Source organism: Solea solea, chromosome 11, assembly GCF_958295425.1.
Source record: "Solea solea chromosome 11, fSolSol10.1, whole genome shotgun sequence".
Taxonomy (NCBI): Eukaryota; Metazoa; Chordata; class Actinopteri; order Pleuronectiformes; family Soleidae; genus Solea; species Solea solea.
In genome coordinates this window covers 4,833,493-4,950,029 of record NC_081144.1, presented here as the reverse complement: position 1 = coordinate 4,950,029, position 116,537 = coordinate 4,833,493, and the positions used below count along the sequence as shown (strand labels likewise).

At 40.4% G+C, this 116,537-nt stretch overlaps 5 protein-coding genes and 1 long non-coding RNA gene across 11 annotated transcripts; 2 read left to right on the top strand and 4 right to left on the bottom strand.

Moving 5' to 3' along the window:
* Positions 1 to 6,079: 6,079 nt before the first annotated feature.
* LOC131468427 (glycerol-3-phosphate dehydrogenase [NAD(+)], cytoplasmic) lies at positions 6,080 to 15,273 on the top strand. The gene is made up of 8 exons (XM_058642653.1): positions 6,080 to 6,230; positions 8,174 to 8,351; positions 8,449 to 8,589; positions 9,152 to 9,290; positions 10,058 to 10,170; positions 12,060 to 12,296; positions 13,702 to 13,808; positions 13,877 to 15,273. Exons 1-8 carry the CDS (start codon positions 6,187 to 6,189, stop codon positions 13,971 to 13,973), a joined length of 1,056 nt encoding a protein of 351 aa, XP_058498636.1. The 5' UTR covers positions 6,080 to 6,186; the 3' UTR covers positions 13,974 to 15,273.
* Positions 6,372 to 12,063, bottom strand: LOC131468428 (uncharacterized). Its single transcript, XR_009241706.1, has 3 exons — positions 11,939 to 12,063; positions 7,078 to 7,130; positions 6,372 to 6,989 (listed from the first exon to the last, which is right to left on the bottom strand). It is a non-coding gene; the product is annotated as an uncharacterized LOC131468428 (long non-coding RNA).
* Positions 15,274 to 15,931: 658 nt separating the features above from the next.
* On the bottom strand, positions 15,932 to 28,646 carry LOC131468426 (glucose-6-phosphate 1-dehydrogenase). Of its 3 annotated transcripts, none has more exons than XM_058642650.1 (13): positions 28,534 to 28,646; positions 26,347 to 26,468; positions 24,890 to 24,927; positions 24,649 to 24,757; positions 23,898 to 24,115; positions 23,604 to 23,762; positions 23,040 to 23,165; positions 20,853 to 20,946; positions 19,560 to 19,746; positions 19,239 to 19,474; positions 18,615 to 18,691; positions 17,483 to 17,575; positions 15,932 to 16,980 (listed from the first exon to the last, which is right to left on the bottom strand). In XM_058642650.1, exons 1-13 carry the CDS (start codon positions 28,553 to 28,555, stop codon positions 16,890 to 16,892), a joined length of 1,572 nt encoding a protein of 523 aa, XP_058498633.1. In that variant the 5' UTR covers positions 28,556 to 28,646; the 3' UTR covers positions 15,932 to 16,889. The 3 variants fall into 3 exon arrangements, with proteins under 3 accessions (XP_058498633.1, XP_058498634.1, XP_058498635.1); XM_058642651.1 differs by lacking the exon at positions 28,534 to 28,646 and adding an exon at positions 28,332 to 28,496; XM_058642652.1 differs by lacking the exon at positions 28,534 to 28,646 and adding an exon at positions 27,934 to 28,153.
* Positions 28,647 to 30,840: 2,194 nt separating this feature from the next.
* On the bottom strand, positions 30,841 to 43,375 carry LOC131468298 (polypeptide N-acetylgalactosaminyltransferase 6-like). 3 transcript variants are annotated; one of them, XM_058642365.1, is made up of 9 exons: positions 42,776 to 43,375; positions 37,881 to 37,959; positions 35,335 to 35,751; positions 33,703 to 33,875; positions 32,688 to 32,837; positions 32,305 to 32,539; positions 31,635 to 31,749; positions 31,359 to 31,553; positions 30,841 to 31,264 (listed from the first exon to the last, which is right to left on the bottom strand). In XM_058642365.1, the coding sequence occupies exons 1-9, from the start codon at positions 42,804 to 42,806 to the stop codon at positions 31,121 to 31,123; spliced, it is 1,539 nt and encodes a 512-aa protein (XP_058498348.1). In that variant the 5' UTR covers positions 42,807 to 43,375; the 3' UTR covers positions 30,841 to 31,120. The 3 variants fall into 3 exon arrangements, with proteins under 3 accessions (XP_058498348.1, XP_058498347.1, XP_058498349.1); XM_058642364.1 differs by lacking the exon at positions 42,776 to 43,375 and having other exon boundaries at positions 37,881 to 39,291; XM_058642366.1 differs by lacking the exon at positions 42,776 to 43,375 and having other exon boundaries at positions 36,509 to 39,288.
* A 685-nt stretch (positions 43,376 to 44,060) lies between these two features.
* On the bottom strand, positions 44,061 to 90,915 carry LOC131468297 (adenylate cyclase type 6-like). Its single transcript, XM_058642362.1, has 24 exons — positions 90,774 to 90,915; positions 87,065 to 87,348; positions 86,036 to 86,975; positions 63,545 to 63,694; positions 61,138 to 61,259; positions 57,309 to 57,420; positions 56,887 to 57,014; positions 56,606 to 56,764; positions 55,419 to 55,560; positions 54,959 to 55,087; positions 54,842 to 54,870; positions 54,595 to 54,742; positions 54,405 to 54,502; positions 52,475 to 52,562; positions 52,255 to 52,371; positions 50,854 to 51,012; positions 50,504 to 50,679; positions 50,288 to 50,314; positions 50,170 to 50,199; positions 49,625 to 49,757; positions 49,234 to 49,497; positions 48,036 to 48,240; positions 47,801 to 47,925; positions 44,061 to 46,377 (listed from the first exon to the last, which is right to left on the bottom strand). The coding sequence occupies exons 2-24, from the start codon at positions 87,082 to 87,084 to the stop codon at positions 46,249 to 46,251; spliced, it is 3,630 nt and encodes a 1,209-aa protein (XP_058498345.1). The 5' UTR covers positions 87,085 to 87,348; positions 90,774 to 90,915; the 3' UTR covers positions 44,061 to 46,248.
* Positions 90,916 to 94,037: 3,122 nt separating this feature from the next.
* cacnb3a (calcium channel, voltage-dependent, beta 3a) lies at positions 94,038 to 115,160 on the top strand. 2 transcript variants are annotated; one of them, XM_058643666.1, is made up of 15 exons: positions 94,042 to 94,482; positions 95,807 to 95,899; positions 106,054 to 106,173; positions 106,878 to 107,000; positions 107,103 to 107,218; positions 107,313 to 107,392; positions 107,481 to 107,500; positions 108,382 to 108,459; positions 108,614 to 108,672; positions 108,798 to 108,898; positions 109,702 to 109,853; positions 109,949 to 110,044; positions 111,672 to 111,842; positions 112,919 to 112,964; positions 114,631 to 114,718. In XM_058643666.1, exons 1-14 carry the CDS (start codon positions 94,399 to 94,401, stop codon positions 112,946 to 112,948), a joined length of 1,323 nt encoding a protein of 440 aa, XP_058499649.1. In that variant the 5' UTR covers positions 94,042 to 94,398; the 3' UTR covers positions 112,949 to 112,964; positions 114,631 to 114,718. The 2 variants fall into 2 exon arrangements, with proteins under 2 accessions (XP_058499648.1, XP_058499649.1); XM_058643665.1 differs by lacking the exon at positions 112,919 to 112,964 and having other exon boundaries at positions 94,038 to 94,482; positions 114,631 to 115,160.
* The last annotated feature ends 1,377 nt before the right edge of the window (positions 115,161 to 116,537 follow it).

Here is a 116,537-nt window from a genome sequence, read left to right as displayed (position 1 = left end):
AAAATTTTGGACGACATACTAAAGTATGACTTTTTGTCAAATTTTGGACAACACACAAAGTATGACATTTCTGTCACATTTTGGACGACATACTAAACTATGACATTTTTGTCAGATTTTGGACGACATACTATATATACTATGAGATTTTTGTCAAATTTGGACGACATAGGACATTATGACTTTTTGTCACATTTTGGGCGACATACTAAAGTATGACTTTTCTGGAAGACAATTATAACATTTTTTAATGAGATACTATTACATGTCATTTAGCGGACACTTTTTATCCAAAGCACCTTACAATGGTATTGAGTACAATCAGCCAGGGATGGAATCAAACTTGTGACCATGATGTCCTTACCGCAGAGGGTGCCGGTCTTAACCACTGAGCCACTCTACCCCATGCTATACTATACCTTTTTTGTCCTATTTCTGACGACATACTAATGTATGACTTTTTTGTCGAATTTTTTAGGACATACCATACTATGACATTTTTGTCAAATTTTGGATGACACACTAAAGCATGACTTTTTTGTAAAATTTTGGACAACATATTATACTATGACTTTTTGTCATATTTTGGACGACATAGTATACTATGACTTTTTTGTGAAATTTTGGACAACATACTAAAGAATGACTTTTTTGTCATATTTTGGACGACGATATTTTACTGTAAGACCTGAGTGGCATGGTGGTGTAGTGGTTAGTCGGTTTTAACTCTGCTACTTTTTGGTCAAATTTTGACGACATACTAAAGTATGACTTTTTTGTCAAATTTTCCACCAAAATACTTTTACCAGCACTAGTCTTGCACCCGACGACATCGGCAGCAAGAACAGCAGAGACGCTCGAAATTTCGCTGCTGAAATTTCTAGTTTTATTTGTTCTGACCAAACACCTGCAATATTAATCGCATTCTTGTATAATTCAAAGCAACAATACAGTACAAAGAATGGCTGTTTTAGTATGTTTCTTTTCAGGGTACTATATACATATAAATACACATTTAAATTATACAGTATTATACAGTATTCCCTGAGTAATGCTAATATGTTTATACATGGCTATAATGCTTTTCTGTTTTCACACAGCTGCAAAAACTTGGCAGATGTACTGTAGCATAAAGCACAAATAATGTATAAAATCAACTACTGTTGAGTGAATGTTAGTGAGATAGTACAAAGAGGAAGCACTTGTAGGTCATAATGTTTGCGGTGGATACTTTCTGTCAGAATAAGCTGGATTCTATAATAATTGATACAAGATGGCGCTCCACAGTGTGCGACGTCGCGGAGCTCTCCGAGTCCAGTTGTTTATTTTCTTATTTATACTTGCCACTTTTTTATGCCGAGTTAAGGCACACACTGCAAACAGTGTCTACAATCGGGCGATCTTACTACAGCTGAGAGAGCGCAGCAATTTCGGACTTTTCGACCCGAACGTGCTGGAGTCCTACCCGGAGCTAACACGCTACGCGGAGCTAACATGCTACGCGGACCCGACGCTAAGCCGAAGGCCGAAGCGGAGGCGCGGCAGACGGGGAGGAACGGACCGGAAGCTGCGGCGCTTGGTTAGCAACGGCAGGCTAACCCTCCCGATCATACTATTTGCTAACGCACAGTCGCTGGCAAATAAAATGGACGAACTTCATGCCAGGATCTCCACCGAGAGGGACATACAGGATTGCTCCATACTGTGTTTCTGCGAAACATGGCTGGGGGAGAAAACACCAGATGAGGCAGTAACACCAGACGGCTACACCGTCTTCAGAGAGGACCGCAGCGCCGCAGAGAGCGGCAAGATTCGCGGAGGAGGTACGGCTGCCCTCGTCAAACAATCCTGGTGTACTGACAGTAAGATCATCTCGAGATCCTGCTCTGAAAATGTGGAATATCTCACTTTGAGACTAAGACCATTTTATTTGCCCAGAGAACTGCAATGCATTATTGTGAGTGTCGTGTATATCCCCCCCTCTGCCAAAGAGGAGGCTGCACTTAAGGAGCTACATGACATGATCAGTGGGCATGAAGACACATATCCTGATGCTGCTGTCATTATCCTGGGAGATTTCAACCACTGTAATCTCCGGAAAACTATGCCCAAACTGCATCAGTTTGTGAACTTTCCCACCAGGGAAAACAAAATACTGGATCACTGCTACAGCAACATCAAACATGCCTTTTCAGCTGAACCACAACCCCACTTTGGAAAGTCTGATCACCTGGCTATCCGGCTCAAACCGGTTTATAACAAAAGGCTCAAGTCAAGCCCAGTCACAGTCAGAACCATTAACACCTGGACTGATAGTGCACAAGCTAGCCTGCAGGGCTGCTTAGAGGCCACAGACTGGAGCATGTTCAAAGAGGCCACTGACGACATCCATGAATACACAACAACCGTTAGTGACTACATCAGCTGGTGCACGACCATCTGCGCACCCCCCAGGACTGTGCGTATGTTCCCCAACCAAAAACCCTGGTTTAATGGGGACGTACGGCGGAACATAAGGAAGAGGCGGGAGGCCTTCAAGTCAGGAGACCACGGGGAGTATAAGAGAGCCCGGTACGAGCTGCAGAAGTCCATCAGAGCAGCAAAGAGGGCTCACTCCCAAAAGCTTGAAGGCTACTACCTCAACCACAACACACGCAGCATGTGGCAGGGAATCCAGTCTGTCACTAACTACAGGAGGACCACAACAACCAAAGACCCCCGGGACGTCACACTCCCAGACAGCCTGAACAACTTCTATGCGAGGTTCGACAGGCTGAACACAGACTCACCCTCAAAAACCCCCTGTGACCCCACGGACACTGCCTTCCAGGTGACACACACACAGGTCCTGAAGGCTCTGAAGAAGGTGAACCCCCACAAAGCGGTGGGACCCGACGGAGTGCCTCCCAGAGTACTGAAGGCCTGTGGAGAACAACTGGCCGGTGTGTATACTGATATCTTCAACACATCACTATCTCAGGCTGTAGTCCCCCGTATCTTCAAAACCTCCACCATCATACCAGTCCCTAAAAGACCAGACACACCCACCCTAAATGACTTCAGGCCAGTGGCACTCACACCAGTCGCCATGAAGTGCCTGGAAAAATTAGTCCTCACCCACATCAACAACATGGTTCCAGACACTGTGGACCCCCTCCAGTTCGCCTACCGCCCCAACCGATCAGTGGACGACGCGGTAGCATTAGCTCTTCACCACACCCTGCAACACCTGGAGAGCAGCAGAGCGTATGCCAGGATGCTCTTCCTGGACTACAGCTCTGCATTTAACACCATCCACCCAGGCAGACTGATCGTAAAGCTGGCAGACCTTGGAGTCCCTACTCCCACCTGCAACTGGATCCTGGACTTCCTGACCGAAAGGCCCCAGGCGGTGAAGATGGGAGGACGAGTGTCTGCTGAAATCAGAGTCAGCACTGGATCACCACAGGGCTGCTGCCTCAGCCCCAAACTCTTCACCCTGTACACACATGACTGTGTCTCCACCCAGGACAGCTCCATCATCATTAAATACGCTGATGACACCACCATCCTGGGGCTCATCAAGGGGGGAGACGAGTCAGGATACAGGGCCCTGGTCAACAACATCACTGTCTACGGAGAGGAGAACGACCTCCTCCTCAACACAGACAAGACCAGGGAATTAATCCTGGACTTCAGGAAGAAACCCCCCCCTCTACAGCCTCTATTCATTAGCGGGACTGAGGTGGAGAGGACAGACAGCTACAGGTTCCTGGGACTGCAGGTAACATCTGACCTGAGCTGGGCTTGTAACACCACAGCCACAGTGAAAAAAGCCCAGCAAAGAATGTACTTCATCAGGCTGCTCAGGAAAGCTGGACTGAACCACCGCCCTCTCACCCTGGCCTACAGAGGACTGATAGAGAGCATCCTCACCGCAGGCATCACTGTCTGGTACGGGAACACCACACAGGCAGAGAGGAAGGCCCTGCAGAGAGTCATAAAGACTGGGGAAAGGATTATTGGGACAAAACTTCCTACCATGGACTCCATGTATACGCAGCGTTGTAGGAAAAGAGCAGAGGGAATCATCAGAGACTCACTCCACCCCGCTCACACTCTGCTCAAACACAAACGCTGCAAGTACAACCTGAGGCACAGCAGAGCGGACAGCATCAAAACACACAGAACTCGCTTTTTTAACAGTTTTTTCCCGGCCACAGTCAGACTGATGGCAAATCAAAACCACTGAACTCTCTGTAAATTACCAGACACTACCTCACCTAACCATGTGTATTATTATGTGCAATATTCCCTCCCTGATAAATGTGCAATGTCAGAAATGTGCAATACACCCCATAATCTGCTGTATAACTGTATATTTCTTTATTTTTTATTTCCCCACATCTTCGACATTTTTTTATTATTACTTTTATACTTTTATATTTATATTTATCCTTAAGTGTGTTTATGTTTCGTACTACTGACTCGTAGAACCCGCACAAGATTTCCAATGTGCCTGGACTGTCTGTTTAAGCACAAATGGCAAATAAAAACCTTGAACCTTGAACCTTGAACCTTGATTCTCTCCATTTGTGTTGACTCACAGAAACCAGACTGCTGAATCTCAAACTGAGTTCCTTCCTAAGTCGCCTCTTTTGTTTTCTGTCCAACTGTTGCGCAATAAAGTCACCTTTTTGTTTCAGCTCGTTAGACCGCATCATTTTATTTATTTTTCTCCTGGAGAGATCTGACTGGGGCTGCTCTTGTGAATTTGAATGTGTCTGCTTTATTTTGAAAACACAACAGTCACTCTGTGGAGCAAACATATATCCACCTTCCCTTATGATGATTCCTTTGCCAATTCAAGTGAACGTCCTGTTTAGAAACAGATCATTTAATGTACAGTTTGATTAGATTTGATTGATTAAATACTTACCCTGACCTGATATAAGTGGGAGTGGAAAAACTCTAATACAGTACAGTCAACAGCAACAATGCAAAGTAGATTCAACACCTATCAGTTTCTGTGAAAAGCCCCCAGAAAGTTTTATTTTTTTACAAAAGTAGGGCTGTTGAATAATACAGATTTGCCAAATGGCTCAGACAGATTGAAAAGTTAATAAATAATCTGATCAGGTTGCTTCTCATTTAGTTAGACTCGGTTTGACAACATGGAGGCAATGTATCTCAAGCTAGCGATACCCGTCAATAATAACAATAATAATAATAATAAGGCTCTACGTGGTATTTGACAAAAAAGCAAAGCACAATCGATACAGAGAAATATTGTGATGTTTTGTGCCAATATTATATCGCTTTTGAGAAGTATCAAAGTAAATTGTGGCATAAAGATAATCTATTGACGTTTCAGTCCACTAGATGGAGCCAAGTGCTCCCTCTCACTGGAGCTGTTGTATAAGTATATCACAACATATGATTTTGCAATTGTAATATTATTATAATAATAATAATGAGAATAACAATAACTTACATTTTATAGGGCCTTTCACGAAACCCAAGGTCACTTAATGATAATATTGTAGCGTTGAAATTGAACAGTACTGTGTGTGACTTTTAGTAAAACAGATCAATCGATGATGTAAATAATTGTTAGTAGCAGCTCTAGACACAAGTGCAATGAACAGTGAAAGTAGCTGGGTTTGTATGTGTTTGTAAGCCTAAAAAAAGATGATGCATGCTCTGGCTAGTTTGTCCATTCAGGCTTCTGTAGATACGTGGTGGCGCAAGATGGCAGCTTCTGTAAGACATGGCCCTTTCCAAAAGTACACATAAAACACTTATGATAAGGCTGTGGCAACTAAATATTTTTTATTGTAAAGTAATTGTACACCTTTTAAAAAACAATATTCCATTTCTGCAAAAAAACATCTTCTTTAAATGTCACACACTGGACCTTTAAGAGTTTTATGGCGGTCCATGTGTTATTTATTAGTTCTGCATCAGGGCAGCAGACCTTTGTCCCCGTCGCTTGGAGGACACTGACCTATAGACCAGCTTCATGAATGACCAAACTTGGCAACGCACAGGGGGCGGAGCCAGTGTCTCCTCTCAGACAGACCAATAAAATCAGCTTGCTGCTCCGCGCGCGTGTGTGTGTGTGTTGGTGTCGCTTGCATAATCACACTGCGGTTCAGTCAAACCGTGAATGTCTAACTTCACTCACCGGCTTACCTCGTCACAATCATGGCAACTCCAAGTAAAGTCTGCATCATCGGCTCGGGAAACTGGTGAGCTGCTGCTGCTGCTGTCGAACCGTGTTTTTAACAGTGTTGTTATCGTGTCTGTGTGTGTGTGTGTGTGTTGGTGATGGTGAACCCGGTGATCGTTGCTAGCACAGTCAGTATGGAAAAACAGTCAGCTAACGCTGGTTATGGTCGTGTATTTTCTTTATTCGCTTATTTTATGTGTAGGGAAAATAGCTGGACGCGTTCAGAAAAACTGTCCACATGTCACATGTCACGGTGTGTGGACTTTGTGGTCTCCTGGTGTCGTTATCTCGCCGTGGTTTACACCTGGGGCCCGTTTCAGAAAGCAGGTTTAGTGAAAACTCTGAGTTAGTTAACCCTGAGATGAGGGAAACTCTGGTTTTTCGGTTTCATAAAGCCAGTTCAGCTTAACGCTGAGTCAGTTACCCCGGCAACGTACTCCGTGAACCTAACCTGCTCGCTGGCAGGTTTTCTTCAACAAACCCTGAGTTTCTCTCTGTCTCCTCCTCCTGATGAGCCTGAAGGAGCTGTCTGACACTCCGGCTCATTTCCTCATTCACACAGTCGATATCAAAACACGTATGAAATTTACAAATCAATCAAAAAACAATATTTTACCAATATTTTAGAGACCACATCAAAATCTCACAAATCATGTTTCCAGGGAAGCTCATGTCTCCTTAAGGGGGGCTGAGAGGGCTGGCTCCACCGTGTAGGCTAATCATCACTGTAGACACTCTCTGGTCCTGTAGACATCATGTGTCAGGTTGTGAAATGTTCCTGTCATAGATCACATCATGGTGGAGATTATGTGGAGATTAGGAAAATGAAGTTCTGGCATTTGTCTGGGAGTGGAGATGTGTGTTACCTTTTCTTAGTTTGTTTTCTTAAACCTCATGTACCACATTTGCATAACAGCATCTGAAGGAAAACACACAGACAGACACAGAGAGAGAGAGACAGTTACAGATCAAATATACAGTTTTGTTTGTTTTCACTGTGACTCTGCACTTCAAAGAAAGATTGAAAATACAGAATTCAACTAATAAAACTAGGGATGTGCTATATTATTGGCACAATATCGTTATAGATATTGGCTGATGGATGTATTATGGATATCGGTAAACACACCAAGATCCATGTTATGACTAATGACTACAACAGTAGGCTAAATAGGCTGCTAGAGGACCCTCTAGAACTACTATTTTATTTATGTTTATTTATTTTGCTCAGTGAAGAAAGTCTGCTGCGACATGAGTATAAAATAGTATGTCAGTTTTACTACAGAAGAGACTAAATGACATCTACAGTTAGGCACAGGGAAAAACTTTTGCTTTAAAAAAAAAGAATAAAAACAATTTTTCCGATTTTCTGCTTCTTAAATGTGAATGTTTTCTGGTTTCTTTGCTCCATATAACAAAGAAATCATTAAAACTGTTGAGAACATCATCATTTCCGGGTTTGAAAAACACGGATCAACATTTTTGTACATCTTCTGACATTTTATGGACTGAAGGATTCGTCAATTGATCGAGACAATAATCAGACAGATTAATCGATGACGAAAATAATCCTTAGTTGCAGTCCTAGTATGATTGTACACATACATATCCATCTGTATGCAGCTGACCGGGTCGTCCTGCTCAAATGAAGAAATAGTAATAGATCAAAGCAATAGTAATAAACAGGTAATTACAAGTCTGTCATTCAGTCACTGGTTAGACTAATGATACAGTACTGGCCACTTGTAATCAGCCACTCAAGACTTGGCTGCAACTAACAATCATTCATAATTGAATTATTGAATTAATTGAATTATTAACATAATTGGCAATTAATTTAGTAGCTGTACCTGAGATGCATGTTAACAGTTTTCTCACCTTGTTTCTTCCCATTTTCACAAATTCTCATGCATTGTAAGTTGAAAATATTTTTTATTATTATTATTATTATTCACAACACAGGGGTTCTGCTATTGCCAAGATAGTGGGTACCAATGCTGCTCAGAATTCAAACTTTGACAACACTGTAAAAATGTGGGTATTTGAGGAGACGGTCAACGGACGAAAACTGACTGAAATAATCAACAACGAGCATGAAAACGTGAAGTACCTTTCTGGACACAAGCTGCCCACAAATGTGGTAAGAAGTTATGGTTCAATTAAATGCGCTCTATTCCCAAGATTTTGTTTTAGTTTTCTAACAGCTGATGTATTTTAAATGTCTTCACCTCCATCAGCTGGCCGTCCCAGACCTGGTGGAGGCGTCCAGAGATGCAGACATCTTGGTATTTGTGATCCCTCATCAGTTTGTTGGGAAAGCGTGTGATTCCATGAAGGGGAAGATTAAGAGTGACGCACTGGGGATTTCCCTCATCAAGGTTTGATTCAGATTTTTCTTTTTTTTTTAATACATTTATTTTATTCCCGAACATGAACTATCACTGTTTGTCACCAGAATTCAAAAGCAAAGAGTGCTACCTCGTGTGTTATGGTAAGGCTGCACTGTATCTCTAAAATGTACCATCATTGCAATGTCAACATGATGCACAAGGACTGTTCAAACCACGTTTGATTGTTCCTTGTGCTGGATTTGTTTGGTCAGTAAAACCATGTTGGTAGAATAGAAAGAATGCATGTCAGTGTCTGCATATGCTACTCACTGCTTTGCTCTATGTTGGCAGCAAACCCAAAGCATATTCTTAAGTATTTCCTTTATTTATTTATCATATGTCATATCTTCATCGCAGTATTCAACAACGTTATTACATTTCACAGGTTTTCCTACAATCACGCAGCCCGATTTTCTGCCCTTATCAAGACACAGACCATGTCCTTGTTGAAGCAGCTGCAAAGCAGTTGTGCAGTCAGTGTGACCTTTGACCCAAATTCCAGCTTGGTCTTGCTTATTGTAAATATGCCTCTTTTTTTATGTTCAACAAGGGTGTAGACGAGGGACCCGATGGACTTAAACTCATCTCTGACGTCATCCAGGAGAAGCTGGGTATCACCATGAGTGTGCTGATGGGGGCCAACATTGCCAATGAGGTTGCGGATGGGAAGTTTTGCGAGACCACCATTGGTGAGACTGTTTTTAATAATTAAAATAGGGATGGGAATCAGTATCAGTCAGTATCAGTATCGGTCCAATACTGGTCAAAGTCATTGGATTGGATATCTGATTGGATATAAAATGTAAAATCCGATACAATCAAAAAAAAATCTGACATGTTACATGCAGACTAAAAAAATGTAAATGAAAATCAGCAAAAGCATTTAGCTGAGTCATGTTTTAGCTGTTTATCTCTTCTCTTCCACTCAGTACAACTGTGTTGTTCATGGCTTCATAGTTCATAAATGGTCTAAAATGACTAATATTGGTATCATATACTCGCCCTTACATATCTTCTAGGGTCTGGCACAGTGCTGGTGTTTTTTTAAATGAAAGTATTGTTGTTTACTTATGCCAAGGTTGCAGCTGGATTCAGATTTTAATCTATGGCATTTGGCCTTGAAACGAGAAGCATGTTTGTGTTCTTGAGCTCCGTGCATTGTCACGTTGAGAGTAAACCTTTAATCTCTTTTTACTGATGATGTGTAAATGACAGAGTGTGCCGGTTGAGGTCGGCATATGCTTTGAAATCCCTATACATCGGCAGCCATCACAGGATTAACTGTGTGTGTGAAACAAACACTAACCTGATATGACTGGATTAGTATTTGTTTGGGCCACAGCTGATAAATTTCACTTGCTGTCCATTAGCTAATATCTAAAAGACTTAAAGTAACTCATCATAAAATAATATATGTATTTGAATGAAGGTGACCTGTGTATTATTTCTGCCCCAGGATGTAAGAATAAAAACCATGGTGCTCTCCTAAAGGAACTCATGCAGACCGACAACTTTAGAGTAACTGTAGTAGAGGAATACGATGTGGTGGAAATCTGTGGAGCCCTGAAGGTGAGTTTTTGTGTATGTGTGTGTGTGCAAAACACAGCTGTGTGAAGAAGTTTCATATTTCACAGCCACACCTATACGAGTCAATTTTCTATGTCAAGTTTTTAAGACCAGGTTTTAGGGTTAGATTTGGTTTAGGTTAGGGGTTGTCTATCACTACAATTGGTGTGTGTGTGTCTGTGTGCATGAGAGGCGTCTATTTTATTATTAGTATTTTTTTCTGTAAAAGTCTAATGAAAGTCACATTTGCACTATATCAATCCTACTGGGGGAATGGGGGAAATCTGATTTATTTTTTTATAAAAATAGCATTCAGAGTGGTGTGTGAAGTGTTTTCAAGTGTTTTATCAAAAAGTGACACTTGTTATTCTGAGGAGAAGGCAGTTGTATTGATTTTTGAAGTGAGTTTGAAAGTGCACTGTGCCACGACAGAAATCAACATTCATCAAACCCGGGACATTGTTTTGAATCTAGTGTAAATTTAAAAAGTAACAATTTGACTGTTTTTAACAATAGCAGGAGCTGCCATTTTGCATACTCTAGGTTGTGGTTGATTGCACCTAATTGGAAATTGGAGACTTACAATAATTTGTTATTATACATATGTGCGTGTATATGTATATGTTCATTTGTTGTGTTTGTATCATTTGATATATGTGACATTGACATTTTGAACAATACAAGTAATTTTTTTTTTTTTCTGTTTGATAATTTAACAAAAAAGCAGTGGATTTAGTGGTCATTAGTTGCAGCCTTAATCCAAATACAGTCCACTGTGGGAAAATAGTAAAAATAACTAATTCTGCATTTGCTGTATTGATTAGTTAATTATTGATCACTTGCTAAATGAATAGTCAGCTATTTTGATAATCAATTCATGTTTTTGTTTTAATTAATACAGGTTCTCTACTTTTTCAGCTTTTTAAATGTGAATATTATTCTGGTTTCTTTGCTCCACATAACAAAGAAAATCATTCAAACTGAATCATTTTGGTTCGGGGGGGCAAAACATTTGAGCACATCATCATTTTGAGGTTGCAGTAATACCTCTGTATTAACTCTGAACTGTCAAATGTTTGCACAGATAAAGACAAAAGCTCCGTCCTTCTCACCAGAGGAACAGCTTATCATTATTTGAATTATCAGTTAATCTGAAAACTGTGTTTTAGATTACTATTCTCATTGAGGGTGGGAATTGCCAGAGACACCATGATACGATATATTATCATAATATTGCAAAAATACTGAGTATTTGGAAAATGATATATCGTGAGTACTTGGCACCATCTAGTGGACTGAAACGTCAATTGATTTCTTTCATTTTTATGCTAATGTTTTCTTGTAATATCAGTTAAAAAATCACATCCTAAGTGTGAATATCGATATAGAGAAATATCACCACACAAACCAGTAGGAATGCGGTATCGGCGGATATTGGCTTTAAAATGTATGTACTGTATATTGGATATCAGCAAACGCGCCAAGATCCACCGATATGACTAAAGTAGTAGACTGAAAAAGCTGCCACCTCCTTGACTTCTATGCTAGGGCCCCCTATAGCTATTGTTTTTTTTATGCTTATATATTTAAAATGAATATGGAAAATATTGTGTTAATTTCACTGTAGAAGAGAATAAATGACATATACTGTATATCAGTATTGGTGTCGGTTATCGGCCCAAGCACTCCTGATAAATTGTCCTTTGTGTGAACATAAAAATGTCAAAATATTCTTGATTCATTTAAGATAAAAATAATTGTGCAACTCTACCTCTATGCATGGCTCCTCCCTCTTGAAAGACACTTGTTGTAATTGTCCTCCAGGTGTCTCTGCAGGCTTGTGTCCACAGTCTGCTCATGTTTTTTCCCCTCCTCGTCCGTCCGTCCTTCAGAACATCGTTGCGGTCGGGGCCGGCTTCTGTGACGGTCTGGGCTTCGGGGACAACACGAAGGCGGCAGTGATCAGACTGGGGCTGATGGAGATGATCGCGTTCGCGCGCATCTTCTGCACGGCTGGGCCAGTGTCTTCTGCCACCTTCCTGGAGAGCTGCGGCGTTGCCGACCTCATCACCACCTGCTACGGCGGCCGTAACCGCAAAGTAGCGGAGGCCTTTGTCAAGACAGGGAAGGTGTGAACTGAGTTTATTTAATAGCAATCAAAAGTTTACAGCTGGTCTCATAGGCTTTTTTTCATAATATCTGCAATGTTTCTTGAGAAATACATGAATTTATTTAAATGCCCTCTCATAATATTTAAGGAAGGTGGGAAAATGTATTGGATCCACTTTAAAATCAGTATCAGAGTAGTTTTTGCATAATGTTTAAATAGTTATCTGCAAAACGTTTATTGGTAAAGTGAAGCTCCAGATAAATCAAATTATAATTCTTTCTCTTAAGTCATTATTATGAAATATTCTTTTAATTTATCTGCAGTGTAACAGAAGGGAGACATAGAAATAACAGCACATTGTAAATAGACTGATTTGTTGTATTTTGTTGTAAAGTATAACCAGATACAGAGCGTCAGGGAAGTCACAGGAGTGTCAGTGAACGTCAGTGAGATGAAATACTGACGAGCTTTCATCAGCAATGAGCTGAATAAACAAAGTATGTTTTCAAGTGTCACATCAGGACACTGACTAAGAAAGAAATGTTTATTCTTCAGGTTGACTGGTTCACATTTTACAGTCCTGGACCACAACCTAATAACCCAGGAAAATATGTTAAAAATATTTTGTTTAATTGTCAAATGATATTTCCAGCAACACTTTTTTCGCCTACGAGCTTTTGTCTTTCAAAATAAAAGCATGAACCTTTTCGTATCAAAATAAGCTAAAAGGGCACTGAATAAGGGCTGCAACAATTATTTGATGAAACGATTATTAATCAATTCCTAAATGAATCATCAGCTATTTTAATAATCGAGTATTTGGTTTTAGACAGATTTTTTTGATAATTAAAACATGCTTTTTGATTTTTTAGCTTCTTAAATGTGAATATTTTGTGGATTTTTTGCTCCATTTGACAAATAAATCATTAAAACTGAAAATACGAACAAAACAAGACGTTTGAGAGTTTCCAGTTTGGTAAACACTGATCAACATTTTTCAATATTTTCTGGACCAAACAAGTACTCGACTAATTGAGGGGGAAAAAAATCAACAGGTTCATCGTGAAACAATCATTCTTTTCAGCTCCAGACTTAATATTTAAGTACTTTATTTTTCACAAGTCATATCATCTCCACCACCATATTCATCAATATTATGAAATATCTGGTGTTTTCCTCATACTACCGTCACATAACTCCATCCTCTTGATTGTTCTGGATAGGGAACAACACAGTAACTTCATGCACTGTATTGAATTGTCCCATTTTAATATTATAATCACGTTTAAGAGTTGTGTATTTCAGCTTAAAATGTAATCAAATATCAAAGGTCATGTTCTCAGCAAACTTGCTGCATGTGGACAATTTCTCACGAGTTCACTTTGACATGCTATGTTTCCTCTTTTATTTCCTGTGTTTTTCAGTCCATTGAGGAGCTGGAGCAAGAGATGCTGAATGGTCAGAAGCTTCAGGGACCAGCGACGGCAGCTGAGGTCTATCTCATCCTCAAGCACAAGAACCTCATTGACAAGTGAGTCAAGCAGCAACGCGACGTGCCAACAGAAAAGACATGAATCCAACTGTTGCTCTTTCTTCCAGGTTCCCTCTGTTCAACGCAGTGTACGAGATCTGCTTCCAGGGTCATCCGGTCTCAGAGTTTATAAGCTGTTTGCAGAACCACCCGGAGCACATGTGAGAGAATTACCAAGCTGACCAAGTGCCTTCTACATTAGAGAAATCACACCTTTCACCTCTTGCCCATCAGAAATGATCGGGCAGGATGATCAGTCACTCCATGGCTGCACATTAACTTAACACCTCCAGCCAGTGAGTAGATTTTTTTACACTCACTTTTCAGTGTTCAGCTGAAGTTTTATTTCATAGATAATTCTGAAACTTGAAGGATAATTGTTGGTTCCAGTTTTGCCTAATTTTATTACTTTAAATCTGTAAAACTGTAATAATTATATTACTTTACTTGGAAAACTGAAGAATCTCTCTTTTTTTTTTTAAATCTTCAGAGAATAAAGTCGTAATATTGTGAGAATAAAGTCGTAACTATTATGCAAGCAACCTGCAACCTGTGTCAAGATGAGAAACGTGGAGCATTTCGTGAAGTTACATTTTGATTGGGGCTTCACAAATACAGAAATACTTAATATTTTTGGCACACCAGCACCGCATTATCTTTAGCATCAGGACTTTGAATAGATTGTGAAAGAAACAGAGTCTGTTCGGAAGAAAGAATCACACAGACTTGGAGGAAATCATCTCTTTTGTGGACTGGAGGAGGAGGAAATGGCTGGTAGCAGTCGCTGGTTACGTCTGTGTCCTGTTGCTATTTAATAATAATACATTATATAATGATTAAAAAAAAAGAATCTTAATATTACGACTTTATTCTTGTAAAATTGCGACTTTATTTGGGCCTACTACTCCTGCCGTATGGATGAAATCAGAACACGTTGTCTATTTTTAAACGACAGCCAAATCACAACACTAAAACCGCCGCGTTGCCTCATCAATCATCAATATGCAAGAATACTGCACATGAACTCTTTGTCCATTTAGTCATGAAAATACTTCCAGTTACTACCACACTCGCATGCATTCAGACTTTCAGATTTCCACTCAGGCCATGGCACCTCCTTTTAAAATGTGTGTTGCCATCCAGAGAATGCCATGGCCACTTCATGTCCATTTTTTTTCCCAATCATAGCTGCAATACCATACTACCTTATTTCTTCCACAATTTATCTTTAACTTCCTCTTGTGTACTGTATTATGAACATACTGTAAATGAAAAGTGCCTCCGGACGCACGGTTGCTAAATCTTAACCATCGTCCATTTTTCTTTTAGTCCATAACGTTCCGTCCATTACATCGTTTGTTACTGTGACCCTGTCTGACACTCAGCGTCCGTGTCGTGGCTCATGCATGTTGGACATAATGTGAACGTGTGCCTGTGAGTAAATGAATTTTCTCATCAAACAACACTTGTGGAATCATTTCTTTTCTCTTTTATCTCAGTCTGTCTACACAGCACCAGTAGACAAGCTGCCAGAATATTCCATCCATTACCATCACCAAGAGATTGTTTTTAGCCATGTTTGTTAGCGGTTTAAGGGTGGAGGTTGATGAAATGTTCAGTGGATATAAGCTCATATATAATATATACCCCAAGGAAGAAATGATTAGATTTTAGTGGTAGTCCGGATAGGAATTCAGAATCTGAGACACTGTGTATTGACACTGTACAGAGAAGTGGATGGTCCCCGGTAAATCAAAAATGTTGTTTTTTTTACTCTTAACTGTTCTTTTCTTTGGCGAGTGTAAGTTTGTTTACCTTGACAGTTTTGACTGCAGTCTTCCTCAGAAGAATCACGTGATATTGCTGTGACCTCCAGTGTAATTTCAAGGTTGGAGTGACAGTGCAACCTCCTTTCACTAGCCAAAGAAAAGAGCGTAGTTTAGGGTAAAGCATTTTGTGAGCTAGAATGAACCCTTTTGTGGTTTACAAATGTTTAATTTATTATTTTTCAACTTATAATACAACTTTATATTTAGTGAACAGACCTTATTAAAATGGCTTCTGGGCATCAACCCATTGATAAGTCAATTACTGGTGGCAGTGACACTTACTGAACACAAGAACAAGGTAAATTGTTTATTACAAGTTGTGGAAATAGAGCTAATTTAACATTAGTGTACAGTTAACAGTAATAGTATGCAGTTGGACCTTACAAAAGACATTCACTGATGACCTGTAACAGAGATGACTGCTGTCTATGAAATAAAGGAAAACAAGAGAAAATTAAACTTTGCTAAATATCAATAAGGGACTAGTTGAGAGGGAGGCTACTAAACAAAACAAAAAAGCCAACTTTCCTGGTCCAGAATGACACGATAAGATAAGACTATTTCAGTGTAAATGTTTTAAAGTGAAACTGCACCTTCTCCTTGGTCCCAGGTGGAGGAATGAAACATCCAGTAATACAAGCTGTATAAATAACTTCAACTCCCTGTCAGCAAAGCTTAAAGATCAGTAAATGCAGCCAAAGCACAAAAGGTACTATAATCAAATGGTTAATAAGCGCGACAACAGGTGGACAATCATCGTCTCTGCTCTGTCCACTTCCACTCCCATCTTTGGCAGAGTGCAGACTCAGACTGTTTTGTTGTCACTGCACTCTGTTCTCGTTAGCCGTCCATTAAACCATCCTGACAAATAAAGGTCTATTAAGCAGAGACGGTAGCACAGAGCCACTTAAAGCTTTTCCTAAACATCCTGAATTTTTTTGTTCTCTTTGCTACTCACTTGATCCAACCTTTAAATTAAAATTAGGTAAGCTGCTGTGAATTAATGGAGAACAGAGAGTACCAAAACATTGTAGTATAATGTAAAACAGTTTGATGATCTGGCACCATGGAATATCTGCTACACCTGAGTTTGTTTTGTTTGTTTTCTTCAAATAGCTTCTTGTTATGCTGCCAATGTGATGGATTCACCTCGTGGAACACTCTTCTTCCTCAAAAGGCACTCCAATACTAAAACATGACATGACTCGCTGACACTACCCCACCCTTCCTACTATCCCGACGCTCCACCCTTCTACAATCGGTGAGGATTGACCCATTTGTACGTGCCGGCATAGCGATATCCAACTCTCTTTGAAAGCTCGTCTGCTTCTGCTGGGCCTCGGCTAAAACAGAAGAGAAATATTCTACAGTTAATTCATCTCTCGGTTAAATGCACTGTGAAGGCTGTTAAGGTTCATTTAGGTGGAAAGTTGGGTTTTGGCTCCACATCAAAACAAAACATGAATAATTTATTACAAATAATTAAAAAAATCTAAAAGAGACATAGTAAAAAGTAGAGAGCTTTTCTCTAGTTCACACCACATGACTGTGTTTTTCAGTCTTGTGTCTCGTGATCATGTGCTGTGATGCGATTCATTTTATGTCAGGACAGACTGAGGCAACAGCAACTGTAAGGTGAGACGGCTGCAAACAGGTTTGTGCTTGACAGAAAATACAAAGAGCAGCCCGCAAAAAGTTGCAGAAGTAAAATCTATCTTGGTTCAAAAGATTTAAGACATGTTTAGGGATTGTGGTCGTGTAAAACCCCTTCCTAAAGGGGGCAGTTCAGGGAACAAGAAATATCTCTGCGAATATCAACTGCAAATCATGATGAACATTTCCTACCTCCCATATTTGTACGGAACCGGTTTTGGCTTGTCGTTGTCTATCTGGTGGAGGAGAGGCGAGAAGATCCTCCATGCTTCCCGTAGTTCATCACTGCAGAGATGAAACCATTGAGCAGTTAATGGAGGCCATAAAAACACACCTGTCGAGTCATAAAGTGACTCGACAGCTTTGGAGCCATCTAGTGTTCAAAACCATTAGCACACTTTAAAGTAGTTGCAACAAGCCATTTCATAACAGGTTTTTAATAAGCCAGCCCAAGAGTATTTAGCAATGAATAGAATTCAGCAGTGGCTGTGCACAGTCCCAGCATTGCTCCACTGTCGTCCCCTCATGACGATAAAATCAAAGCTTGGGACTGGTTTTAGCATATTTTTTATGATGAATGAAAGACTGGGGATAACACATTTAACTACTGCGTTTGACGAGGGATCAAAGACTGCATATCAAAACAACTGAACACATCACACGCAAACTCTCGCAGGGGAGTCGACAAGAGCGACACTGCGAAGGGTAAACAAACTTGGACGACAAACTGATTGGCAGCTATCTTAGAAATTAAGAAAAGACGGGTATGTGTGAAGTGATGGAGGAGTCAATGTTACTTCCTGTCCTTCTGACACCATGTCCTGAGTCCCACCTACTTTTTTCATTGGCTGTTAGCAGCATGCGTTTGCAGTTGGGTCAGTAATCAGTACACTACGGTGGCCCTGAAGTGCAAATCACCGACACAAATAGGAAAACACGACGACATTAACTGACACATAACGTATGTTAATGTTGTTGCGTTTTCTGCTTTGGGGTGTGTGTTTAATGTTAATGCCATAGTGTTTCAGTTAATGTTGTTGTGTTTTCTTAAGTTAATGTTGTGTTTTCCTATTTGTGATTTGTTCTTCAGAGCCACTTTAAAACACACTACCCGATTGCGTCCAGCTTTAGATGCCTTTTTCATTTGAGGCCAAATTGAATCCCGAAAACCACTAAAACAACTACTGAAAGAAAATGTAAGTTTTAATCACCAATATTACCCCACTAAGTCAAAGTTTCCCCTTAGCAACAACGGACTGAAGGTTATATTTCAGCAGAAGTTGTAAGTCGCGCTGCATGCATATAGTCCATTGGGAAGACATACCTGCGTACAAAGTGCATCTGACTCCCGCAGAAGACGTCGAGGATGAGGCGCTCGTAAGCATCAGGAAGCTTCACGTCCTAAAAATAGGGCACACATTATAGTTTTGTTTTTTTTATTTCTACAATAAAAGTAATAGAATAAGTGAATCACAAATATAAAAGTTCATCATCTCTCCTTGTCCTGCCATTTTAAATCACTTGCTCTACTCACTCACTCATATTCTACCCCTTTATCCTCTGCATGAGGTCGCGCTGGTGTCAATCTCAGCTGACACGGCGAATGGCGGGGTGCACCGTGGACAGATCACCCGTCCATCACAGGGCCACATGGAGACAAACATCCACTCTCACATTCACACCTATGGTCAATTTAGAGTGTCCAAATGGCCTCATTTCCAAATTTGCATGTTTTTGGACAGTGGGAGGAAACCGGAGAACCTGGAGAAAACCTCACTAGCTCCAATTTCCTCAGATTATTTGATAACCATGTATAGAAATCTGAATGCAACAGTTCTCTGGCAGATGACGCTTTTTGCAACAAAACTGAGAAAATAACAATCTATCGTCTTCTTTTAATTTCAAGGCTGAAGTGTGTACTGCATTTATTAAATCATCCTAAACCTGCCTTGTATCGACTCCTGTAGGTGAGGTCCAGCTCAGTTTCCTCTGGGCTAAAGTACACGCCGGGTTTTTTGCTCATCATCTTGACGTAGATGGCTTCATTGGGCTGCACACGCACAACCAGCTCATTCCTGTGACACTGTTTCGCAAAAATGTCTCCCGGAACGTCTTTGAACTGCAGCCGCACCTCAGCTTTCCTCTCGTTCAGAGCTTTACCACAGCGAAGGATGAAAGGAACCCCTGTGGAGGAGGAATCTCATGTCTTATAGGCGAATGTAGGAAAGTGTGACATTAGTAGTAGCAATAAAAAAAACAATATACGAACCATCCCAGCGATGGTTGCGCACATAGATCACAGTGGTGGCAAAGGTGGCCTGTGTTGATCCTTTGGGAACTGTGGGATCATCGAGGTAACCTTGTTTAGCCTCTCCCTCACCGTCAGGATCCCCAACATACTGGCCCAGCACCACATCTGACATGGTCACTGGAGAGATGCACTTCAGCACCTTCACCTTCAAGAAAAAAAGACAAAAACCGTAATAATTTTTTTCAATAATTAAATAATGGTAGAGTTTATTTATTGCTGGTGACTAGTAACAATAAATAGTGGCTATTATCAAGGGGGCAGCCAACATGTTCCCACCATTATGTCGAGAAAGCTAGGTTGTCCCTACCAATATTGGAGACAGTCAAATATTTTTGTCTTCTCCTTTTTTTCCCATGCCTACTCCGAACTGGGGGGGTTTGGAGTAGGTTCCCAAAAAAAACTATGTAATAGGCCAACATGATCACGAACCTGGGATGTCAGGGCCTGAGGGCTCGGGCTTGGGCAAAGATTCTAAATTCTAGCCCCCGACCCAAGTGGAAAAGGAACTTGAATTGTGACTGGAAGGCTACGGGTTTAAGTCACTATGAGATCAAGGGCTGGGGTACCACTGAATAAAGTGCCTAATCCCCCATTGCTTATTGTTAATAGGAGTCTAAACTGATCATTGATCATGTGTGCATATCAAACACTGTGGCAATCCAGAGACAGGGAGAAGCCGAAAGCAACTGAAGGAGGTGGGGTTACATGTGTCTTATTACAGCAGCTCACATCACACCAACAATCACGTTCTACATTTAAAAAAATATCTCTGTAAATTCACAATATTTTCGCCCTAATTAGCACCAGTCAAAAAAAACATACTCCTGATTAACGTTAACCCCATCACATGAGAACATTATTTTTTCACATTAAAAGTCTATTGATGAATTCATTGTAGTGTTGGGCAAATATTTTATGTAAGGTAACCCAGTGAAGTGAAACGTGACTCTAGTAAAACTGAATTTACCAAGACAAAGATGGAGGACACACAACTTATCAAATAAAAGCCTCCTGACTTTAAATAAAAAGTCATTGGCTACTACTGAGATTTTACAGTTAATATACTGCAGGTCTCCTCAGCTATCATGCTGGATCAGGTACTGAGACATACATTTATTTTTTTATGGTTAGATATGGATGTGCCCATATGCCCATACATGTTGAACCAGTGGCAACATATCGTAAGACGTCTTTGAATAATAACAATTTAAATGACAATAAAAAAAGTATATCTTTAAGATGATGGTGTACCTTTTCATCCCTGACATCGTCAGAGCTGGTGGACGTTGGCTTCTCCATGGCAACCAGACAGAGCATCTGGAGCAAGTGGTTCTGCATGACATCACTGATCACGACAAGGAAAGCGGGTGGACACACATACAGGAGAGAAAACGCATGCAGTTGATTACACTGATTACAATTACAACTGATCATGTGATCAATTGGGACTTTAACTGTCAAACCTAGGCATGGTCACTAAGCTACTACAGTAAGCGGAATAATTAATCACCTTTTACAAGTTACACGTCACTATTATTGGACTACAGTAATGTGAGACGTTTGTCAAATATCAAGTCCATCAAGGTTTTCTTTTTCTGTTTTCAATATTACTAGATACTGGTTTATATATTTAACCCTTATAACACAGAACATTTAGGCAGCTTTATTCCATTACTATATTAAAATCTAGACACAGAGGCTGTAAAAATGTGCAACATAGAGTGTCTTATGTCCTTTTTTCCGGCCCCCTTGAACTTTTCAAACTTTTGCCACATTTGAGGCTTCAAACAAAGATATAAAATTGAAATTTTTTGTCAAGAATCAACAAGTGGGACACAATCGTGAAGTGGAACCAATTTTATTGGATAATTTAAACTTTTTTAACAAATAAAAAACTGAAAAGTGGGGCGTGCAATATTATTCGGCCCCCTTGCGTTAATACTTTGTAGCGCCACCTTTTGCTGCAATTACAGCTGCAAGTCGCTTGGGATATGTCTCAGTATCAGTTCTGCACATCGAGAGACTGGAATTCTTGCCCATTCTTCCTTGCAAAACAGCTCGAGCTCAGTGAGGTTGGATGGAGAGCGTTTGTGAACAGCAGTCTTCAGCTCTTTCCACAGATTCTCGATTGGATTCAGGTCTGGACTTTGACTGGGCCATTCTAACACCTGGATACGTTTATTTGTGAACCATTCCATTGTAGATTTGGCTTTATGTTTAGGATCATTGTCCTGTTGGAAGATAAATCTCCGTCCCAGTCTCAGGTCTTTTGCAGACTCCAACAGGTTTTCTTCCAGAATGGTCCTGTATTTGGCTCCATCCATCTTCCCATCAATTTTAACCATCTTCCCTGTCCCTGCTGAAGAAAAGCAGGCCCAAACCATGATGCTGCCGCCACCATGTTTGACAGTGGGGATGGTGTGTTCAGGGTGATGAGCTGTGTTGCTTTTACGCCAAACATATCGTTTTGCATTGTGGCCAAAAAGTTCAATTTTGGTTTCATCTGACCAGAGCACCTTCTTCCACATGTTTGGTGTGTCTCCCAGGTGGCTTGTGGCAAACATTAAACGAGACTTTTTATGGATTTCTTTAAGAAATGGCTTTCTTCTTGCCACTCTTCCATAAAGGCCAGATTTGTGCAGTGTACGACTGATTGTTGTCCTATGGACAGACTCTCCCACCTCAGCTGTAGATCTCTGCAGTTCATCCAGAGTGATCATCGGCCTCTTGGCTGCATCTCTGATCAGTCTTCTCCTTGTTCGAGATGAAAGTTTGGAGGGACGGCCGGGTCTTGGTAGATTTGCAGTGGTCTGATACTCCTTCCATTTCAATATGATTGCTTGCACAGTGCTCCTTGCAATGTTTAAAGCTTGGGAAATCTTTTTGTATCCAAATCCAACTTCTCCACAACAGTATCTCAGACCTGCCTGGTGTGTTCCTTGGTCTTCATGATGCTCTCTGCGCTTTAAACAGAATCCTGAGACTATCACAGAGCAGGTGCATTTATACAGAGACCTGATTACACACAGGTGGATTCTATTTATCATCATCAGTCATTTAGGACAACATTGGATCATTCAGAGATCCTCACTGAACTTCTGGAGTGAGTTTGCTGCACTGAAAGTAAAGGGGCCGAATAATATTGCACGCCCCACTTTTCAGTTTTTTATTTGTTAAAAAAGTATAAATTATCCAATGAATTTCGTTCCACTTCACGATTGTGTCCCACTTGTTGTTGATTCTTGACAAAAAATTTCAATTTTATATCTTTATGTTTGAAGCCTCAAATGTGGCAAAAGGTTGAAAAGTTCAAGGGGGCCGGATACTTTCACAAGGCACTGTATTTGTTCATTCCAAATATTTGTTCACTTGTGTGGGTACACAAAACATCAACATTTAAATTCACACCACAAAGACAATATGTCACAGCCCCCTCACCGGATGATGCCAAAATCATCAAAGTAGCCCCCTCGTCCCTGAGTGCCAAACGGTTCTTTAAAGGTGAGGACGACACAGGCCACACTGTCTCTGTTCCAGATTGGCCCAAAAATCTGGTTCCCAAACCTGCAGCAAACATAAACATAAATGCTCATAAAGTGACATCTGTACGTCACAGCATCAATAAACATTTATATATATATATTAACATTAATATTATATAAACCAGCAGAAACTGAAGTACTGACTCAACAGACGCCAATAAAGAGTCAAATATAATCTCTTTTGTCCACAACAAGAATCAACATAAAAAATAATTTAATTATAATTCTTACTTACGGCTTCCCATAAAATCAACAGAATTGCTGTAAGCCTCTTTCCATAACCACAAACAAATTTGATGTAATCTCAATCAGAATCTCAAAAAATGAATGCATCATCCTTATATTTACATTACATTATTCCCTGTTTATACCACTTAAAACTAACCATTTTCATAGTGCTCATATTCAATAAAAGGCAAGAAAACCAGACACAAACTTATTCCAAATATATTTTTCTTACCTGAGCACCATAAGATTCTGCACCATTTCTTTGCCCAGATAGTGATCTATGCGGTAGATCTGGTCTTCAGAGAAGAGGGAGGAGAGGTGAGCCGACAGCTCCTCAGAGCTCTGAAGGTCTCGTCCAAATGGCTTCTCTACTATTACCCGGTTCCACCCACTAAATAACACAAATGCAAAACCGTGAGAAGAAAAAAATGTTTCTGAAAACAATAAGCAGAGTGGAATAAGTAAACAGTGTAACCCAGGAATAGATACATGAGAGGAAAACAAAGAAGAAAGGGTGTGCACTGACTTTGTGCTCATACAGTGGTGCTTAATGTTTTCTGTAACATTGTGGTAGACGGTGGGTGGCAGGGCCAGGTAAAAAAGACGGTTTGCCTTGGGTCCTCCAGGCAGAGACAAGACGTGCGTGTTGAGGTTAGAGAAGGAACTTGCGTCATCGTATTTCCCGCTGATGTACGTGTTTCTGCTGAAGAAGGCCGACACTCGCTCTGCCTCTGTATCCGTCACCTGGGCCAAAGAATGAGAACATTTAAGCATGTGCGGATTTAACTGGCTCTTTTAACATGCAACAGTTAAACATCGAGCGGAATATAAGTGAATATGTGAATATAGTGTGAATAAAATCATTTTGTGATGACTTAACTATTTTCTAAAAAAAAAAAAAACAGTTGGCCACCTGGGGGCAGCAGGAAAGGGCTTTATGAGCTTTTATTAACTCATTCAATGTTTGTTTATAATCAGCAAACATTGACTAAGTCAATATAATAAGAAACTGTCAACACAACTTTACTTTTACTCTCACTGCTACTCCACCAAATCATAAATGAATCCTGCACACAAACAAGAAGAAAATAGCTTCAATACTTATGTAGTTTATTTGTGTACAAACACATTAGCTTTATTATTGACACCAGGATTAAGTTAAATTTAACACACGGTCTGTGTGTTTTATTTTGTTTCTTACATTCATTTTTTGCTTTTGAACATTTTAAATGTACATAGTTATAATATGTTGTAAATAGTCTAATCTTTAGTCTCACCTTCATGTATGGCAAGCAAGCAGCTCGGATTGCATCTACTGTCATGTTAGAGCGAGCAAATCCTACAAAATACGTCTGCTCAGGGAGGAGGCCGTCTCTGAACAACCACCTGGGAGAGAAAAGAGGAAGACATTACTGTCCATTACACCTTCAGCAGTGGCTCTACTTCAGATTATAATCACCATCCACTGCTGTGCTATTCGTGTAAAAGCCTTTCTAGTGAGGTCAAAGGTTTACTCACCACAGAGTTGGGTAGATTTTCTTCTTAGCCAGATCCCCCTAAAAGTACAAACACACGACCAGAATTATTCACCTTAAATAAAAGCTTACACACACATTTATGAATACATAATACTTCTGCACTATGCAAAAGTGGTAATAATACACCACAATGCAAAAGACGCTGCATTACTGCAGGTCACGCTGTGCGACAGCAGGTGAGCAGGCTGCTTTGGCTTTTTTAAGAATCACACAACTCCACTAATCTCACTGGAAGCAAGTGCTTACCATCAGCCAACAGTGTCCTGCTGCTGAATGAAATATGCTGAGGAACACAATACACAATAGCCTGCTTTTCTGGCTACACCAACGTACATGGCAACATGCCATTTGATGTGTATGTCAGTGTCAGAAGGCACCCTCAACTGAGTGTACCCAGAAATAAGAAGTCAACATAAATTACATTTATAATAGTACACTGCTGGCTTGTACATGGTCATCTCTGTTTAAACAGACTTGTTCTGCTGCACCTTTTTTAAGATTATGTGGAAACTGAACATTTCTCTCGGTTCAGTCATTAGAGCTCATATGCAAAGCAACAATATCTAACTTGCTGCACTCAGTCAAACCTCTACTTTCATCATACATTTTGAATTACAATTACTATTTACTTAGAAGCAGTAAGTAAATGTGCATGTGTGGAAAATGGGGTGGAGTTACAGTAATCAATCTCTAATGAAATTGAAAGGGCTATAAAAATTGAAAAGACAACACATTCGACCACTGCAGCAACACACACACATTCACACACACACACACACACACACACACACACACACAAAACAAGCACAAACAAAAAGCTGCACACAGACTGGTGTATCACATGAAAGAAAAATGCTGACAGTCAGTGACACTGCAAAAACCAGCAGCAGCAGAACAAGCACAGCTACTAAAAGCTACTGCTGAATAAAATAAGCAGAGTGGAGAGATGTTCAAAACTTTGTTCAAAATTAAACTTCAAAACTAAATGAAGTTCAAAACTAAACTTTTGAGGATTTTTTTTTTTTAATTTCTTGGCTTATTAAATTCCTTTAAGAGAGAAATTATGTACAAATATTCATTGAGTACAATTGGTGGGTTTTTTCCAATCCAATTTCCATATACATATTTGTATAGTCAAGCAAACCTGCTTTTCAACAAGAAAGTATTCTGTATGATGCGCATACTTCCAGTCAGAAGTACCATAAACTATTGACAAAATAGGCAAAGTTTAATAGAGTCTTATCTTCAGGCGTTTAAAGGCTCAGATCATTAGTTGTGCTTGTTTGCAGAATCTCTATGAAGTCAGTTTCAACATTTCCTTCACTAGCCATGTAAAACCATTGCAGATGTTTTAAATATCTCACATGCAATCTTTGGAATTACAGCTAAAAAACCTAATTATTAGCCATTTTGTGGATTGTAGACTGTGACTCTCACCGATGCTCCCATGATGAAGAAGACGTGAACGTCAGTCTGATGAAACTCCTCATCATCGTACAGCTCCTGCCTCAGCTCTCCAAACACCTCGGAGCGAGAGAGGGGGATGTTGCTCATTTTTTCTAAAAGAGCAGATAAACGGAAAATCCACTTATAAAATAGGGACGGCAAACGTTTGTAGCGCTCACCAACATCCCTGTCACAAGACAGTGGTGGCAGAAATCGCTTCACAGCATGTGTTTCATAAAGCATTTTATAAAACATTTATAAAAGCATCCTTCAGAGATTACCAATCATACAAAGATCAGTAAAATCCTGTTTTCTCCTTTTAACCGTAAAATAATCTTCAACTTAAAGATTCACTGCTATTGTAAGAAATATGGTAAGCTGGCAAATAATAAGTAAATAAGTTAAAGCATCACAATTTCCTTCTTCACTTCCTTGTTCAACATCCAACAATGAAAGTAAAGGAAGAGCATGCTTCTGAGAAGTTAAAGGTTTGAGTGTTACTTCATTTTAGCCAAAGCAAAAGACATATGGTTTCATTTAATTACTGTCTTCTAGTTGTTCATGGTTAGGTGACTATGCAGGCTTCTCATGATGACATCTTTGAAAAATTTGATGCCAGAGGAATGTAAACAATTACACAATCAATGTGAAGGTTGATCACATGTCACATTCTAATTTAATGACCAGGGAGAAATAAGATTATATTTAAGCAGTAGCGCATATTCTGTATAAACTGACCAATCATTTAAGTAAAATTTAAGAAAATGGAATTTTTGTTATTGCAACATCATAAAGCACCAACACCCAACATCTAAGAACACCAAGTTATGATTAATGATTTATTATGATATACTTTGTTTTGTTGCTCATACACAGTAATCTGGGTGTAACCTTGTTGAATCAAGGACAAAGTTTTCTATCTATCGGTCTATCATTGTTTGAAAAAGTTGCTGGTTGACTGATATTATCAGGTAAATCTTTTTACCGATTTTTTACCGTTTTAGTTCAGTGACTGTGTCCGCTCTGATTAATGCACAAAGCACTGAATTTATCCATTTTAATAAATTGATTCTAAAGATTCAGTACACCAAAATCAACTGCTAGGCTGGTCGATAGTTTGTCACATAAAATGACATCACAGCAGTTATGTGCAGCCGTAGTATGACGTTGAGGAGGTACTATAATACAGTGATGGAAAGCGACCAAAGACGTGTGGAGTTGAATGGCACTTTTCCACTATACAGTTGTTTCCTATGGGTGCCCTTCCAACTAAAAAGGGTGCAGTTAAAAAGTTCCCTATTGCCCCTACATGACAGTGTCCCAAAGGATGTCCCTAAAGAACATGGTGATATTCAGTGCTGTATAGACAATGTCCTTCTCAGTGATAGAAAAAAATGTGTGGAGGCCCTTTTACTTTTAGCCCCTGCCCTTCCAAATGTCTGTGCACGCCACTGGACCACAACCTTAACCACAATTTACAATATTTTACCTCCAAAACGCTTTCAATCAGAGCATCAGGGCTACTGCTCCTGACAGGACATTGTTTATACCAGGAAAAACAAAACGAGGTATACGCACCAAACTGTAATGATATTAGCCAAATCCTCCACCACCAAATCCCGTATTTAGAGGGCTCAACTTCGCTGCACAACACCGCGGTGAAGCCGTGCACCGTGGGCTAACATATCAACACAACACAAGCTAACATTTAAAAACTCGTCGCTATTTTTCTATTCGTCCATGTTGGCTCGAGACATACAGTTAGACACAGTGTTGTTAATGAACGAACACAGTTTCACTGGTTGTGTGTGCGGATAAAACCGCTCTGTCATGCGCTCTTAGCTTCACATGCAGATATTATGATAACAGTAGTTGATAGGCAGTCTGTTAGTTTGGGAGTGACAAGCTACACCCTGCTCGAAGAAAAACAAAAACAACCGACACGGTGAAAGGCGGCGGCGACTGCTGCTACTCACAAGTCCGGTAATGAGATGATAAGTAGGAAGAGAGACCCTCACTGAAGCACCGGCGACAGATAAATACACACACACACACACTGTACGGAACTGACTCATGCAGGAGGAGGCAGTCTGCTACCGAGGGTGCGAGTCTTGCCTACTTCCCTGTTAGAGTGACACGGCAGAATTGAGGGATTTTATTGGTTTGGGAGAAACTCACCAGCGCTCGCTTGTGTGCCCATCACTGTCGAACTCAGTGACGTCACGGTCCATTTGCCGGAGGGCGTGGCTTACGTGAATCCCATAAGTATGGGCCGCGGCCTCCTAGTGGGCTGTAAAGGTGTTACAGGTAGCTGTGGCTGTGAGAGGGCTGTGGTAGTGATGGGCATTCCGGCTCTTTGTAGTGAGCCAGATCATTTGAGAGAAAAGAAGAGGCCCTCAAACGGCTCTCATACCTTTTATAATTCAGCCAAATTTAGTGCTGTTTTCACTTGTTTTCACTTAAGTGATATTTGTGTATGTTTACACTAGGGCTGAAACGATTAATCTTAAACTATTTTGATAATCGATTATTCAGTTTGAGTGTTTTCTTAGTTTTTGGTTTGTGGACAAAACAAGACATTTCACAAAAATTATTCAATGAAACACTTTAACACATCCAAAAACGAATGAACAAAAGCAGCATTTGGTACAATCCCTTCCTGTAAGGACTGTGGCTTTTGTTAATAAGGGTTCGAGCACAAGGTGCGTAGAACCCTCTTGAAACTGAAAGAATTATTTCTTATGGGATTTGTTAGTGTTTCATGTTTTGTAATAATAATAATGGTTTACACTTCCAGGCCACCGTATGGAATGCCTCAAACATTGATAAACACTGTCGTCGTTCTTTAGTAGTTTTATATGAAAACAATGATATAAAACACCACATACTTTCTTCCCCCTAATTGAATTTCAAGTAAATGTAGAGGTATCGTAGTAGTGACAAGAATGAGGAAACTGAAATTGCATTATTTCCTCGTGCAACCAGGAAGCGTGTGTTGCAATATGAGTTGCTGCATAACTGCAACAACACAGTTGAAGGGATATCTTTTCAAGGGTTTGCACAAAAATGTGTTTGATAGATAATACCAGTAAATATGTGAAGTGGAGAACACAGATCCTCTAAATTTGTTTGGGTTTAAGCTCTCTCAATAATCTAATGGCATGTTTCCACCGGCTCGCCTCGCCTCGCCTCACCACGGTGCCTGGTACTAGTACCTGCCCTGGCGAGGTTCCAAGCGAGCCGAGGCGATACTATGCGTGACATCACCAGACTGCTGGCCACTGATTGGGCAGAGTGCCGTCACAGGAAGAGATGTCTGACACAAGAATCAAGCCGAACAATGCCGAACTGTAGATAAGTTAAAGGCGACATAGACCAGAAGCTCCAATTAACGCTGCGTTTGTGTGTGTATCTGCGTCATTACCTTGTTTATGAAACCCTAAAGTTTCAGAACAAACAGTTCAGCCACTGCTGAGAAAATAGTGTTGTATTGTTTTCCTGGGCTCTGTGAAGTGGATCGGTATTTCCCTATGCTGATGATGTCATCAGAAATCCTCCCCACCATAGCGCCTCCTGGTGCGGGCACTAGTCCGGGCACATCCGGTTGCGTACATTCAACCGCAGAAGAAGATGAACTACTCTTGTTGTAGCTGCTGAGATGCAGAGCATCCACCGTGCCAGAGGGGGAGCTGTGTATCTGAGAGCTGGCCTACCAATAACGTCACTTCCAGGTACCTGGCCAATCACAGGACAGTGGGAAAGCTCTCGTTGGCTGGCCAATCACAATACAGTCCACGTTCTGGGGGTGTGATTTTGGTCTGAAACAGCACGGCTGACAAGAGCGTCAGTGAGGAGATATTTTGATCGGCTCGTTTGCAGCGACTGGGAGGTTTTTAACCATGAAAACAAGTTAATATATGTAAGTAGACCTCCATAACTAACATACAGTATATGTGCTATACCAGCATTCGATGTCACCTTTAAAAACTACTTATAAATCCTAAAAATGTGGGTTAATCTCCAACAATTACATGGGAAATGTCTAAAATCTCAACATTTAACAGAGGAGTCTGGTGTATTTAGAGACATCACAAACCCTGCCACTGTATTTCAGTTCAGAGACCGTGTCAGACGGAGTCTGTGCTCTGGTCATGGAGGACGTACTGAACAAATAGTTTTAATTAACTGATTCTAGTGATTCAATTAGACTGAAAACAGCTGCATCACAAGTCACCAGTCACTCGTTTGTGTGTTTGTGTGTGTCGAGTGTAAAACGAAGTCACCGCAGTTTCATGCAGCCGTGCAGTGATGACTCCGCCCACTTTGAGTAGGTACTATTTTTGTAGTGGAAAACGTGGAAAAAGTGCTAAACCGTGCCGCGCCATGGTGAGGCGAGTCAAGTCAAGGCGAGCTGGGACCATGGTGGAAAAGGGCCAAAACACTAACCTGAAACAAACAATGAAACAATTTGTGCTCTCACAACAGGTTTATTTGCCAAAAGTAGATATAATATAAAAATTAGAGTTTAACCGTCTTCAAACAACGTACCTTGCATGTCCTCTTATTTTCTTATTTTGAGACTAATTTAAGACAATATTTCTTATATATATACATATATGCATTTTTTACATGTAGAACTATACAGCCTTGGAGAGGGGTCAAAAATGGCTCTTCTGATACTCTTTGGATGAAAGTGCAGTTGCACGTTTTACAACTGCAAACATTCGAGAGACTATCCAATGCTGGTAAAGTTGTTGGCCAGTTGTCAGTCTGATTCTGATTGATGGATGGGAGGCGGGATGTGAGCGACATTGGCCTCTGGGTAAATGTTCTGCAGGTACCAAGCAAAGTTCCTGCACTTTAATCTCTCCCTGAGTTTATGACGTTCACCAACATCTCCAAAGGACTTCTGGAGAAACACACACACACAAAAGAAACATGTGACATTGTACCGTGTATTTCAACATCAAACAGTGTGGGAAGACGCATTTGTGAAGGCGAACCTTTAGAAAAACTGCAGCTGCATTTCTGTTTTCACGATAGAAGACCCATTTGTAGTGATCCAGCCAGACCTCAGCCAGACGCACTAGGTTGCGGGCGATAGTTTCATTACAGCTGGTGTGGGGGCTGTTTTCTCGGAAAATGTGGCCGACAACAGAACAGGGAATGATCTCTAGCTGACCTCCACACTGCCAGACCTGCAGTAGAGAAGATTATTACCATTTTGTATAGTACTAACATGTAGTGTACTGTATCATGAAACACACTTAATCTCTTACCCTGAAGGACAATTCCAAATTCTCACCGCCGCAGAACATCTGGTCGTCATAAGTCCCAATATCCTCAAAGTATGATTTAGATATAGAGAACACAATTCCAGAAAAGGTGGGTGTTCTATGAAGTCAGAAAAAATCAATAATGATGTAGGTAAAGCAAAAGAAACAAAGAAAGCCTTCACATCATTAAGGAACTGTGAAGAAGTTAGTGTGAATTAAGTTATTTTTTATTATTGCTTTGTTTCTTGTTGTTCTTTTCTGCAATTTTCTAATAGCATGTTTTTACAGCACTCTGGCTCATAATGCCTGAACTGTGAGGAACCAAAACCTTCAGTTTGGTAATGTTGAAATATCTTTAGAAGCTGATGATATCCAAATATGTGAATAAAATGATTGGCATGACCCTTCTTTTTCTTCTTTGGTGTTTTATGGCAGTTGACGTCATCTAGAATGCTGCATCAATTACCGACTACTTAAATGTGTACTTTTCGTTGGCATGACTGTGAAGAACCACTGTGTGTATTTAAGATGGATCTGAATTTACAATCATGTTCAACTTCATTCATAAAAGTAGCAAATTTAGCAGATGGTATTCCTTATGTTGTGGGGACCCCATAACGTAAATGACTACATTTTCAGGTAAAGATATTTACATGGAATTGTGTGTGACTACCTAATGGGATATGTCTCGTTCTTCCTCCTCTTCTTCTCTTCCTCAGGAATGCTCTCCCATCCAAACGTGAGGTTCCAGTTGAAATTCCCTCTAATGTGATATTGCAGCTGAAGGAACGGCTTATGGAACTTAAGATTGTATTGGTCAATGACGGAGATGACTGGGCTGACCACAGTGCTGCGCTGCTCCGATATCCGTGCTAGAAGAGGCTCCAGCCATCCATTGAAGCATTCACCTATGAACACATGAATATGTGTGCAAATGCATGGTTAATTGCTTGCTGTACGACTTACATCAGAGGACTTTTTATTGATAGTGGGTGATTATACAGTGGTGTTTTCCCTTCTCACATACCAAGCATGAAAATATTATGGGATACCTACAGTGGGGATCCATGAAGGTGAGGACCTCTCCTTGTGCAGCCTTTGCTGCCAGCAGTCTGGCAGCAACCAAGCCTCTTCTCTGTGTCTGTCGTAACAAGCGCACTATCTTCAGCTGCTGTGCGTGTTCATCCAGGAGAGTCTTCAGGTCATCTGAAGAAAACTCATTACTGTTGTTATTATGACTTTAGTGGAAACACAATTAGCTCTGATATTACTGGCAACTCCTTTATTTGTCTTTAACGTATTTGTTCTGTTACTATGTGACTCACACAGTGACTCGTGTGAAATGTGATGTTAACCCTTTCACACCTAAGCCTCAAAATGTCTGCCTAGACATTTTTTTTTGCTTATTTTAACCATAACTTCTCAGCTTTCAGAAACAAGAAACAAGAAACAAGAAACTTCTCAGAATAACACAAACAAACGCGTAATTACGGTAATTACAAACGTTTCTTCTGCTATACACTAGCTGTTAAAGGGTTAAGAGTATAGATAGCTTTCACTTTTTGCGTTTATTAATAATAATGATAATAATAATAATAATAATAATAATGATATATATAATATACAAATTACTGGTATGATTAGGACTGGAAAGACATTTTAAATTTCTACAAATTCACAGCAGTAAATGTACTCTCTTTAGTCTCTAGTTACACTCTAAAATTGTACAAATTCGACTTTTCCATGTGAAAACAATTCCAGTGACACATCCATGTATGCATTGGTATAATACTAGTATATATAAAAGTACTATTAAGACTGTAAGTACTTCTCCTGCTTTGAAGTCTACTCTATACATCAAGATTTAGCACCATCTGTTGGCAATGTTGTTGTTGCAGCTGATTCACCATCAAAACTCAAGTCTGTTCATTAAAAACATGGTGGTGCGACATACAGAGGGCAATTCATTATTAATTATAAATTAAGGAACTTCAAACAATTCTTACATTCAGATGACTGTAAATACACACATACAAAATAATAATAATAACAATAATTTCACTGCACTCACTATCTGTGCTGGCATCGTCCACCAGTAGGATCTCTGTGAGCAGAGCAGCAGGCGCTGTGTGTAAGACACTGTAGACTGTCCTCATCAGAGTGGACATGGCCTCATTATGGAACACGATGATCACAGACGTTTTGGGGAGACCAGGACATCTCCAAAACTTTTGTTCCAGGCAACTGTCAAGAGTCAAACAGGCGTCACATTTATAACATATAGGCCATGGGCCAGACCAGGTTTTGGTACCATGTTCCTATGTAATATTTTGGTATGTTGAACAACCCTACAATGAATTCCAAGTTAGTGGTTAATGGTTAATATTCTGGTTTATCTCATGACCAGGACATTTTTCAGTATTTTGGCATCATTTTAAGGGGGAGCTTATTTACTTTCATTTACGCCTCATTATGGATATTTTCACACAACAATGCAGTCCACTTCAGGGTTAGGCTCTTCAAACAGTCAATTTAAGCCTTAACCCTTAGAACACAGAGCATTTTGGCTGCTTTTTTCCATTACAATGTTCAAACATACAGTATATACAGAGGCTATAATGTGTAATATAGAATGTCTTATATTCTTTTTTTTCAGCACAACCTATTGTCAACCTGATGTACATACTTTGAACATTTCTTTGATTTTCACCAACTATATAAACACCCCTGAGCAAAAAGATGAGCAACAAAATGTTTCAAATCGGATTGAATTTGTGAAATTTGGAAATAACATCACAGTTCAAAGTTCACTTTGAAGGTTTAAAAAAAAGGTCTAAGTTTGTGACTTCTGCACAATTATTGCTACTTTATATCACTACTAAAATGCAATATAAAATTAATCATAACTTTGACTCAACAACACATAAGAAGACGGAATCCCTCCTGCATTTTTTAAAGCCTGAATATGTGACCTATAAACTCCCACATATGTCCATATAAGAAGTTGTGTATTATTCCCACGGCAATTTACCATGGGTGCACTTGTGGCACAGATCCGTGGATGTGAGCACCAAGGGTTAAATATATTTAGCATTTAATCTCTGTGACCTTTAACATCAGAGAGACAAAAGTCAGAAACTGTAGCGCTCACAGGACTCTTAAAGATTCAGGAAATGCACCATACGATTCCATTGTGACATGTTGATATGGGGCATGAATTACAGTAGAAGGGGGAAGTTGTTACAACATGAACCTCACAAAATTTAGAAACTATTCTTTAAATAGTTGTGTGGTAACACAACAAAAAAAATACATGTCAATAAGGATTATTTAAGGTTAATAACTGCCCATGATAAGAGTCAAGAAGCTTCTCTTTGAAATGACATCAAACACAATATTATAAGTCATTTTAAAATGCCCTGGCCATGAACCTAAACCAGGATATGCACCAGCGTCTGACATTGCTATTTACTTTAGGGTTGTTTCACTTCATGACGTAGTTACTGTGACTCAGGTGCCACCCAGGAATGTCGATCATGCTAAAATGTCATCTCTACTGTAGACATGGACCTTTTCAAAGATTATGACCAAGTCTTGCCCTCTTTTAGCTGTACCGACAAATGAAATGTTGGTTCCTGGCCCATGGACTAATATTTTCTCCAGAATCTACATACAGAAATACAAAAACAATGCTTGTCCTCACTCTGTGTTCCGGGTGTCATGGCCAAGATCGCGATGCAGAGAGATACGATCACTGGCAAACTGGTAGAACTGGTTGTTATTGAGCCCAAATAACTTCTCATATTCTTCATCCAGAGTCAGTTTATGTGTCATAACAAAGGCTTCGCCATTTGCTCCTGGTGCACTGGCATTTTGGGGAGGCCTGCGAAAGTGAGGCTCCAGCTCCTCCGTGGTGTAAAAACCAGGTAAACATTTTGAACCTGATGAACGCAGGAACGGCTCAACAGGTAAGACTGGTCCACTCACTCTCACTACACCTGCTAACTGCGTCAATAAATAAAGGAAAATTAAAAAGCAGGAGACTGCAACCACTGGTCGTCTGAGTTTGCGACACATGATATGCAGTTGGGAAGATGGACTTGAGAGACTGGAGCAGCACCTTTGATTCAAAAGAGAAAGGTCCAATTATACATCACACAAATGAAATTGTTACTTTTTCTTCACTTTTAAGCAAAGTCTTAAGGCGTTGCATGTTGATAGCACATGTTATAATCATTTCGAATAATATATAATATATTGTATTTTTGATATATGCAAATTATGAAAATGAAAGGTACAGTGTGGATACACACAAATTATTTTGCTAAAACCGTACATGTATTCATTTAGTTATGTGTATTATGCAGTATAACCAGGGGTGGAAAGAGTACAGAAACATTCTACTATGTAAAAGCACCACTATTTTGATCAAGTAAAATGTACTTAAGTGAAAGTAAAATAGTAGCTTATTTAAAATGTACTTAGAGTAAAAGTTACTTAGTTACTTTTTTTAACAAGGTTGGGGTTCTTTGTAGTGCAAAAAATAAAAATGCTTCACCTGTCCTCATCTTTCACTGTGAATTTTTTATTAAAATGTTTTTTTGTGATTTATGTGATTTAAAATGTAGTGAAGTACAGTACTTGAAAAAAACATACTTAAGTAAAAAAATTACTTACTCAATTACAGTAACGCAAGTAAATGTAATTCATTGCTTTCCACCACCGAGTATAACCATATAACAGATCTATGCATTGTTGTACAATACCACATGTGTAAAACTTGTACACATGTGGTATTACATCCAACTGTAATAATTTTTTTCATAATAGTTGAGTTCCCCTGCAATGTTTAGACAGAATAATTATGTTTTACTTACTCTTCTTCTTGGCTAAAGCTCAGAAACTAACTCCTCCACCCGTGCTCTTCCTTAGACGTTGTGACATAACAACTGCTCAAACCAGTCTGAGAGACGATATAAAAAGCTTGTGTTTTTACAGCTACTGTATCATTACCAGGAACAGTCTTGAATATTATAACAATGCCATGACTGAGTTTTCTCAGTTTCATCTTTTTACAATAGTGATAATGATACGCTGTAAATCGCTGTTAACCACTTAGATCTCTTAGATCTTTTTTCAGTGGCTGCTCCAAATCTGATGACTGTCTCTATATACGCACCTTCTGTTCAAGTCTCAGTTATGTTTTATATTTTTATTATTCGATTATCTGATTTCCTAGTATGAAGGACTTTGGATCAGCGTTTTTAAAATGTGCTTAACATGTTGTATTTAACCCTTTTGCAGCCGCACCAATCCTGGTGAAAAACTACGTGTGAAAGTTGTTTGGTGAAAAAGCATTGAAAATTGGAAGTGGGAGGGGCTAACCAAAATGGGAAAAAAACAACTGCTTTCATTAGGTGATTTTCTTAAATGTTTCACGTACAGTACATAAACGAAAGTTGGTACAAATGTTAATCATGTCAGAACGGTCCAAAAAGTCATCAAGGATGTTGTCGTAAGTCCGACAGGAACGCCGCCATCTTGGGTTGAACAGCCATTTTTTGGCGATTTTGGCGAATTTGCAACAAAGGTATTTGAACAAACTTGTCCTAGAGCTTTGGTCTGATCATCTTCAAACTTGGTGAGGTCACTTTGGACCAGTTGAGGATATAAAGTTATTCAAAGTTCTTTAAAATGTCGCATGGTGTAGGAGATAGGGGGCGCCAAATTTGGCGAAAATTAAATTTTTTTGCAACAGACAACTAAACTCTTATAACTTGCGATGGAAGGTCCGATCCCAACCAAACTATGACTGAGGATGGGTAGCTGCTGAAGACTATGAAAAAACGGTACATTTTGAAAACAGCACCTCCTGGTGGTGGCAGAGATTATCATATCAATCTCAAAATTGGTGAAAACACTTAAAACACATGGTAGATGATGCCTGCTGAACATGTTGACAAATCTTTTAACGGTGTTGCCATGCCAACGATGCAAAGTCAGATTTTTGCACAAAAAGTATCTCTGATTCTATTTTAAATAGACTGGACTTTATATGCTCGTAAATTTACGACTCTAATCTCGTAAAGTAAGACTTTATTCTTACTTTAAGCCTGTGAATTTTTTTTTTCTCAAGGTGGCCCAAATACGAAACAAAACATAAAAGTTAAACAAGGTAAAAAGGTTATAAAGATGTAGAAAGATTAAAGTCTTAAAAGTAAAAATGACATGTGTCTACTGTCTACTCACACAGGTAAATCACATCCAGTCCAGTCAGTGAAATCCAGTCCGTGTTTTGCTGCCGGTTTGTGGACATGGACACCGGCTTCTGTGAACACATGAAAACAGAAAATTGTTGAAAATGTTGTGAAAGGAAACGCCCGTATGTTAGCATTGAAAAGCATTGCTTGGAACTCAGAACTGGTTTGGGTCTCAAAACTATCACCATTATACAGAGGAATAAAAATGAAACAACAAAATGAATCACAGCTCACCATAACAAATGTACAGAAAAATACAATATCTGCTAATTTAGCACAGAACACATGTGAAATAAAACAGAACTTTAAATGTGTTTCAGTCTGTTTTTAGAAGTCTGTCGAGCACTACTTGGAAGTCAAAATTATATCAATTGTAGAAAGTCACCTTTTTAAATGTTGTGCTGCAGCACATTTGAGAGAAAGAAACCACAACCATACCAAATGAAACAACTGCCCCTGAAACCCAAAGCCATTTTGTGGCTTCTCCTCTAACAGCCCAGTTAAGATCCACTGTTGATGACCTTCAAACAGTTTGAGATACAGTATTTCTTCAACCTTTTTTTAAAAAAAAACAGATCATTTTTTAGAACTCAAGCTTTTATTTTTGCATAATCTCTGATTACTTAGAGAAAAGCAGTGAACCTGCTGGTTTAAAAATGGTTAATCCGGTAATTTACACAAAAGGTTTAAGGCTCAGTGGTAGATTATTTGTTAGTAAAACCAAAATGTTCAACTCTCTCACTGCTTAATCCAACCGCAGACTGTTAAATATCAATGGTTTCAAAGTAACATACTATAAATATATAACACATCATGTTTCATTTATAATTCATGATTATAAAATAAATATCATTAGAATTTTTTTCTTCTTTAAAAATATAGATATTCGAAAATATTGCAGTTAACACTCACGGTAGAATAAAAAATACAGCGACTCGTTTCGAGCTCGAACCCGTTCAGAACCGCTCATGGTACTTGTCTTTTATTGTTTTTCTTTGAATGTGAATGAATTACATTATATTGACAGTGACACCTGATTTTTAGAACTGTGATCGCTTGGAGCCACACTGTTGGTGTAGTGCAGGGGTGTCCAAACGTTTTTTAACAAGGGCCAGAGATTTGATAATGTGAAGATTTCCGAGGGCCAATGCTCCATTCATAGCTTTTTTTTTTTGTTAACTAAAAGTTACATACAATTGCACAGCTTGACTTGTGACAATGAAAATAATTTTATTTTCATTGTCACAATTATCATTTCATTCCTCACCAGATTTTATTATTATTATTATTTTATACCACTGTATATGACTCTGCCCCCCCAGCCATAAATAATACATTATAAAACAGAAGCAGCAGGCCGTACAAAATCTGACTGAGGGCATGATTGGCCCCATGATTTAGAATCATCATCATCATCATCATCATCATCATCCTCCGCTTATCCGGGGCCGGGTCGCGGGGGCAGCAGTTTCAGCAAGGGACCCCAAACTTCCTTTTCCTGAGCCGCATTGACCAGCTCCGACTGAGGGATCCCGAGGCGTTCCCAGGCCAGAGTGGAGATGTAATCTCTCCACCTTGTCCTAGGTCTACCCCGAGGCCTCCTCCCAGCTGGACGTGCCTGATATACCTCCCTTGGGAGGCGCCCAGGAGGCATCCTCACCAGATGCCCGAACCACCTCAACTGGCTCCTTTCAACGTGAAGGAGCAGCGGTTCTACTCCGAGCTCCCCCCGGATGACCGAGCTTCTCACCCTATCTCTAAGGGAAAAGCCAGCCACTCTCCTGAGGAATCCCATTTCGGCCGCTTGTACCCGCGATCTCGTTCTTTCGGTCATGACCCAACCTTCATGACCATAGGTGAGGATGGGAACGAAGACTGACCGGTAGATCGAGAGCTTTGCCTTCCGGCTCAGCTCCCTTTTCGTCACAACTGTGCGGTAAAGCGAATGCAGTACCGCACCAGCCGCTCCGATTCTCCGGCCCATCTCCGGCTCCCTCGTCCCCTCACTCGTGAACAAGACCCCTAGATACTTGAACTCCTTCACCTGGGGCAAGGAGTCATTCCCTACCCGGAGAAGGCAATCCACCGGTTTCCTGCTAAGAGCCATGGCCTCAGACTTAGAGGTGCTGATCCTCATCCCGACCGCTTCACACTCGGCCACGAACCGATCCAGTGAGCGCTGAAGGTCGCAGGCCGACGAAGCCATGAGGACCACATCATCTGCAAAAAGCAGCGACGTGATCTCAAGCCCGCCAAACCACAACCCCTCTCCCCCACGACTACGCCTCGATATCCTGTCCATGAAAATCACAAACAGGATTGGTGATAAAGCGCAGCCCTGGCGAAGGCCAACACCCACAGGAAACAGGCCTGATTTTGTGCCGAGAACCCTGACACAGCTCATACTTTGGGCGTATAGGGATTGGATGGCCCTAAGTAGTGCCCCCCTCACCCCGTACTCCCGCAGCACCTCCCACAGTATCTCCCTGGGAACCCGATCATACGCCTTCTCCAGGTCCACAAAACACATGTAGACTGGATGGGCGTACTCCCAGGCCCCCTCCAGGATCCCTGCAAGAGTAAAGAGCTGGTCCGTTGTTCCACGACCAGGACGGAATCCGCATTGTTCCTCTTGAATCTGAGGTTCGACAACCGGTCGAACCCTCCTTTCCAGTACCTTGGAGTAAACCTTACCAGGGAGGCTGAGAAGTGTGATGCCCCGGTAATTGGCACACACTCTCAGGTCCCCCTTTTTGAAAAGGGGGGCCACCACCCCAGTTTGCCACTCCTTTGGCACTGACCCCGACCTCCACGCAATGTTGAAGAGACGTGTCATCCAAGACAGCCCCTCCACACCCAGAGCCTTCAGCATTTCTGGGCGGATCTCATCAACCCCTGGGGCCTTGCCACTGCGGAGTTGTTTAACCACCTCAGTGACCTCCCTCAGGGAGATTGACGATGATCCCCCATCAGCCTCCCTCTCTGCCTCCACCACAGAGGGTGCAGATGTCGGATTCAGGAGTTCCTCAAAGTGTTCCTTCCACCGTCCGGTTACCTCCTCAGTCGAGGTCAACAGTGTCCCATCCTTACTGTACACAGCTTGGATGGTCCCCCGCTTTCCCCTCCTGAGGCCCCGAATGGTTTTCCAGAAACGCCTTGGTGCCGACCGATAGTCCTTCTCCATGTCCTCTCCGAACTTCTCCCATACCCGCTGCTTTGCGTCTGCCACAGCAGAGGCTGCCGCCCTTCGGGCCCGTCGATACCTTGCAACTGCCTCAGGAGTCCTCCGGGATAACATATCCCGGAAACACTCCTTCTTCAGTCGGACAGCTTCCCTGACCACCGGTGTCCACCACGATGTTCGAGGGTTACCGCCCCTTGAGGCACCTAAAGCCCTGGAGCCACAGCTCTCCACTACAGCTTTCACAATAGAGTCTTTGAACACTGCCCATTCAGGTTCAATGTCCCCAGCCTCCACAGGGATACAGGAAAAGCTCCGCCGGAGGTGAGAGTTGAAGGCCTCTCGGACAGGGGCATCCTCCAGACGTTCCCAGTTCATCCGCACTACACGTTTGGGTTTACCAGGTCTATCCAGAGTCCTCCCCCATCCTCTGACCCAACTCACCACCAGATGGTGATCAGTTGACAGCTCTGCCCCTCTCTTCACCCGAGTGTCCAGAACATGCGGCCTTAGATCAGATGAAACGATCACAAAATCGATCATCGACCTTCGGCCAAGGACACTCTGGTACCAAGTACACTTATGAGCGTCCTTATGCTCGAACATGGTGTTTGTTATGGATAGTCCATGACTTGCACAGAAATCCAATAACAAACGACCACTCTGATTTAGATCAGGTAGGCCGTTCTTCCCAATCACGCCTCTCCAGGTTTCCCCATCGCTGCCCACGTGCGCGTTGAAATCTCCCAGCAGAACTATGGAGTCCCCCGACGGAGCCCCTTGCAGGACTCCATCTAGGGCCTCCAAGAAGGCCGGGTACTCCGAGCTGCTGTTCGGTGCATAAGCACAAACAGCAGTCAGGGCTTTCCCCCCCGCAACCCTAAGGCGCAGGGAGGCGACCCTCTCGTCCACCGGGGTAAACTCCAACACAGCGGCGCTCAGCCGGGGGCTTGTGAGTATCCCCACGCCCGCCCGGCGCCTTACACCCTGGGCAACTCCAGAGAAGAATAACTTCCAACCCCTATCCAGGAGTGTGGTTCCAGAGCCAAGGCTGTGCGTGGAGGTAAGCCCCACCAGATCTAATTGGTAGCGCTCCATCTCCCGCACAAGCTCCGGCTCTTTCCCCCACAGCGAGGTGACGTTCCATGTCCCCAGAACCAGCTTCTGCCGCCCAGGTCCAGTACGTCGAGATCCCCGACCTTCACCGCCACCCATGTGGCAGCGCACCCGACCCCAGTCGATCTCCCTGCAGGTGGTGGGTCCACAGGAGGACGATGAAGAGGCCACGTGACTTGTTCGGGCTGTGCCCGGCCGGGCCCCGTGGTAGACCCGGCCACCAGGCGTTCGCTCACGGGCCCTCCGTCTGGGCCTGGCTCCAGGCGGGGGCCCCGGGCTTCCTCCGGGCAGGGTCACTCTCTTCCTCTGTTGTTTTTTCATGAGGTCTTTGAATCATCTAAAATAATTTATAAAAAACAAAGAAAATTAAAATAAACAAGCTACACATTTTACAGTCCCCGACTACCGCGTGTAATCTACATTCAAGTGCAGTTTAAGAACGTTCCCCCGCTCGTTTACAGCAAGTGCCGGTCAAGTGACGCATTTCTGGTTCCTTTAGGGTGCACACGTCTTTACCGTAGACTTTCTCGCTATAGTACTGAGAATGCACACACTTTTCATTAAAATACAAAAAACATATTTATCACCACCTGCCACTGGTGTGCATGTTCTCCCCATGTGGATTTTCAGGTTCTTCAGTTTCCTCCCACTCCTCCTCCAAAAACTGGACACTCCGCCCCGTGATGACCTGTCCACGGTGTGACCCCACCTTTCGCCCTATGTCAGCCAGGACTGACACCAGCGCCCCCTGTGACCGTGGAGGACAAAGCGGTCGAGAAGATGGATGGATGATTGCTGGGAGCTTCAGAAAACACTGGTTAACTGTCTCTTGGATGTAACTTTTAATCTTTCACTGTTTACACACGAGGGATGGTAGTAAGATTTTATCGATATCGATACTTGAAGATACTCTTGTTGACCCTTTTCTTCCATTTGTTGCTGAGGATGCCTAAACACAGGTGTAGTGGAGAGCTGTGTGTTAATTCACCACCAGAGGGTAGGCACTTCTGTCCACACCAATGAACACATATGTAAATCTATTAAAATCTATAGCCCTGTGACATTTTTACACCTGATACAAGTCACTTAATCTGCCCAAGCATTTGAGCACTGATCCACTACAGTGAAAAACCCCAGCGCAGTTTCACACGAGATCGTCTGATGTCAAGAACTATGCAAGGTTTTGTTCTGATTCCCAACTGTTGAGTAACATGATGAGTAAAACAATATATGACCACAAGAAAAAACTGCCATTGATTTTATTTTTTAATTTTTTTTTTCTTCAAGGGGAAATGTTATTTTTCTCTTTGTCATAGTCCTCAAACTCCTCTTGTCCTTCATCGCTGCAGAACACTCCCCCTCCTCTCGACTCCTCCAACCGAAGGAAAACACAAATGAAACAAAAACAAATACGGAAAGGATGCATCAGGCCTGAGCAAAAACACTGTTTCAGTAGTATGGGGGACAACTTTCCTCCCCTCGCTTCACCCCGCCCCCAAAAAAAACATCCCAAGAGTTAACAATCAACACAAGTCTATGGACAGCCAATAGAAATAGAATACATACAATGCACATTTTTTATAAACTCAAGTCCATTCTATAAACTCTTTGCTTAAATGAATCTCATCGTTCATTGGTCACAGTTGGCGTGATAGTTGGTGATCTCCCTTACCTTACTGTACTCTGGTGCACCCACCATTCCCGAGGCCGAATATCATACCACTGCACAGGAGTGACCAAATAGCACAAGGCTGCGAGTGCTGGCTTTGGTACAAACATGATCAAGTGTTTTGTTGTCGTTGTTGAGCTTTAAGTCAGGGCTGATCCAGAATCATTGCAATAATAATATAATTCCACAAGCCCTTATCTCTCTTTCTTTTTTGTCCTCCCAGTCCAAACATCAGCAGTCCAGACAGAGCGAGCAGGCACACTTTCCTGTTTTAGTATTATTCTAGGATGTTGTTGTTTTATTAACTTAAGGCAAATCAAAACTGAGTGAGTAATGAATAAATGCATGTCAATCCCACTCACTCTGCCTGTCCTGCTCACTCCGTGTCAAACCAGGGGAAACTTCACGTGTGGAAGGAGAGGTCACCTTTACGTCTGACTGAGATTTACAATACTGCAGTTGTGGCATAAATAAATGTTTTTTAAAAAAAAGCACAGTGAATCATCTGTATATTATATGTGTGTGTCTGCGTACATACACTCCGGTTTCGGCTGCAAAGGCAGCTACTGGTTATTACTTACTATACATGATCACGCCTGCCGCCAGCTGAAATACTGTATTGTACGTTTCATAGGAGTGAACGGCAGAGTTTGTTGGCTGCAGTTGATCAGTTGCTACCAGTAAGCATGAGCTTCTTAACTGGCATTTTTTACAGAGAAAGCGTGCTGGTCTTTGATCCTTATCGTTGGAATGAAATCATCAGAATAAGCATAATAATTATAATCAGAATCATCATAATAATAATAATATTAAGAATATACAAATGATGGGATACAGAAGTGATACAAAAATACCTCACATTAAAACAAAAGTTGAAAAAAAAAACGAGATACCACAATCAGACATGCTTCAAAGCGGTTATGATTTGGCAAGAAAGCAAGTTTTGTTGTATCATAAAAACCTCACAGTGAAAATAGTTATGCCCCATCCAGGATTACAAAGCACAGTAATTCAGTCAAAATCAATATTTGTTTAGATATTTTTTTGTTTTTCCCTTCATCTCTTTCTTCTTCTTCATAGAAGAATCGGGCTGTGTGGGACTACTGCGCTGAAATCCAACCCCCTGATCCAACCTCCCACACCCATTCATCCATTCATCCCAAACCCCCCGATGGCTCTGGAACAACTCTATGACCCGAGTTCCTTCATTTCCATTCGGACCAAAAAAATACATCTCTGAAAGGGAAGGAGCTGTTGTTGTTGACGACATACTGTTATGGCTGAAACTCGCCGTGCACGGGCTGCTCGAGCTCGAAGAGGAACTAATCTGACAGGAAGTGATCATGAATTCTCGCCGGAGCCACTTCTACTCTCAAAATGGCGATAAAAAATATACATTTCATATATATCGCTTTCCAAAAACATCCTTGCTCATCTTTTCCTAGAGATTGTGGGCAATATATATATCTATATATATAGATATATATAGTTTCCGTTTGAATCGTTTTGCTTTTTGATGCCTAATCGACAGACAAAACAAAGTAATTGTACATATTTTATGAAACTAATGAAGCAGCCGTCGCAGACTGGCAAAAAAAAAAGAATAAAAAAAAAAAATCAAAAGGTTCGGGCCTGCTGTCTAAAAGAACAGAGGCGGTGGTCATTGCTGACGTTAGCGAGAACATTTAAAACATGTCTTGCCTTGCTTTTAGTAAATACTTTAGTCTTTGGTCGATATATTCCTCCTTCAGTTTATACATATATATTCATACACACACAAATATGCATGTACATACACACCTCTTAAACGTGTAATAAACTGGATATTTGTGCAGTACGTGTTCACACTTCTTCATAAAAGGACCTTTTTTCTTTGCACAAAAACACTGAGATCGAAAATAAATTATTAATAATTCAGAAACGATACATGAGTACCTGTTCATAATTCATGTGGAAGAAACAAAATAATGACAGAAATAAACAAAACACAAAGTAAATAATAAAAAGTAGCCTTATGTACAGCGGTAATCTTCTTTTGACACAGGCTAAAAGGCGTTGTTTTTAAATAAACAGACTTTGCATCTTTCAAAAAGCCTGAGAGAGAGGCTAGACGTGAGGAAAAACACTTGTCCTTCAACATGTGTACTACGTGAGCCCAAAATGGCCGCCGCAACCCGAGAACATTTTCCTCTCATCAAGAAACACTTTCTGTTTTGGAGTCTCGAAAGTTTTTCCTTTCCTCTTTGCTTGGGATTCAAGTGATGGCATCTCTGCTTTGTAGCCATTGCCTCACACGGTGAGTCCTCACTCAGTGGTGCAGTGTCCATGCAGTGGGGATCCTCCCAGCATCTGCTGCTGCTGCTGCTGCTGCCGCTGCTGCTGCCATGGCTGCTAACTGTTGGGCGGTCCATCATTCAGGAAGTAGGTCGTCATTTCCCCTTTACCTTTGACTTTAACAACGCCGCGACACTCCAGCACATATCCTTTGTTTGAAAGCACCTGGTGGAGGTCTGTGGTCACCTGTGAGCAGACCAGAAGGCACATTTACAGGACACTGCATACATTTAAAATGTCCACTTAAAAGATTTGTAGCACTTTTTCTTTTGCATTGAGGATTTATTGTCAAATTGGTGACAAAATATTACATATTTTACACGTCGTAACAATACCATTCTCTTTCAAGGTCATTGTGGACAGGCTGAGGAGCTAGAGTTATTGGACGTTTATCTTAATGTCGCATGGTGTACGAGATAGGGAGCGGCAAAGTTGGAAATTTCAAGTTAAATGTTCCATATTCACACTCTTTAAATAAAAAAATTCTCAATGATTTACATTTTACATAAGTTCTGACCAGACCTGACTGGGTTGTGTTCAGGACATCTATGACTACTAGAATACTGTAAATCAGACATTTAACTGTACAGTTTTAGAGAAATTTCAAGTTAAATTTCCCATATTCACACATTTTAATAGAAAAATGATCAACTTTGAGATGTAATCAAACAAAAATGTATATTTATAGATTTACATTTTAAACTTGCACAGGTGGTGGTGTACAGTATGTATGGTTGACGCATATTCCACACATACCAAGGATCAAACTTGGAAGCACTTTACCACCATCTAGCGGCCGGAGTGTAAACTAAACCCGGTTGTGTTGGATTGCAGAACACATAGATCTTGGCTGCTAATTTCGGGAAATTCTCCAAATTTGAGGAAAATTGTGCTAAGAAAAAAAATGCGTACCAGTATATTGGTTGCTCCTACTGCTAATATATCAGAATAGACTACATTTGACCAATCTGTGGAAGTTATTTGCAGATTTCAGTTTCGCAACATCCAGTAATAATGGCAATAACAATATTAATAGGGGCACGTGTGTCCGGGCAGGAGACTCCCTGGCCCGGTAGCAGAGTAGAAAAAGAATCCTGGAGCTCCAGGGAGGGGGGGTGCATGAGGCACTTGTGTCCGGCAGAGGAGTCCCTTGCTTGGGCATGGGAGAGGACAGCGCCCTGGAGCTCTAGGCGAAGGGATGATTCCATATATGCCTAATGTCACAAATTTGCCTAAATTATACCTAAATTTCTATTTATTGTATGTGCTATATAAATGAACAATCGCCACTTACTTTAGCATCTGCTAGACAGCAAGAACACATGTAATTTTTTTTTTATATCATTGGAAGTATAGTCAGACATTAAAGGTCCAGTGTGGAACATAAGGCGAGGGTTTACTGGCAGATATTAAATATACTATGATTGCACAAGTGTATAATTGCCATAAAATAAAGATAATTTAGCTTTTGTGGCGTTAGAATAAGCCTGTCAGGGGCTGCCATCTTGCACCACCATGTATCAGACCTTTTGTTAATGAAGCAGCATCAACATTAGTATTAATAACTTGTATTGTTATTTACTGAACATAAAAAACATAACAACTTTACCTGTATGCAGTCAGGTACACCTGTGCTGTCCATACGACTCGCCACATTGACTGTGTTTCCCCAGATGTCATACTGAGGCTTCCGTGCCCCAATAACCCCTGCTACCACAGGTCCAATGTTGAGCCCTGGGAAGCAAAAATAAAATAAAGGCTACGTCTCATTGCATCAACAAAAGCATTGTTGTTAGTACTTACAGTATACTCAATACATATTAAGTTAAGTCATTTTCTGTTACCTATCTTCATCTGGAAGTTGTTGAAAGAATGCTCGTTGATGTATTTCATCTGTTCTCTTAGTCTCATGGCGTAGTCGGCCAGTGCTGTAATATGGCTACGGCCTTCCTTATCGTAGGTGGAGTCGTTGAGACCCGAGGCCGCCATGTAGGTGGAGCCAATTGTCTTGATCTTCTCCAGCTGCCTGTACTTCTCTTCACTGATGATCTGAGACATGAAAAAAATGACATCAAATTAAAACTTGGCACCAACCAAAGTGGAGGAAATGTGGTCACAAAACTGCTATTCTAATCCTGGATTCAAGTGTTACAGCTGTACTGGTCCTTTTTATGTCACGATAACATCAGTAAATCAAGTTGTCTGGAAAAACAAAAGAAAAGAATATGGCTCCTGTAGCCTATGCAATAATTACAATAATACTGTATTATGATAATCTTTAGTGTTTTCTTACATGATGTGATTTCCCAGATATTCCAAATTTAAATATGCTTAAAAATGACAGCAATTTTAAACTGCAAGAGTTTTATATGTAACAGATGTAAAAACATATGTAAGGACTGCTTCATGGTCCCATACAACTGAATTGTTTATAAAACAAAACAAAACACATAATTAACATTAATAAAATGAAAAAAAAAAAACCTACATAGCTTTAAATTTAAGAATACTGACATTAGGCCTCATTAAACCATGGAAATGCATTTGACATATTAATCTAAAAAAAAAACTGTCACGTTTCGTGCGCTTATCATAACCACCTTTTGACCCACCAAGACGTTAAATAGCAACCACCTAACCTGTGTGTGGTGTTGGTGTCGCTCGGTTGCCAGGTTTGTACACCAGAGTGCAAAAGCAGATACTCAATGTTTTCCGTGTTTCAAAGACAAATTGTCACGTTAACCCCTCAGTATTTGAGAAAATGTAAAGTCAAGTCATTTCGAGTCGTTTTACTTAAGTCTGAGTCGAGTGTTTTACCAACATTACCCAAGCAAGTCTCATGTCCTCAAAATTGCGACTTAAGTCAGACTCGAGTCACATCTGGTCCGAACCAATAAGAATGAGAACTTTTTATTTTTTCACACACACACACACAAATTGATCATAGTGAATTGTACGTCTGCATTTAACCAATCTTATTACACACCACTAATGACCACACAAACAGATGCTGCTTCACAAATGCACGTCAACAAAATTTACCTCATCAAAGTCGGCAATGATCTCATTGAGCAGCCGCAGACACTCCACTCCCTCGTTGTTGGCCTCCAGCTCCACGTAGAACTCTGAGAAATTGCTGATGGAGGCAAACATGACCGCCACGCACTCACAGGACTGGTAGTACAGCTCGTCATTGCGCCGCTCACGTGCCAGGAAGTGGGCGGCTACGTCTTTAGGCAGAATGTTGTGGAGAAGGCGACGATTGTACGCTTGCAGCTCCTCCATATCTTCTTTCTCCTCTGTGGCCTGAGAGCAAAGCGTCTTTATTAGATGTATATTCAGCTGTGACAGTACAAAACCACATCTGTGTGAGGCAGCCTTCATTAGTCTGGTGGTGCGACGGTGCCCTCTTGTGGCGCGGCGCAGCATATACCTGTAATTTCCACAGGAAGTCGAGGCGTGCAGTGGATTCGACCTGCTGCGCGTGCAAGTACAGTGCCAGGACAAAGACTGTGAGGATAACTGGAGTCATGACCCTCAGGGACACTTTGGTCACAACAAATGGGCTGTAAATAGACGACAACATGGTCATTAAAGGCACATTTACGGAATTAGTAACAGTGGCAGAAGTCTTTTTCGTACAAAATTGTCACATTGAGAATTTCAAATGTACATTAAGTTACCACAAGTGAAAGTACTCATTGTGTAGAATGTCACATTCAAAATAAACTGTTGCCAGTGAAAAACTTAAAGCTTTATCTAAAATAAGACCTGAACTAATGCAGTGAAAGAAAGAAAGAAGTGGAAGCAATAAAACTTAAGGGAAAATATTAATAAAGTACAAGAATCATGACTACAAACAGCACTCAAGTACAGTACTTAAGTATATAAGTACAGTACTTAAGTATATGTACTTTATTACTTTGCATCACTGGATATATGAGAGCAATGGAGTAGAATCAATGAACGTATTCTTACCACTGGTTTGTAGTTTCATTGAAACTGGACCTAAAAGTGCAAAAATAAAAAAAACACACTTTGGTAAATAGAGCATTATAATTGTTGTGTTATAAATTAGAATGTAATAAGATCTTACCATTGAGCACTAGTTTCATTTAAATCACTGTGAAGAGATTCAAAATAAACAGGAATAAGAATGAATACACTATGATTTGGAAGTTGTGTTTTATTATTCACATACACACTTACACTCAAAAAAACCTAAATAACTTTCATGAAATTAACTGGGATGAAGCTTTATGTACAATCTAACTTAAACAACATATATACAGTACACTGTATATACACTTACATGGCATTGGAGGTGACAAAGAGGTCCGCGTTGTCGAAAAGTGCTACTTGTGGCCACTCCACCAGCAGCAGGAAGATGAGCTGGATGAGCAGCATGAGGGCCAGCTTCCCTATGCTGCTGATCTGCAGGAACACTGAGCAGGCCAGCAGCGTCAGCAGCACACTGTAGCTGAAATACTGACAGCAGACGGCAAACACCACAAAAGAGGTTTAATCAGCGCGTCTCAGAAAAAAAACAACAACACACAGATGCAAATGTGACTTTTTAGTCTTTTCAAAGTGGCTCCACCGGTTGCACACGAGACAAACTTAATACAGCAAAGCGCTGACGTACAGTAGAAATGAACGTACCTCAGGAAAGGGGCAGGACGGACCCTGGCTGGGACAACTCTCGAGACCCCCGTCCACTGACACATTCAAGCTGCGGATGAGACACGGCGTCACCAGCGCCGCAGACGTGTTCAGCTTCTCTGCAACGCACGTCGCCAAGCTTGTAGTGTCACAAGCAAACTGCGGCAAAATCACACACATACACGTGTTCAGGACAGAATGGTATGTAGATCGTATGCTGTGTGAACATCCAACTTAAACTCACGGAGCTCTGTGTGCATGAACCTCTGTGTTTCAGTGTGCATGGGCGTAAATAGAGCTTCACCTAAACAATGATCTACTAGCATAGTGACGGTTGATGAACATGCAGCAGTGAAGTTAAGACATGAAGTCACCTCTAATGTTCACTCAGAGCGTTTACATGCATGTTAAAAGTCTTTTAGTCGGACTGAGATATATAGTAAGACTAAGATCGAGCTAGTCTTAGTCGGACTAAGATATCTGGATAATTCAATACATATCTGTGACGTAAAGGTCAACAGGAAACTGATTAAATATGCACTAGCTTATAGTGACACACAGCTCCACCTATGGAGGCGGAGTCAGACTAACCAATAAATCGATTTTCTCCTCCGCATGTAAACAAGTTGTTGTCCGATTAGCTGTCTTAGTCAGACTATGACCTTAGCTCGATTATACTGTGAGTGTAAATGTGTTGTATGACTGTGGCAGTTTGAGCAGCTGCATTTCTTTAACGGGCCAGTGTGTCAAAATAAGTGACAACTTATAAACAGTGAGACGGCAGATTTGAAATAAACCCAAAAATTCCTCTTTCATTTCCCAAGTGCATCAGAAAACTATATGGTGGCTTTTGCTTTCCAGGAATGGAACATTCTTCCACGTTCATGTTCACTCTGCTCTGGATGGAGGCTCAAGATCGTGGCCTCCGTAAGGCAAGGCCTTGTTTTAAGTGCATAAAAAAGGCTTAATCTAAGGCCAATAAAACTGAAGATTGTTTTATTTTAAACTGATTATACACTTATATAAAACATAGTTATGGTTAGTATCTTTAATTTCTGCCAGAAAACCCAAACAAATGTTACATACTACACACTTCTCATTGTATCCCTTGAGGTTAAAGAACAGTTGTATAGTGTTGCTTTAAGCATCAGTATAGCTGCAGTACACAGATTTGCTGTCATTACCTAGTGTCTGTTAATTTTGGTCTGTAGGTCTGTCTGTCCTACTTTTTACCAGCAGCTGGTTGTGATGCAGTTTGGTTAGAAGAAGAAATTGATCATGTAGTTTAAACTTGGAAATCGGGAAACGCTGATGAGGATGAATTTTAAAATGTACTCGTTTGTTTCGTTTATTTCCAGTGATGTCTGTGTGTTTGTGTCGCACGTTTACTTGCATCATTACCATATTAACAAAGGCAGAGATGAAGACGAGGAGGATGGTAAAAACACCAACAAGGGTGCTGTTGGTGCGAGACTGGACAATCTTCTTGGAAACAGTCTGCATCGCACCTGGAAAGAGCTTCATGTGACAACAAACAGCAAAGATGAACGAGTTGCATATTATTCATACAGTAAATAGACCAAAAGCATTTTGTTTACGTGTCTTAACGAGCTCCACTAACCTTAATGCAGGAGTATATGGCACAGATGAAGAGGATGTTGGCGAGGATGAAGAAAATACTGATGTAGATTCCCAGCATGACCGGGGTGCTGCAGGAAAGAACATGTGAGTGCAGTTATAACAAAGAATGTTGTTTCTGTTTCACAAATCAGCTGTTGTTTGGTTTGGTTCATTTGGACTGGGATAAAAGCTGCCGCAGTCAAACTGGTTAATCTAAAGCAATGACAACAATACCGAGCTTTGGAGTTTTATTGAATAAACCTCAAGACAGAGTACATTTATGTAAACTTCACCTGTAAGTATGGTAACGTCTCAGTGACTGTAAGAGTCGGTGTTTGAAGTCCTTGTGTGCTGCTGTGGGTTTTATCACTTCTACATTACCTTTTAGGTCTATTATGATTAACTACTTTATCATACAGCATGTAACGAGTTCTAGTGGCAGACTTAGTCCTCTTTTGGCTCACTTCCTGTCCATAGTTGACATTGTCATTTCCCGACACGCTCTCTATCTCACCTCGTGAGTGTATTTGATAAAGGAGGGACATTCATTCACTGACAAACAGCCTAAACTCACAAGCAGAGAGGACTGCCTCTCTGTGGAGTTCATTCTTGGATAAACTGTTGTAAGAAACTCAAAAAGCACCCGTGACACAGATCAGGTGACAGCTGTTAGAATAGATCGGCATTAAAAACACATCTCAACCCAAGTGTTACACTGACAGCAGCTTTATTATTGAGTATAGTTAATGGTACCGTGTTAATAATTCATTTACTAGTGACTTTAGTAATTATTATGTTTACGGTTGACATTTTGCAGAAAAATGCTTTTAAACTCTTGATTTCATCATCTCTTAGAAAATTGTTTCAAGTTTACTTTACTGCTCTTGCTACAAAGATTAACATAAAAAATCAACAGAAAATAAAAGGTGATAACACAATTAATATGTCTCAGTTTCAGTCAGTACGTTCACATGCACAGTTTAATCAAGCTAAGGCCGTAGTCCGACTAAGACAGAGAACCAGACAACCTGTTGACCTTTACGTCACAGAAAAACAAATATAAATGGCGAGATGGATCATGCTGTGGATTCTGTATGTTTCGAACCCGCTGTACATCAGTCCAAAAGTGTTGTTTTTATAGAGCTTTCGCTCTCGCTGACGCCATCATGTTGTTTGTTCTTTTCCGGCAACAGTACTGCAGTTTAAATGCCGTCTCCTTCTATTTCCAGGTCAAAGACCAAGGAGGAAATTTTGGAAACGACTCTGGTCTGACTAAGTGTATACATGCAGGAGTAATCGGACTATGAAACAAATTATACAGGTATGTTAGTCCGACTAAGATCTGAAACTTTTACATGCTTGTAAATGCACTCACTTATAGAATGCCCCTCACTCACTTAGCCATTTTTGTGTGACTAGGGACCAAAATCTAAACGGTAAAAATGTAAAAAAATGTTATTAGGTCCAAATTTAATGAGCAAAGCCACAGCTGTAACAAAAACAGTGCATTTAAAAGCCCGATTTTAGTCGGACTAAGACAATAATTCAGTAAAACCTGCAGTACTGTTGCCGGAAAAGAACAAACAACACGATGGCGTCAGCTAGAGCGAAAGCTACAGAGGAGACCCACTTTTGGACTGACGAAGAGACGTGTACAGCAGGTAGGAAACATATTCACTTCACCCCATCTCACCATTCGCTGTGTGTTTTTCTGAGACGTAAAGGTCAACAGGAAACTGATTCAATAGGCGGAGTCAGACGTACAGAGCGAGTAAATGGATTTTCTCCTCCGCATGTATACTCAGACTCAAGTTGTCCGATTGCCTGTCTTAGTCAGACTACGGCCTTAGCTGGATTAAACTGTGCATGTAAACGTACTGAGTGCTGAGCAAATATTTAGGGATTATTTGGTGAGTGCACTTAGTACTTACTGTGGAAAAATGACGATCTGTATGAAGGATATGAAGCAGAATACGAGAAGGGTACAAGCAACATAGCCTCCAAAACGATCATCCACTTTCTTAGAATACTATCACAGGGAAAAGAGGAGGAGCATCAGGAGGGGGCAGCTGCATACAGAAATGATAAGCGAGCACATTAAATGTAAGTCTTCATCTGAACCTTTTTCTCCAGGCTGGAAGTCTGGAAGGTGAGCAGGAACTTCTTCACGTGGTCTTTCCTTAGCTGGTCAATGCTGCGGGCGTCAATGGCTCGCCCGAGAAATTCATCCACCTCGTCCTCTGGGTTCATGGCCTCCTGAACACCACGGCTGCACAGAGAGGAGAAGGAGAAACAGATCAGATAGGAGATGAAGAGAGAAGTGGTTTCCAAACACACGTGTATGAGTGCATTAAGAGTCAGAACTCACTTGTCTTTACTGGACGTCTCATCGATCCCCTGAAGAAGAAAGCAAATGGACAAAAATGAACACTTGCACAGACGCACTGCAGTCTGTTTTTTTGTTTTGTTGTTGACGTTGTCTCACCATTTGTCTGAAGACTTTAGATTCTTTGGTCCTGGAGAAGGTCCTGTCTGGGACCCAGCGTGGCAGCAGCCCCTCGTTAGAGTTGGCTCTCGTCCGCTGTATCTTTGCCATCATCGCCTTCTCCTCCTTCTGCTCATGACGAATGACAGAAAGGTTCTCGTTCACCACGACACTCATACACAATGATTAACACTAAACAGAACTCTTTAACCAGCTTCTGCTGCTTCTTCAGAATGAAATGATGAAGCCACCTCATTCATTTGCATAGTCTCTAAAGAAAAAAAAACCCCAGAGGAATCACATCCACACTAACACAGCCCCTGAAAGTTTGGGCTATTTCTGTTCTCAACACCAAAAGCATCAAACCTCCACGTCCAGGCCGATAAAATGTGAGTGAAGTACAGTTAGAAAACCTTTTACAGTTGCACTGAGCTGTGTGTGGGGCTTTTTGTGCACTGACCCTTTTCTGACTGCATCCAAGGACCAGAAAGGTCTCGATGCTGTTCTCCTTCAGATATGCATTCCTCTCGCCACCAAAGCCGGGCTCCACCTCATAGTCTCCGTTAAGATACTGCAGTGTGGCCTTAGTGATGTGGATCCTCCTGCACAGGCAAAAAAACAAAAGAGAAGTTTACCCAACGTTTGACAATAGTGTGAAGTTCAGCTTATTGTTGTGAATGTTGACTACTGGTTAATGAAGATTAGTCCAAAGAAAGTCATCCTTAATTTCAGCCATAGTAAGAACTATGGAACAGTCTAACAACAGATGAATTAATGCAGAGTAAAAAACATAAATCCGTTTAAAAGAATATACAAAATACACATTTTAAATAAATATAAGGATGAAGAACAGCAGTTTAATCCAGGACGGTGATGGAAATATTCTTGTGTTGTGTACTCAGAACATTAAGAACTTTGTATAAAAGACTGTAAATATGTAAATATTTGGTGATGGGATAAAGTAGTCTATATATTGAGGTGTGTGTAATAGGAATGGGGCATCAGTACATATAGGTTTACACTTCTGCCTATTCCTTTTCAAACATGTGACGACATGTAAATGTAAATGTGTTGTCATTGTAAATGTTGCACACATCTATCTATCTATCTATCTATCTATCTATCTATCTATCTATCTATCTATCTATCTATCTATCTATCTATCTATCTATACTGATTTAAAAACAGATTATATTACTTTACATTACATGTCATTTAGCAGACGCTTTTATCCAAAGCGACTTACAATGGAATAGATGTTACATCTGTATTATGTTACAGATGTAACATAATAGTATAAATTGCGACTAAATCAAATCCAATTTATTTATATAGCACCATATCACAATATAAATGATCTCAGGCAGAGACCTTACAATATTATAGAGAGAAGAGAACCCAACTACAGAAGTTAGGAAGCATTTTCAAGTAAACCTACTTTATACAAAAACTTAAAAGTCCAGTTTGTAACATTTAGGAACGTATGTTTCTTTCTCACTGATGATGAGAAAGTTGATGGGTAGTTGACAGCTTTAATCTCCTTGAATATGAACATTTTATTTTTGCTTTTGTCACCTTTTGTCAGACAAGATATAGAAATAGTTCCTCTACAATCGTATGTGACCCCGTGCTCTCTCCCCCCCTCACCCTGCTTTGCCGCCTGCTTCCATGTGATTGGCCAGCGTGACATCGTTTGACCACACGTCAAACTGCCACTTCCTGAGTCCCAGGACGCCGCAGTGCACGCGTCCGCTGTGAATGCCGACGCGCATGTTTACGTTGACGCCCGTGACCTCACGCACCAACCTGCAAACAAACAAACAAACAAACAAACAAACGACCCAGAGGATCAGTGAGTGTCATCTCTGAAGGAGGACGATTTAACTTCACAACAAACAACAAAAAAAACAAACACCGCCACTACTCACGAGATGGCCTCGATCATGTCCACGCCCATCTCTACACAGCAGTGGGCGTGGTCAGCCCGCGGTTCAGGCAGTCCGGACACACAATAGTAACAATCGCCCAGGATTTTAATACGAAGACAGTGGTTCTCCTAAAGAGAGGGAGACACACAGCAAGAGAAGGTGTGTGATGTTAAAAACAATTAAAGGAACAGTTTGATTTCACATAAATGAGTTGGTTTAGAGACACATTTGTAACAGTAATCTTAATCGATCCAAATAAAACTTATTTTAACTCAGCTGCTGAATCTATCGCACGTTTCTTTATGTTTAAAAGTTAAGCGTCTGCAGCAAACTTGGTCACAGTCCACTCCACTAAAGCTATTTTCTCAAAAATGTGAAACTATTCCTTTGACAAAAATACACACGACGCGGCGTCTCCTTACCGATGCCAGCTTATCAAAACGGGCAAAGAGTTCATTGAGCGTCATGACCAGCTCCTGAGCTGTGCACTGAGAGGCCAGGCTGGTGAAACCCTCGATGTCTGCAAACAGAATACTGTGGACACAAGAGCAAGAGTGGGAAGACACAGAGTGAGACACAGAGAAACTATAAAAAATAACTATCTCTGTGTGATTTTTCACTGCGCGAGTCGAGGTTTACTTCAATATTCACTGTGTAACAGATTCAGAATGTTTAAATGTGATGAAAACATGACCACACAGCTCCATCAAAACTTTAACTATTGTACATTCTATTGCAAGGAGAACTTTGAGATATGAATACAGTTTCTAATTTTCCAATGACAATAGAACAACTGAAAATAGAACAGGTTTTTTTATTTTGGTAGTTGTATTGTATCAAATCAATTTTCAATTTCGATTTGAATATGACAACTTGTTCCGGCCTAGGACGGATGGCATTTTTAGTCATGGAATTTTTGTTAGTATTATTATTATTAATAATTAAGTGCTTTAAGTAATTTAAACAGATGTATATAAAGGACATTTCAGGCAGTGGATGTGATTCTGTGATTCTGACTTGACCAGCTTGAAGTGAGGGTTGAAATCAGAAACGGAAATCATGAAATCATCCACACCTTGTCCAGAGAAACACTGTAACCCATGTGTGAATACTAACTTGTACTAATGTTACTAATGTTACTTAATAGATCTCGAGTGGTTTAGTATCACAGTGTCTGTATTTCTGCTGACTTTTGTTTTTATCAGAGCTGCTGACCTTGACAGAGGCAGGAAGTTTGACCTTAAAGTCTTCTGAAGGAGATTTGTCAGTGTGTGTGTGTGTGTGTGTAGGGGACTGTAATTGAATATGTGTTGAAGTTCTCAATCTTCAGGGATTATCTTATCTTGGCTGCTGGTGATTAAATATCCCCTCCCTAATGTTAATTAGTAGCTACGCTGCCAAACTCACTGTCCCCTCTTCTGACACGCACTCGTGAGCGCACTCGCATGTGCACGTATACGTGTGCGTGTTTTGTGCGTCTTTGTGCATGAATGTGGGTGAATCTTTAGCGGAGACCATTTCTGTTTACATTTACAAGTTAAACAAAAAATACCACTTAAATCTCCAGTGTGTAACCTTTGCAGCCAAAACAGCTGGACATAGGGTGAGAGGCGCAGTCACACCCTGGACAGGTCGCCACAATTAAAATGAACCTCTGCATGTTTTTGGACTGTGGGAGAAAATTGGAGATACGAGCTAGAGAGAACATGTAAACTCCAAAAAATTTTACATTTCTAAGATAAACACATCCATATACTCCATAGACTTTTTTCTCGTAATATTACGACTTTACTCTAATAAAGAATAACGTCGTTGTTAATCGAGCAAAGAGCTGCAAGCTGCGACAAGATGAGAAACGCAGAGCAATTCAATTTTAAAATTAGATTAAATAATGATACAAAATTTCATAGTATTACAACTTTATTATTTTTTTGGGCCCTAATACTCTGAAGTGGGAAATGGATTTCTACATAAATCCATCTATAAATTCCAGGAACGTCTGCCTGTATGTGTGTGTCTATGTGTCTGTCTGTGTGTGTGTGTGTGGTCGTGTGTGTGTGTCTGTCAGTGCTATTCGCATATCTGTTGGAAGCTTCTTTCCTGCAGCTGTCACCCTACTGAACTCTAGCTCTGCATCCCGGTGACAACCAACCAACTGTTATGCAACCATGTGGTTCAGTTTTCCATATTTATGGTATGCCATTATGTCAGTATCAGTCTTTGCTCTCTACCATATGCAAATAAAAAAGTCACTGAACCTGCTGTGTAATAGTAACAACAACCACACCAAACCAACAATTACTAAACGCACACACAAAAACAGATTTAGTTTTATAATTTTACTGATTTGACCTTTTTAGTCCAAACCCGATCCAATTTTACTGATGACGCACATTTTGAAACCATAGGTTGGACCAAAGTGCAGTACACAAGATATAAAATCAACACAATAAGAGGACTAAAAAAGATCAACAAGACAGAACTCACTCTGGGTTAAAAGCCCAAGAAAATAAATCTGTTTTTTAAGCAAGATATAAAAACAAAGAAGTGTGGGGGCCTGTCTGATGTGGAGCTGCAGCTCATTCCACAATTTAGGAGCTGGAAACGAGGACTGAGAAGAGCTGATCTGCAGATCTTAGTGACCGTGGGGAGATAGGAAGGGTCAAGATAGTTTTTTACTCAGTCTTGTCTCGAGTCAGGGTTTAATATCTGAGTCAAGACCACCATGTTTTCATGTGTGCAACCATGTTTTGTTATTAGACAGAAAAACTTGTGGTGTGGATATTTTGTCTCCATTAACAGCTGCACAGTAAAGTAAACAAACATTATCCGTGTCATGTGACAGCTGAGAGTGGAGAGTGATTAATGCATGAGATGAATATTAATAATAATATAAATGTAACTGATCCCAGAGCTACTGTATGCAGTTAGTGCTGTTATGCAAGGGGAAAAAGGAAAGAAAAAAAAGAGAAGTCAGTGTTTGTCAAAGTCTCTCCTGAGGCTACAGCTCTATCAGTCCTTCACACTGTTTGTCAGATTATAAAACTACTCAAATATTTGCTAAAGAAAAAGAAAAAAAAAATTAGGTGGAAGGTGATCGCGAGCAACAGATGTCAAGCTACGTGATAAAACCCCCGACCGGACCACTTCCTAAAGATAACAGGAAGTTTACATGACAAAATAAGCGCGTGCTTGTTGACGTAACGTTCGGATGATTGGACGCCATAAAGTGCACGGGACGTTATTTAGCCTGGACGACAAACTATAAAACAATAAGAAAAGTAGATAATGTTTGTTTTGCAAGATGATTAATAATTGTTGATATTTAGTTCTGATGCAACTTTTCATTAATGAATGAGTGCATTAGTTTCAGCTATTTTACAGTGTATTCTTATTTAAATGTACTGTAGACGTCACTAACAAACAAAAATTGTTTTTATTGTTTTTGACCTGCCATATTGTAGATGGACTCAATAGATGGTACATTTAATGTACCATAATTACTAATAAAAAATGAATTAAAACTAATAAAAGACACTCTGTCCTATGACAGGTGAACAGGACTAAATAAAAGAACACAAATTAGGAATTAACAGATACTACTTAGGTTCTTAACCCTTTGACCAGGAAAAATGCCCTGTGAGTGACTGTTTTTGCCCATTTTTTCCAGAATAACTTTCAATACCTGGCAGTTATTTACAATTTACTGCATGTTAAAATAGTGTATTAGCAATTTAAAATGAAGAAAACAAAACCTACACTGTAGTTTTTTTGATACATAGATTTTGCGTGTTAAATTTGAAAAAAATGGAAACTATGTACAGGCATTTTTCCTACTTTTTCCCTCTCTGGCGACAAAGATGCTGATTAGCTGGCTTCCTGCAACAGCGTGAGGGAAATTACCATAATAACCACAAGTTGGCCTTGATGTGCAACTTGTCAGCTTTCAGAAACTGTTGGAATTTTCCCGATAACACAAACAGACGCGTAATTACTGTAATTACAAACGTTTTGTCTGTGATACGCTCGCTGTTAAAGGGTTAAAAACTAATCAGTGCTTGAACTTATTATTACAGCCATAATATGTATCTGGAATATAAGAACCCATAAACTATGTGTTCCTAATATTCTTTTATACTGTAAAACAGGTCAGATATAGAGTAGGTTATAACTCATAATGCCATAGGGAAGAAAATAAAGGTGATTAAAAAAAATGAAGCCGTGAATAAAGAGTGTCCCCTCCCTGCTGACCTGACATTGTCGTGTTTCTGGATATAGATCTTATGAAACATCATGTCTTCCTTCTTGGCATTGATGTCAGCCTTCATCTCCATGGCAACATGCCTTGGCAACACTGACAGCAACAGACGTTCCTGGAAAACACAGGGAAGAAGAAACAAAAAAAGGCAGATGGTGTCAATCACAACATTATCTCTCTCTCTCTGTACAAATCAGACAAATGTGTGCCTTCTTGCAATCATGTGACGACGAAGTCTGAGCTTGAATATTTCATATGTATGTCCATATTAAGGCTGTTACATAAAGTAAAATCAGTGCATAGTTTCCGCACAGCTGCCGAGCATCTGTGACCGGGACAGATGTTGAGACAACAGTGAAACAATGAGGCAACATGTGACATGAAAAGAAAAGACTGAAAGCAACAATGAAGTGAATCCTCTGACGAGTGTCGTCGTCAGTTAACGGACACCTGCTACACAACACTATCTCCTCCAGCTCTGGTGTCCAACAATACCGTCGCATTGTTCCGTTTATTAGGAGAAAAAAAGGAATTACATTAAACTGCAGGAGTAGAGCAACATGAAGTGTGAGCCAAATCATGTGATCAAGAGGTCAAATGACTCCAGGAAGAAAAATCACTCTCACATTAAGAATGATTTCCGATTATTCAGTTATTTATTTATTTATTTATATCTTTTTCTATACACCACAAAAACGGACATGGCAGATGCTGCTTGATAGATATTAATGTTACAGTTGAAGGTAACACTTTAGTAAATAATATGGACGATAATAACTGTAATATTACAATAATAACATATCAATAGCTTCATAATAAGAGTGAAAGGGACATAAAAGAGGACGAATTTCTTCTTTGAAAATGGCAATTATTCGTTTTCAGATGAAGGTAGTTCCCTGATGATCAGACTTCAGACTACTTTATTGTTCATTAAATCCACATAAAATCGACAGAAAACATTCAAAATATCAAAAAATCTAATAGTATATAAAATAATAACTAAATAATTAAATACACACAGGTGATCCATGACACAAGATTAATTATTTTAAAATATTATTTTAAAATACAATAAATTGCTTGGCATGGAATTTTATTTGACACAAAACAAATAAATTAAAAATGGATATTATCAAAAATCAATATTGCTTGATGTGAACATCTTGACCATCTTTTGATTATTGGAAAGTTGATTTTTCATTTGCATTAATTTTTCACCTAAACACCTGCTTAAAAAAACCTGATTTATGAAAAACAGCGAAGAGGCAATTTATGTCTGAATGTCTGAAGACTGAGATTTGGAATGGAATAAAATTGTTTGAGTGGAATCCAGTTTGTTTTTGAATAGAAAATCAATCCTTTTCAAGTGTACACACAGTCACACAGAACATGACAGTGATTCACAATCTGGTAATTCAGTAAAAAAAATTCAAAACAAACTGCTTTTGAGTTTTATAAACACATGAAGAAGAAGCTGAGCATTTTTAACTCACTCAATTAAGAAAATCTACTGATGGTAGCGGCAGCAGCGTGTCCCCAAATGTCAGTTAATAAACTCAATCCTCGTAATTCATTTTAACAGAAATACGTCAATACGCAGGAGCACTGCAGCCATGTACCACAAACAACCACATAGGGTAATACAATACTTATGATTTAGATTTGTGTCAATATATTCAAACAACACAACTATTGTATTTTATTGTTTGAAAATATACTTGTTTGCGCTCCCTCACTTGTTCGTGCTCCCTCACTTGTTGTTTGCGCTCCCTAACGTGTTCTTTTCGCTCCCTCACGTGTTCTTTGCGCTCCCTCACTTGTTTTTGCGCTCCATCACTTATTGTTTGCCATCCCTCACTTGTTGTTTGCGCTCCTTCACTTGTTGTTTGCGCTCCCTCACTTGTTGTTTGTGCTCCTTCACTTGTTGTTTGCGCTCCCTCACTTGTTGTTTGCGTTCCCTCCCGCGTTGTTGGCACTCCCTTACTTGTTCTTGCGCTCCCTCACTTGTTGTTTGCGCTCCCTCACTTGTTGTTTGCGCTCCCTTACTTGTTGTTTGCGCTCCCTCACTTGTTTTTGCACTTCCTCACTTGTTGTTTGCGCTCCCTCACTTGTTGTTTGCGCTTCCTCACTTGCTCTTTGCACTCCCTCACATATTCTTTGCGCTCCCTCACTTGTTGTTTGCACTCCCTCACATATTCTTTGCGCTCCCTCACAAATCACAGAGCGCAAAGAACAAGTGTATTTTCAAACAATAAAATGTAAAAAAATAAACAAATAAAATAAAAATATATAGATTTTTTTATTTGTTGTTTGCTTCTTAAAAAGTTTTGTTTCCGTCGTGAAAAGTGTATTGACACAAATCGAACTACAGTTACAGCTTTGACATGAGTTCAAACATACCTGCTGCTGGTTCTCCCTCTGCAGATGCAGTCTGGCCTGGATGTATCCTCTGGTCTCCTGAAAGGCTTGTCTCTGGGAAACCTCAGCAGGGTAGTGGGTGCAGATTCCAATGATGTTGGTGCAGAGGAAGATCAGAACGTTAGCACTCACCTGTGTGGGGGGTGAGAAAAACAACATAGGCAATCATAAGATGAGAAGACAGACAATAGATATACAGCAATGTGTGATCACTGCTAGCAGAAACTGAATATAGTAGCCACAAGCATGTTTGTATAACTATATAATTGCTTTAAAGTAATACTTGTTTAGTTCTCATAGCTTTAAAATTAGCCTTGTATATGGGCAATATACGATATAATTGCTTATCAGGATTAAAAGCACTTATAATACGTTAATTGTGGTGGCCTTCTGGTATATGAAGGCCACTGTAGTTTCCTGGGGATGAGTGTAGGACTCCTCCTTTAGTTGCAGTCTGACCATCAAATGTCATTAATTTTTACACCTAATTTTTAATGCTGTGGGTTTTCCACTATGCAGTTCCAGCACGACTCGGCTCGACTCTACTTGGTTTGGTATGGTTTTCCATTAATAGAGTACCTGCTATAGTAATAGCAACTAGTGACTTGTAAAGCAGTTGTTTTCAGTGTACTGAATCATTAGGAATCAGTTAATTAAAAAGATTTCTCCGTCTGACACAGTCACTAAACTGAACTAAATACAACAGACTCCTCTGTTAAATATTAACATTTTAGACATATCTTTGCTAAATGTTGGAGACAGATACTAAAAAAGCACCAGGTACCAAATACTATTACTAATGGAAAAGCAAAAAAGCAAGTAGAGTCGAGCCAGGACGTGCTGGAACTGTGTAGTGGAAAAGCGCCATATTGTGATCAGTTGTTCCTGGCGCCCCAGGAAGTTGTCAGCGTTGCCTCCACTGCTGCGTTGTCCACAGCAGACGAGGACAATAAAGGCTAAAAGTACAAATCAGACTTTAAATAGATTCTTTGTTTATCTTCTATATTTATGTCACTGCTCTCCGGGATCAAAATGCATCTGCACATTTTTACAGGAAGACAAAAAGGAAGCAATGTTTACTTGCAGCTGCACAGTATTTGTAGCTAATCTATGCTTATAAATGACACACACACACACACACACACACACACACATACAAAACATTTCCTCTGACAGGAAACAGTTCTGTTTGTGGGACCACTTTGCTCCTCATAGTTCGCTGACCGTCTAATAATTTCTACTGTGTGTGAGTCTGTTGCTGCCCAAGGAGCCATGTCTGTGCTTTAATGTGTCAGAGAAAAAACATCCAATGTACAAAAAAAACATTCTCCAACTGCATTGTGGAAGTGCTTCTGACCCCACAATAGGGCCACTTCCTTAAAGAGCTGCTGCTGTTTACAGCCTGGAAGTGACACACGTGACTCTACAGGCAACTTGTGGACAAGGAGGAAGCCCAGATTCCTGAAAAGATACACAATAAAACCTGCTTTTAGTGCAGAACTATCATATATTTAATAAATAGAATATATATTTTTATTTGATGTGCAATGATTACTATTATAATGAAACATGCTATTATTTTGTTGGTGGCTTACATGTGGATCCAGTTTATATCTCAGGATATAATCGTAAAAATCTGCAACACATTTTGGAGCATTATTGTATCTACTTTAAATGTGGAGGAAAAGTCAAAGTATCTGCACAGCTCATGTGGCACGTTTCATTATTATGATCCATTTGTCTTACTGAGAATCTCATCTCTGTGTTTTGTCCATAGACCACCATAGATCACCTTTGCTTTTGCAGTTTCCCCTGGTAAAGCTGTCTAAATTTGTATCAAAATAATTTTAAAGAAATCACATACAAGTGTCATCTACAGGCTCTGCAAAGGGAAGCGTGTACTCTCTTGACTGTCCATCAGAGGGCAACAGCAGTGGCTGCTGTCATTGTGTTTTTGGCAAAGGCCGGGCATAACCTGTTGTTGTTTTTTAAATCACGTTGTTGTTTTTAATCGCCTCACATGCAGCGCACCACGTTGTTTACACGGGGAGTGTGTGTGTGTATTTGTGTGTGTGTGTGTGTGTGTGTGTGTGTGTGGAGCTGCTGCTCTGCTCTGTGCTCTGGGTGTGGGATCAAAACAGCTAATGATTGTTGTGTGGTGAATGCAGCTCAACAGACCAGACTGGAAAACAATGTGACTTAGGGAAAGGGACTGTGGATCAATGGCTTCAACAGGAAGTGAAATAAATGAATAAATAAAGAAAGAAATAATGGTACAGCCCTGCTGGGAGACGTTGAGGAGTAATCTTGCTGCTTCTCTCCTCTCACAGAATCATCTTTTGATTTGAAATAATAAAATAAATCCAAAAATTAACTTCATAAAGTAATTTTCTTTTTCATTCATCTGATTCCTAATTAAGATACACTCATTAAAGCTGCTTTGCTTTCTTAAAAAAACCTTTAATGCACTTTAAATGGTGATTAAAAAAAATGCATTTAAACACTAAATAAAATACTTTAAATCCTTGAGTCCTTTGAACGTGCAGCAAAGGATAAAGGTGAACCAAAGGTATCGTAGACACAATAATAGAGACAGATGGGTAACGAGCAGATGAGCATAAAAAGAAGGCAAACGAGGGGTGTGGCTGAACAAAAAAAAGAAAAAACACACCTGAGAGTAATGGACAACGCAGATGAATCAGAGAAATTGACAGATGTTGAGGGAAGGAAGGAAATAAGTGGTAAGAAGCAGGAAGATGAGGAAGGAAAAAACAATATGAGAACATCAAGAGCAAGAACAGACAGACAGACAGACAGGCACGCAGACAGCAGGACAGACAGACAGATAGGACAGATATAGGCCACAGTGACATTAGGCAGATGGCTCAGAGCGCTCAGCTCTGTTTACATTACTCTCACTGTTCAAGCAAAAATAGCCGTGAGACAAAAGTGAAACCTGGAGCATTGTGTGTGTGTGTGTGTGTGTGTGTGTGTGTGCGTGAGTGTGTGCGTGTGCTTCTATTAAACACTGACCTCGTCAAGACCAGTAGTCCACATGGGGACTAAAACCTGGTCCCCTAATGTGGCAAAACCACATTCATGAGGAATTAAGTTAAGTTAAGTTTGTGGTGTGGTTAAGGTCAGGGTTTGTACAGTAGGTGAGTATCTCCTGTTAGTGTTGTGTGTGTGTGTACGCGTGCATGTGTGTGTGTGTTTTTGTATGGATATCTTTGTGAGGACCAATCAAACGTATAAAACATAGGAAGTGAGGACATTATGGCTGGTCCTCACCTTCTGTCACCCCTTAAAATGGCTTTTAAGGGTTTAGGTTCGGGTAAATTGGGTTTAGGTTCGGGTAAAGTTAAGGGTAAGGTTTAGGCCCTTAATTGTGATGGTTAAGGTTATTGCAAAGGGCTAAGGAACATATCATGTCTATGAGGTGTGCTCACTAGTACAAACGCTGCGCAAATGTGTGTGTGTGAAGTTGTGTGTGTTTTCTGTCCACATGTGATCAGCTGTGGCTGCTCTCAGTATTCATGTGTTGAGGTTCACTCAACATGCATGTCACACTCCATGTGTCTGAGCTCACAGGCGCAAACTAATTGCTTGCTTTTCTCAAAAGGGCAAAGGCTGGTGGGTTTACAGAGCCACAGTGAAATGTCCCCTGTTTACGCAACAGCACTCGGGCACTTAAAGAGCTCAGTGGCACAGCCCTCACCTGCTTCACCTATGCATGCTGCCACAGTCCCGGTGTAAGACTGCGGCACCTGCATGTGCCCTCTGTGCTCAACCACACGCTCATTTATCACAACTCATCATGTATTATATACTGTCTGCCTTTCCTGTGCCATTGAGTCCAGCTTTGTCATAATCACACATTCTCCATTAAGGGTTGTCGACTCGGGAACACACTGCCAACTGAAATCAAATTAATATCAGATGTGAAACTGTTTACAACAAAGGTTAAGTGCTGACTAGACGATAAACAAAGCTGTACCCATTAATTTTTTGAGGTTTATTTACTTGTAAGGGGTGTTTTAGTAGTGTAGTTTTTGTGGTGTAGTTCTAATGTGTTATAGGCTAGTTTAGCATGTAGTTCTAGTGTGTTATTGTGTAGTTTTAGCATGTAGTTCTAGTGTGTTATTGTGTAGTTTTAGCATGTAGTTCTAGTATGTTATAGTGTAGTTTTAGCATGTAGTTCTAGTGTGTTAGAGAGTAGTTTTAGCATGTAGTACTAGTATGTTATAGTGTAGTTTTAGCATGTAGTTATAGTGTCGTTTTAGCATGTTATAGTGTAGTTTTAGCGTGTAGTTCTAGTATGTTATAGTGTAGTTTTAGCATATTGTTCTAGTGTGTTGTAGTGTAGTTTGAGTATGTTATAGTGTAGTTCTAGCATGTAGTTGTAGTGTTTTAGAGAGTAGTTTTAGCATGTAGTACTAGTATGTTATAGTGTAGTTTTAGCATGTAGTTCTAGTGTTTAAGAGAGTAGTTTTAGCATGTAGTACAAGTATGTTATAGTGTAGTTCTAGCATGTAGTTATAGTGTGTTATAGTGTTGTTTTAGCATTTTGTTATAGTGTAGTTTTAGCATGTAGTACAAGTATGTTATAGTGTAGATAAGTTCTAGCATGTAGTTATAGTGTGTTATAGTGTTGTTTTAGCATGTTGTTATAGTGTAGTTTTAGCATGTAGTTCTAGTGTGTTAGAGAGTAGTTTTAGCATGTAGTACTAGTATGTTATAGTGTAGTTCTAGCATGTAGTTATAGTGTGTAATAGTGTAGTTTTAGTATGTTATAGTGTAGTTTTAGCATGCAGTTCTAGTGTGTTATAGTGTAGTTTTAGTATGTTATAGTGTAGTTTTAGCATGCAGTTCTAGTGTGTTATTGTGTAGTTTTAGCATGTAGTTCTAGTGTGTTATTGTGTAGTTTTAGCATGTAGTTCTAGGGTGTTATTATACTCAGTTGTCCCTATTATGTCCCTGTGCATTCTATTCTATTCTGTTCACTGCACTGTCCTTTGCCAGGTGGTGTCCATTACTGAGTAACCAGTGTGATTATGGCCTATTATAGGGGTTGTGTTCAGTTTGTAAAGACTAAAATGAACCGGAATTCAACATCCTGTCACAAGAAATCATTTTTTTTCTGCCGTTAAAGTAGACTGCATATCTCTGGGTGTTGATGGTTGACATGACGATAGCAGCCAACCAGCCACTCTGTGCAAACGACCTCAGCCTAATCCCTGGATATCAAATGCCGTTATGTAAGAAATGCTCTGATATAGACAGAACAGTAATATTGGCCATTCAGCACAACAGAGATTAAAATGTACTGTAGTTCACCACAAACGTTCTCCACGGCATAATCACATCACAAGCTGATACAGAAATGATGATATTAAAGGTCCAGTGTGTAAAATTTAGGTGAAGCTATTTTCATTTGGCAGAAATTGAAAAAAAAATCATTAGTATTAGAAGTGTACATTCAACTGATTGTATGAACTGTTGTTTTTCATTACCATAGAATAAGAATTTATATCAGCTCTACTCAAGTGAACAAACTAAACGTCTTTTGAGTTTGAAGTGCAGGCTACATTATATTCTGTGAGTGAGGGGGCAGATATTCAACTGCAGCATGCACCAATAAATGTTTCACTAAAACATCTTTAATAAACAAAACCTAACTTGTTTATATACAGTGCTTAACAGATTTATTAGACCACCTGTCATAAAAAACGAGAAAACATAAATAACTCTTCAAATCTTTCAAAAAACTGTAACAAACTGAATTCACCTTTTTATGCCCAAATTTGAGTCGAAATTAGTCAAGCATAACATTCAACCACTAAAACTAATTTTTCTTTAAATATTTACTTCAATATTTAAGTAAATAACTATAATTTTTGTCAAGCACTGTATAAATGTTTATACTTTGTTACCGTTATCTACACCATGTTTTTATTTATTTTGCAGTCCTGCTACTTGGCAGCTGCTAAGTTGGCACTGTGAGTAAGAATTTCAATCCTGGTAATGATGTTGCATATGACAATACAAACTTTTCCCATTTAACCATGAGATACTTCATTTCAAGAAGAAGAAAAAAAATGAAAGTAAATCCAAGATAGTATTAGTCGTGTGGTGAGCACTGCCTGTCACTCATCACTATGGTGACCATCTCCACAGTGGACCAGCAGACCAAGACAGTCGGGTGCTAATGGAATATTCTGAATCTCTATTTATAATTTCTTTTCTCCTTTACGAGGGATTTAGTAGACCTGCTATTAACTCGAGCAGGAAGTCTGTGGTCCTGACAGTGAGTCTATAAACATCGACTTTTAAGGCCATCAGGCCACTTTTCAGTCTGGGCCAGAGTTTTAAGAGGAGAGAGGAACGTGGGAGACTGTGGACTATAAGAGACCTACAGGATGGACACAAATCAGTGAATCAGAGGGCATTTTGAGCAGATATAATCCATATTTTTGCATAAACAGTGGATTTTAGGGCTACTTTTGATGGCCTTACACTGGTCTGCTTTGATTTCTTTATACTTTTATAACCCAAACCTCACGTTTTTAATTTAATATACAATTAGAAAATGAATATTAATATCAAAAGACATTGTAATTATGTGATTAGTTGACAGACTAAAATTAAAAATCATGATTTTGATATATTTCATCATGAAAATTACAGTTAAGATGCAAAAATGAGGAGTCCTCCTTAGGGCTACTCGATTATGGAAAAAACTGATTAAAAACTGATTAATTATTATTTGGGGTCAAAATTTAAATCACAATTTTTTTCAAACTCAGTGACTTGATAAAAAATTTAATTTATTACACGTAAAGAAAAGTGGCTTTGAAAAATGTGAAATTTTGAATTAACCTTTAGATAACTATAAATTATTGGATGTATTGTATATCCCTGTGTGTTTAACATGGGGATTCCACTGAATGCATGTGTTCTATTTTTGCCAAAATTGCCGGATGACGAGCAGGACAGGAGGTCAGACATCGTTTATACCGAATAAAAGTGTTATTTTCAGAATAAAAGCCCCCAGTCTTCAGTCATAAATTGTTCCAATTATGAATAACATCCCATCTCATTACCTGTCAAAATACAATTTTCTGACCATATCATGCAGCTCTAGTAGTATCTCTGTGTCCAAACTAATGCAACTGAAAACACATACAGGGCTGTCACTTTTTGATACCAAAATATGACCTCCCTGTTACAAAAGCATTACTATAATATCACCTCGTTGCCGTATTGTTCACACAGAGTGGCTCGTCCTTTAATCGCCCCCGTCCTGCCCGGCTCTCCATCTCACTTCACAACACTCACAGGAAGGTTAGCATGTGAATGAATGTATGTTCATGCAGTGGCACAAAACAAACCAGCAGGTCAAGGAGAGAGCGTAGCATTTTTCCCCTGGCAACTGGTATTTTTGATGCACCACTTCATCTATTCAGACTCAGTCTGACTCATTTATGATCAGTGTACACTGGTGTCACTTACACCAGCATCACTCACATGATTTAATCGACATTTTACATCCGGTAATTTGCTTCTGAAAAAAAATTGAAAATAACTCATTACTCATTAAGTTGCAGAGACCTCTGCATTAGGTAGTCGAATATTTGTGGTTGTACTTGGTGTAGGTGTATCACTGTTTGTGGGTATTATGTTCACTTTGTTCATATATACAAACACAGTATATACAGTACATATACATATACTGTATATACAGTACATATACATACACTGTATATACAGTACATATACATATACTGTATATACAGTATATGCAATCATTGTCATCATCACTTCAACTCAGTGTCGATGAAGAGTCTCCCTCCCTCCGTCTCTCTCTCAGTCTTGTGAAAGGTTCTGCTTAGTGTTGGCCCGAGACTCACACCCACGGAGGCTGTGAATTATCAGAGATGGCAGCGCAGCTTTCACTTAGCAACTATCACCCACATTCCACAGGCTCGCTCCAAAGACCTGCACTCAGTCCCCCACCCAGGTTCAGACAGGGTGCAGCAGCGTGGGGACCTGCTGAGGACGAGGAGGGAGAGAGAGACTCAGGACTTTGTCTTATTAAGAGCATCAAGAGCATACTGGATTTGTGACTTGACTTGTTATCAACTTGACAGTTTTAGCAGTCAACAACAGTTGGAGTTTTTTTTAAGAGTGGGCGAAAAAACAATAACAACCACCATGTAAAAAAAAAACTCAACACAAGCTCCCACCCCCTGAATGTCGCTGACTGCATCAACTTTTAGAACAGATTTAATGTCGGCTGCTACTTTCTTAGTCTTTGCATGGCTGTTTCAAGCTGTTAGTACAAATGATAGTTTTCATTACTGTTATTTCAATACATTTTCATGAGAATCTATGATTTTTAAATCTATTCCTGAATGTCAAGAGTCGACATTCCTGAGGAAACGTTATGTGAAGGCAGACGTGGGACAGAGTGCAGCAGCCAAACACTGTAGAGCGACAACATTCAAGTAATATTAGAAGTCAAGATCAGTCGCTGTGACTATAGTCACTGTATTATATTCATCCATCTGTGTCTGTACTCTGATCTGCACTCAAATACAACACCAAATGATGACTACTGTGTAAATGGAACTTGAGTTTACTGGGTATTTGTTCTGTATGATGTAGTTTGTGGATGATAATGCTAAATCTAGGCCGTTCATTTGATTAAACTGTCTTTCATTAGCTCCGCTTCGACCGCACGGACTTATCTCATTTACCTTGAAAAACCTCAGCGCGTCTCCACTGAAAAACTTTCTCTCGACCCCAAACTTCCACCAAAAGAAGAACCTACTCATGACTAGAGACTTTCTTAGATTACCAGGAACTCCAGAGGGGCGGGGCTGTGTGCTGAAGAACACTGATTAAGACAGTGCAGCTGCAAGACCTTTAAGATGTGGCAAGAAGAACGTATTCATTTCGCTATCAGTCATTTCAATAATATGGAGAAAAGGACAGAAACCACACAGATTACCGGGAAGGGGTTAATGTCTCATTTTCTTACGAAGGACATTAAGGAGTCGGAAGCTGTTAACAAATGACCTGAATATATATAATTATCTGACAAACATCTAAAGCATAAAATAATTGTTTTACCTACTACAGCACTGACCAAAAACATGATAAATTATTCAATAACATAGAGTTCTTAACAAATACAACCCGTCGTAAAAACGATAAAAGATAAATACTTTCAAAAAGTTGTTCAGGAAAGCAAGTAAATAACTATAATTATAATAATCTTAATCAAGAAATAACAATGTGCTTTACTATTTGTTTCTTTTGTAAAACAGTACATTTGAAAATGAATGGATTACAATAACAATTGTATTTTTGCATTAAAAATATCAATTCGGTTGAAGAGCTTTTCCATACTGGTGTATTAACCGTTACAGAATCATTACCAGTGCTGTGGCACAAACCTTACATTGGGTGGTGGTCTCATACATTTGGTGAGCACTGTAGATATTACTGGTAGTTGCACAGTTTGTGGGAGGAGTTAGACAAACTGTCGATTGACTGACTGATCCTGCTTAATTTCACACGACCCGCAGCTTTCGTAGACTGTAGAGGTCACTGCATGTAAACACAACATGAACACTATTTCCTGCTGACATGGAATAAAGCACGAAGCTGCACCGTCCAGTAAACGTCTTTAGAGAGAGAGAGCCGCTGATTCTAGAATTCTCCAGAGGGAGAGCGGTGACTGATCACAATTTCGCTGTTGAACTCGGGCCAACGAGAGCTTAGCCTCGGCCTTTGAGGAACATCTGGAAACTCCTTAGAACATCTGCGTTACATCAGGCCGTGTAAAACACACTCTGGAAAACCAAAAACACGATGACGACACTTTCACTTGTCGCGAAAACACACAAGAGTCTCTCACGTCTAACTTTCACTGAGAGTGTTGGCTTTTTGTTTACATATTCTTTCATTTCCTGCGCACTCTCACTTTCAGCCTTTGTTACAGCGTGTGTGTGTGTGTGTGTGTGTGTGTGTGTGTGTCAGACAGCTGCTGCTGTGTGTTGTGTACTCAGCCTGAGCATCGTGTCTACACACAGCTCTTATCTGGAATGACCAGAACCGCATCAGCAGATAAAGAGTCAAGTCATGGCTGCTCACACTGTCTGTCACTCTGTTTTCGTCTTCACTATACACTGACTATACACTAAAAGGTGAGAGATGCTCTGTGAGCGGACACACACACACATACTGTACACACACTTGTGTCTCAACCTGGTAAATGTTAAATAATCCTTAATAATAATCCTTTAAGCTGTGGAGACACAATAACCCGCCCGTGTCACTTTTGTCATGTCTAAAGACGAGGGATTGGGTGAACAACAGGGCAGTTTTGTCCTTTCTAAGGAAATCCAACAAACTGTCTTGTTTAGTTTCTAAAACTCTGTCACTGTTGTGATGGAAAAGAAGCAGCACAATGTAAACAAAACATTCAATCATTCATTCATTATCTAAAGCTTTTGGTAAAATACAGAACGTTCACATTCACACACGCCACGGAAATCCTGTTACGCTCCAGTGAACCGGATACAGGAAAACAAAATATATTAAGTTAATATACACATTCTGGGTCAGACTGAGTTTGCATGCATTTATTTTGGCACAAAAGATGAAAAAGACAAACTAATGTTGGTATTGGTAGATACTCAAGACCAGAGGTCTCAAAGTTACGTCCCGCGGGCCACATGCAGCCCCCCAGTCAATTTCATTCGGCCCACCACAATTATTTCTGTATGTTTTTTTAATAATAGATTCATTATGCATCATAAAAATCGCCCCATAACAAAACAAAACACTTTTATTTTAGAATTACGTGAAATATCGTCATAAATATAATAATGTTTATATGTTTCACAAAGAGTTGGTGTAAGATTTTTTCACTTGACCAGCCCCCGACTGGCCAAACTAGACACTCAGTGGCCCCCGAGACCCCTGCTCAACACTGTGACATTGATTTTAGACGTGAAAAAGTGGAATTAAGCCACCGTGAATGAAATAATTTGTATAAGACGTGAATGTAAATAGTCTGAATTAACAAAATAGTTTTCATAATTTCATGTTAAAATCATGCAGACGCAGCAGGGGAATATGAATATTACAGGAAATGTAACCGGAAGTTGAAATATCATGGATGTTTACAAAGTACAAAGAGACCACAAAGCCGCTCATTAATCTTATAAATTCATTTCTTCATTAGAAAAAGATCTGATTGTATTTGTTTTGCTGTGTCTAAAATCGCCATATTCACACATTATAGCACTGTAACTCAATTGTCAATTTATCACACTTTAATTTACTGTCACTCCAGACCTCATTTACAGAGAAATATGTGTTTCAATAAGACATCAACACATTTATTTTTCTGTCATGTGGTCATTCATAATAATAAACACAGTTTACTCAAGACTCCATTAGCAGCAGGAGTTTGTCAAATAAGTGATGTATTTAAGAAGAATACTGTGTATGAGCCCAACTGAATAACTAACTAATGCATGGGATGAATCATAAAAGAAAATGGGCGGCTGATATAATCTATCATGGCAGGAAATGCTTCAAATAAGCTGTAATAGTTTCTGCTCCCCAAAGTGAAATTTATTTCAGGAAAAGCAGACGAAACATTTTCTTTGGGGGAAATAAAAACACTGAACACAGCGACAGTCGTGACTACTGTTGGGATGAATGCAATAACTACTTTTCTGTCTCTCTTTCTCATCTTCAAACATAAACATGCGAGTATACATCAACCTACTTTTTTGGACGCCTTTGAAAGCCAAACCATAACTACATAAATAAAGCAGAGTTAGGTTATGTGTGAGCATGTAGTCGCATTAAAGTTGAATATTTTGAGCATAAAGGATGAGTTTTGTTGGTAAATCCAATGTATTTGTTGTGCATGTTGATTTGTGCGCTCCTCAGGTGGTAACGGCAGGGCCGAGGTTTTGAATTTATATAGTTTAACCCTTTAACACCAAAGCCCAAAAATGGCTGCCTGGACTTTTTATTTGCTTATTTTAACCACAAAGAAGCCAGAAAATGATCCTGTGAGTCAGTGCTTTTGCCCATTTTTCCAGAATAACTTTCAATATCTGTCAGTTATGTACACTTTACTGCATGTTAAAATAGTGTATTAACAATTTAAAATGAAGAAAAACACTGTAGTTGTCCACATACCAGATTTTTGTGTGTTAAACTTGAAATGTGAAGACTAGAAAACATATTTAAAATAACATTTGTTTGTCTCAATGTGCAAAAACAGGCCAAAAGAATGTAAACTATGCACAGGTGTTTTTCTAACTCTCTCCTCTCCTCTCTGGCTTCCTGCAACAGCACGAGTGAAATTACCGTAATAACCACATGTTGGCTTTGACGTGCAAATTCTCAGCTTTCAGATACCTTTGCAATTTGTTTCCGATGGCACGAACCGTTGCGTAATTGCGGTAAAGCAAAACGTGCTCAGTGTCAGGGTTAAATATGGGGGTTTTAAACATACGGCCCGCGGGCCAAAACCGTCTGCTCATAATGTGAAAAACTAAATTTGTCAGTTCCAGAAACCTGCGACTAAATGTTTTGTGTAACTTGTGCATAATAATGTTGAAATTGCATTTATTTTTCTCAAGAATTCAAAATTTCAATTTGTCATTGAATATAAAACAATGGGGAAAATGTGGAGATCCTGTTGTTTATAGGTTATTATGCTATTATTTTACTGGTCCGGCCCACTTGAGATCAAATGTGTGTTGTATGTGACCCCTGAACTAAAATGAGTTTGAGACACATGGTTTAAATAGTACTGAAAGGATTCCTAAATCACGTTGCCCCCATTTTCTTTCCCTTTTTTCTTTTTGTGCATCTGTACATCAAACATTTGCCCCTTCAGTAGCGGCAAGCAAAACCATAGGAACCTTTAGAAAAATAGGATTTTTGTTTGCCACTATAAGTCAGTTTTCCCTTTTCCTCCCTGTTTCTTGGGAGACAGAACCCTCAACACTAAAAACAAAAACTACTCCAGACCACACACATTTGTGTTGGCAACCAGGCCGGTGTGAGTTCTGTGGAGATAGTGTGACTATTAAAGCATATTTTGGCATTGAATAAGAAGAAACTGCATAAAAAAGAGGGAGGTTTGAGGGAAAATTAAGGAGTTATTTTCACAATATTATCAAGTTCTTTGGGAACACATGGGGCCCCCCTGCAAGGCTGCTAGGCTTCACACGCTGTGGACTGACAACAGGTTCAGCAATAACTGCTGTGTTAAAAGAACGGGGGGAAAAAAGAGCCTGCAATAAGCAATAAAAACCAATTATCTTTGCCAGCGAAAGAAACTAACTTACATAAATGAATAGCAGAAGAAAACAAGGGCAGTTATTTAACTGTCTTGAAGTCGTGTGAATCTCTCCAAACATGCAGAGTCACCGTGAGTGACCACAGATAAACGTCCATGAACCAAACAACTGGCAAACAACATCCTGTGCTTCCCTTCCCCCCAACCTCCACTCGTATGACCTCTCCTCTTTCATCACCCCATTTAATGAGGGACTCATCTCGACAAAGACGGTTCTGGAGGAGGGAAGGACCCCTCCCTCCTCCAGAACCAAAACTGGAGCTTGAGTGGAGAAGGAAACCACTGTAATCAATTGTGACCTGATTTTCTTTTCTTGTCTTTTTTCTTACTCGAAGCAATGGTTACCAAACTGTACACCAGCAAGCTGAACTGGGTCTCGGCTGCTTGAGTTGTAGTTGTTTCCATGACAACGGCGGGGTCTAACTGAACACAGGCACCGAGGGAAGAAGACGCACACACACACACACACACTGTAGCAATGTTGTTTGTTCCCCATCGTTCTCAGAAGTGATGCTTTACTGACTGCAACCTTTTTCCGGTGCTCTTATTGATCCAAATATTGACTGCCTGTATCCATTTAACCCTGGATAGATAGATAGATAGATAGATAGATAGATAGATAGATAGATAGATACTGTATATAGAAAAAGATATATATAGATAGATATACACCACCCAATGTCATTGGTAATTATAAAAATCTTTTTTTTTATCACCAGTATGTAAAAGCTCTTCAACCAAAATGATATTTTTAATGCTACAATATAATAATTATTGTCATCCTATTGATTTTCAAATGTCAACGTGATTTAAAAGAATGCAGCGGAAAAAAATTATAAAACATCCAATAAAAAAGCAAAACGTTTATTTTAAAACATCTGATGTAAAAGACAAAGACCACATGCGCAGAACGCCAACTCCAGTCCGTCTACATGCAGGAATAATCCAACTATGAATCGCATTATCCTGGTATGTTAGTCCAACTAAGACTAGCTCGATATTAGTCAGACTAACGTGTTTACATGACATTAAGAAAGCCGAACTATTGTCTTAGTCCGACTAAAATCAGACTTTTAACATGCAGTGTAAACACACTAGCGGGAAATTGATTTATTGAATGAAGAGCGTCTGCCTCAACACGCCCACTTTCACTTTGTTAGCGGTTGTTGGTTTAGCTTGTGGCTAGCTGTTAGCATCTTGAGTGACATTCCAAGTCTTCCTGCCATCAGTGAACTTTAGAAAGTTCTGTAATTCTCTCCCTCTATTTAAATCCAAACCAAAAACAATCCCCATACTCTCTGTTATTAGATTGTCCTATTTTATTCTTTCCTCTAAAACCTTGACCTGTTGTTGTATTGTTTTTTAATTATGTTTATTATGTTCTATTATTTCCAGGTATTCACTGGGGGTAAGAAGTGTGTTTACATATGCAGAGCATTTTTCAATCCGATTTTTATGTAAACATACTGACAATACTGTCACAATAAAGAAAAAGACAGGTTAAACATGACTAAAGGGAAGTAACGTATGATCATCACATTCATCGTTCTTAAATGTTGATACACTGCAACCTCTTGAGCCTCTCTAAGTACAGCTGTAGTGTTTATTTCCTGTGTGTTTGAGTGTGTACGAGTGCATGTGTGTGTGTGTGTGTGTTTGTGAGATCCGATCAGTCAGTGCTCATCACGGTCGGGAGCAAAGTGTACATGTGACAGGTATCCTTGTTAAAATGCTGCTGCCGCGTTAATCACACAAATTATTTATCAAGGAGGCAGTGGAAGGTCTGCGTGGGGAGAATATCGGATTTTCACCTCACTGCCTCCTCCCTTTACCTTACACTTGGTGTCTTATTCTATAGCTGGTGCTTTGGCACAGGCGATCGTCACCACCTGATGCTGGGATCGAAGTTTCTCGCAGCGTCGGGCACATAAGGTTAATCAGTGAACAGCTGATACAGTGCAAATATATTTAATGTCTTTATAACATCCTGGAAATTAGAAATAAAACAGGAAATGTCCGTTGGTCTGAGAGCATCGCAGCAGCATCTTTTCCCCTCTATCTTAATACAGAACACTTTAAACACTTAGTGGGAGCTGGACATGGAGACCAGTGAAACACATTGGCTGTCTCGAATCTGTCCTCTGTGTTGTTTAATGGGCTTTTAGGGGTTAAACCATTGTCTCTGCTGTGGTCAAAGACCACAAATCATCCCAGAATGCACCAGGGTCTGCTTTTAGTAACGTACAACGTACAAAGATTAAAAAATAAAATAAAAAGCCCCTTCACCTTTGTGTAGTGTATTGTGTGTATATGTTTATAAAGACAATTTGACGGTCTTAAAGGGCTTTTGAGGGATTAGGTTAAGGGCTGGGCTGGGGGGGGGCAGACGTTCTAGTTTGTCTGTCCCAGTTTCAAGTCGCGCGTCAAAACACTAAAACATACCTGATTTTACACCTTTTAACAATAATAAACTGTTAAAGCAGCATGTATGTGATTTGTCTCTATGTGTGTCAATCAAACAATGTGTCATTGTCCAGGCTATTACATGGCCTTTGTGACAGCTCAGCGGTCGTATGCTCGTGGTTCGCCATCATGTCGAAGGGAAAACCTGTGTTTTACACAAGGTTTACTCGTTCCTTCACAAAGTAGAAATGATGTAATCTTTATATTGGTATCTTTTGAAAGAAAGAACACTTTTTTTTCGATGAAATAACAATAAAACGGTCCTGGTGTGTGCAGAAGCATACGCATGCATCTGAACTGAAGGGTTACGGGTTGGAAGTTTGGTCAGTCTATGCATAGATAAAGAGATTCAGTTTAGATTTAAAGTGTAGTTGTATGAGGTACTGACTTTGAAATACTCGCACCACCATGAAACCACCAAGGAGTCAGAGACTCGGTCTTAGATGATAAAATGGCCGCCAGCAAGGACAAAAGGAAAAAATTGAGCCACTAATAAAACTTGCACCTAATAAAAATACCTCATAAAATCTACACAAGCTTAAGTCTACGATTGTGTTCACTCATTTTTATAAGCCTTTCCTGTTTGGAAACTTAAGTTTGTACACCACTCACTCTCCTGCACCAAAGCCCATGGACCAAAGCTTTGCCACACCAGAGCAACAGGACAGCACACTTGAACTTATTGATGAAAGCAACAGTGGATTACCAGCGTCTTTGTGACGTGATGCAAAATCACTGATTTTCTCTATGGACTTTGGTGCGGGGAGTGAGCAGTTTACAGAAAAGTCGTCTACTGGTGAACATATCAAACATATTTTTAAGATATCATAAGCTTAAAAGGTCTTTCGTACGTGGCTTGTAGGACCTTCTTCTGGCATAAACACTGACCTTGTCAGAACCAGTAGTCCTCAGTCAGACCCGAAACCTGATCTTACTGAGGCAGAATTAAGATTTAGAGTTTAGATTTGAATTGTGGTCAGGTTAGGGTGCGGCATCTGCTGGTTATGGTTAACACTTTGGTTAGACTATAAGAGTCCTTAAAGGGATAGGGATGCGTGAGCCTGTGTTTATGTGTGTGTGTGTGGCTTGTGAGATTGTGAAAGTCCAGGTCCAGCATGTATAAATGCAGAGAAACGATGGGGACAGACGAACCTGCCTGTTGCTCTGACGCAGGCTCTGATAAGACTGTTCCATGTGACGCAACAGTTAACATGAAAACGCCACAGGCTGGATATTTTTAGGAACCAGTCTTCGACCTCTCACAGTCCTTGTGTCAACAACATCCACACAACAATGCTCGCCATTGTTGGGGACATAAAGCAAATACTTGCCGCAGTCCAGAATGTACAGCTTTAAGACGTGTCCGAGACTAAATCCAAACAGTTTTCCATTGAAGAACATTATCAGCACAGATCGGTGTGCGTGACAAAGTGAACATGTATAAAACATGTATAAATCGTGACAACATTCATACTTAAACAGGCGTGTAAGACGCAGGACAATAGATTCAATTCAAACAAACATTCAAGAGAGAAGGCCTTAACCAGAACAAAGGATGGGATGTGGTGTGTGTGTGTGTGTATTGATGGGTCACTGGGTGGATCACACACATGTGTGTGCTCTACTGCTGCAGCTAATTGATTTCAGCTGAGGAGTCCGAGGATCAGAGACACTGGCAAAACAAAAAATGAGAAGAAACAGCAGAGCAAGGATCTGTGTGTGTGTCTGTGTGTGTGTGTGTGTAACCGAAACATAAAAAACCACTGCAGCTGGTAAGGCTAGAACAGCGAACGTCAAATACATGGAAACAAGTAGGTAATGTAGTTAACGACGTACGTGTGTACAGTACATCAGATTCTGCTAAACACACCTGTAAAAACACACATACCAAAAATAAAAACACAAAACACAGAGAGCAATACAACTTAACAAACACCCACATACTCTGCAAAGAGCCACAGCATCTCTGGTTGCTATGCTTCTATTACTGAATATTCTCGTAATAATCATGTTTTTAAACATCATGATCAGGAAACATCCACACAACTGTTTTAAAATCAAATGTTGCACAAATCCTAACGCGGCATATAGAATCCTTTCATTATAAAAGAGCTGAACGGTCATAACTCTGATAAAAAACTGTGGTTTTTTTCCTTGAGAAACTGGATTGTTAGACTTTAAATGATCTTTACTGCGGCTGCTGCTCTCCTGTGGTTTGGAGTTTGTCGCTGTGCTGCTGACCCAAAAGTAGCAACACTGACTTTGATCTCTGACCCTTTGCTCTACTTTCTGAGGCAGGAAAGTCAGGGTTGGGGGCTGGGGGGGGAAGAGAAGCCAAACAGCTTGAGGCAGTGACCACATCTTTCATGTGTGAACCTCATATGTGGGTCATTTATATTCCTCTGCAAACCATGAGTTTAAAATAAAGAAGGGAAATGCAAACAGAGTCTGTGACGCACAAATAGCTCCACTCTACTTACTCACTGATTGATTTGTCAATGACCAAAAAAAAGTATAGACGATAACTCATTCATTTTCTTCTTTGAGGGGCCAAGCGGTGGAACACGTGGCCACCACTGTTGCCGCATAGCAAGAAGGTTGCTGGTTCACATCCCAGTTTTGGCCTTTCTGTGTGGAGTTTGCATGTTCTCCCCGTGTGTGTGTCCTCTGGTTACTACAGTTTCCTCCCACATTCCAAAAACATGCAGAGGTTAATTGGACACTGTTTGACTGTAGGTGTGAGTGTGAGCGTGAACGGTTGTTCATCTTTTGCCTTTCCACCTATATCAGCTGGGATTGGCTCCGGCGCCCCACACGACCCTCATGTGTAGGATAAAGTGCTAGACAATGAATGAAAGACTTTCTTTGCCAAAAAATGACAATAAACTTGATAAACATGGGTTTATACAGTATATAAATGATGTATTTCATGGAGTCCTTGATATAACGGAGGAGGACAAGAAACGAGGTGTCCAGTGAAACAATCAAGAGAGCAACAGGGAGATTATGTTTTGGTCTAACAGTTGAAAAATGATACTGGGGCATGAAGCAACTTACAAATGTCCAAAATACACAATTTCTCTCACTCAAGACATTTTATAAGTGTAATGAGTGTAAATCCAGCATTACTGTCCCAGTCAGCAATACAATTTCAAACTGAACACAGCTGTACAGATGTATTCACAACTTTATACCTGCAGCCAGTCTTGTATAAAGTACCTTAAAGGGATACTTGAGTAAAAGTACAAGTATCTGACCAGAAAATGCCACATTTTTTTATATTATTACTTAAGTAAAGGTCTTAAAGTATATGACATTTACTGCACTTAAGTATCAAAAGTCATTTTCTGATGTAAACTGTACTTAAGTTTTAGAAGTAAAAGTATTAAAAAAGTGAGGAGTTAGGATTGAGCCAAAGTGGCTCAGTGGTAGGGTGAGTTGTCTCTCAACTGGAAGGCTGTGGGTTAAATTCCTGGCTGCCTGCTAGTCTATGTGTGTCCTTGACCCAATGTTGCAGCGTGTGAATGGGTATGAATGATGTGTGAGTGACAAAACTATAGTGTAAAGTATAAATACAGACCATAACCAACTCTTCTCCTAGTAACGAGTAACAAAGATAGTTAGAGGAAATGCAGTGGAGTAAAAGTTACTAATACTATAAAGTACAGATACAAATATTTTGTACTTAAGTACAAATAATCTGTTCCATTACAACACTGCCTGCAGCACTAAAGTATAACATAGCATTATCCGTAAACCACCGCATAAAATCCGACGATATCCGTAGTCACCCACAGAAACCCAGTGCGGTTAATGAGTTACTGCAGAAAGAGGAAATAGTTGTACACAAGCGTAAAGCAGTGATTAATGACGCCGTATCACCGTGTCACACTTTGCACGCTGACGAGCTCAGGAATAAACAGCCTTGCCGGTGCTGCAGCTATCTCATGACATTCATTCACTTAAACGACGGCAAACAATGTCGTGATGGATTGTACTCTGGTATATCATTCATGGATGTTAGCGACTTCCCACGAATCCCCAAACCTTGTACTCTCTCCTGCACTTCCCTCCACAACAAACAATCACAACATTGTAAGAAATCCAGCGAACACACGTGAGAACATGTCTATGATTGCTCACAGCGTTTGGCTCTATATCCCCTTATTGTTTTCTTGTAATGGTCTCGCCATTAAAACTTCTCCCCAAGGATATGAACAGTTGTAAAAAAGCAGCTCCGGCTGCACAGAAAGCAGGCAGCTATCATACTGGGCCCGGCCATCACCCCACCCTTGGAGAAAGTACAAAGCGTCCCTTGTGTGAGAGCACAGAGACCTGAGTGATACCGCTTTATATCATGGTATTCTCCCACTGTCCCACAACAGCACACAAACACACACACACACACACACACACGGAGCGGTCCAGCCGAGTCAGGGCAGCCCACTGACCTTCAGCAGGACTCTTCAGAGTAAATATAAACATGCAGATACAACACGGTGGCATGCATGGCATATTTACATCTCTCTCTCTCTATATACATAGATCAATATACACTGTGTGTACGTACACAGCACCAGCTGTGCAGCCACTTCACATGGTATCATAAATATCAGTTTAAATACAGGATGAGACATGACCATGTGACCAGTTATTACACTGATTTTACCTACTTTAATCTTAGGGTTTCATATCCCTTACAGTGGCTTCAAACGAATGCTGCAACCAACACTTGTTCTTTAGAATCGATTAATCAGTCAATTAATGTTTATTTATATAGCACTTTTGCGTCACATAAAACGGAAAGGATAAACATTTAAAATAAGGAATAAAATCCACAAAAGCAAACGTTAAGTCAACGCAATAAAATAAGAATCAATAAAATTAGAAAAATGTGTCGGTGTACAAAAAATGTATTTAGTTATCAATCAATATTCCATTAATCCATTCATCAGTGCAAAGTTGATTTTTTTTTAACTATTATTGTCATTATTCTTGTTTCAGGAAACTAAAGCGCAACACAGTCTCCTCAAATATTGTATTGTGTCTCCCCCAGGAACAAATGTCCACTATGAACGTCACTGTTCATTTGAGAAGCATGTATTATTGGCAGTATTAATATTGGTCCAGACACCATTTGTTAATGAATTAATAGTTGGCAGGAATGTGAAGCTGAATCCTATTTAGAGCACAGGTGTTAATTTAGTTAGTGTTTGTCAAAGGTGTCTCTTCTCATGATGCACCGCAGCTTGTACCACTTTTGATGTTTGACACAGATTCCGGCCATTTCAAAAACATAATGTGACAAATATTCTGCCTCATAAAGAAGAAATAAACAGGTCACGTCATGATTTAACACTTTACACTTTAGAGTGTGTTGCGTCAGCTCATCCATACTCTTTGACCCAATTTCCAGCAGCAGACGGCTAACTTCAGCTCTAAAAGAAACAAGTAGCTTTGACAGAGAGCAACAAGCTGATGAGAAACAGCAGAAAAAAGATCTGATGGCAGGAAACTTGATTATGTTCATTGTCCACCGCTTTATCCTCAACATGACGGTCGTGGCAAACCGGAGCCACTCCCAGCTGACATAGAGCTGGGGAACAATCTGGACAAGTGAACAACCATTCACTGTCACATTCACATGCACATATGGTTGCATGTTTTTGGACTGTGGGAGGAAACAGGAGAACCAAGAGGAAACCCACGCGCACATGAGGAAAACATGCAAACTCCACACAGAAAGGCCCTCAGTTGAACCAGGATTCTACAACACAGCCATGCAAATGCTTTCCCTGGAAATGTATATGGACAACTGTTAGCTACACCGTCTGCACTGTCTTAGCCAAAAACAATAGCTCCTTGGTGAAGGTAACAAGGTGTCAATGTGTCCACGATGTGTTTACCATTTTTGCAATGTTGCCAATATAGCCACATGTTAATATAACCTGAATACAACTGTACCCTGAAGAGGTGGTTTGTTTTTCTGTTATATTCAAATATTCTGTGGCTGAATGCTCCATCAAAAGCACTGACGTCAACCAACCTGATGCTTCTGCAAGATCCAGTTTGAAGATAGAACATTTAACATTTATATCAACACAAGTCCTTTCAATTCAAAGTGAGCTTCAGACCGGATTTCATCTGCTAAAGATTTATGATGTTAAAGTTATTTTTATTGCTTTTTGTTTTCTCTATTTAATCTCTTTAGATAGATTTTTTTTCCTATGTTTTAATTCTGTAGTTTAATCCTGTTCCATACTTTGGTCCACTATGGTCGCTTCAAAAGTACAATATACTGTAAATAAACTTGACTATTGGCAGAATGAGACAAGCCCACAACTTGATCTTTGCATGACAGAATTACTAGCTGGACAAAGACTGCCTTTTTTCCAAATACAGAATATAGTCTCTTCAACTCTCATCACGCCAGATCATCCAAATAAAATCTTTAGAACCTGAGCAAAACTTGGCAACATGTTTAAAGTGAGGAAAAGTTGATCCATAAACTTGATTAATCAGAAAGAATTGCAGTGTAAACGTCTTCATGTAAGAAAGTTGAAACAAAAGTAGCACTGGCGCCAAAACAAACAAAGAGAATCTCTTACCTGTTTCCAGAGGAACTCGTCTTCCTGGTTAATCTGCCATGTCGTGACCACGTGGATGATGGACAGAACCGCTCCACTCAGCACCGCCGCCCTCATCCTCACCGGCAGCAGCGTGTAGATGATGTAGATGAAGAACACTGACCACCATATGCCCTCAGAAGCACTCCTGGGTGCCACCATGAGCACCCCAAACACCTGCACCGACACCAAAACGCCGATCACCAGGTAACTGACCATCCACATGTAGTCCTGGTGGAAGCCGTTGCGGTTACAAACCACCATGAGAGCCATGAAGAGGGCCATCGCCACGGAGAGTGCCGACGCGTAGGCCACGTGAGGGGCGGCGTGGACACAGTGGAAGGTCAGCATGATGCCGCACACGATCACAAGGACCCCCATGAGCATGGTGAGGGAGCTCTGGTTCAGCCTGAAGAAGTATCGCTGGTATAAGCGTTCCAGTTTGCGGGACTGGAACTTCTTGGACTGGAACACCTGCACCACCCTGTGCCAGCAGTCCGCAGCCGTCACCACCCCTGCTGCGCCGTTGGGGCCCTCGTCACCCATGTCGCCACTTCCTCCATTACACCCCGCTTTCCTTCCTTTCAGCTCCCCGTCCTCAAAGCCCAAGTTAACCGATTTCAACCCCACCCCTTCCCCGTGAGGCATGCCCCTTTTGCCATAGTGGTCCTCTTGCCAGCCGCAGCGGACGCCAAAGTTGCCCCCGCCTCCCGCAGCCCCTGCCACCCCTCCGCGGTGATGCTGGTGGAGGGGGGCTCCGGAGGGGGGTTCCATAGCATCCGGGTCCCGCAGACAGCTCATGTAACGCGGGTTGCAGAGAGATGAGCCTCCCTTCCGTTTGGATTTCTTGCCATTGCGCTCCCCCCACGCAGTCTTTCGGTCGTCCACCCTGGCAACTAGGAAACCACTGAACCAGGACATTCTAAGTGGGCAGACAGAGAAACTGTGAGTACAGGTGAGAGACACAACAAGAACACTTCCTCCTCTATCAATCTGCGATTGTACATTTACCTGTTGGGGTTCTGGTACATGTCCCCGCCCTTTTTCTTGCTGCCGGTTCACTCATTTATCCCCTGGACAAAATTCTGTAGTAGTGAGGAGGGGTGTGTGTGGAGGCCACACTGAAGGGCTGCAGGGTGGTAGTGACTGGAGTTGGGGCGGGTTGGGGGGGGGGAAGTGCCAGTCACTTCACAAAAGCTCCAGATGTTTGTGCCAGAGCCAGGAATCGGGGACCAAGGTTAATGTGAAGACTCGTCACTGCTGCCAGGCCTCTATCTCCATGGCTTCTGCTGGGTCTACAGGACAAATGCACAGTAAAAATTGTGAAAAGTGACAAACAGGAAAAGCCAGATACATCAGATGGGACACATTAATGCATGGAAATAAAGTTGACAGCTTGTGTCAGTGCTAAGACTCGTGTTAGTGAACAGGCCCGTCTCACATTCAGCGCTTTCAATAAGTTATTGTTGAGTCAGCATTCCCAATCTTTTCCTATTGTTTATTATCGTTAATAAAACTTTATATTCTTCCATCCCTTTTTGGTTGCTAAACTCCCACAGTCTTTCAGGACATTGATGCTATTGTTGTCCAATATTTCTTATTTTTGAAATATTTTACATTGTGCCATTTTTTCCCCATTGACAACAAATGGAGACAGAGTGAAAGGCAGAGGACTCAGCATTCCCATCTGCATTCAGACTTCACAAAAAGCTCCTTCGTCACAGATTTTACCGGAAATAAAATGCATCGAATTTTCTGCTAAATGCACATTAATCTAATTTCCTGGATAACCAGGCACACACTTGAGATTTTGTCTCATGTATAAAAAGTGACAGAGTATCAGTGAAGGAAAAACAATCGGCTTTCAAATCTATGGGGCACAAAGACATGGACAGCACTCTGGGTCTTTAAAGGTGAACCAGAACTTGCTCGGTTTGACCCTTGTGCAGGACCATGAGCTCTGGCACAAACACAATATATCAGTGTTTTGGAGGCAGTTGTGGCCGAAGATAAAAGAAGGACACCTTCTTTTAACTGTGGCTCTGTTTATCATCACGTTCAATCATAAAAGATGGGGAACAAACAAAGATAAATGCTGCTGGACAACAGGAACACTGTCAAGACAAATATCCACACAGTAATAATATATAGACCATGACAGGATCTGCAGCTCTTTTTGCATTAGATTAAACCCATCGCTGCTGAGACATTACTAGTTACTGGTCTTGGTCCCGAGCCCCGTGGAATTAGATTTGTGTCAATATCTTTTCACGAAGAGGCAAACAACACTTTATGAACTGAGCAAACAAAAATGAACCACAAAATCAAAAGATACAGTAAAAATTATGAAAAAAATTATTGCATTTTCTGACTCTTACTTCTCTGACTCTTCAAGAAACTGAAGTCTGCAGTCCAGTCACTCTACTGCGTCCAAGTCCAGAGAGAAAATGTGTGGATTTTTTGCTTAATGGGATTTTTTTATCTCTTTACCTCTGGTGGTAATGTTGTGTAATTTGGGTAAATCCAAACAAAGCATTGCTAACCCCCGAAGTCACAACATAACATAATTTGAATTTACTGATGGAATCATACAAACTAACAGTTTCATTGCGTAAGTCCTGTGTTAGTCACGTTATCAGCGTCCATGCACCAAGGTTGGTTCATGGAAAAACCTGGAAACCCGAACTGTCCCTTTAAAGTGGGCCAGATGCATCTTTATGTTGACCTGATCACCTTTCTATGGTATTTATATCTGCTGTGATGTCACTATATAACATCCTTAAAGCACTTAGTCAATAGCAGATGTAATAACAGCTCGGTGGGGAGATCATCTATGTCCTGAATGAATTATGAACACACACACACACACACACACACACGCACAGTAGAGTCTGCAGCCTCAGCAGCCACTGCCATCATCTGGTCTAACTACTGACCAGGCCTCCAGACGCTCTGAGATCCGCACAGTGCGCACACGCAGATACGCAAACGCAGCCACCGCTTCTGCTGCTGCAGCCGCTGCCTCCTCCTCGACCGGCATTTTCACCAGAAAGTCATGCTGAGTTACTGCAGCAAAAAATAGCATTTCGTCGCTATATCTCGCCAGCCCGCCTGCCTGCGTGCGTGCGTGCGTGCATACATGCGCCCTTTTCTGGCACGTATCCGTCCGGGCTGTATCCCTCCTCCCAGCAGCTGGCAGCGGATCGACCACATTCAAGGAGAACACCACACCTCCTCCTCCTCCTCCACCTCCTCCCTCTCTCTCACACTCACACACACGCCTCCCCTCCACCTCACCGGCTGCCGCTGCTGCGTCCCTCACTCCCCTGCACAAGGTCGACTTGCGCTTGTACCCTTTTTGCAAGCGTTGCCACAGTCGCGTTTGGTGCGTGTTTGCCTGGTGCCTACACACACACACACACACACACAGTGAGAGAGAGGGGGGAGGCGGGGAAGGCAGGGAATGGAAGGCGGGGGTGACTCTGACTCTCTGACTGTTCGCAGAAGACATTTTCAACCGGACAGTCATCCACACACACTGTTACATTGTTACAGGCGCAAACAGCAGCATTATACTGTACTGCACAACCACTCATGGAGGCCAGACATGTCCTCTCTCTCTCCCCCCCCCCCCCCCCCCTCTCTCTCGTCATTGACACGATACAGATGCGTAAATAGATCATGCAATCACAATGCTTTATTTATATATATATCCCCTGCATTCCATCTGTTTTCTTTCTTTCTTCTTGATGATGATGATGATGATGATGTGTTTGTGATCCGCTGTATGAAAGCCATGCACAGGAAGGCATGCAGGCCGCGCGTGCACGTGTGAGTGTCCGCGCGTGTGTGTGTGTGAGAGAGAGGGGGGGATAGGAGGGGGGGGGGGGGGGGCATTGAAACAGCGTAGGCTTCTTGTTACATAACACTGTGGCCTGTGTGACAGCCATAGCGGGAACCATGAAGCCATTCGTCCGGTAGCTCAACTTAACACACACACACATACACATACACACACCTATCTATCTCCCTATGTGTGTGTGTTTCATGTATGTGAGTGTGTTTATTCATTTATTTATTTATCCAAATGCTCAGCCCGCAGCAAAGCAGTAGCGCGCAGGATTATAGTGCACTGACAGACAAACATGGACAAATAAACACACACACACACACAGAATATAAACATGTTGGTGCTGCTGCACATTCCTCAGCATCTGTCAGTAAATGAGTGGAGGACTAACACTCATTTAAAACAACACATATATACATATATGTATGTATATATATATGTATATAAATATATATATGTATACACATATATATACACATATAGAACTGGACATATGTTTGTCTTAACAGCAGAACACACGTGATGCAGCTCAGTCTCATTATCTCATGCCTCACACACGTGTAATGTTAATATTGGACATTTACTGACTGTTTTTCGTGCGCGTGTGTGCGCGTGTGTGTATGTGTGTGCGTAGGCCTTACAGCAACTGTCGCCAGCTATGTCATTCACTCCAGCAGCAGCAGCAGAAATGGATAGTATTGACAGACAAGTGGTAGAGCGGGCGCTTCATGTGAGACACATCAGCTATCATCATTATTATTATTACTGTTGTTGTTATTATATGGGGGCTTGCTGTGTGTGTATGTGTCAGTGCGTGTGTGTGTGTGTGTGTGTGTGTGTCAGTTTACATGGAGAAAGACGTGGACTCACCGTGACCATCTTCTCGCGCTGTTCCCCCGACAGGACAATCGCCAGCGTTCAGGATCGGGATGATGCCTCCTCCGCGCGGTGGTCGTCGGGTGGAGCTGTCAGGGTGGAGGAGCATTCAGCGGCCTCACTGTCCGAGGATGGTGCGCCTAATTTGGTCACCCTGTGGCTGATCTTCTCTTGTCGTCTTCTCGCTCCACTCCCTTGCCTCTCCTCCCCCTGACCCTCTCTCAGCTCCCAGCACCACAGTCAAGACTGAAGGGGAAGACAGACGCATCACTTCCGGTTACCTTTTTCAAAATTAAAGTGCCAATAATTTAAATAAAACAATAATTTCAAGCTCCAGATGTGATGATGATTATTATTATTATTAGTAGGAGTGGTAGTAATACTAGTAGTAGTGGTGGTGGTAGTAGTGGTAGTAGTAGTAGTAGTGTTGGTGGTGGTGCTAGTTTAAGTAGTGGTAGTGGTAGTAGTAGAGGTGGTGGTAGTGGTAGTATTGTGTCCCTCTCCTTTCAGACTCTCTTCAGTCCGGTTCTGCCAGAGATTTCTTCTTTCTTTCTTAAAAGTCTGTTGTGTAAGGCATACTGAATATAAAATATATATATATATATATATATATATATGTTTTTCTTAGTGTGATTTGAAAAGATTGGTACATAAAGTCTTGAAGTGCTAGAATAAAGGCAACTGGACGGCAACCTAACAGAAAAACTACCATGACCTGGATGACTGAGAATCTTCACAGACAGATTGTACATACATAAAAAAACAGTTTTCAAATAATGTCTTTATATTTAAGCACCTGTTTTGAAAATGTTACTCAAGTACTAATACACAGTACCATTGTTTGTATACACTTTAACCAGGAAATGTACTTTAAATATGTAATGTAAAAGTATTCAGTGCAGCAAAAATACCATGTGTGAAATGCAGCTATAAACACAGTGGGGTTTTAAAAACTATGGTAGCCACTTAATTTAATTTTACGAAAGTAACAGTGCTGTGTTTTTAAAATATATTGATTATTTACTCATAGGTTATACTGTGTATTTGTATGTTGATGTTCATAAATGAATATGTTTCAATTAATTATATATTGTTTTGTGGTCTCATCGTCTTGTTTTACTAATTTATTGATGTTTTTCTATTTTGTTTGTTTTGTTTTGTAAATAAAACTCTTTTTATTTGATTTTTAGTTCACATACAGCAGTACATTAAAAATACCAAGCATGCAGGTTTCTGTTGTCAGGTAGTAGAATGTGCGCACTACTCAAGTGTGTTGTGTTCATAACCAGCTCTAACTTTGCTGTAATCACAGATGAGTGGAGCTGCACCTGCTGGTCAGTGTTTAAAATAAGGCAGAACGGCTTCTAAGAACATCTGTAGAACCATATTTACCCATTATCCCTTCTCTCCCACTAAGAAAGAAAAATAAATAAATAAAAACAATTAATTAATAAAAAAAATATTTAAGATAAAACTAAACAAAAACCATAACAAAACAAACAAACAAAACAACGGTTTTGTAAGTTTTAGTTGTGTGCTGTGCAGACAGTCAAGCCCCTTAACACAATTATGATTTATGATATTAAATCGTTTTATATTGGTTGTAACGCTTAAAAAATATCGCCACTGTACGTTGTTCACGGCTTGACTTTTTTCTTAAAGCTTTAATTCTGAAATGGAAACACACGAAGTTCCGTTTTTGTGGTGTGTCACTGTGGCAGTTTTGACTCAGCTCTGCTCAGCTCAGGCGCGCCGCTGCTCACACCACTCTCTCTCATGTTCCCACTTTCAGTAACTCGGCACGCCCTCTAGTGGTGAATTGGCGTCTGCAGCGAGCTCAGCTGAGCCTGTCAAACACAACTGTGTGATCTCCAGCATGAGAGAGAGAGTCCTTCAGGGATAACGCAGAGGAAATGGAAACACACAACACGGAGGATTGAAAACAAAGGTGTTGAACCTTTGTTTTCAATCCTCTTTAGAGTTCATAGTTTTGTTTTGTGGCCTCAATAACCTCTGAAAATGACCCTGGAGCAAATAAATAATTTTTGGGCCCTCAGTGAATCTACAGTTTGTTAATTTTACTTTACTTTCCTAATCAGATCATTTCTAACTGATGAACCTAGCTGAGCAGGACACATATTTGATTGTAGTTCTAATAATATTTTGTATGAAATTCAGTGGGAGTTTTTTTTAATTATTATTCTATATGACTATTTATCTAAATATTTCACATACAGGGAATGCGGGGAAATAATACAACTGCAAATCTGCCATGTCAGGTCTTGGGAGAGAAACAAACTACCAGGCCTATGAAAAAAAACCAAAAAAAAACTTTAGTGCTACGACCACAAGAGGGATTTAAAGCAGCTTTTAACATTTCATTATAAAACAGATGGGATATGAACATTTGAGAATGTTCTTAAGTCTTAGAGAGCTTAGCATTTCTCTAAGCTCTAAGACAACAAGTGAAGCTGCCTCTAGAATGTCAAAGATAGTCAAATATGTACTGTGTTGTATTTACATTTCAATACTAAACGTGTGCTTGGACCGCGATTAGAACATGTCACAAGTTCTGAATCAGCTTTTTATCAAGGGGGACGATCTGCATGACGATTGGAGGAACTGTCTGAAAGGTAGGTAGGTAGGTAGGTAAGTAGGTAGGTAGGTAGGTAGGTAACAGAAAGAAAGGCGGTAGGTAGGTAACAGAAAGACAGACAGAAAGAAAGAAAGAAAGAAAGAAAGATGGTATGTAGAGGGTATGAGGTAAGAGGTAGGTAGGTAGGTAGGTAGGTAAAAGTTGGACGTGGTCCCAGCCGTCTCCGTCTTTAAATAAAATCCTGAGTCCGCTTTTTCAGGGACCGAGACAAGATCGAGTAAAAATGCAGCTGATTCCGAGACGAGACCGAGACCACTTTTTGAAGGTCTCGGTCTCGTCTTGGAATCGGTAGGTAGGTAACAGAAAGAAATGTAATTTTCTATTTTTATACACAACATTGGAAATGCTTACACAGTGGGGGCCCACCAACACACTTTTGCCCCAGAGCCCCTATAGGAGATGAATACGGCTGTGCTGATCAGAACATGGTCTCACCAGCTCCTCTACTTCGACATTATGAATCCCAACATCCACAAATATCATGTGTATATTAGTATATTAACAGAAATAAATGCATAAATACATAAGTGTTTGGTTAAAATGTCAGTGTGACCAGGTGGTTTTATTTATTGCCGGTTAAACCATCCCTGACACCCCCCCACACAAACATACACTTAGTACAGACCTGTACTGTTGCTCGAGCGATGACGCTTCAGTCTTAACGGTTTATTATCGCTCCGCTGTTTTTCCTGCCGCCTCACATCTTCTCCGATGTAACACGCGTTTTTATTATTATTATTTTAATTTTTTTAAATGTTTTGATTTATATTATAGCAATGACCTCCTCATGACGTGAACGTGGATTTTAATCGCCTTCATTGCCGCTTCCTCTTTCATTGATCCTCTCTTTTTTTTTAGTATCTTTATCATTTTTCTGGATATAGATGTATTTGGCGTCGCTTGTTTCCTCCTCCAGTGTGAACCCATGTCTGTGTGCATCCCGCCTCCCTGCGCTCTCAATAGATGGTGCAAGTCAAAATGTCCAAATCGCCTGTCGTAGACCCTCTGTCTGCCATGGAAACCGGCTCTCAGTCGCACTATTTCCAGGTAAAAATGTCCACACTTGTGTCATTTCATCAGTCACAGAGAGGAGTGTGAGTGAAACACGGTCAGGCAGCGTCTCCTCCGGCTCTTGTTGCATTCGAAACGTCGCGTTTTGGTACCAGGCTACTTTTTTGTCATTTATTTATTTATATTTTATCTTTATTATTATTTTCATTAACACCCCCGCCTTCTTTGAAACTGCAAATCGGCGTTGGATCAATGAGGGGGAAAAACAGGGGGAAAAAACGCCATTGGTGCGATGATACAGTGTTGCGTTCAGGGACACAGTGAAACAGAAAATCTGGGTGCATTTTCCTGTTTTTCACATCAGGCCTTTTTTTGTGCATCACTGTGTGTTGATGCTTTCATTTATTTATTTGTTTAATGCAACACTGTTCACTCACACTCAGAGAGCAGTAAACAGCAGGCACCTCATGTGACTGTTGTGTTTAAAGGTGTGAGAGACAACTCACCTGTAGCCTTAAAGCTTTTCACTGCAACATCCACGCTTTTGTGTGAGGAGGAGGAGGAGGAGGAGGCCTCTGAACACTGACCAGCAGGTGCAGCTCCACTCTTCTGTGATTACAGCAAAGTTAGAGCTGGTTATGAACACAAATCTTACTGAAAATGTAAAAAATGTACTACATTTTGTCAAAATGTGGGTTTTTATCTACCAGAGACAAGGAAGAAATCTGAAAACATAACTTGGACTTAAGGGAAGAGCAATGGATTGAGGACCCTTCCCTCTTACCTTCCTCACAGTATATAGATTATTTGTCTGTCAAGTTTATTTCATTAAACATATGACATATGAAACAAATGTTTCTGACGAAAAATAACAATAACCAACAATAACAATGTAATATCTAAAAACAATGAAAAGGAGCAGGAAGAAGACAAATCTTATAATATCAACCCCTCTTTCACAGTATGCAAGCGCACATTACAATGTTTGTACAAAAAATTAGAAGAAAACAAACAATACATAGAAATATAACCAAAATAAAGCTAAATGATGTCATTTAAAAAAAAATGTAATTGATTGTGATTCCTTTGTTACTAATTTAAATTTGCTCATCATCATCAGCAATATCAACATACAATAATATGTATACAGCTTTTAACTGTGATACTGCTATTAGAATGTAGATTATACCTCATGTTTGGTGAAGAACCTGCTATAAATTTAGATACATTAGTTTTGTTGAATGTTATCTTATATTTAGGTTTACACAAGCACACATACTCTGTCACACACACGTACCTCACTGTGCCTTTTCTCTATTTCTCTTTTCTCTCTCATCATTATGTCTCTCTTTGATCACAGCTGCCCAGGAAGTTGCCTAAACGCAAGAGCCGCTTCAAACGCTCAGATGGAAGCACGTCGTCTGACACAACATCCAGCTTCATCAAACGTCAGGTACAAATCTCTCCCTTATTCAACCACTGCATACATGTGCTGGATTATTTCCCAGACATGTTCTGTTGCTGGTAGACTATCCGCCAATAATATCTAATACAAAAAACAACACATTTATTCCACTGGAATCCAGTTCATTAAGGTTTCTAATCTGCATCTTCACCGACTGAGCTGTGTGATGAGTTGCAGTTACCCTCTTGGGCAGTAGAGGGCAGCAACACGCTTGAAAGTGGACTTGTGTGTTCCATGAAAATCCCAACACAGCCCAGTTTTTTTTTTTTTTTTTCTTCTTTTTTTTAATTAATGTTTTTAGGTCATGCTCGTGCCTCAGAAGACTCGGGAGGAAGTGTTATTTAAGACAATCTGTGTGAGTGGAAGGGGAAAAAAAAAGAATACATGGTGTATAATAATCAAAGTGGTTTGGATTTCACCTCCACGTGTCGTTTCTGACGGTGCAATCTGAATCATTTCGGCACAAAAGCAGAGGAGAGACTTTGACTCCTGTAGGGGGAAAAAAAAAAGGGAGTTGAAAAGTTTGATGAAGCTCAGTCCAAAACCAAACCACCAGATCCCTGAGGTTCAGGAGCCTCCTCCATACATCAAAGAGGACACAACGTTCCTCCTCCTAAAGATCACACAGTGTCTCCTTGATCCGCTCCCTCAGCTTTGACTTATTCATCCAGAGCTGAGAACATCAGAAAAGAATAGAATGGTTGAACATTGGGGCGAAAAAATCATCTGGCTCCAACATAGAACATATACATGCTTACTTTTCAAAATAACATAATTATTCCTCCATATTAAAGCTCCTTAAACATGTTCACAACTTCACGTTATAACTGTTATATTACTGGATCACAATTAGGTGGCACCGGCACGTTACTTCACTGCTGGGTGGTTTGAAAATCAATAAAGGGATCAATAAAGATTTATATTACCTTATAACAATAATAACACGTTGCACTTTATTTTCTTTGTTTATACAAAGTAAAAACATTTATCAGTTAATATTGTCGAGTAAAATGTACAATGTCTGTGAATTTGTAGGAGACCAAATGTAAAAAAGAGGCAGAAAATGGAAATACTTATAATATAAAGTACTATAAAAGTACTTGAGTTTATTAGTTACTTTACTCGATAACCTTGTCTTTGGTTTTAGTCTGTTAGTCTGAGTGTGTAGAATTTTAAATACAACTTTAATAATCATTGGATAATGTTGTAGTAACTAGTAGACTTAACCATACATTGTTTTTTTTTGTTTTTATTATTATTATTACGACTACTATTATTATTATTATTATTGTTATTATTATTTAGTGAGCTGAAAACTTAATGAGAGAGCAAATAAAAATGAGTGATCAGGTCTGCATGTTTTTGGACTGTGGGAAGAAACCGGAGAACCTGGAGAAACCCACGCACACGCGGGGAGAACCAATAGTCCCAATAAGAAGAAAAAATGTCTTTAACAAGAGGATCCTGGCCGACAAATGACAGAATCATAACAAAATAATTTTTATAAAATATGTACGTTTTTCTTTAAATGTGAATCTAAATTGGGAATGAAGTAGTTAAACAGAAAGAATTAAGACATTTTTATTGATAAGGTCCCCATGAAACTCCTTTTCTGGCCTGCAAACATGAAAGTCAATCATGATTGAAAATACCTGAATACTGCACTGTTCCAGCATGAGGGGAGAATGTGGAGCAGCGTGAGGCGAGCAGACACGTTCTCCATGAGGGGACATTACTTATCCTAATGTTGCATGGCATTAAACATTCATGACGCTTTGATTTTGAAGGCCTCTGACATGATGTGTTGTTCACCTTTTTTTTTTTTTCAGCCTCATTTCAGTCATTTCACAACCTCCTCACATGACTCGGTGTTTCCTGCAGAGAGGAGTTTCATTTTTAAGAGACACGGCAGATAGTTCCTTGTCTGTGATAGGGGTGGGGTGTCTATGGAGGAGCAGTGGAGTATGACTCATTTCTGCAGCAGGATACAATAAGCAGCGTGCTGCTGCTGCTGCTGCCATAAGTGTGGATGTATGGCGTGTGAATCTATAGCAGTAGGAGCTCTCGATTTGTAGATCGAAACGGGGGCACTTGCCCCTCTCGTGCTGCGCTCGTTGGATTGTCTTGAATGAACGGACAATTTGTGGTTTAAATTTAGAAACAGGCGGCCCTGATGAAGTGACGCAAACACCTGCATTTGTTGTTGTTGTTCGTACATGGGATGTGAAGTGATGTGATGGTCTAAGGTGGGGTGAAGAAGAGAGAAGAAGCTGCCTGCTTCAGTGCAGGTCATCCCTGGTTAGGGGACGGAGCACAGCACAGCAGTGTGTCTGCATTTTACAGCATTACAAAGAGGGAGGGACCAGCAGCAGCAGCAGCAGCAGCATCACATTCACCAAGTAAGTACAAATGACTCCCAGCACAGTCTGCGTCTCCTTCTACCGGTCTGAAAACTCCCCTCATGTTCTCCACCCTCCGTGCTTCCCCTTGCTCTCCTTCCTTCACCTGTCCTTTACTTTCTGATTGGCACCGACCCGCCCGTGACGTCTCCACACGTCTGTAAGTCTGCTGCTGCGATTGATCCCGTGTGTCGTGGCCGGTCCTGCCCAGCCAGTCTGGGACGTTTGTTGTTGCAGTAGCCGGAGAGCGATTTATTTATTGAATTGTGTATGAGAGAGAGAGCTCCTTACGTGCATGTGCTGACATTGAATTATGACCCGCGCAGTTAATCGAACACTTTTTGAAATTGGATATGTGGCGACTGGATTTTCAAATCCCTGGAGCATGCAGTTTTTTTTTCCCCCTCTGAGGAAAAGGTGTTTTAGCCTCCTGAATAATATATTCTGCTGTTGTGCAGAATCTCTTTCCTGCAAATAAAGCCAGAGAAATTTGATTTTTTTGCAGTGCCTTCCCTGAATTTTTTTTGTTTTTACATAACTTTAACATAAAGAAAGTGTGTTTCTAATCCATTTATTCAAGCATACAATTTACACACTGAGACATGAAGTGTCCAGGTATGTATTGTGTTTTATGGACATATTGGTTTGTCTGTTGGTCTAGACTGAAATGAAATGAAATTGATTGAAATTCGTGTCCCTCATTATTATCATCAGGAGGGTACAATAGTGGTACAATCCACTCTTGCAGGTTTGAATCCTGCTTCAATCTGGGTGTTTCGGCGTGGAGATTGTTCTCCCCGTGTGTGGAATATATTGGGTTACTCCTCCCTCAGTCCACAGACATTACATTAACCGGAGACTCTGACTTAATTGTAGGTGTGAATGTGAGTGTGACTGGTTGTTTGTCTCTATAAACTGTCCTGGTGACATGTCCAAGGTGTCGACATGGGTGGACGGACAGATGGATGGATGACGCTTGGTTGAATTTGTAATTATTGATGTTGCGCCGTCATCGGTTCACTCTTTAATGCACGGTAACCTCCGTCGCCTCCCTGAGGAATTCTGAGTAATTACCAAAAAACACTGCTACAGTAGCACCTCTACCTCACATAATGTCTAAATCCATGGTTCTCAAACTGTGGTACGTGCACCGCCAAGTGGTCCGTGAGCCTCCTCTGGTGGTATTAATTTGGACAGTGTCTTCAAAAAAAAGAAGAAAAATTATTTCTGTCGCATATCAATCAGCATTCAGTGAGATTAAAGGGAGTCTGGTGATAAATAATTCAGTTTGGCAACACTGAAAACAGCTGCTTTGTCCACGGATTTTTCAAATTTGTTGCAGCTTTAGATCGAAAATCCCACTCTAAAAATAACAGTTGGAACTGGTTTTAAAACTCTTAGCACCATGGTTCTCAAGGCGAAATACTGTTCGACCTATTTACGCCACTGTATTTTAACGTCGGTGATAATGGTGTTACTTCGAGACCTCAGTAAATTCTCAGGTGGTAGGTCCGCTACCCCTTTTCAAACTGCTGAACATCCATGCTCTTTTACAAGTATATAATCTTCTTCTGAAGCTTTTCTTGAACGCTTCTTGGCGTTTTGCAGCAATACTCTCAGTGTCTCACGTTGCTGGTGCTACGATTAAGGGTTCGAGCACGGGCGAAAATGACCTAAATGCTGCAGGCAGTGTTGTAATGTAACAAAGTACAAATACTAAAGAACAAAATTCACGTATCTGTATTTTACTTTGTTATTTATATTTCTGGCAACTTTTACTCCACTACATTTCCTCAAACTATCTTTGATACTCGTTACTACCAAATCAGAAGAAGAAGAAGAGTGGGTATTATGGTCTGTATTTATATAGAGCTTTTCTAGTATTTACACTACTGTTTTGTCATTCACCCATTCACACATCTTTCATACCCATTCACACGCTGCAACATGGGGTTAAGTGTCAAGTGCTCAAGGACACATATAGACTAGCAGAGCCAGAAATTTAACCCACAACCTTCAATTTGAAAGACAACTTGCCCTACCACTGAGCTTAAGTACAGTACATGTCATACACTTTAAGACTTTTACTTGCATGTGGCTTTGTGTTGCTAGAATAGCAGTAGTACTTTGTAAAAGTAAAAGAGTTGTAAAAATGTTGCCCTACGCTGACTCACGCTAACCAGCTGTTGCTCTGCAGAGTAAACTGAGAACGACAATGATCGAATGTGGTTTTCAAACTGATATCGCTGCAAGTGAAAACTAGAAGCTGACCAGAAGCTGACTGGCAACCACTGCCTGTATTTTTATATTTATTATATATTTAATTCCTCACAGGGATTTGTGTGTTTACACAACGGGCGCTGTCTGCTTTGAAGACATTGAGAGTCTCACAGGGCAGCGAGCACAGTGCATGCTGGGAGTTGTTGTCGTTTTTTTCTGCCTTTCTCGGCCAAGACGGCACTGGCTTCAAATATTATTTCACAGTTCTACTACATAGATGACCCAGTTTTAATAGACATTCATCTTTCAAACAGTGAAATATGCCTTTAAATAATATGATATTTTCTGGTAAGATACTTGTACCCAAGTATCACTTTAAAGTACTTTATACAAGACTGGCTGTGGGTGGTAACAAAAATATACTTCTTTTTCATAATAAAACTACTTTTAAGATGTGCCGTATAACAAAAATCACTCTTATTAACTCTTTTACTGTATTTTGAAAGCCATTGTCATACTTTTACTTCTAGTTTTGACCTCTTAAAGGTTTTGTCATATTTTGTGAGTGCGCGTGAAGTTTATCTATTTATTTTTTTAAAGTTTCTTATCACCGGCCGTGGTTAACTGAAATTCGTATAGAAAATGTGCGAGTAAAAATAAAAACAAAGCATGATATTATGACACTGTGTGTATTTAATCACAGTTACCGTGCAGGACTCTGACACAGGGAGAGTTTTCATGCAGCTAAACAGGCTTTATCAGCATTTTAAGAACTCATTTGCCAATAGCGGGAATTTAATGAACATTCATTTATAATTTATAATAGCAAGTTACTCACTACATTTTGTTCAATGCCAAAGCATTGTCACTGTTAAACTGTGAGTGCTGTGACTCAGAGGCCAATACGTATGCTTTGTGTTTGTCAGATGGTTAGACATCTTCCACAGCCCTGTCCCTCATCCAACATTGGTTTGTTTTCTGAAAGCAACAGTGTTTTTCTTCACATAGTGACCGCACAGTTGTGTGAAAGTGAGAAAAAAAAGAGCTGACCTTCTGTTGTTTGCTGTTTGTCCCTTTTCATGTGCAAGATGAAGAATGACTTCCTTCCAAGTCTTGTCTCGTCTTTGTATTTATGGCATTTTTCCTTTATTGGACCGGCTTAGAGAAGACAGGAAATTTGACGACAGTTATTTGGATCAGTTATAAACAGGTTGAATGGCACTTATGCATGTATTCTCTACAAGCACATTATAAATCTGACTTACCTGCATGAGAAACTTAATTTAAAGTTTCAGTTTACAATGATAAATTTGAGTCTTTAACCTCATATGACCCAGGCTCCTGTTTGGTTTGCATTTTTTAATTTCTTGTTGCTATTTAGCCATCTTTATTTAGTCTTCTGACACCACTGGCAGTGTAATGTATATATAGTCCATGCATATATCAGGACATCGCCCCATTAAGCATAATCAAGTATTATGATAAAGACAACAAATTAGTATTTCATGCCCACGTTTTACCCATTTGTGGAAAGGAATTAGTATTCCGTGCCCACGTTTGACCTATTTTGTGGGAACAAATTAGTACTAAAGAATTAGTATTTCGTGCAATAATTCATGCCCACATTTAACCTATTTTTTGTTAACAAATTAGTATTTCATGGCCACAAATCAGATTTTTTTTCCCATGTCATGTCCGGGGTTCCGTACAATACAATCGCAGGAGGCACAATATTCCTGTTATCCAAATGAAAATGAGAATAATTATGTAAAAAAATAACCATTCAATCTCATATCGCAATTTCAGTCAAAATATTCGTAATTAGATATTTATTTGAAATCGCTCAGTCCTACTGTTGGACCACTCGGTCCCCTGGAGGACTAGACTTGTTGGATGACACCATTCCCTGTTGGCCCCTGTTGCAGTGTGTAAAAAAAAAAAAAAAAAAAGAATCACACAAGCAGGAAAGGAAGTTAAATTTAGCCTCCAGACAGGGACATTAGCAGTGAAAAAGAAAACAGAGACTGTTACTCTGTACTGCAAAACCAGCAAAAAAAAAGAAAGTAAAGCAATGCAGGTTTTGTAGACACAACAGTGTTTTTATTTTTATCGGATTTAAACAGGAGCTTGTGCAGCGCAGGTCCACAGCCTCAAGTCTTAAAAAAAACCATTAATAATGAATGAATGAATGAATGACAGAGGAGGCAGCAGTCTGTGCTCTGACATCATTTAACAGCTTGCTGACGTAGTAACACCTTCCCACTCCTCCTCCTCCTCCTCCTCCCACTACCATATTTAATCCACTTTTATATCTATGTGCTGATAGGAGAGAAATTCAGATTCATGTCTTTACCCTAAATCAGCCAGGTATGCAACTCTCGCTCCATCTCTGCTATCTTTGTGTCTTTTGTCTATCGCAGCCACGGTGCTTCCTCACCTTCCACCCTCCACCCTCTCACATCTACGACAAGGATGGATATCTGGGTCTCACTCCACTCTTTCATAGCATTTTATTATGCTCTAATCTCATCTTCCCCTTGAGACAGCGTTGCTTTATCTCGTCATATAAATAGTTTATACCTCTCTCGTTGCTCCGACCATCCATCAGTCACTTTACATTCTTGTAAACATCTATCTATCCGTCTATCTGTCTGTCTTTTCTCTCGGTGCATCTCTGGCTCTGGTGCAGTGTTGCCTTGCAGACCTGCTAAAAAATCTAGTTATCTAACACACACACACACACACACACACACACACAAAAGAAACAAGAGGAGCTGCTCGCTTGCTGCTTCTCTGCTGTGGATTCATATTTGTATTCTATATTATTATATACGTGCATTCTGAAGTGCAGAGAAAGACAAATGGTGCTGGTTGTTTTTCATGTTCAGGCATTTCTCCATCCTCCCCCTGCCCACCACCGCCCGTGTATTTGTGTGGTGCTAATTGGTCCTCTAGAGGATCCATTTGTATACGTTGGCAAAAGATGGATGACCGTGGACTGAATCCCTGCACTCTGGAGCACAAGAAAACCAAAGAGATGACTGTGTTATGTGCCGTTATATAGTTTCTTAACATGGTTGCTTCATTTTCGTAAGACCCGTCTCCAGCGTTCATTTCAGTCGTGTCACTGGTGTGTTGCATTTGTCCCTTCTTCATTTCATGTTTGTCTCCTGTCACATTGATTCCACCTCTCTCGCTCTCTCTCTCTCTCCCCTGCCTGATTTGAATTTGTTTTTTTGCTGCAGCCGTTCTCTTGACTGACAGATTCAGGACTAAGTTCCTTTAGCAAAGCCGAACGTATACCAAATATAGGGGAACACACACACACACTCACACATGTTTGTGCAGCTGTTCGTAGGACACTGCATTGACTTTCATTCATTTTGGACAGCCTACACAAAGCAGTACCCCAGTAACCAAAACTATAACCAGTCAATGCCTAATCCTAACTTCCTCCCTCAGAACACAGAGCTTTTAGGCTGCTTTTTTCCATTACTGTGTCAAAACACAGTATATACAGAGGCTATAAGAATGTACAATATAGAGTGGCTTTTTTCAGCACAACCTAGGCAATCTGATGAAACTTTTTTTTTCATTTTCACCAACTCACAATTCACAACTATACAAACACACCTGAGCAAAAAGTACTCAATCGGAGTGAATTTGTTATTTGGAAATAACAAAAATATTACGGTCTATTTAGTGACTTCTGCACAATTATTGCTATATTATATCACTATTAAAAATGTGATATAAAATGAATCATAAGTTTGACTCAACAATACATACAAAGAAAAAACATGCATTTTTTAAAGCCTGAATATGTGACCTATAAACGTACACCCTCAGGATGTCCATATAAGGAGTTGTGTATTATTCCCATTTACCATGGGTGCACCTGCGGCACTGATCTGTGCCACGTGAGCACTAACGGATAAACACACCTGAGCAAAAAGTACTCAAGGTTTGTTTTTTTTTTAAATTGGATAGAATTTGTGAAATATGAGAATATTAGAGTTCACTTGGCTTATTTTTCTGAGCTAAAATAAAAGGAAAACTGTCTATTTTATTATCTAATTATCGCTATTTACGATTAAGAAAAAAAAAACCCTAACAATATAAAAGAACTCTAAGATATAAAAGAGACATATATGTGAGAAGATGTGACCTATAAACACACACCCTCACAATGTCCATATAAGGAGTTGTGTATTATTCCCACGGCAATTTACCAAGAGTGCACCTGCGGCACTGATCTGTGCCGTGTGAGCACTGAGGGTTTCACTTAACTACAATTAAAATCTTAGCTCCAACTTAAACCAGTTCCTCAGAAATTAGGTTCTGCCTCATAAGGAGCAGGTTTTGGTCTGCATGAGGACGACTAGCCCTGACATGGTACATAATACAAGTAAATAATAATATTAATAATAATAATGATGATGAGGTGCCTTTCAAATACTCAAGGTCAATAAGAAGACAAATCAAACACACAAAGGTTAAGATAAAATGAAACAGACTAATTAAAAAGTTAAGATGAAATAAAAAAAAGTACACACGCACACACACAATGTCTACAGAACACTATTTTCTTAATTTTTAAACAGGAATGAGCATAAAATCCATTAAAAGAATATCAGCGTTTGCTCAATTAATTGATGATAATTCTTATGTTCTACTCCTTTCAGTTATCAGAATTATTTTTATGATATGGCTAATGTTTTCATTATCATCCTCGAGGTTCTTGTTCATTGAAAATATATTTTGTTTAATATTTCTTATTTGAGAAGGCGTCTAGAACCTGTGACAGTGTGGCAGTTTTGCTCTTTCAAAGGACATGACTCATTTTGACTCCGTCAACTAGTTGAATAAGTCACCTATGATTCAATTCAGTATGAGACAGATTCTTGTTGCGGCAGCACATATACGAGTGATTTCATCCCTTTTTTTCTGTCTTTCTTTTTGGACACTTGTGTAAAATGCCTCGGTCTCTGTTTGCTTTATCTTCAGCTCCCAGCGTAATGTGCCGACCATTGCTGGAAGCAACGTGTCCTTAAACCACTTACAATGAAAAATGATAACCGGCGTATATATTTTGCTAATGAGGAGCCGTCCCTCGGCGAATAAACAGGGATAGAAAGGATGTATATGTGCTGCACTGTGGGGGATGATGGAATGGATTGGGGCCAAGCAGGAGAGAAGAGGAAGCAGTTGCCGCCTTTGTGCTATATTTGGTCTGCCAGGAGATGGCTGGTGTGGGAGAGCAGCGCATTGTGTTGGAGAAGCACACACATGAATGTGCTCATGAATACAGAGACGTGTTAGTGCAGCAGTGCAGCGCACACCTGCACACGCGGCGCACACTGCAGAGCGGAGAACACATGGAAGCAGAAATAAGAACAGGGAAACCAGCAGTTCTGTGAATACTGACCTCATAGTAACAAGAAAGTATAATTCAATACTGTATGTATATATATATCACACATAATAACCTGACCACATGCACTGTGGGCTCTCTCCTGACAGGGGTCAGCTGATTCGTACACCAGTAGACCGTCGGATTCAGACCTGTCAGCAGAGGAGGACCGCGAGGCGTATCGGCGTGAAGCCGAACGCCAGGCACAACTGCAGCTCGACAGAGCTAAGGTACGTTTCTGTGTCCACTGATTTTTATACTTAGATACACTGTAGTGCAGGACTGTTCGATTACAAAACTCAGTTGGGCCGCATTTTCCAACCCAAGAAATCTAGCTGGGCTCAGCATTTCCTGCAGCCAGTAAGCAGCAGCAGGTGAGGACAAATATACAATGTACATGAAAAATTGTGCATTCAAAAAATAATAAAAGAACTAGCAATTAAATTGTCCTATAAAGATAAACATAGGTCACATATGACCCACAAACATCTCACAGTGCCTTTAACCGAATCCAAAAGAACTATCAGTGCTATCAAACCTGTCAGATCTACTGTAGGGGTCTTTGAGGGACAGTGAAAAGTGTTTCTCTAGTTATTTCTTTAATTATTTCATTGGGCCACTATGAATCCAGTTATGGGCCGCCATTTGAATACACTGGGCCCTTCAAGTGAAAAAAAAAGAATCAAAATTTTTTGGGGAAAAGCGTTGTTTGGTTAAAAACATCTTTAGTTCCGAGGCTGTTTCTCATCTTAGCTCCAAATCTTTCATCACAACTGCTAATATCACAACATTTGAACCTATGAGGACGTCACGGGCCAGGTTTGCGGGCCGGATCCAGCCCCTGGACCTTATGTTGCCAATGTGTGATCTATACCGTAGTGTCCATCAATGACCGCCTGTTTCCTTATTTCTGTGTGTTTATTGTCATCCACAGTCCAAACCTGTAGCGTTTGCAGTAAAGACAAATGTGAGTTACTGTGGAGCTCTGGATGAGGACTGTCCTGTCCAAGGAGCTGCAGTCAATTTTGATGCCAAAGACTTCCTGCACATCAAAGAAGTGAGTGCTTGTCTGGAGGACAACCGCCTCCTGCATATATTTAAACAAATCAGATTTATGAAAGAGGCTGAGCTGATGTTGCGCTGGACTCTGACTTCACAGAAGTACAACAATGACTGGTGGATCGGTCGGCTCGTTAAAGAGGGGGCAGACATCACGTTCATCCCCAGCCCTCTGCGACTGGAGGCCATGAGGCTCAAACAGGAGCAGAAACAGAGGTCAGTTCACACGTTTGACCACACGTTACTGTCACATGACATCATCTCCACCACAAACACACAGGTTTGAGACATTTGTGTTGTCCTGTCGCAGGAAAACAGGAGGTAACTCCTCCAGTTTAGGGGACATGGTGACTGGCAGCTGGAGGACCACACCGCCATCTGCAGGTGAATGTAAGTATTACAGATCTGCTGATGCAGAAAGCAGCTGCTTCACTTCACCACTGCTGTCCTTTAATCTTTTCTTTCTTGTCTTTTCAAGCCAAACAGAAACAAAAACAGGTAAAAAAAACAACAAACAGCACTCTCTTTTAATGTATAGATGTTGACTTTAAGGGCCATTATCAACACTGAATTCAAGGGATAAAAACATACATTTGTTAAAAATCTAAAATGATTTTAGATATTATTATTACTGTAGTTTGCTCGAGTAGCGAGGAAGGTAAGATGAAAGATGAATCATATTAAAACTACTAATCATATTTGAGCATATGTTTCATTCAGTCAGACAGAGAAATACGTTGTTTTTCTTTATTACCTTGACATGTTTGGACTTCACTTCCTGGGGTCTTCCCCCGAGGGGTCACGTGATGTAACATGTGCCCGTGTCCTGCTTCCTGTTTGATACAGGTTTGTCAGACAGCAGGGGGACGACTACACCCCCTGCTGTCTGACGTCCTGTTGAGGACAGCGTCCCAGGTGTGCGATCATAGGATGGGAGGTCCCTCATCCGGGTCGATTGTTCCGTTTCCGGAGATCCGGTTACATGTGTCACACATGTGTAACGTCATGTGACCCTAAAATGTTATTTTTCTGTCTGACTGAAGGAAACTCAAGCTCAAGTATATTATTACCAAGAAGACAGTATGAGCCTTTTTGAATTGACTAATCATGTTACTTTATTATTGTAAAGATATATGTTATCTTAGGAAGAATATTTGTAAAATACAGCTATGCAAACTCTTTTTACTTGTGGACCTTTCTGTTGGTTTTCCATGATTTTTGGAAATTATTACATTGAATCGCGATAGTCAGGATATTTAAATGTAACTGGTATTAAAAAGACGTCCTTTCAGAGTTTCTCACAACAAACAAACCCGACCCCCATCTTTTGTCTCTATGTTCTTCGTCCCTCACCTGTTGTCTTCCCCTATTTCTGGCAGGAACATGTCCCTCCCTACGACGTGGTGCCCTCTATGAGGCCGGTGGTCCTCGTGGGACCATCGCTGAAGGGCTATGAGGTCAGTGTCTGCAGAATGAATTGTTGAAGTTGACCGCTGCAGCATTGCATGCTTTGTTAGCAATCTAAATGTAGTGTTTCCTCTATATCTTTGCTCAAGTTAGTGAACACTTCAGATTTTGTCAGTTTGTCTTTTTCTTATCCTCCAAATCAAGGTGACAGATATGATGCAGAAAGCACTCTTTGACTTCCTGAAACACAGATTTGAGGGAAGGTAAGTAGAGCTGAGAAATTTACAGAACGGCCGCCGCAGTTGTGTAAATTCAGGCCTTTAAAAATGATCTCGTAAAAAATGTCTGGCCAAACATTTATCTCCGTGCATTTTATGGCTTTTTGTAGAATCTCAATCACCCGTGTAACTGCCGACCTGTCTTTAGCCAAGAGATCTGTCCTCAACAAAAGACCCATAATGGAGAGATCCAACACTCGTTCCAGCCTAGGTAATGCATCATTTCACCACACTATATGGCTCCTGCTGGCTACATTCCCATCTGCAATTTATTTTCATTTTATTCTTTTTCCCATCTTTACCATGAATACTGAAGCGTTTTCTCCAAACATTACAGACTGTCACCAACCTTTTTGAGACCGAGAGTTACCTGAAGGGTACAGAATAGTACTAGAGGGCTACTACCATATTAACATTTTATGCAATTTACCATTTAAATGATGAATATTATGCATTCAATTGTATAAACATTAATTCCAGTGCTTACTCCTAATGATTATCACAGTTTTTTATAAACGATATCAATGATATTTTACTGAGTGATCATATGGATACATGCAAGTGAGATGAAGTGAAAGGTGACCCCTGGTTTAATCTGTTCCCCACTTTTTATACAACTTTATTGAAAAAAATAGTAAAATGATGTATCTGTGTTGCCTGGATCGTCAGTCAAAAAAAGAATCACCCAAGGACACTGTAGCGTTTCCATATCAAAAATAATTTAAATACTCTTTCACAACTCTCTCAACTCAACTTTCTCCTTTCTTCCACTCTCTCTGCTGATTCCTCCTTCTTTTTTGTTGGTTTATGCATCATGTTTTTGGAGGAAGAAACATTTTTCTTTCTCAAACTGATTATACACTTATACACATGGGTAGTATATTCAATTTCGCCTAAAAAAACCCTCATTGGACCTTTGACTTAGAGATTTTCTAAGCTCCTGAAAGTGAATGTCTCTAAATATCTGTGGAAAACCTCACACTTAAAGTTTTCAAATTTTTCAAATGTGTGCAGCGGAGGTTCAGAGTGAGATTGAGAGGATATTTGAACTCGCCAAAACCCTACAGCTGGTGGTCCTGGACGCCGACACCATCAACCATCCCGCTCAGCTCGCCAAAACCTCCCTCGCGCCCATCATTGTTTACGTTAAAGTTTCCTCACCAAAGGTACAGTAGCTCACTCACCGAGCCGCGTGTCACCTCCAGGGCAGCCTCGTCCTCCTCGATCTCTGACGTCATCTTTTCCCCCCCCCGTCTCTCAGGTGCTCCAGAGGCTCATAAAATCCAGGGGGAAGTCTCAGAGCAAACACCTGAACGTGCAGTTGATGGCTGCAGACAAACTCTCTCAGTGTCCTCCTGTGAGTGAGGGGAGTGGGTTAGATTTTCTTCTTTTACAAGCATGTTCAAGCCTATTTAACCTGTACAATCTGAATGGTTTATATGACTAAACTGACTTACACACATATTTGATTACTTGTCAAATATAAAACAAAACAATGTAATTTGTGCCATAAGAACTCCAAGGTTTGGAATTTTCTCTACAGCACTCAAAACCTTGTTTTCTCTTCTTGAAACTGATTATTTCCACTCACACACAGCTGTTATATACTAAATAAGCACCAACTCTTGTTGAACTGTAACCGCTGATAAATATTTACATAATCCAACCTCCGTGGTTTATTTTGAGTTGTTGTGGAGGAAAGAAAAGGAGAACATCAACATCCTAGGTGTTGTGTTCAATGTGTCTGTTTCCAAAAGTAAACCCCACTTCAAAACAGAAACCCTAGGTCAGATTCTACTTACTATCACTTATTTATTAAATGTGCATGCTGGTTTTCCTATGTAGCAATTAAAAAAAATGCAGTTTTGAGTAACTTCATTTTATATGTTTCACGAAAAGAACTAGAAATGACCATGTCTGTTGACGTGACCACACGTGAATCAAGCCAGACAATTTTGAACGTTTTTTGTCCAAAACTGGCCCGACCCACCCCTTGTATCCATGTTCTGGTCCAGTGTTTCCCAATCCTGGTCTTCTGGGAGCCACTGTCCTGCATGTTTTGATGTTCCTTGCTCCAACACACCTGATTCAAATGAATGAGTCGTTATCAGGCTTCTGCCGTGCTCGTTGACAAGCTGATCATTTGAATCAGGTGTGTTGGAGCAGGGAAACATCAAAAACATGCAGGGCAGTGGGTCCCTGAGGACCAGGATTGAGAAACACTGCTCTAGTCCACATTGACTAAAGACATCATGGATCTTCCTGGCAAAATAAAATTAGAATTCTAATGTACCTAGAGGTATAAAAAAAACTTGAGGTGCCTTTGGTGTTGCTCTATTACAAAATGAGGTCAAATCGAACAAAACAAAAGATAACTAGAACAAATTTCAAAACGGTTCCAAACTTTTTTGTTCGTTTTGGGCTATACCATCTTCCCACCAAGTTTCGGGAAATTCAGTGGAATTTTGGCTCTGTTTCCACTTTAGGGGGCACTATAGAGCCCTTGAGCAACGCACAGGTCAGAGCCCTATGCCCATATCGCATTTTCGCCAGACCTGACCTCTGTGCAAAGTTTCCAAAGATTTTATGCACGTTAATCTGCTCAAAAATTACCGCAAAGCCATGGATAATAATAATAATCTGTAGGATAACAACGGGTTACTCACACGATTTTGTGCCAGTCGCCGTTCTGGCCCCTAGCATCTGTGCTCGGAATAAAAAAAAAAAAAAAAAAAGGAAAATACCAAATGGAGTTTAAGTAATTAAACTAATAAATATTGGCTTATTGGCAATAGCACACTGTCTAATCACACTGCATAGTCTCAGGGTGATTTTCAGTTGATCATTTATTTGATGAATTGATAGATTGTCCTATCTCTTCAACAGATTAGCTTCATGTTTGTGAGCATGTTGTAGTCGAGGCTCTCTCGGAGCAGCCAGACTCTGCATCTCGTTTTATTGTGTCTGTCGTTGTGCACCTGCAGGATATGTTTGATGTCATTCTGGATGAGAACCAGCTGGAAGACGCCTGCGAGCACTTGGCTGAATACCTGGAGATCTACTGGCGTGCCACTCACCTCCCTGGAAACACACCCCTCAATCCCCTACTGGAGCAGAGTCTGATGACCCCGCCCTCTGCCATCTCTAGCTTACAGGTGAGTTTGTCTTCATGTGGTTTTCAAAGGCAGGAGAGCAGGGGTGTTTCTGAATAGTCCCGTGATTATTGACGAAAAGAAATGAGCGCGTAATAGAAATACGTCCTTCGAATTCTCTCTTCTCTCTTACTTTCTATATCGTTTCTTCTTTATTTTTGTTGGTATATGCCTCAAGTTCGTTTGGGGGAAGCAGTTTAGGGACATCCATTTTCAAAACACTGATGGCGCTTTGCCATTATACAGTTCTAGCACTGCTCTCGGCTCGACTCGCCATATCACGGCTGCGGCTTTCAGCAGTGCTGTCGCTAATTACACCAGACTCCTCTGTTAAACAATGAGATTTTAGAAATGCCCTTGCTAAATGTTAAAGATTAATGCATGTTTTCAGGATTTGTAAGTCTTTTTTAACTGATCTACAGTTCGGCATTGTTCGGTTTGCTCATGGCTCTTCCAGTGACGATACTCTCTGACCAATCAGTGGCCTGCAGTCTGTTGACATCACATTTTAGTATCGGCTCAGCTCACTCAGAACCTCGCCAGGTAAAAAGCACCAGGTACCTGGTACTATCGCTAATGGAAAAGCATAAAAAAACAAACAAGTAGAGTCGAGTCAAGTCAAGCTAGAACTTTATAGTGGAAAAGTGTCCGTTTGGTCTGCTGTAGAAACATTGCAGCTCAAGATGGTGGCTCCTGCCTGAAGTAAACATGAGAGATTTATTCTAATGCTACAATAAACAAACAACTTTTATTTTAAAGCAATTCTAAACCTATGCCAGGGTCAGACTACACAATATTTTTGTCTTTCACGATGGTCACCATGTCAGATTATCAATCGCAGTGGCGCGTATTGATCCCCCAAGGTATATTTTGTGGACTATTCAGATTCCCCTCAGGTTTTTACTGAACTGTGTTGCTAACTGTTTTAAAGTCAGAATCTTGTTGTGAACATGTTACACGTCACTGTCCTGAGCAGCTCTTCCATCTCAGATCCCCCCCCCCCCCCTGTATTTTTTATACTGATTGTCTCAGGTTGTCTTGTTTGTCCTGTCACTCATCCGTGCTTGACATTTTTGCAGTTTTCTGAAACACAGGAATTAATTGAATGACCGCTTACAAAACGGGGTGAGTAGTAGGGTTTATTCACATTTGTACTCTCAACCCCTCAACTCTTACTCACTTGAACACGACTAAGCGGCTGAGACGGCGAATGAACCGCATTTGTATTCATTCAGATCTCACCACAGGAAAAAGACGTGTTTCTTTTTTTCTTTTCTTTTTTTTGCATCTTTCCTTTTTAGTTTGATGGTCTCAGGTGAATCTAAGCTGCTCCACACGCTTCCTGGGAGAACGTTCACGACACATTTCAGCTCCGGCTTTAATTTTAACGCGGTGAACATTGCGTTTTTTGCGGAATCATGAAATGTTTCACCGTTTCACCTCTGTTTTCTTTTCTATTTCCTTTTCCCAGCATGCTTTGTGAATGTTGACACCCCCCCTCCCCCCCGGCTCACAGTGGCACATAATGCTACCTTGAATGAGTTTTAAAAGACACATGATCGATGCTTATTAATATACTGAGTGGAATAAATGCAAAGAACAAAGAACCCCGTCCCCCCGACCCTCCATTCAAATGTTTCACCTGCATTTCTTCTGTTCACTGTCTGTACACATATATATTTAGTGTATATATGCAGATAAAACACTGTGAACACTTCACTGGAGGACTTTGAAGAGACTCAAAATGTAATAACAGTGCCATCAATGGGGCTGCCATATTATAGCAAAATCATTTACACCTGTGCATGTTGAGAAACTGCATCCCACTCTATATACGTGCTCAGATTTATGAACGTGTGCAAGAATTTGCTGTATGTATGCAGCTTCGGCTTTATAATGTATTATTTATGGCCAGGAAGGGACTTGGACGAAAAATTGGTCACGTACCCATTAGCTATATATATATGTATATATGTATATATATATATATATATATATATAATATTCTCATATTGTGTTATTTGACTCCAGATGTAAAAGAAAGGCAATTTTCTTTTCTTTCTTTTCTTTTCACTCCTGCGTGGCTTAGATTTGGTTACATTTTTATAAAACAGTGGATTTGTAAGTAAATGACAGACAGACAGACAGACAGACAGACGACTTTATTAATCCCTTTGGGAGGTTCCCTCGGGGAAATTAACATGTTACTGTCTGAAGTCTGAAGTGACCATTGGCCCCTGAAATATTCACATTATCAAATCCGGCCCTCGTTAAAAGAAGTTTGGACACCCCTGAATTAAAACCTTTGCCAAATTACTTTGCACAATCACTTTTGTCTGTGTTCATCAGTACAGCTGCGTTTTGTTTTCGCAACAGAGTGAAGCATTTTATATCATGAGTGATGGAGGGAAGGGAAGGAATTAGCCACAGTTCTCTGAGTGAGGTAGTGAGATACTGAAACAAATTTTGAAAGAGTTCAGTTGGAATTTAGATATCTGGACTTTTGAACCAGCTGGATGAGAAGTGAAATGTCTTCAACTAAAGCCACTAAGTCCAGTTGCCTACATTTACACTCTTGACAATAACAGACAGAACCTGGATAACAGAGAACATTGTTTAACCTTCTCTTCAAAATCCTTCCTGATGTAGTGTTAGCTTTGTTTTGCCCACCCTCTGTGCGTCTGTGGCAGAAAAACTTACTTTGAGATGTTGTCCTGGTTCAGAGCATCTTCCTTTGTTTCACTCTTGCTGTGTTGTTGTTTTTTCCCCTGTGGTGCGACAAATCCTCCAGAACAAGAACCAGCCCCAGCCTTGTGAAGCGGTGGGTTTGGAGGGTGACGAGGAGGAAGAGGCGGGCGAGGAGGCCCACTCCCCCCTGGAGCAGGACAGTCTCATGCCGTCCGATGAGGCCAGCGATTCCCTGTCTCGTGGCTGCAGGGGGAGCCCATGCCACAGGGGGGTGGAGGAGGAAGAAGAGGAGGAGGAGGAGGAAGAGGAGGAGGAAGAAGAGGAGGAAAATGAGTATGCCTCTCCCTGCCATGCTCGCACGTACAGGGACATGTACCCGCCTCACCGTGGGCACACGGGGAGTGCTCACAGTGCCAACGGGCACGAGTCACAGGACAGGCTGCTCCAGCGTGAAGCTCAGCAAGGTCACAACCAGAGGAATAACCGCCAGCGCAGCCGCCCGTGGCCCAGAGACACCTACTGAGGAACAAGGTGGCCCCAGCCTCTCTCCTCAGCGTCCACATCACCCACAGCCCACCGTCAGCCAAAACAGTCCCCTACACAACGTTTAGAGGGAAAAAAAACAAACAAGAATCAGAAACAGTTTATGAAACAGTGTAGACGTTCAGTATTTTACAATCTCATTCTTCCAGACTCCCACTTTTAATTTCTCTCTCTACTTAGGGGATGTAGTGACCTCCTCGAGGTCAAGTCGTCCAGATTAAAGTCAAACAGGGCTACTCACCTCTGCAGTGGAAAGGTTTCAGGCTACCAGCTCTACGCAAACTCAAACTTTAGCTGCTTTGCGTAAAAAAAGGTTTCTCTAATGTACGATGTCTCATTTACTGGCCTTAAACTTCCTAAGAATTTTAACTATCTTTACTATTGCATGAGTATAATTATTTTAAGACTATTTGCACATTAAGTCAGAACAGGAGCTGAATGATCTGTACAGATTTAACCAATGTAGGAATGTCTACCGTTGAATCAATTTATTGGGGAATAGTGATGCATTTGATTTCAATGTATATACTGAATGGGCACCTGGTTTTGATCCATTGCTACGTTACTTATTGATTGATTTGTTTGTTTGTACGTTTGTTTGTTTGTTTATTACGGACTTCTTTGGCGTTTCAGAAAAAAAAAAAATGCCGTCATCCATGTGTTGTCAGTTTTTTACTCTGAAGACGGCGAATGACATTTGGGGAGACTTGCACACACGCACGCACACACACACAGTTTGTCATTCTGTAAAGCAGACACAGTGTGAGCGTATGAAGCTGCAGTACGGCGTCAGTGTCACTTACAGTACAGTCACGTGTCTTTGCTGTCGCACAATCACTCTGAAAATGTACAAAAAAAAAAAGAATGTTAACACAACTGAGAAAGGGAATGTTGTCTTTTCGAGGGATGAATTATTTGCCAAACTGCTTGTTTACATCGACTCATTGATATTATATTATATTTCAAGCACACGCAGCCGGGGCTGCTCTTCAGATCCAGGCTTCAGAGAATGTACTGTAAGCTTGCATGCCTTTTGCACCACCCCACCCCGGGTCTCTCAAACCCAAACCGTAATTCGATTGTAGCACGTTACTGATTGTAGCATCCACATTTCCTACACTTAAAAATCTCACCCATCCCCTTCTTTTGTCTTTCATTTTGTGTACTGCAGTTTTTTGTTTGTTTGTTTAAACCAAGGCAGATCCTCAGGTGTTGAGTCCCGCACACTCATCTCTTGTTCAACCTCATGTAAAAAGGTGTCGTGCTCCTGGAAGACTCGTAGCACCCCCGTGGCACAACACCGTTCTGTTCCTGCGCCATTTTCAGTCCATGAGCCAATAAAAAAATATATATATATATGTATATACATATATGCATATATATATATATACATATATGCATATATATATAGATAGATAGATATATCTATATATATATGAATATTTTAATGCACACACGTACACACAC

Excerpts from the sequence above, each read along its gene's own strand:
- cacnb3a (XM_058643665.1), top strand. The coding sequence starts at position 94,399 with ATGGTGCAAGTCAAAATGTCCAAATCGCCTGTCGTAGACCCTCTGTCT. Across the intron at positions 95,900-106,053 it reads CCAGCTTCATCAAACGTCAG|GGGTCAGCTGATTCGTACAC; the intron begins GTACAAATCTCT and ends CTCTCCTGACAG. Across the intron at positions 107,393-107,480 it reads ACCGCCATCTGCAGGTGAAT|CCAAACAGAAACAAAAACAG; the intron begins GTAAGTATTACA and ends TGTCTTTTCAAG.
- LOC131468426 (XM_058642650.1), bottom strand. The coding sequence starts at position 28,555 with ATGGGCACACAAGCGAGCGCTG. Across the intron at positions 26,469-28,533 it reads GGGCACACAAGCGAGCGCTG|AAAAAATGAGCAACATCCCC; the intron begins GTGAGTTTCTCC and ends CTGCTCTTTTAG. Across the intron at positions 19,475-19,559 it reads GCGCAACCATCGCTGGGATG|GGGTTCCTTTCATCCTTCGC; the intron begins GTTCGTATATTG and ends CCTCCTCCACAG.
- LOC131468427 (XM_058642653.1), top strand. The coding sequence starts at position 6,187 with ATGGCAACTCCAAGTAAAGTCTGCATCATCGGCTCGGGAAACTG. Across the intron at positions 6,231-8,173 it reads ATCATCGGCTCGGGAAACTG|GGGTTCTGCTATTGCCAAGA; the intron begins GTGAGCTGCTGC and ends TTCACAACACAG. Across the intron at positions 8,590-9,151 it reads TGGGGATTTCCCTCATCAAG|GGTGTAGACGAGGGACCCGA; the intron begins GTTTGATTCAGA and ends ATGTTCAACAAG.
- LOC131468298 (XM_058642364.1), bottom strand. The coding sequence starts at position 38,128 with ATGGTGAGCTGTGATTCATTTTGTTGTTTCATTTTTATTCCTCTGTAT. Across the intron at positions 32,838-33,702 it reads GGACGATGCCAGCACAGATA|ATGACCTGAAGACTCTCCTG; the intron begins GTGAGTGCAGTG and ends AGTTTTCTTCAG. Across the intron at positions 32,540-32,687 it reads CACCTTCATGGATCCCCACT|GTGAATGCTTCAATGGATGG; the intron begins GTAGGTATCCCA and ends ATGTGTTCATAG.
- LOC131468297 (XM_058642362.1), bottom strand. The coding sequence starts at position 87,084 with ATGTACCAGAACCCCAACAG. Across the intron at positions 63,695-86,035 it reads ACGAGTTCCTCTGGAAACAG|GTGAGTGCTAACGTTCTGAT; the intron begins GTAAGAGATTCT and ends CCCCCCACACAG. Across the intron at positions 49,758-50,169 it reads AATGAAACTACAAACCAGTG|CCCATTTGTTGTGACCAAAG; the intron begins GTAAGAATACGT and ends GTCTATTTACAG.